Below are 108,089 nucleotides of genomic sequence, written 5' to 3' on the forward strand. Positions count from 1 at the left end.
CATGTCATTTTTTTATTCGTATATTTAAATTCATTTTTTAATAAAAACTAAAAATTTAATGACATAGACCAATTTAGGATGTCACGTGACGATTGATTTAATACTTAATGGTCAGGGACCCACAAAAATTTAAAAAATAATATAAAAAAGGGGTTAAATTGTCAGAAAAAACTTTATGAGGAGCCATTTCTTGAAATAACTCTAATTTTGTGGTTTGTCAATAACAAAGGTCGATCTTTTATTTTTCTATTTCTCCTAAATTCTTCCTTCCTTGTACTCCTCGTGTCCAGCTTCACCGCCATCAATCTCCACAAACCCCAAAGCTCTAATCTTTCACGGTGGGTTTTTGCTGTTCTTCATCTTTTTCATCATTGCATTTATTAAATTTCATATGCAGTGATTTTCGTCAGCTACAATTTTCTGAATCTATGTATGTTTGAGATATCTATGAAGAAATGGAAAATTTTGAATCTTGTTATCTTAAAAATTATGAATGTTTACATCAGATTATCAATGGTTTTGGTCTTTTTATCTCAAACCCCTAATTGTCCCTCTTTTTTTGATTGGTTTGAATTAGTAGCAATGTTGTGATCCTGTTTAGTATTTGGTCCCATTTGGGTTTATGTATGTCTAACCTTTTTATTGCTTTAATGGTTTCTCTAAAGAAGGATATGGAAAAAAAAAGGGGTGTTTTTTAATCTCATTTCTATGTTCTATCAATGGTTTGGAAGTTGAGAAAATTATGATCTTTTTTGTTTAGTATTAGAATGATGCTGTAGAAATTTTTTTAAGAGGACTCAAGAAGGTAGCTGTAAGCCTCAAATGGTTAGGTATGTGATAAGCCCCTGGTCTGATGTGTCTACCAAAAGGAGGGCCATAAAGGTCAAGCTTAAGTTTTAGAGCATTGTTATTAGGAACCAGTGGTGCCCAACACTTTCTATAGGTAGCTCTTCACGATTGGTTAGCGATATTCTCTAAAAATTATTTTCTTAAGTTAGATGAGACCTGATATTTAATTACATCAATAGCGGTATGACATCTCGGAGGGTGCTAGGCACCAGTGATGCCTTTTAGCAATTCTCAAGTTTTATTACAGCAAGTTATTCAGTTTTTAGTCTTTGTTTTGGTTAGTAGTTGTTGCTGATGTAGCAAGCTTTATTCTCTATATATATAAAGCGAATTAGAACTCGGTTTCAGTCACGTTGAAAGAGTTTAGAATTGAGAGAAATCTCTTGGGAGAGATATCTACACCTCTTGAAATGTTAGAATAGGAGTGAAAGCCTATCGAAGAGCTATTTCGTGTAATTCTTTGGTGATTAATAAAAGCATTCGGTTGGGATTTCAATATTTGTGTATGAATTCTTTCTAATCTAAGAAAAGTCTATCAGTATGTGCTCTCAAGGTCTTAGATTTGAGCTCGTCGTACCTACTTGGCGATTCACATGTAGTTTTCTGGTTCTGAAACATTCTAGTTTCTTTTAAAAGAAAATGTTTGAAGAGATGAGAATACTTTCAATTCAGCTAGTGTACTTGTTTAATTTGTTTTATTTAAATCTCTTCAGTGTACACCAGAATTTGTCAACACCTTTCATTGGTGTTTATCTCTGGTTCCTACACTTTCCTTTGGCGGCAGGCGCCATGGCTTTCCTGACTCGATCCTCAGCTCACCGGATTCCCCTCCAGCTTGCATCAGCTCAACGAGCCTTGGCCCTCCACACTACAGTCCCTTCACTCTCCTCTACCAGCAGTAGTAGTGCTCCAACCTCGTATGCTCAGGCCCCACCGCCCTCTATCACATCGCCAGGAGGGATCTCAAAGACAGCAGAGTTTGTGATCTCCAAGGTGGATGATTTGATGAATTGGGCTCGGCGTGGCTCTATTTGGCCCATGACATTTGGGTTAGCTTGTTGTGCAGTCGAGATGATGCATACTGGTGCTGCTCGTTATGACTTGGATCGATTTGGTATCATCTTGTCCTTGGAGATAGACCAGTCTCAAGAAGTTCAGAGAATAGTTCAGAAGCAGTTACCATGTCTTGTCCTTTGCTAAATCCATCAATTAGAGCACCATATGCAGCAATATCTAACTCAATGCCCTTACTAATCATCTCATTCCTACTTTTCAGAGCAAGATCAATATTGTTGCTCTTGAAATAACCATTCATCAAGCTAGTGTAAGTGACTACATTCGGAGAAACCCCGTTTTCAGACATTTCTTCATAAGCTGCAATTGCAGAATTAGCATCGCCCTCCTTGATAAACCCGTCTATAATGCTATTATATGTCATGGAAATAGGAACAAATCCCATCTCAATATATTTCTTCAACATGTCTTTTGCTTCAGATGTTCTACCAGCTTTGCACAAGCCATTAATGATAGTGTTGTATGTGAAATCTGTGGGGGTTATATTACTTGCTTTCATTTGATCGAAAAGATCAAAAGCTTGTTCGGCATCACCTTTATTAAAATACCCATCAATCAAGACGGAATAAGTGATCACATTTGGCTTTAAATTCTTTTCAAGCATCTCCTTAAACAAGTTATGTGCCACATCCATTGCCCCTCTTCTGCAATGGCCAAGTATCATGATGTTATAAGATACTACATTAGGTACCATTCCCTTACTACTCATACTATCCCATATTCCACAAGCTTCATTAACTTTGCCTTTATTACAAAGCCAACACAAAAGGTTATTCCATGTGAACATGTTAGCAACACCACACTCAACAGCCTCATCAAACAACTTCAAAGCATCTTCATACGAACCGAATTCCAATACCCCGCGTAACAAAGAATTCACTACGTAGACATTTGGTTCGATACCTATGTGTTTCATTTGGTTGTAAAGCTCATAAGCCTTCTCAATCTTTCCACTCTTGGAACACCACTCTATCATGATTGCATAAGTAACCTTGTTCGGACTCAAGCCATGCTCGTTGAGATTATCGAACAAATCCAAAGCACTATCCAAATTCCCTTGCACACAATACCCTTTGATCAAACTTGTAGCAACAACCAAATTCAAAGGCTTTCCACACCTAATCATTTCATCCTTAATCTTCAATGCTTCAACCACATTACCCTGCTTCACACAAGCTCCAATAACACAAGTAAATATACCCTCAGAGGGAATCCAACCCAATTCTCTCATTTTCTTTAACAACTCACAAGCCATCCTAGAATCGGGTTTCTTACAAACAGCTTGAATCAAAATACTATAAGCCGCAGCATCAAGTTCGATACCTCTATCATTCGCCTCACTAAAATAGTTTTCGGCTTCCTCTAACCTCTCTTCCTTCAAACAAGACCTCATCATGACATGTACAGTTACACAATCACCATAAACTCCTTTCAAAACCATCTTATTATGCAATTCTCTAGCTTCAATCAACATGTTTCTTCTAACCAATACAGTCAAAAGAATATTCATAAAAGGAATCCAAGGAACTATCTCATGCTCTAACATCTTATCAAAACAAATTATAGCATCTCTTATCCTATTAGCTCTAACATAACTATTCAACAAGTAATTGAAAACCCTAAAATCCAATTCAAAATCAAACCTTGAACCACACTCAACCAAGTGATCAACAAACACAGATGGAGATGGACTTGAATCACCTGAAACAAACTGGTTAAGCAAGCTCCTAACTTGTCCATGAGTCTCAGAAAAACCTGTCAAAATGTGAAGCAAAACACAAAAGGAATCAATCCCTTTAGCAAAGCCTCTCATTCCTTCTACCCATTTGAAGTACCTTAAAGCTGAGTAAGGGTCTTTTCTGTGGTTTAGGAGATTGTTTATCACATGGGGTTGTGTCAAATCCGGTAATTGCGAAGTGGGTTGAGTAAAGTTTTCAACTTTGGTTTCAGGGGAAGATGGGTCTTGAAGATCGAGGCTTGAAGTAAATTGGGATTGAGAAGAAAGATAGCGATAGGTTAAGAAAGAGCGGCGGAAGGAAGGTGGGATTGGGCAATGAGAGATTGCGAATCCAAACCTCATTGTTAACTGATTTTAGCAAAGAGGAGAAGGAAGAAGAAGAAGAAGAAGTTGATGAAACAAAAAATAGGGTTTTTATTTACCTTAAACCCTTTCTTGGGTTGGGTCAAAGTATGGATTTTTATGTGGATAATGAGGTACTTTTTTCTATATACTCTTTATGGAGATTGAGTGAATCACTTTAGGCATGCTCATATGATATGCAATTCGTGTTGCAAACCTCAATCAATTCTTGTGGTCTTGATGGTAGAGTACTTTAAATCTTTGCCTCAGGTCACAAGTTCGAGGATTGTAGAGGAAGAAGAGAATCAATTCTAACCAAACCATATAAGATTGTACTAAATAAATTTGGTGTCAATAGTTGTTCAATTCAGATTAATTCTTTAGTTCGATTATGATTTTTAAAATTCCTGTCTATGGTTCAAACCAAACACCTAATACTTAATATAATTTTTTTTTATTGAATATTGATATTTAACAACAATTCAGCTTTACATTGATAATTATTTTAACATTGTGTTAAAAATATTTATTTTCATTATTATTTACATAATTAAATTTCAAAGTAAAAATAATCCAGTAATAAAATATTACAACAATTACGAATTACAAACTATAATTTCAAATCAAACCATTCCATTTTTTAGTAAATTAGTTTAGTTTGGTTTAATTTGAGCATTTACTTGGTCTGGTTTGATTTTAAATTTCAAAAAACTAATATATTAGTTTAGTTTGAAAACAAAAAAAAAAAAAATTAGATCAAACCAAACTATAAACACCCCTAAATCACTTCAAGAAGGGGGAAATTGATAATTTTTTAATAATATTTTTCAAGATGATAGTTTTTACATGGTGCCTAGCACCATGATGAAGTGTCGCTCTATAACTGGTTAACGATTTTCTATAGGGAAATTTGAAATCTTATGCTTACATTAGGGGGAAATTTTTCCCTTAAACTCTAAATACCTGTATTGGTAAGATGAGACAATATTTTGTTAAGGTTAATTAGTAATTTTTCCCCCCGAACTTTGACATGTACTAAATCGTGCCCCCTGAACTTTTTTGGCCGTTAAAAATTCCCCTCGAACTATTGAAATTGTTAAATTTAAGGACCTTTGTCTAATTTTAGTAAAAAAATTCTAACATGGATGAAAGTTCAAGGGGCATTATTTAGTACATATCAAAGTTTGAGGGGCATGATTTGGTAAACATCAAATTTTGGGGAGCATGATTTAGTACATAAACAATCATTGAAACAGTAAATTAAATGAAATTAGACAAAAATCCTTAAATTTAACAATCTCAATAGTTCGAGGGGAATTTTTAACGGCCAAAAAAGTTCAGGGGGCACAATTTAGTGCATGTTAAAGTTCAGGGGAAAAAATTACTAATTAGCCTTTTGTTAATTCCCACATTACCCCCCTCATTCAAACCCCTCTCTCTTTCCCCTCTTTCTCTCTTTCTCTCTGTGTCTCGCAAACCTCCACACTTAAATTTTTAGGATTTCAAGTTCGGGTCCGATGGGCCCGATGCCCGTCCGATGCCGTCCGATTGCACACAAAAACCACTTAAATTTTTGGATTTTTAAGGTCGGGTCCGATGGGCCCATCAGACCCGACCTTAAAAACCCAAATTTTAAGTGTTTTGTGTGCCATCGGACGGGCATCGGGCCCATCGGAACCGACCTCTAAAAAACCTAGAAAGATTCGACATTCGACAAAAAACTCATACGTTTTCAACCCTATTAACTAACATATCTCTTCCTAAATCTAACCCTAACCAACAGATTTCACACAAAATTGCAACATATTAATCTATTTCATGAATTTAAGCATAAAAAATTAAAGGAAAAAATTGAAAAAAAAAATGAGGGTTGGGGCGGTTGGGTGTGGGCGGCCTGCGTGGACGGTGGGGGCGGTCGGATGTGGGCGGCCGATGTGGGCAGTCTCCGTCAAAGTCCGGTGTGCATGCGTGGATGGGTGGGGGTTTGCGAGACAGAGAGAGAAAGAGAGAAAGAGGGGAAAGAGAGAGGGGTTTGAATGAGGGGAGTAATGTGAGAATTAACAAAATGTTATTAAAGTATAAACTCGCTATTGAGTTGCATCAATAGTGATAGTATACCTCACAAGAATGTTAGGCACCATGAGTGTCCTTTAGCCGACACACTTAAATTACACACAATTTTTTAGACATAGTGTGATAAAAATTCAGTTTTTGCTATGTATGAGTTTTTAGTGACCACATCACTTTTAATTATATAGTTGAGATTAATTATGTGTAAATAGTGTGTAATTTGAATGTGTCTTCTATATTATTATTATTATAAGTATTGAAAATAAATAAAAAAAAGTTATACCTAATAAAAATTAAAATATGTGGGTATGTTTAGCTAAATTTTTACTTTTACTTATACAGTAGAACCTCTATTCAAGAATACTCTATTCAAGAATAACCTCTAATTTATTATAAAAAAATGAAGTCCCAATTTGGGCCAGTTATAAATAAGAATAACCTCTATATTGTAATTAGTTATACATTTTTTAAGTCACGTATTAATAAAATATACCTCTATATAAGAATACTTAGATCTTAAATAAATATATACATATATTTTATAAATTTACTTATGTAAAATTAATAATTTTATTTCAAATTATAGTACATGTATAAATATTATATGTACTCGAAAATAATTTTAATATAATATAGTATTAAGAATTGTTTATTGGTATTTTTGTTACATTGATATTTTTTGATATTTTGATTTTTTTTTCAAGTGTAACTCTATTTAGTTATAACCTCTCAATTAGAGTATTATTTTCTTGGTCCCAAGTGTATTCTTTAATAGAGGTTCTACTGTAGTTAGAAGTATTTATAATATAAAATTTGGCATTTTAAGTGGATTATAAAAAAAATATGCTAAACCGAGTAATGACACAAAGTTGTGCATAAAAACTAATTAGGGCCACGACGCAAGTCTTACGGGTGCTTAACCTTGCTTAACCTTAGTAACGTTAGCCCATATCGTTTTTGTGAGGTTTGTCCTTCTAGCAACTCTTTCACGAGCTTTGAGCTTTTTGTTCGTCTTGTTTTCAGCATGGCTTACCATTAGTCTGGTCATCTTTTAGTAAAATTTGTTCGACTTTATCTCCGTTTTAGGGCTTTATTTCCTTTTTAACCATAAGTAAATTTTTACCTTTCAAAAAATAAGATAAATTTGCACCGTAAATACTTAAGTTTAACTATCGGTTACAAATAAATATCTTAATTTAATTTTTAACGGTAATAATACTTAAGTTATATTTTTAGAACTTCCGTAAGTATCTATTCATTAAGTATCACGTTATTATTCACGTGCTATTTTCTTATTGATATATTTAAATTTATTTTTAATTAAAAAATAAAAATTTAATGACGTGAACTTATTTAGGATGCCACGTGGCCGGTGACTTGACACTTAACGGTTATGTACTTATAAAAGTTTTTAAAATATAACTTAAGTATTGTTACCGTAAAAAATTAAATTTAAATATTTATTTTTAAATAAAAGTAAAATTTAAGGATTTATGCTGCAATTTACTCAAAATAATATAAAAAGAGGGGTTAAATTGTCAGAAAAAACTTTACGAGGCGCCATTTTTTGAAATAACTCTAATTTTGTGGTTTGTCAAATAACAAAGGTCGGTCTTTTATTTTTCTATTTCTCCTAATTTCTTCTTTCTTCTTCCTTCCTTGTACTCCTCGTGTCCAGCTTCACCGCCATCAATCTCCACAAACCCCAAAGCTCTAATCTTTCACGGTGGGTTTTTGCTGTTCTTCATCTTTTTCATCATTGCATTTATTAAATTTCATATGCAGTAATTTTCGTTAGCTACAACTTTATGAATCTATGTATGTTTGAGATATCTAATGGAGAAATGGAAAATTTTGAATCTTGTTATCTTAAAAATTATGAATGTTTACATAAGATTATCAATGGTTTTGGTCTTTTTATCTCAAACCCCTAATTGGTCCTCTTTTTTTGATTGATTTGAATTAGTAGCAATGTTGTGATCCTGTTTAGTATTTGGTCCCATTTGGGTTTATGGGTTTGTCCTTTTTAGCTCCAATTTCTGACCTTTTTATTGCTTTAATGGTTTCTTCTAAAGAAGGATATGGAAAAAAGGGTCTTTCTTAATCTCATTTCTATGTTCTATCAATGGTTTGAAAGTTGTGAATATTATGATCTTTTTTTTAGTATTAGAATGATGCTGTAGAAATTTTATTTAAGAGGACTCAAGAAGGTAGCTTTAAGCGTCAAATGGTTAGGTATGTGATAAGCCCCTGGTCCGATGTGTCTACAAAAGGAGGGACATAAAGGTCAAGCATGTGCCCAAGGTGGCATTCCATGATTGATTAGCAATATTTTTTAAAAACTATTTTCTTAGCTATATGAGACCCGATACTTAATTACATCAATCCCGGTATGATACCGAAGAGGGTGTTAGGCACCAGTGGTGCCTTTTAGCAATTCTCTAAGTTTTATTACAGCAAATTATTCAGTTTTTAGTCTTTGTTTTGGTTAGTAGTTGTTGCTGATGTAGCAAGCTTTATTCTCTATATATATAGCGAATTAAAACTCGGTTTCAGTCATGTTGAAAGAGTTTAGAATTGAGAGAAACCTCTTGGGAGAGATATCTAGACCTCTTGAAATGTTAGGATAGGAGAGAAAGCCTCTCGAAGAGCTATTTCGTGTAATTCTTTGGCGATTCGTAGAAGCATTCGGTTGGGATTTCAATATTTCTAATCTTAGAAAAGTCTATCAGCATGTGCTCACAAGGTCTGAGATTTGAGCTCGTCCTACCTACTTGGCGATTCACATAGTTTTTTGGTTCTGAAACATTCTAGTTTCTTTTAAAAGAAATTGTTTGAAGAGATGATAATACTTTCAATTCAGCTAGTGTACTTGTTTAATTTGTTTTATTTAAATCTCTTCAGTGTACACCAGAATTTGTCAACACCTTCCATTGGTGTCTATCCTGGTTCCTACATTTTCCTTTGGCGGCAGGCGCCATGGCTTTCCGGACTCGATCCTCAGCTCACCGGATTCCCCTCCAGCTTGCATCAGCTCAACGAGCCTTGGCCCTCCACACTACCGTCCCTTCACTCTCCTCCACCAGCAGTAGTAGTGCTCCAACCTCGTATGCCCGGGCTCCACCGCCCTCTATCACATCGCCAGGAGGGATCTCAAAGACAGCAGAGTTTGTGATCTCCAAGGTGGATGATTTGATGAATTGGGCTCGGCGTGGCTCTATTTGGCCCATGACATTTGGGTTAGCTTGTTGTGCAGTCGAGATGATGCATACTGGTGCTGCTCGTTATGACTTGGATCGATTTGGTATCATCTTTAGGCCTAGCCCAAGACAATCTGACTGCATGATTGTCGCCGGTACCCTTACCAACAAGATGGCCCCTGCTCTTCGCAAGTAAGCTCCTTTAAATTGTTTCATAAGTTCAATAATCATATAGTCAAATAATTTTTGTTTTGTAAAGACATAAGCTTACTTGTATAGGACAGTGTTGACAGAGTTACAAAGGAAAACAAAATGAAATGGCTAAGTTCTTCTGCATAATTGCTACTGTTCTATCTCTATTACTCTATATTTTGGCTATTGTGTAGAAAATGAAATAGCCGAAGCAGGTAGAAGATTCCACAGGTTTCGAGAGAGATTTTTCCTTTTGATATCTTGTATAGGACAGTGTTGACAGAGTTACAATACAATTAATTTATAGAAGGGCAAGAGGGAGTAGAGTCTACTGATTTCTATGATAGGAAACCTCTGAGTTACACTTTGTGTACAATAGGACATAGGAAGAGAATCAATGACACTATGAGCATTGCTATTAAACACTAGTGGTACATAGCACCACCACCACGAGGTCGCTCATTGCAAATAGTTTAACGATATTCCATAATAGTTATAAAATTAAATCATGTTAGGACCCGATCGTTAATTGCATCAATAGCGATATGATACATTGGATGGTGCTAATCATCACTGGTGCCTTTTAGCATTTCTCTATTTGCTATCATGTTAGTAATTCTGAATGTTTAAGCAGGTTTAGACTAACAGATATCGAAAACACCCACTCTAATCTGAGTTTTCTAATCTTGCAGGGTTTACGATCAAATGCCCGAACCTAGGTGGGTTATCTCAATGGGAAGCTGCGCCAATGGTGGTGGATACTACCACTACTCGTACGCTGTTGTTCGGGGTTGTGACAGGATTGTCCCTGTTGACATCTATGTTCCAGGTTGTCCTCCCACAGCCGAAGCTCTACTGTATGGACTTCTTCAATTACAGAAGAAGATTGGCCGACGCAAGGATTTCCTTCACTGGTGGACCAAATAAGAACCTTCCTTTCATTTCTATCCATCTAAGCCAGTCATGTTAGACAATCTTTGGCTATGTTTCTTCTTTTTATGGCATAATAATAATAAAAATCAAATCTTGGGTGGTTTGCCTTTGATTAAAACTGTGTAAAGTGTGTTCTATGGAGTTTTGACACAGATTATAAACCATTTTGTTTCTCTTGTTTTGATTGTTATAATTATATTCTTCTTAGAAATTGTTCAAAGGTTTATTTAATCTTGGGATTCCATTGACAACTCATATGTATACAACAAAATAATATATGAACTCAAAATTAAGAGAATTGTTTACATTATTGAGTAATCATTTCACTATGGTTTGAAGGTTATTAAATTATGTTTGTGCATTTTACTTTGTAATGTGTCTAGTGATGGAAATAATCAAATGCTTATTGTGTGTTTAAGTTCGAATCGTAAAAATAGTTTAGATTTGAATTCTTGAATCAAAAAATTAGTTTACATTATTATTTGTTTGGACCTAGGAATGGCAAATTGGGGTTTTTCCGCGGATCGGATCGGGGCCCCGACCCGATGGGCCAGTCCCGCCCCGGTACAATCGAATCGATATTCGGGTCTTTGCCCCGCCCCGCCCCGGTTAGGTTTTTTTCGGGTCGGGGATGACCCGATCCGCTAATGCAATAACTTAAAAATTTGAGTTTTGGATTTAGTATTTTGTAAAAATATTAAAAATTGATTCTTAGACTTGATTTAGGTCAAAATATTTTTGAAATATGACTACTAATGACTAAAGAAAAACTTGAGTAGTTCCACTTGGGTCGGTCTTGAAATTTATTGGGCCTTAGGTAGCAACAAAATTATGGGGTAAATTATAAAATACCTATTTTATTTATCAATTAACTAAATTTACCACTAATTTATATTTAATTGAAAAATACCTATTTTTATATGGACTGTACCCAAAATACCCTGACATAAGGGAATCACATGGAGAATATCTTGAAGTGACAAGGGTAAAATTGGTACAATGTTTAAAAAAAGAGGTAAAAATGATAGGCTTTGAAAAGAAGGTAAAAATAAAAGAAGACAATATAAAAATGGTATAGAGTCTAATTTCCATATTTTTAAGAGGTTGCATCATAAAATTTCCCAAAATGTTAGATCGGGCCCATCGCTTGGCCCAAGACAGACCAACTAGCCGACCCATCATCTAAGTAGGGACAAATCCAAATAGCATGTTCAGATCTCATCTTATCCTCTGAATTCAAATCTTGTGGCAGTCAGTAGTCCCGTGATCCGTAAGGGGAAATACCGGGTAAATTGTGCAATCCCACACTGCCTGGGGAAGGTCAAGTGGGATGATTCTGAGATTGTGTAGGTATTGGACTACACAGTTGAAGAGGGCTTAAATGAATTGATTGATACTACCTATATCAACAAGGTGCATCTTGTTTTTCGGTAGCCCATCACGAAAGAACTCCATAGTTAAGCGTGCTTGACCAGGGGCAATTTCAGGATGGGGACCTCCTGGGAAGTTTTCCCAGGAAGCATGCGAGTGAGGACAAAGTACGCGAGAAACACTCTTGTTGGTCTATAGGGTCAGTCATCAATCCAGGAAGCAGCCAGAGTGGCGTACTCGTGTATAAGAGCCATGAGTCCGTGGGTGTAAGGGCCCAATGAAAGCTTGAAGCGGGGACGTTACAAATCTAAACCACCTATCCCAGAAGGATGGTCGTTCTCAAAGTGATTACTAAAAACAATCCTAAGGAATAGAGATTAGGTATGACAAGAACTGATATTTAATTAAGTTATCTTTATCAAATTAGTTGTTCCCTACAAATACCTAATTCATATTACATAATGATTAATTAGTAGATCAACTTAAATTCTGAGTAATTATAAATTTCTGTTTATGTTATTAGTTTCTTTAATTCACTTGTTAAAGATTCTCAGAAAAATGATTTTTACAACTTCATTTTTAGGAAGTTAATAATGTGAAATTGTGAATGACTCATGAGAATTTAATTTACAATATGAACTTTTGACTATCCTAACAAATCAAATATTGGTACTTTTACTAGTGAATTAATGGTACTAAAGTATAAAGTAATAATTAGAAGGGTAAAAAATAATTGACCAAAACTAATTATGAACCAATACAAGGAGGGATAATCATTAGTATTAATTATATCAATGAACAATGTAGTTAACCTTAGTCAATATATTTCTATAATTAACTTTAATTTCATATTTATAGCGGAGTAATTATAAAAATAATAAATATATTTATTTAGTTGATGAGATTTAATAAATAATCTAATTTATTGAAGCTTGGTATTATAGGTTCATGGTTCTTAAATCACCGCTGCATAACACTATCAATGGTGTGGATGACACAAAATAAAGATGTTCAAATAATCCATTTTGAATTGACAAAATAGTAATTATTTATTTTATAATAAATATTTTTTTAAATATATTATTTAAATAAATTGGGGAGACAGATTGTTAGGACATACATCATCTTGTAATAAATATTACAAGATGGTGTTATTATTACACGGTGGTAGACGCCTACACTCATGATGGGCTCTACTGGGTTTATTTTTGAGTTAATTAATTAATTCAAACAATAATGTTTATTTAAATTTAAATTAAAAAATGGTTATAGGTATTTGAACTAAATATTATTTAAAATTTAAATTAATAAATATTTTTTAGGACTTTTTCAGTTTTAACAAAAAAAAAAAGTAACAATATTACAAAAATACTTCCAGCTGACCAAATAAACAAATATATAACCCAAATAAAAAAATTACACAAATACCACTTACACACACCTCCAACCCAGGATCCATGCTTCTTGGGCAACTATCGTGCAACCATCGCGCAACTACGCAGCAACCCAACGCAACCAAAACAAAAATTCAACCAGAAAGAGAACCACCATTAATTCCGGCGACTTCACCTGAGAAGACGAACATAATCAATGAAAACAAGGGTTGTTTCGAATTCATAAAAAAAGTGTAGAAAAACTATTACGAAACTAAAATTTTAACTGGAAATTCAGTTTAATTTACATAAACTAATGTCCTGACTTCAATTTTTAGATTCATGAAAGGCAGATCTCAAAAAGTTGATCTGGAGTTCCCAAACAATTCAACTTAAGTATAATCCAAAAAAAATTACATCGATACTATAGTAAAATGTTTATCCTGGTGTATTTTTATTGTTTGCAAAGATCTAATTGTGACAGTCAGTAGTCTCATGATCCGTAAGGGGAAATATCAGACAAGCTGTGCAATCCCACATCGCCTGGGAAAGGTCAAGTGTGATGATTCTGAGACTGTATAGGTATGGGACTGCACAGTTGAAGAGAGCTTAAATAGATTGATTGGTACTACCTATATCAACAAGGTGCATCTTGTTTTTCGGTAGCCCATCTCGAAAGAACTCCACAGTTAAGCGTGCTTGATCTGGGTCAATTTCAGGATGGGTGACCTCTTGGGAAGTTTTCCCAAGAAGCGTGCGAGTGAGGACAAAGCACGCTAGAAACACTCGTGTTGGTCTGTAGGGTCAGTCATCAATCCAAAAATCAGCCAGAGTGATGTACTCGTGTATAAGAGCCATTATTCCGTGGGTGAAAGGACCCAATGGAGGCTTGAAGCGGGGACGTTACAAATGGTATCAGAGCCTTGACCTAGCCGGAAGTGTGGTCGCTGAGGATGTCGGACCTCGTAAGGGGGGTGATTGTGACAGTCAGTAGTCCTATGATCCGTAAGGGGAAATATCGGGTAAGCTGTGCAATCCTACATCGCCTGGGAAAGGTCAAGTGTGATGATTCTGAGACTGTGTAGGTATGGGACTGCACAGTTGAAGAGAGCTTAAACAGATTGATTGGTACTATCTATATCAACAAGGTGCATCTTGTTTTTTTGGTAGCCCATCTCGAAAGAACTCCACAATTAAGCGTGCTTGACCTGGGGCAATTTCAAGATGGGTGATCTCAGGAAGCGTGCGAGTGAGGACAAAGCACGCTGGAACCACTCGTGTTGGTCTGTTGGGTCAGTCATCAATCCAAAAAGCAACCAGAGTGACGTACTCGTGTATAAGAGCCATTATTCCGTGAGTAAAAGGATCCAATAGAGGCTTGAAGCGGGGACGTTACACTAATGGTGAATTTGTTCATAGTAAATCATAAAGAGACATGTAGACAAAGTTACGTACGTGGAAACACTGTTCTGATTTATAATGTTTCACAACAGTTGCATAAATATTTTGCTAAGAGTTATTTCGTTTGATTGAAACCTTCGTCTGATCTAACCTTCGGCCAACCACCTAGGAAACCACCCAAAAATTTTCGTCTAATTGAAATCTTCGTCTGATGCAACCTTCGACCAACCACCTAGCAACCACCCTGCAACCATTGTCTGATTGAAACTTTTTTTTTTTTTTTAAAAAAAAAAACTAGTTTTAAACAATTAATGATGATAATATGAAGATATAAATTGCTAAAAAAAATACTATTGGTGCCTAGAATTTTTCTCCGTCGTTATTAGTGTAATTAAGTATCAGGTCTCATATAATTTAAAAAATAACCTTTAAAATTTATCGCTTACCAATCATAAAACGCCACATATAAAAGGGGTAGGGCATCACTAGTATCCAATAACAACACCTGCTAATTAATGATTGTTATTCCCTTACTATTTGTTTTGATGATATATTGTACCTGTGGATCTCTCTCCTATGGCAAATATCAGTCATAATTAACATCTCTCTTTCCATAATTTCATTATGAATAATTAGTTTGATTTACATAATGATGACGATGATCATACGAAGAAATACTCAATTTACATCAATTTTAGAGGAAAAAATATAGCAATTACTTCAATAAAGATATTAGAAATTAATTATTAGATGTCAACTCATAGTGGTACTAGATACTTTGGTACCCATAGCAATGCTCAATATTAATGGAAGAGAAATAGCAGCTTATGGTGCTAAGCACCACAAAAGGTAATATACTGCTATTAGTTTAAATTAATATGAGATCCTACCCAATTTAATTTAATAAACTATATAAGAAACTATTAACCACTCATAACATGCCACATCAGTATATTATTGAGCACCATATAAAAGGGCTAATAACAATACTCTTCAAATTATATAACCTAGAACACACACAATCCTAATTTCATTTGGCGTAGCATTCTTAAAGCAAAAGATCTTATCCATGCATGTGCTCAAAGAACAATTGCTAATGGGGAAAATTTCTCCATTCTTAATGATCCTTGGCTTCCACATAATTCAAACAACTATGTTGTCTCACGGCACCCTACTCTTGTGAATAAGTCGATCAACTGCCTCTTTCAAGTCGGTACTCGCGCGTGGGATGAGGATGTTGTGAGGGACCTGTTTGTTGCCCGTGATCAGGACCTTATTTTGTCCATTCAGCTTAGTGATTCGACCGCTAATGATGGTTGGAGTTGGCGACTTGAGACTTGTGTGAATTATTCGGTTAAAAGTGCATATAAATTCTTGCAAGAATCAAAGGGTGCTTGGTGCCGAGATACCAATACTGATTTTTGGAAGCGGCTTCGGTCATTAAAAATTCCTCCTAAGATCAGTAATTTTTTATGGCGAGCTGCTTCGGGTGTGCTTCCGACGTGTTTTTAACTCCAAAAACGTCATGTTCCTGTCAATGCTGACTGCCCTTTGTGCAACTCTAGTATTGAAACATTTCACCATGCGTTGATGGAATGCTCGTTTGCAAAGGCTACTTGGCATCGCATCATAGTGGACGTTGGGACTGGGGCTGTAACATTCAGCAGCTGGTTGTTGGAAATTTTTACCAGGGGGCACGAAGTTGAAATGGAGGAAGTGGCAATGGTGAGTTGGGTTATTTGGCGTGCGCGGAATGACTTTATTTGGCAAAAGAAGAGTTGGCTTGCTTCAAATATTGTAACATCAGCTAGAATCATGCTTGATCAATACAAATTTGCTCAGGGAAGGAAGGGCCTTTCGTTGTCTTCTTTAAATGATGGGGGGCGGAACTATGAGCGTTGGATTGCACCTGTGTTACACAAGATTAAAGTTAATGTTGATGGGGCTTTATTTGAACAAGAGGGGCGGTTTGGAGTGAGCTGTGTAGCTCGAGATCATCATGGAACCATGGTAAAAGCTTTTAAGAAGGGAAAGGTTGGGTATGTCCAACCCGAAATTGCTGAGATCGTAGGCATCAAAGAAGCTTTGAGTTGGATTGCAACTCATCCCTGGGACAATGTAGTGTTAGAAACGGATAGTTGGTGTGTGTCCAAGCAGTCCAAAGTAATGTTTTTATGTCCTCACAGTTTGGTCTTATTATTCAAGATGTTAGGAATTTACTTTTGGCTTTATCTTTTGTTAAGTTATGTTTTGTTAAACGATCTGCAAACAAGTTGGCTCATTGCTTGGCAAGAGACTCTTGTTTCTCTATAGGTTGTGTGATTCAGTTGGAGAATTGTTCCTCTGAAGTGCCTTCTATTATTTTGAATGAGTTTATTAATTAATAAATTTCCTGATTTATTCAAAAAAAAAAAAAAATCCCAAATATGTAATTAATTTTATTTATAATTTCTTTAATAAATTATGGTGTTGTTTGTTTTCTAAATTTTTAATCATAAAATAAAAGTAAAATTTTTGTCTTTGAAAAACAAAAATACGTTATGTAACCACTTTTGTTTTTCAATTTTAAAAACAGAAAATAAAAGCGTGTTCTGTAAAGTTTATTTTTATTTTTATTTTATAATTTTATTTAAGTCGGGTCTAGGTCCGGGATCGGATTCGGGTTAGGGTGGATTTGGGTTCGAGCCTAGTTGGAGTCTAAAATATTAATTAAGAAAAAAGATCTGTTTAAAAAATATTGAAAGTGACTTTTTTTTTGTTTTTAAAATTTTAAACCTCAATTAAAAAATTTAAAAGTAAAAACAGTTTTATAGAACATGTTTTTAAAAAATATTTTCACATTTTCAATTTTAAAAATAAAAAATTAATTAAAAAAGTGTTACCAAACGCCACCTAGACTAATCAAATAGGGAAATTTACACTAAATAATAATTTTTTTCTAAATTTTATGTTTATACTTTGATAAGAAATTTTTTACATTTATTCTTTCCCTACTTAATTATTTTTTTTACTGTCTTTTACTTATTAAAGCTTCAAAAAATCTTGTTTGGTAGCAGTGCCATAGTTTAGTGAGTAGTGATGATTAGTGTTGTAAGTTCGTGCGTGCCGTCCTGGTCTGGTCAGTATTTATCTGTGCTTTTCAAAAAATGGGTCGTGTTGTGCCGTGTCACAAAAAAATATGAGTCGTACCGTGTTGTGCCAATATTTTTAAGGGGTAGGCTAGGCACGGCCCGTAGGACCAGTACTTTCGTGTCGTGTTCGGATTCGTGTTGTACTGTGCTCGTCCCGCCCGTATTTCTTAAACAATCCAACCTATTTTTATATCCGAGCTTAAATTCATGCTTTATATTTTTATATTTTTTTACAAGTACTAAATTATATGTATAAGCAATAGTTATATTTATATAATTTTTTAATAATATTTTATAGATAATCATATTAAAAAATTATTATTATTAGAATTTAAATATTCACTTATAAATACTCAAACTTTTATATCACACCTTATAAATAAATTGATATATAATTTTTTTTTTCTTCATATTTTAATAATTTTAATTATAGAACTATAATATCTAGTATTATATTTAAGTTTTATTATTATTTTAATTTATTTATATCGATAAATTTATATCTATTATTATTAATTTATAATGTCGTGCACTTCGGGCTTATTGTGTATCGTGCTTACGTGTCGTGTCTTTCATACTTCTCGTGCCGTATTGTGCTTAAGGACTTATTTTTCGTGTCGTGTCGTGCTCAAGCTCATATTTTTTTGTACTTCTGAATTTGTGTCAATTTCGTATTGTATCAAAAAATTGGACCTATATTTACTGTACTAGTGATGATTATCTTATATATTATAAGACAATATTTATATATAAAACTAGCAAAAATTACGTGTGAGGCACGTATACTAAATTTTATGCTAGTTTTTTTCTATGTTATTTGAAAATGATACAATTAAAAATTAAAGAAAAAATATTATTAGTTATTAGGTGAGATTATTATTATGTGTATTTAAATATTATAGTTTATAATGTTGTCAATTAAAAGTGAATACCGAATGTAATATATTTAGTGTTTAAGAAAGCTTGATGATTTAAATATGTTCTTAGGTTAATCCAAAAATAAATTAAAAGGTGATGTTCTAATACTTAAATAAACATTACTTAAATGGGTGTAAGATAGAAAGAAAATTAAAAATCAATCTCTAAATTGTTGATAATTGAAGATAGCATTTGTCTAAAAATTGTAGATAAGAAAACTAATGATAGTCATTGGTGGATTTCAATCTTCATTTGCTTCGATAGAGACAATAGTGTAATTTTTGTATTTTGCACTTTTCATTCTAGCCTGGTCCGCATATATTTGGATGGTCCATTTTTTCATTGATAAATTAAATATGGTAGTGTCGACAAAGCGGCGGTGTTCCTACAAATCGTGATGTATTTTCATTTAAAATGATTAGACATGGTGTGCATAGCTTATTTAATTAAAAAAGTCAACTTATGAAAGGCATGTAAAACTATTTTATTTTTTTAAAATTACACCTTTGCGGTATATTTCATTAGTTGGGCAGCAGTACACGAAAATATTTTTTCCACAATATCTGCGAACATGACAGCAGATAGGCTCTTTGTATTGTCATCAAGTTCAACATATCTTTATAACGGCATGTAAAATGCATAATAAGATTGTTAGTATCTTTTTTTTATTATTATTTTAACTTAATTTCAATAACATCATATGTTTTTTGTAATATACCGTGGTGTAAGAAATCCTTCCTGGCTGCATGATGGCTTGTCACATATAATTTTTTCATTGCGATTGTATAAATCTATTTTTTTATGACATGCGTCACATAACATGTAATAAAAACTCTGGACAGTATCAATTATTTTTATTGCCGCCTCAATCCAAAAATATTTTTTCTACATCCAAATTAAATGGTGTTAATAATAGTAAGATATTGAAACAAAAGTTTTATAAAGTAAATATAAAACTTTAATTGTGCTTCTAAAGTTCTACATCAACTCTGAAATTTGGATGTTAGTCACTATTTCGCTAATATATTTAATTGTGCTTCTAATTTATGAGCACGTGATAAAAAACAGTGCTGTAATGTACTCTCTGATTTGTTTTTTTTGTTTTTTGTTTTTTTTTTGCATCTAATGCCTCAAGTTTAATTATGATAAGTTTTGGTGGGTTTTAGTAAATGTTTTTCTTTTTCTAGTTTGCATTAATAGCTAGAACATGGAAAAATTAATAAGATTGACATTCCTTTTTGTCGCAGTATGTACAAAGCAGCATAATTATAATAATGCTTCAAGTTGCTATTATTTTTATTTAACAGAAGACAAAATTATAAATTTTCTGACTTTTTAGTTATACTGTATGTGCTAAAATATAACTTTTTCTTTTAATGAGTGTTTTTATAGGAAAATGGTAATTCTAGAAGAAAAGAAGAGAAGAAGAAGAGAAAAATCATAAATGTACAACAACAAAAACCCAATCGTATTTTTTTTTTAAATTTAATGGGATTTATTTTATTTATTTTATTATATATAAATAAAAAGTGACCCATGAATTTCTCATAAACTATTTTATTTTTAATAATAAATTATTTTATTTTTAATATAAATAAAAAGTGACCCATGAATTTCTCATAAACTATTTTATTTTTAATAATAAATCATTTTATTTTTAATATAAATAAAAAGTCTCCCACGAATTTCTCATAAAACAAGAATTCGGTTATATAGGTACACTTTATATAGAATAGATATAGTAGCTACAAAATTAGCAAATTAAAACTATATATATGTAGTGTAGGAATTTCGAATTAGGTTTGTAATATTATATTGTGATAATTTATGGGGATATTAATTTTGTGGATGGTGATGAAGAAAAAGCTACACCACTTCTTTAATTAATCAATCAAAGCTGTTTTTGGACCCCACCCCACTTGTACTAACTGATGACCGTGACTTATATATATACTAGTAATCGAAACGTGCACGTACCATCCTATAATAATAATAATAATAATAATAATAATAATAATAATAATAATAATAATAATAATAATAATAATAATAATAATAATAATAATAATAATTTTTTTTTGAAATAATAATGATAATATATATATTTTTTTTAAATCAGTAAATATATTTCTTTAATTTATAGTAATTAGTTTTAAGAAAATAAATTAAACTTTCTAATTTGTTAGAAAGAAGCTATATTTACATAATTATATTTGAATTATTTTTTTATATATATATATATATATAATTGTTAGCTATTAATAAATAGCTGTGAGAGTACTAAAATATATGTTTGAATTTCCTTAACAAAATACATATTTAAATTTTAAAACTTAAAATTAATATCTTCAATTAAAGAATAATAAATTAGATAAAAGTATTATATAATTATCTATTATAAGAAAAATAAATAATAATCATAGATATAAATATAATTGATAAAAATATATTAAGAATTATTACAGGAACAAAGATTATTAGATGTAATATAGATTTTGAATAAATACACACAATAATATTAAAGTGAAATAGTATAGTAGAAAAAATAAGTAAACAATTAAGAAATATATCATAATAAAATTTATTAAAATATTGGCTGTATAATACAAAATAGAAAGAAAAAAAAAGAGACAGATTATTTATTTTTCTTTAAATATTTGTATTTTTTTATGGAACAATTATATTTATTGATTGTATAATAGTCAATAAGAAAACATACCGAAAAGACTAACAAATGATATTATTTATTCTATATAAATTATAAAAATGGGTGTTTGAAATTGTGAATAAGTGAAGGTAAAAAAATAAATTAAACGAAAAAAATTATATAATTATTATATATATATTTTAGTTGACACCTCATATACCTTACGAACGCCTACCTTATGTCACATATTTGTTGGTTATGAATAATAAGTCTCTTAATTCTTCTCAATATAAAACAGCAATGTACAAAACTACTAAACCAATATTATACACTCCACCTTGTAACTACAAGACAAGAAAATATTTTATTTTTTGTTTAGTTGAAACTTTCAAAAGGAAGAGTAAGGTAAATAGACATTGATTATTCTATATATACAAGACAACAAAAGATTTTTATTTTATTTTTTATTTTTTTTAAGTTGCTGAAAATGAGGACATTGATTCTTCAATATATAAAGATATAATATATATATATATGATATTTTGTCAATTTCTGAGAAATTATCATGTGGATAATGATGAAGAAGAAGCTGCACCACTGTTTTAGTAGGTCTAGGTCAACCACTATAAGTGATTGCATTATTCACTTCACACCACAATATATATATAAATTTTAATATTTATTTATTTATTGAATATTTATGATAATAATATTTTAATTTTTAAATAGTTACACTTAGGGGTAGCAAAACGAGTTTCGACACGGCATACGAACACGAATACGATACGAATTTTACGGGTGAGGGTCGGGAAAATTATAATATACGGGTCGAAAACGGGACCCGCTTAACACGAATGTGACACGTTTGACACGACTTTTTCAAAGATAATAAAATAAAAAATTAATAATAATAATATAATTATATAAAAATATATATTTAGTGATTCAATGTTAAGTTAAAAAATTTTAAATTTAATTTTTTTTAACATGAAATTAAATATTTTTTTATTTTTTTTTTAATTTTTATTATATATATAACAAACTATATATACATATAAATGTATATAAGTTTTTTAATGAAACTTAAATTTATTAATTTTTTCTACAATTTTAGCTTTAATAATAGCAAAACGGGTCACAGTGGGTCGACACGAACACGACACGATTTTTTACGGGTCGGATTAGGGTTGAGATAATTAGACACGAGTCAAAAAACGGGTTGACACGCTTGACACGAAATATAAAGCGGGTCACATAAAATATGACACGAACACGACACGATGACACGTTTTGCCACCCCTAATTACACTTTAACACTTAAATTTTTTATTTTTTGTAATATAATGCAAAAAATTAATATTTTCTTACAATTAGGTACAAAAATCATATATTAAAAAAAAACTTTTTTTTAGGAATAATTTTTTAATTACAATATTAATTTTTTTTTTGTTAAAAGTGATTTTTAGTCACAATAAAAAATTACTTGTTAATTACTAAAATATAATACTTAGATACAAGTTGTCACTAATTAAGTTTTAGTCATAACAAATATTGTGACTAAAAGCACATTTAGCTAGTTACAAAAAATTGTAATTTTTATGACTAACATTTATCACAATCATTTTAGTCACAACATAAGAATGATGATTAATAATTAATCACAATTTTTTTAATTATAAATTTTATAATTATGACTAAAAGTAAGATTTTTTGTAGTACGATTTTTATTGCTCAAAACTATAGTGGCTATTTCTCTATATATATTAAGTAAAAAGTTGCCAAAATAAAAAACTTTAATTTAATATTGGTTTCACACAATTTAATTTAATAAATCATACGAGAGAAACTGCTAACCACTCACAACATACTATCTTGCATTAGAGATATTCTAATAGCAATACTCTTATTAGAACTAGTATTTTATATTCAAACAAACTTCCAAAAAGTTGCCAAACTGTACGCGTTTTTTTTCTTATAATATTCAACTCTCAATATATATAATAATAATAGTGCAACTTTTTTTTTTTGGAGGGAAAATACTTAGTTATTATTAACCAATCAAATAATAGGTAATAGTGCAACTTTATAGAAGGAAAAAAAAAATATTATTACAAAATATATACAAACAAACTTTATATATGAAGATCCATTTCTTCTCATTCTTCACAAATCTTGTCCACAAATGATGATGATGCAAATACGTTTTACCTCCTAAAGATCGCTATGGCTGATTATTCACAGAAAAAATATGATGTTTTCATCAGTTTTAGAGGAGAAGATACTCGCGCTAATTTTACTAGTCATCTCCACAAAAAACTTAAGGATGGAGGTATTGAAACATACATTGATGAGGACAAACTGAAGCGAGGAGAAAAGATTTCGAATGCTCTCTTGGAAGCCATCAAGGACTCTAAAATTTCGATAGTTGTTTTCTCAAAAGACTATGCATCTTCGTCGTGGTGCTTAAGTGAACTAAAGCATATTCTTCGATGCGTGAAGAGGAAGACACATATTGTTGTGCCTGTGTTTTACCAAGTTGATCCCAGTGATGTTCGCAAACAAATAGGAAGTTATGCAGAAGCGTTCAAGGAACATGAGGATCGTTACAATGATGCTACCATACGCAGATGGAAAGACGCTTTAACTAAAGCAGCTAATCATTCAGGATGGGATGTATCCAAATCCAGGTTAAATATTCTCAACTATATATGTTATTATTATTTACAAAATAAGAAAGTATTAATATATTTATTGGTGACTACTCAATGGTTACATTTTTATTGTAACCAGTTACATTTTTTGACCTGTAATAATAGGTAACTCATAGATAAAAATTTCTTTTTTAGAATTAATTTAATTATAATTACCTATGCGCTTAAAAAAATTATTTTTAATTAGACATTTTTTTAGCAATTACTATATATAAATAATTTTCTTTTTATATTCAAGTCATCATTGTAGGTTTTATAACTTTTAAAATATTTTATTATAATATTTGCATTAAAACTCTATTTTTTTTTTACAAAAATTAAACTTCTACCCCTTCTAAAATAATTTTGTTGAATAATTAATTATTTTTAACGAATATATTTAAGTAATTGGTTCACATCATTAATCTTATTTTTAGATAAATTTTTATTTAAATTTATTTATTTTTTAAATATTATATAAAAAAGTAAAGAATACTCCTAAGTGAATTAATAGAGAGGAAGATATAAAATAATGATGTGTTGAATCTTAGGCCATTCTTAGATTATAAGTTAGTTTTATAATAATTATTTTTTTTAATTAATTTATTTATGTTTTTATTATATTTCAAATGATAAGATTATATGTGAAATAATTTAAAATTATAAAGTTATATATTTAATAATTTCAAGAATTTATGTGAAAAAAATGAATTGCTAAAATAACTTTGTTTAGTAACAAATTACAAAAAAAATATATTAATAATTACAATTAATTTAATTTTGAATAAAATTAATCTTAATTAAAGTTTTATAAGGAAATAAATTTTAAGGTTATTTTCAAGTTACAAGTCATTTTTTATTTATTTTTATTTAATTTTCAAATTAATCACAACCATTTAATAGTAATCCAATGGTTAAAAAAAATGTAACCATCATGGTTACCATAAAAATATAACCATTGAAAGCTCATCCATTTGTTTATATATATGTATGAGTGAATATTCAATGGTTATAGTAAAAATAAAAATGTAACTATGATGATTATATTTTTTTTTATGACCTGCTATAATAAGTTACTAGTAGGTAAAATTTTTATTTTTAGACCTAAGGTAATTATATACTTAAAATAAATTAATTTTTTAATTAAAATATTTAATAAAACCTTTTGAAAAATTGATATTTAATTATATAATTCCTTTTTTATTTTAAGAAAGTAAATAAAATTAGGTTAGTATTATGTTACTAGTAATTTATTAATTATTTTTAGTAAATTTTTAAATTAATTACAATCGGCTAATAATGATCCAATAGCTAATAAGTAATGTAACTACCATGGTTATATATTTTATGTAACTATTGAAACCTCCTCTATTGATATATATAACGAGGAGAAGGAATTTATATTTACTTTTAAAATAAATGCATATTTATATTTACTTTTTACTTTAATAAGATATATATTTTTGTTCTAATTTTTTTAATCTTAATATGTAAGTACATTTATTTAAGGGCAAATTTCATTTATATACAAGTAAATGTATATTATTATAAAAAATGTGTAAAAAAATATTATTACATAATTTTATACAATTTTACAAATATTTACAAATAAACATATAAGTTTACGATTTTAACTTATTGATTATTTTCAATTGATTTTCTAAAAAAAAAAAATAAACGCACAAAATTATGTAAATATAAAAATTAACATTTGTATTTTGATATATTACTATAAAAGAATATGATTACTAAAATTTAATATGAAATTAAAAAAAGAATATACAAACATATTTATAAATTTTGTTTATATTTTATAAGCAGTATATATATGGGTGCACTTTTAATGGGTATTACCCATGCATGGGTAAAATTAGAAAATTTTGAGTTTTTATGCTTAATTTTTCTATCTAATTAAAAAAAATCTCTCATTTTTATATCATATGGGCTGATTGTTCCATCGATAAAAAAAAAATTAAAAAAAGTTTTTTAGCAAGAAAAATAAGAAAAGAAAAAGTTGAGTTTGAGTTAAATATTTTTGTATGAACATATTTTTGATATAGTGTAAAAAGAGATATTTTTTTATATTTTTTTAATTAAGTAGTTAAATTAAGTATATAAATTCAAATTTGCGATTTCATTATTCGTTATTAGATCAAAATTCGATAGTTTAATATTTTTAAAATTAATATTTTTAGTTAAATTTATTTATTAACCATTCATGGGTAATACACATTAAAAAGTGTTCCATATATATATGTTTATTAAATATTTGATTAGTATTATTAATATTTATAATGCTATTATTAATCTAGTATGTTTGTTTATTATGATAAATTTATTTATACAAAAGTCTTAACAATTTTAGAAATGAAACACTTAAAATGTCATAAAAAATTTTAAAATATAACACTTATGTTTATAAGTTATTGAAAAATGTGTAAAAAAATAAACAAAATTGTAATTAAATGTGACATTATGTATAAACACCATGTTTATATTATTATTGAGAATGTTTATTAATTATTAATCTAATATATTTGTTATGATGACGTTTGTGATGATATGGTTTTTTTCACTAAATTTGTAATGATATGTCGATACAATGTGTTTATTAAAATTTAAATATAAATTTATAAATAAAAATATGTATGTTTATTATTTATTATTTACATATGTTTATATGTTTATTATTTATTATTTAGTTTTACCATATATATTTTGTATGTAAAATTTAAAATATATTTGCCATAGTTAATAAAATGTATAATAAATTGTAAATAATTTTTATGTACATATATTGTAATTATGTACATAAAATACATAAATTTGTAAATTTCTCTTTATTTAAAATATGTTCAATTCTATATATATCTAGAATAATGAATGAAAAAAAAGTGAATATATTAATTGAAAAAGGTATATTTTATATAAAATAAAAATAATGAGATAGGATAACTTTATGAAATTTAGAATCAATATATATATTTATATATATATATATATTTATATAAAGGAAAGCATTCAAGAATTTATGTGGCATACTCCCCTTCTTTCTTTCTAATTTGTTTATTTTGTAGTTATTTTAGATTTTCATTTCATATTTAAACTTTTATAATTTATTAATAATATCAATCCATTATTATCATTAATATGATTACAAAATAACCGAAAAATTTAATAGCACTAATTTAATATATAATATAATTTATTGTATAACTATTATACTATGCATAAAACCTATCATCTTCTCCAATAAAATTATTATTCATGCATGTTACATCAATGTTTTAATTTACAATAACTAATATCTATTACACTATTAAAAAACTATTCATTTTCCACCACACCACCTCTCTCTCCCTCTCTATGTAAAATAACTATAAATAGATATCATATTTATATATTATAAATAGAAATTTAGAATACAAATATAGGGACCCGATTTTGTCCCGTGATAGTAAATAAGGGAATACAATCCGTGATTGTATAGTAGCCATAGGATTGTGTTGTTGCATGATCTGAAGGCTGGGGTTAAAGTAGGGGTAGTTAGGCTTTATAAATTGGTAACCGGTTGATATTGTATTTAAAAATCATTATTTTTAAAAAGTTGATATTGATTGATGTACTGACAGATACTATTTTTAAATATTAATTGTTTGTTTTTTTTTTTTAAAAAAAAAATGAAAAGTGACATGACATGACATGATTGATGTCTGATAATACATTGTACTTTTTAATAACTTTTCAAATTATATTGATTATATTGTATATTTTTTTAAAAAAATACTATAAATCTTAATTTCAACACTTATTCATTAAATTCTTCAATATATATTTTTTTTTTATAAATGTTAAAATACTAAAGTTAATAATAAAAAAAATATTAGTGCTATAATAAAAGAAAACCTTATAGCATAAAATTATTTGTTATGTAAAAAAATAAATAATAGTTCAAACTATACTTTTTTAATTATGTATTTTCATAATGATTAATTAAAGTATTGTAAATAAAGTATCCATCTCAAATATTTTTAATACCTATTGATTTTACTTAATTTTAAATTCTATATTTTAATTTTATGTTATATATAGTTATACTTTAGTTTCTATACAACTTTACTTATTACTAATTTAAAATATTAGGGTGACTTCAGAGAACGTTGGATTAATTTTAATAACAAGTACTAATATATTGATGAAAAATAAATTAATAAGTAACATAAATAAATTAACAAAGAAAAAATAATATTAAATATCCAAAAATAGATTTTTATATCATAAGAATACAACTTAAAATAAATACAGCAAAAATTTTTACATTTGCATGTCCTAAGCATTTTTGATAGGTCAATAAATTTTTTAATGTACTAAAACATCTATCTGATACACTAGAATACACTAAACTACGTTCTACATATGCCAAATTTTGTACTATGAAATTATTTCACAAAGTCCGCCAAAAACCACGTTTGAGAAGACAATTTTACCCTTTGAACTGACAAAAAAGGACCATCAACTGTTGTACTTCTGTCCTTGCTCCTGTCAACTTGAACAAAGAATTGTACCTTAAATAAATAAATTACTATTACAAAAATATAATAAAATAAATCAAAAAGAAATTTATTTATTAGTCGGTCTTATAAACTTAGAACAACCGGTTACAAAAAATATTAAAAAATAATAAAGTACGTAAGACCCACCATACAGTACAACGGAATACAATCCGTAATTTTACAAGATGGGCACAAAATCGGTTGCCTACAAATATATATGAAATAGACTATTCTAATAATGTTGTTTGTATGTTTTTTATATATTATAGTAATGAAGCTGTGGTGGTTCATGAGATTTTCAACTGGATACTAGAAAAATTAAGATCCATATCTCCATCTCCTCATTATTCAAAGCAAGGCATTTTTGGAATTGACAACTCGATTGCAGATCTCAACAATCTATTGTCAAACTCTGCAAGGATAGGCATTTGTGGGATGGGTGGCCTGGGTAAGACCACCCTAGCTCAAATTGTCTTCAATCAATCTCGTCATCAATACGATTGTCATTGTTTTTTTCGAAATGTGCGAGAAGAATTCCAAAAGCATGGAACAAATTTGAAAGAAGAATTTTTCCGTCAATTATCAAATGAAAAAGACTTGCGATATGGACATTTGGATTCCGTAAAGGAAAGGTTGCGCCACAAAAAGTTACTCATAGTTCTTGATGCTGTGGATGATTTGGAGGAATATAATTGTTTACTCGAAGATAGTGATTCCTGGCTAAACTCTGAAAGTAAACTTATTATAACAAGCAGAAATCATCAAGTGCTTCGAAATATTATTGGTAATGATGAGAGGATGATATACAACTTGAAGGGACTAAAAGAGAAGGAAGCTCTTGAACTCTTTTGTTTGCATGCCTTCAAAAGAAGATCACCCGAAGAAAGTGAGAAAGAGCTTTCATTGAAATTTGTGAAATATGCTCAAGGCCTTCCACTAGCTCTTAAAGTTTTGGGTTCTCTTTTATTTTCAAAAAACAAAGATGTATGGGAAAGTTTGCTAAACAACATAAAAGTAGATCCTGATCAAAAAGTTACAAGTAAACTAAAAATAAGTTTTGATGGGCTAGACTCTAAACAACAGAGTATATTTCTTGATATAGCATGTTTCTTTCGAGGTAGAAAAAAATATTATGTGAAAGAAATATTGGATGATTGTGGTGACTTTGACATTGCCATTGAAGTTCTTATTGACAGGTGTCTTGTAACTGTTTCTGATAAAGGCACACTTGAAATGCATGATTTGTTACGAGAGATGGGTCGGTCAATCGCTCGTGGATCAAATCATAATAAGTGCTTGGAAAATTATAGTAGATTATGGATGGGCGAAGATATTTGTCGTTTCTTGACAAGTAATAAAGTAAGTGTTATTCTATAATGTTATTACACAAACTATACTATTTTATATAAATGATATATTAGAGAGTCATATATTAATAATGTTGTGTGAAAATTACTTAATGCTATATATATATATATAAGGTATATGAACTATTATTCACCAATTTTTAATTTTGTGATTAGTCATTATGAGTTGTAGTTCTTCAAATTGAAAAGGATGTATCTGTGATTGGATTTATTAATTTGTTTTGAATATTTTTCAATTCTTAGGCTTCTTCCACAATTGAAGGAATATTTCATGCTGATCGTGATGATGGTGATGTTATAAACTTAGACCCTTCAATCTTTAAAAATTTGCCAAGTCTAAGATTACTGAAACTATCCTCAATATATTCTCGAAATCGATTTCGATTGCCTTTTCATGGTCTTCGTGACAAGTTTCCCGATGAGCTTAGATACTTGGAATGGTATGAATACCCTTTGAAATCCTTAGGGTCAAATTTCACACCACAGAATCTTGTTTATTTTAGTATGGAGAGAAGCAAACTTAAGAAACTGTGGAAAGAAAATCAGGTATGTGAAATAACTATATATATGCTTTATTCATTAAATATAATATTATAAATTTGATACATTGTTTTATATTTTTATTTACAGTATAATTAACTACATTTTGTCTATATGCAGGATGTTAGCAACTTAAAACATGTCATTCTTTCTGAATCGAAGAAGCTTACTTGTCTCCCAAATCTCTCTCAAGCGAATCTTCACACGCTTCGTCTAAATGGTTGTACACGTTTAGTTAACCTTCCCCCGTTAAGATTTCACAACATTTTTGATGATCCAGATAAAGAATCTGAAGTGATGTACCAATATAATTCCTTGATGGTTCAAGAAAGAGAGTACACACTTGACTCATGCAAGGGTATAATGAAAGAAGGGATATCCTACCTGATGAGGGAGCTATCTACTAGCTTGCTTGATCTTAATGGTTGTTCCAATTTCACAACTCTTTCAGAGATTTCTGGTAATATAAAATTTATATGTTTAAGGGAAACAGCAATCAAGAAATGCCACCCATCCATTTTATATCTAAAAAATCTTCTTGTACTTGATCTACATATGTGTAAATATTTAAGGGAACTTCCAAATGATATGTGTGAGTTAGAATCATTGGAATACTTAGATATGCATGGATGCGTATCCTTTGACAAGTTTCCCAGGCTTCCAAAAAGTATAAAAGGATTAAATTTGAACGGAACATCCATACAACAAGTTGATTCGTCATCATTCGACTCTCTTCCTTCTCTCATCATCTTTCACATGCAGGCTTGCAAGAAGCTTAAAAGACTCCCAGATACCTTTTGTAAGTTGAAGTCTCTTTGGGTACTTCAACTTGAAGGTTGCTCACAATTGAAAAGCTTTCCAGAAATCTTGGAGCCTATGGAGAAACTAAAAGGCCTTTATTTAAAAGGAACTGGGATTAAAGAGATGCCATCATCAATAGAGAATCTTGTTGGGCTTGAAACTTTAGACTTGAGGGAGTGCAAAAATCTCAAGTGTATTCCAACTACCATTTGTAAGTTGAAGTCTCTTAAGTTTCTTGATCTTAGAGATTGCTCCCAATTGAAAAGCTTTCCAGAAGTCGTGAAGCCTATGTTGAAACTAGAGGAACTTTGGTTAGATGGAACTGGGATTGAAGAGATACCATCATCAATAAATCATCTTATTGTGCTTGAAAGGCTATACTTGGGTGATTGCAAAAATCTCAAGTCTATTGACACCAACATCTTCAATATGCGCAAGATTGCTTGTATCAAGATTGATGAAGATCCAAAACTCCAAATTCTGCCATATAATGGTTTACCAGTAGAAGATTCAAGTGAAACCAGTACTAGTCAACTACTTCTAACACATGATCAACCGTATATTTGCAGTAGTTGTACTTCTACATCAATCCTAAATTTGCATTATCATGGTGTTTATTTCACCTGTTGTCAGTGCTTTCTATTCTACACCATGCATAACATTTCGGCTACCCAATATTTCATGGATAACATTTTCATTGGCAAATGTAGGGATGGAAAAGGAAAGGTATATCTCTCTTACTTATATTGAATAATAGAATAAATTCATTAGTATAGTTTTTTCACCATTAATATTTACGTACATAAATGACTTTTGCTAATTTTGATGAATTGTAGGATTTGATTGAAGCTATTAGAACAAGTTTTTGTTATCCAGGAGATACAATTGCTAAATGGTTTGACTATCAATCTATGGGATCATTACTTGTACTAAACTTTCCTTTCCTTTTAGATGATTATAACGTCTTAGGCTTTGCTTTATGCATTGTTGTTGAGTTTGAAGCGACCACTTTAAAACGTGAAGATGTCTTCAAATGTGATTACAATCTAAAAACCAAGACTGGTCAGAATTTTCAATTATCTTCAACTCTACAATGCTATAAAGCTACTCATTTTGATGATGATTCTAATTTAGACTTGTCCTCAAATCAAGTGTTCATGTGGTATGATCACGGTAAAGACTTTTTATTAGATGGGAAAGAGAGTGTCATATTTGAGTTTTACATTGGCACAGGAAGAATAAAACAATGTGGAGTCCACTTGGTACATCCCAAAAATATAAATCCATATGATTACTTTTCCTAATTCCTATTCATCAAGGTAATTTATTACTATGTAAATTTCTCAATTTTGTTTCTACCATTAACTGATATTTTTATTTTATTTAGTAATACAACTGCATTTTCATGATTTATATATATATATATGATAGATTTGTAATGCAAGGATTAAAATACCTTACTTTCAAGCTAAATCATCCTTCTTTAACAAGAACTAAAGTGTTATTATCTATCTATTATCTTTAATTAATTTCAAGTTAATTTCTGATTTTTTCAGGAAGAAAATGAATCAGACTGATAATATAATTACGTTTAAGGCTTTTGAAGATTTTATGCTCTTAAAGTGTGGCACTCTTTTTCATCTTTTGAGGTTTTACCCACTCATGAAGGGTTTTGATGAGGCTTCATATATATTATAATTAATTTAGTAATTTTGTTTGTGCACAACAAATTATGTAATCCTTTTTGAGTGTTTAGTAGTTTTGATCATATTAATTTGTTACCCAGATTATACTTTGTATTAGTTCTCATATAATAGTAATGGGATAATTTGGTGAAAACAATGGCTTTAATAAGATTGGGTGCCGACCTAGTTGGGATGCTTCTTTATTAGCTTCATTATGAGTCTCTATTCACATTTCCTCTAAAAATATTAATAATTTAAACATATATATGTTTACTATAAGTATAATCATGTACATCATCATACAACGATGAAATCATAAAAATTTCATTGAAACAATAGAATTTTTATAAGTAAACATAAATTTAATTTAGATGATCCAAGAATATTGTTCTTGCTTCTCTTTGTTTACAATTACTAGCTTCTAACAGGGACGATTTTTAGGGTGGGGCGGTCAGGACCGTTGCCCAAAGCTCCTCAACCTGAAAGGCCTCCTACTCTCTTTCTAGAAATATTTTGAAGAAACAAAATAATATATATACATGTTCCTAAGCATAATTTGCCAACTCTTAATTAATGACGAATTAACTAATTAAGCTGTTTAAATTTGTCAATAGCCCTTCTTAGCTAGCCCTTGCTATAATAAGCAAGAATATATACATTAATAATATGAATAAACTATAAAATATATAGTGGAGAGAGAGAGACCATACCAACAGCAAAATTTTAAATAATGGTGTTTTGTGATGTCAAGTTTAGGTGGAGAATCTTTCAAGGATGTGCATAGTGCATACTATACCATAAAATTGATTTGGGGCTTGAATTTTGAAATTCAAAACTTTATTCAACTCAAAAAAATAATAGAATAACTTATATATTAATGAAGAAAATATTAGTAATAAAATCAAGATCACTCGTCAATATAAAAGAACTACTATAAGAAATGTCACTTTTGCCAGCACATTTTTGTGTTGGCAAAAGTTGGTATTGCGTTAGTAAAATAGAATTTACTTCTGATGTGTTGACAAATCAACGTTGATATTAGAACTTTTGCCAGCACAAAATGAAAAGTGCTGGCAAAAATGACTTTTCTCAGCGCGTAAATGCACTGGTAAAAGTTAAATTTTAGCCACTGCAAATGTGCGCTGGTAAAACTTTGATCTTTTTGCCAACACAGTTTGCGAAATGCGTTGGTAAAAGTTACTTTTACCCGCACAGTAGCGAACTGTGCTGGTAAAAGTGACATTTCTTGTAGTTAACAATAATATTTCTACAGTTATATAATCACCCAATAAATAAATTTAATAAGTCAATAAAATACCAAAATAATATCTAGCATTTATCATTTCTCATTTCTAACTAGTATATATAACTAATATAAGTCATCTAGACTATTTTTTTTAGTAACTATCGGTAGCGGTAAAAATTAGTGTACCGAAATCATCACCAAAAATAAGGGTATTATATATCAAAATTACTATCTCGACGAGTAGATCACACTCATGCCAACTATTTGTCGAAACGATACACAATATCGTCGGAAAATCACCAGAGATGACTTAGTGTAGATTGTTCTCCTCGACGAGCTAAGTCTAGTGGTGAAGATGACTCGTCAAATGGACACCGGAGATAGTCAAAATTAGGGGTGTTCATAAAAATCAAAAAACTGAAACCGACCATCAAACTGACCAGACCGTAACCGAATTTTCGGTTCCATGTCATCACCGAATTTAGCGGTCGATTTTGGTTACCTTTTTTTGTATGGAGGTCAATTTCGATTTTCATAATAAAAAAAATAGTTAAACCAAAAAACTCCCAAAACTGCTAAAAATCGCCATAAACTACCCAAAACTGCCAAAACTCGTCTAAAATAGCCAAAACAAAAAACTACTAAAAATTGTCAAAACTGTACGGTCACTTTTATATGGTTATAATTTCTAAATATTTTGTTACGATTTTTGTAAAATAAAAGCTGATACCGATCAGTCGGTTATAAATTTATAAAAATCGACCATAAAATTTAATGATATATTTTAAAAGATAGAGTAATTAAGCTATCGAAAGTGCTCAAAGACATAATACATAAATACATAAAAGACCAACATTAGAATTGTTTTTTTTCCATAAATTTGAAGTGTATATTTCACTTTCCCAATAAAGATTAATTTGTTTATTAATGTATATAATCAAACAAAAAATAATTTAGAAAGTGAAAGGAGTTGGAGATAACAATAGCAACAAAGAACCGATTTGAGTTCGAATATGAATAACTGAATTAATTAACATGTTTTTAAACCAATATAGCTTCATTAATCCAGCTCCCAACCAAATAAAAATTTGTTCTATATATTAATTAGTATTTTAGAATGTGAAAAAAAAAAAAAAAGCTCAGCTCATCACTCCAATTTGCTGCCGAAGCCGAAAATACCGATTTACGCATTTGAAGTGAAGCGAGATCATCTTAATCTTATCTTCCTAATAAGCTGTCAGATTACTTCTAACAAAATCATGTGAAAACTCTCAAAGCTCGTCGTGGTTTTGTGGTTGTTCTCGGTTCATCAAATCTAATTTTTGTTGTAGTTCCTACGAATTCAACACCAATACAAAAAACCCAATGAGAAAGTAAATAATTAGGGACCGATTAGAAAGCGAAACACATTTTCAAAGTTTATTACCTTAAGTCTTGACTCGACACAAACAGCCGGTGTCGATAGCAATGCTACATATCTAGCCCATGACCAAAACCAAACAAAATATTAAGAAGGAAAGATTGAAAAGAGAGAAAATGAAGATTTGGGTGAGAGTTTATCAAGAGAGTTCTTACTCGCATCGACTTGGTTCATCTACGTCGGTAACCTCGTTTTTCAATCCACATCTAAGCCTAACCTGAAGGACAAACAAACCATGCATGTGTAGATATATTTATGAAATAAAAAACTACAAAATGAGATTAAAATCAATAAAAAAGTTTTGGGCATAACTAATCTGAAAAGATAAGAATAAGTACCTTCAAACTTCTATCTGGTCCATTCCAACACTTATCTCCATTTGAAAAGATCATCATTCTGTATGAGTCTTCGAATTTGTCCCATTGCCTAGTTCCACAGAAAATATGAATCAATCAGAATAAATGAAACATGGATAATATCATCAATGTAATCGATGTTGAAAAACTATAAAGTCCAAGACTAGTCATCTTCTAAAATGTTTTTACTAATATCAAAAGAGAGGATTTCAACCAAACATAAATATGGTGAAAAAACTGATTAACACTTGATTCCCCACTGACATGAATATCCAAGGAGCATTGCTATTAGGCACCATAGTTCCTAGCACCCTTATAAGGTAGCGTCCTATAAATGGTTAGCTACTTTCTATAATTATTATTAAAGTAAAATAAGTGGGAGTTGATATTAAATTGCACCATTAGCGAAATGACACTTCATAAGGGTGTTAAGACAACTAAAGTTAGTTAGGCAGCTAGGTAGGATGTTAGTTTGCTTAGCTGTCCTAATTAGTTGTTAGTTGTTATTGTAGTTAGCTTAATAGATTGAGCTTAAGCTCAGCTCAAGTTAGTTACAGAAGTAGAGTTAGAATATAAATTCTACCATTCAAGGCTTAATAAAATGAGTTGATCTTTTCTCCATTCTTTCCTATTTTTTCTCTTTCTTGTTCTTTCGAAATTTCCAAACGTGTTAACAAAGGCGAAAAAGATTAATATATAGTCTAATAAGAGAGGACAGGAAAAAGGGTACGTTAACATTAATTGTTATGTTTTTGAAAAAAGCCATGAAGAACTAAAGACACTTACCCCAAACGAGTCGTGCTGTGTCCATCTACCTGGGAAGCTTGTTTGTATGGGCACACTCTATATACATACCTGACCCAAGAATTTTCAAATTCCAAAGATTAGGTTCATCGAAATTATCGAATCCAAATTATGAAAAAGAAAGAGAATAAACAGTCAAAACATATTACTTGTTTTCCTTGCCCTCAAAACATTGACCGTAGAATGAATAGAATTCCTTTTCTACTCCTGCAATTTACAAACTGAGTTTAGCCAAGGAAAACGAAACTCCATATTTATAAATGCAGATAATTCTTACTGACCGAAATCGTGTTTTAGCTTCTGTGTCAAACTTGATATTCTCGATTGGATTTTAGACAATTTATTACTGGACTCATCGTATTCCTTACGTATACGAGCAGCATCTGAGGAAGCCAACATTATACATAAATACTTTCAATACACTTATTTCCAAAATCAAGAAACAAAAAAACTGAAAAATCAAAAGCTTTTGGGTTATACCTGACTGATTCACTGGAGTCTGGAATAAATTAACAACTTGAAGAACACTCCGCACCTTTTGTTGTATTGTCTCCAACCAAGAAGGATTACTTGAGGTTGTTACATCTAATATATAGTTTAAAAATAGATAATAGTAGACATGAAGTGACAATCAGCTTATTAATCATTGTAAAAGTAATTATTAAATGAAATACAAAATAGAAGATTTATTTAAAACAAACATTTAAAATACCTGAAAAGTCAGAATCAACATCTGAATCATACTTGTATGAAGAACTAGAATCTTCAGGATCCTCTTCTCTAATATCGTGATCCTCTTTCATATCATCCTCTAACTCATCCTCTATATTGCTTTCATCATACTTATGGTGTTCATCATCGGTTTCTGAAGCATAGCCATCATCTTCCTCGTCATGTGTGGTGTCCTTTGGCATCTCTTCAGTGTTTTCATATGCTTCATGATTATTATTATTATCTTTTTCAGCATTGGTATCCTCTGTTTGTTTTCCAGTGTTTTCTCCTGTCCAACGAGAAGCAACAAGTCGACCCAATTCTTCCCTTGACAATCCCTCGGTATTTTCAGATGCATCATGACCACCCTAACATACCAACGAAGAAAACAACAATAAATATAATCACCTTCAAAACACAAAATACAAAAAATATGACTTTGAAAATTAAAAAAAAAAAAAAAAAACAAGAAATACAAATATATTGCACAGATGAATATAAGTCTCCCAATTTGTTCACATATCAATTTCATCCATAAACAAATTTTAAGTGACTCGTAAGCTCCCAAAATTTAAATCATAAAACCATCATAGGAAACAAAATTTACTGTAAAATTGCCTGGCAATGCTTCTTTGTTCCAAATTTCCCATGCCCAGAAAATATTGGGGTATAACAAAGTTGTATAGGACCTAGCTAGCCATGGTCAACCATCCTATTATAACCCCATGATTCGTAGAACCTTAAACCCATCTTTAGTGCAGAATAGAAAAAAAGTATGGATGTTTCAAACGTCCAATAGAGATAAAAAATAATACTTCAACTTCATAGATGGCAACGATTGTAAAACAAATAATGGATTTCCTACCTTTTAGTAAGTTAAAATTGTGTAATTAAATAATCCTGTAGAACGTATTGTACATCTCCAATAAATAGAGTTGGTACGTGGATCATACCGTATCTTTGACTTCATCAGGGGACACCTTGCTTCCAACATCAGTTTTAGTTTCAGAAGTAGCTGCAGACTCTTCTATCTCTTGTGCTGTGTGCTAAATAGGTAAACATTGATGAAGAAGAGGTTGAGAAAATGCGAGGAAAGAGGAAATAAATTGATAATTCTATATTTAAGTAACATAACTGGCAATAGTTGTCCTATATACACATAGGCATAAACAATCTACCTAACTCAATTAGGAAACTGATCTCATGATTCAAACTTCAATTACCTTTAATAAAAATCTTTAAAACAAATAAAAATAGAACTACTATCAATTTTTGAATTACAATTGGTACTCGTGAGACATGTAATCTATCATACAAGCAATGAAGCAGCGGTCCTGCAGATATAGTAAAATGCAAAATCTTTAATCTATCAACTAATTACCTGTTCGACACCTTCAATGAGGGACTTTTCATTTTTGGAAGCATCAATATGCTCAGCTTCAGCAGCTAAACCATCATGGGCTTCCACAGCATCCTATCAAAAGTAGCCAACGTGAAAAGTAAAGGCAGTGAGAATATTTACAAAAGTAGTTGATACTTGATAGCACTTATAATAGACGACTAATTTAAACCCAAAAAAAAAAAAAAAATTCTAACCTGATCCGAAGGAGGATCATCTATAAGCCCAATCTTATCATCATCTCTATTTATGGTTTCGGTTTCATGGTTTGGCTTCTCTACACCTTCAACATCAACCTGCTTAGCTTCACCCTCATGTTTGATTTTCTCCTCAGCTTCTTTCTTCTCCTTCTCTTCTTTTTCTCTCTGTAAACGTTCCTTCTCCTCAGCCTTTTCTATCTGCTCTTTACGCTCTGAGGTGAAGGAGAGATAGTTATGTAGTTCCCATAAGATGGAACATGATTGAGAAATCTAAACGCAAATATGAAATGACTGTGCACAATTTACAATTAATTAACAAGACAGTCTCAAGTACTTGGACTCTACTAAACTCCCATGGATATAACAATGTGCTTATTATCATAACAACAAAAGATACTGACCCGTTTGCAATTAAAACAATTTGCACAAAACATATGGATTATGCAAATATCATAACTGATTAATATTAAAACAACCAAGTATGTTTATGAACACTGAGAGGATTATACCTCTAAGCTGCTGGACAAGTCCTTTAAGCGTTTTCTCTTCATTTTGTAGCTTCGATAGCTCTGCCTCATCCTTAGCTATAGCTGTTATTGCTTGTTCAACTTCCTGCTTTCGTATTGCAACACCCTCTTGAAAAGTTGCAATTTTTTTCATCAATTTGTCCCTTGCCACTTTCCCAGCCTCCCAACATGTATTAGGGCATTTCACCTTACCATCATACTCATCACTCCCGTCACAGCAGTCTGAGATTGAGGATTAGTTAAAGCATAGAAGACAAGTATCAAGCTCGAAACTATAATTCAGCAAAAGTCTCATAATTCATTTCCTTATCTAATTCATTGTGAACTTTTTATGCCTGATAAAAAAATTTCATAGTTTCTACTAAAATAACAAACCTCTCCCAAGAAAGTACTCATAAGATGACATAAACAAACAAGGGGAAAGAAAACATAAAAGGAAAAACAAGTTTTTGTTTCTGTACAAGATGTAAAAACAATAAATTAAAGTTACTTACCACATATGCCATCATTCACTCTAGAAGAGAATAATACTTTAGGAGCATGCCCTGCATTTCGACAATAGAATCTTCCATTTGGGCACGCAGATGTTCCTACAACCCACCAAACAAAAATGCATCGCATTTATCAAAATCATATGCACAACCCCAATACAAAAGTATCAACATTTCACCAAAAAAATACAACGAAAAGAAAGAAAAAATAACCCAAATAAATCCTACATATATATAAACTAAAGTTATCAAGTATAATAATAAATAACCAAAAAACCATCACACAGAAGAAAACAGATATATAAACTGAACCAAAATCAGCATAACACATTCTAATATGAAAAATTTCATACTTTATTACCTACTTGATACTAATTAGCTTTTCATCATTTTGTAGAGGTTTTCCGGTGGAACGCAAAACACAACTCAAGATTTTTTTTTGACATAAAAGTTTAATAGTCTAACTTTCCGAGAACATCTCTCTCCTATATTGATCGCAACATTAATGTTGTGACCCATCCATTGGTTTAGGATACACTTCGAATAGACAATGACCTTTTTCCTATGGAAAAATACTCTCAACTTTTTACCTTAGGGCATTTCTTTTATCTAACTTTATAAGATTACCCATAAAAAATAAGCAAAATCAACATAACACAAATGACTACTATACATTCATTCCCATAAGAAATCAGATACATATTTCACATAATGCAAATAAATAATCAAATTTAGTGCAAAAGCTATGAAGACAATACCAGGCTCATCGGTTCCATCGAGACAATCGCAGTAGTTATCATTGAGCTGAGCTTTGGTGAATTTCTTCGATCCATCTCTACATTTGATGGAATCAGAAGACTTGTAGTATTTCTCATCTGAGTAATTAAAACATACACAGTCAATAATCAATCATTCTTATGTAAAAAAAAACGAAGAAATAAATTTTGGGTTTTTTTGGCGAACCTTGGGGATCGATTCCGAGATATTTGGGAGGAGAAGAGGTTGATCCAACAACGGAAGCTGAAGTTAGAGAAAGACAAAGAAGGAGCGAGAAAACCTTGGGGATCCTTAGCTCCATTGTTGGATAGCGAATTGAGTTCAATATTCACTGAAATTCGGTTATATATATAAGAATATTGTGTAGATATAGTTTATATATATATGTGTGTGTATGATTTTGAGGTGGATAAGAGTATGTAATGGGTTTCTTCTTCTTCTTCTTCTTCTTGTTGAAGATTTAAGCGTTAGATGAAATTCTCCATTGTTACATCAAAAGCATGAGAGGTTTGAGTTTCAGTGTGAGAAGAAGGTGTTCGATTCGAACTCTTATGATCAAAACGACGTCGTCGTTGGTTGAAATATGAGTCAATTTTTTATTTTATTTTTGGGAAATTGTAAATATTTCTTTTTTTTTTTTTGCCTAATTAGCAATTTTTCCTCCGAACTTTGACATGTACTAAATCATGTCCTCTCAGCTTTTTTGGCCGTTAAAATTTTTTCCTGAACTATTAAGATTGTTAGATTTAAAGAATTTTGTCTAATTTTAGTAAAAAAATTCAAACATGGATGAAAATTCAAGGAACTTGATTTAGTCCATATCAAAGTTTCAAGGGTATGATTTCATAGATATCAAAGTCTGTGAGCAAGGTTTAGTACCTAAATAGTTCAGGAGAATTTTTAATGATCAAAAAAGTTTAAGGGGCATAATTTAATATATTTTAAAGTTCGAGAAGAAAAATTGCTAATTAGCCTCTTCTTTTTTTTAACCGAAAATTGTAAATAATTTGATTATGTTATTTTATTTTTATTTTCTTTTAGTCCAATTTAAAAGAGTAGACAATTATGTAAAAATTAAATAAGAAAATATAAAATAATCAAAACCAAGATTTTTTCACGATTTGGTGAGCAAAAACTAGTGAATATTAAATTTGATGACAATATCTAATATGAAGAAATACATATGGAAAACTTTTATAATTTGAAAGAAAATTTTAATTTAATATTTTTTATAATTGTATACTTTATAATTATTTAAGATATTTTTCACAATTTTGAGAAATTAAAAAAAAAAATTAACACTTTAAAAATAGGGTTCAAGCTATTGTTTGTATATTATTTTTAATATTGTAAATTATTTTAATTTTTTTTTTAAAATTTTATAAGATATTTTAAATAATTATAACATATATAATTATGAAAAAAAAAATAGACTAAAAAATTTTCTAAATACCAAAACAGATAAAATTTATATTAAAAATTGTATTGTAAAAACACCTTAAAATATATTATTAAAATTGATTATCTAACAAACAACTTATTACAATTTTTTTCCTTTTAATATTTTTATTGTAATGAATGTTTTTTTTTAATAGATTATGAGAATGAATGTTAAAAACTGATTTTCTTACAAATATTAATTTCATTAATTTTAAAATATAAATATTTCAATTTTTCCATTAAAAAAAACACACAACACACATTTGAATTTGATCACATAATTAATTTATTATGTCGTTTTAGGACTTGAAAGGTAGAAACTCTTACTTGGAGACATGTCGTTTACCACTACAAACGACATGCAGTTTATTTATTCAACCAAAACAAACGACACGCGTTTAACACAACAACCAAAAACGACATAAATATTACTTTCGTTTTCCCTGAACAAAACCCCCTCAAAATCTCAGCTTATAAAGATATTTCTTTATCTCTGAGCTTTATCCAAAAACCTTTCTTCTTCTTCTTAAGCTTCCAACAATGGAGGGAAGCTCACTTCTCACCACATCTTCATCTCTTCCAACCTTCATAACTAAAACCCATTTCTCCTTCTCCATCTCTCTCTCTCCTCCTCAAACTTTCTCACCCACTTTCTCTCACATCCCATCACCATTCCACTCTCTTTCTCTCTCTCTTTCCTGCCCCAAAAGCAACTCTTTTCGAACCTCGGCCTTTACAGTTGACCAAGCTCCTCAAATACCCACCAACCATTCGACTGAACCTTTGCCCAAGACTGATAAAAGTGGCAGATTTTGTAGCCCAAGAGCTGCTAGAGAACTCGCTCTGTAAGTTTTTCTAAAAACTGAACCTTTTTTTCTTTAATTTGAATCATTGGTGGAAGTAATTTAATCTTAATTTTTTGGCAGGTCGATTATTTATGCTTCTTGTTTAGAAGGGTCTGATCCAGTTCGGTTGTTTGAGAAGAGAATCAATGCTCGTAGAGGTAAATTTTTCTTAGTTTGCTTGTAAGTAAAAGTAAGAGTGTATTGGGTTAGCGGTTTACTATAATCATTGTTGAATAATAATTAGAATGGATAGGACCCAATATTGAATTACACGAGAATATCTGAATAGATGGAACTGTTATGTGGATATCTTTGCTTTGGAAATAAAACAATTAGAGTTAGTCGGTGAACTGGAATTTGTATTATCGCCGTCGATACAAAGATGCCTATTAGTTTTATTTAGTTATTCAGTTGAATCAATGATTCGTTATTGTAAGATATGTTCTTAGTTGCTGAAAACATATGCATCTTAGTATTTCACAAGAATGTATTCTCTAATTATTGGCAATTAATTTTGAGTTGTTAGAGAGTTGATTTAAGATTAGTATATATTAGAATATCAAATTATCATTGCCAATTAAGGTGGAACTATATGAATCTTAACATTATCAAGACATGGCCTTTTATAGAATGAGCATTCTGTTGATGATTAGTCTTTCATAATTAAGTTTTGTTGGTGTTTGTCGAGATAAGAAGAATGTTATAAGATTGAGATATGCACATTTGGTTTTTTGTTCAAGTTTTATGCTGTTTTTTGAAGTATTTTCTGTGTGTTTTCAGAACCTGGTTATGAGTTCGACAAGGCCTCGTTGTTGCAGTATAACCATATGAGCTTTGGAGGGCCTCCTGTCACGGTAGAGACTATTGAAGAAGCAGACGAGCTAACAAGAAACGATGACAAGGAATCTGCGATTGGTTAGTTTGTCTCAAAACTTACTAAAGTAGTTTGGATGTTGGAAGTGGAAAGACCTGGTGCTTTGAAGAAGCTCTTAAGTTTAAACTTTTTTTTCCTCTTTGAAATTGAGTTCATTTAGCTAGAATGCACTGGGTATGAGTGAATAATTTTTGATCTTGTGAATCGTAGAAGCTGGGGAAATATTAGTGTTTGTTTGGTACCAGAGTAAGTTAGCAAGAAAATTTATAACCAACCAATTTAGAGTAATGATAGGCTACTGATATAGGAAACAATGGAAATGACTAGGAAGAACTGATATTTGATATTGAGTGAAGACAGAAAGTGATAATAACACACTAGAGAACAATAAGGAATTTGAGAGATCTCAACTCTCCCAAGAGCCAAAGTTAAGTTACAATACAATTCTCATGATCCTCCCATTCTTACTACCTATATTCCATCTCATCTCATTCCCTACCCATCATTACTTTACACTTACTCACATACCCTTCAATTTTCAGATAAGGCTTGTTTATCCATGTTAATTTTCTCTTGCTTTTTTTTCAACTTCAGAAGCTGAGGTCCTTTCAGCTCCTCCAAAGTTGGTATACAGCAAACTGATCTTGCGGTAAGCATATGACCGAAATTGTGACTTAATATGATTATGAGTGAAAAATGTCCATTGCAATGAAGGGCTAATAGTTTTGTGTTGATCTTATGTTGACAGTTTAACAAGGAAACTTTTAGTTGCAGTCATGGATCAGTGGGATAGTCATGTACTTGTTATTGACCAAGTTGTCCCTCCAAATTGGAAGGTCTGAATCTGATATACTTGAGTTTCATTTTATAAGGTTTCCTTTCATACTTCTTTATGACATGTTATTTTGCTTCAATGCATAGAAACAGTAACTGTTAATGTTGAGTCTCAAAGCTTTGATCCAACTCACTGAGTTGGCCAGAAACCGATCACCCTCGGACATAAAACGAACTCAGAATTCTTGGACAGAAAGTGAATGAATACTTCTCTTTATTGTAATGAGTGTTTAATAGTTACAACTAGGGAATACAATGCCTATAACAGAAAAACCGGTCAGTCAATCTGACCGTTCCTTAGGCAACTAACAAACTAACTCGGTCAGCAGACTCAGAACCTAGACTAGCAATTAACTAACAGTTAAGATCATAGTTTTTCAATTCCTGCTTACGAGTGACAAATCGAACACACATCGATAGAACTATGGATAAGGTAGACCTCTGAGAAAGTTGGGTATTCATAAAATTGATCATTTTCTGCAAAGCATGACATTTCTTAAATCTTTTTCAGTTTTCTCAATCTGTTTTGGACTAAGAATAATTCACTAAGCATGATCATTTCACATCTTCTTTAGGATGAGCCCGCCGGGAAAATCTTGGAGCTATGTATTCTTCATTTAGCAATGTCTGAAATAACAGTGCTCGAAACTCGACACCAGATTGTCATTAATGAGGTACATTTTCATTCTCAACCTCTTATAGGATTTAACTGAACAATTTTATGTAAACTAATGCGTGATTGATATTCCAAAGGCTGTGGATCTTGCTAAACGATTCTGCGATGGAGCAGCTCCTCGAATAATCAACGGATGTCTTAGAACTTTTGTCAGAAACATTGAAGAAACCGGTTTACCTATGGCCTTGGAAGATAAGCAAAAGGCGGTTACGCTTAGTTCCACATCCACAGAGTAACGAAGAACTCGGGCCGTGTTAGTTTGTAGATGTTGGAGAAACCACTTGGGGGTGGGAGAAATTACTACAATTTTTTTGTTTCATTTTGGCTCCTATCAAAGTGGGGAGCCTACATTTAAAAGGGGCTTAGTTTGGGAGGAGAAATTTTAGAGGTGATTTTGTTGTATTGAGAAAAAAACTAATGTGAAATATGTATTATATAATTTACTCAACCAAAAAAAAAAAATATGTAGTATAATTTGATAAAAATGATGTTGTATAATTATATAAGGATTTTTGTATTGTGGATATTCCAATAATACTAATATTTTCTTCTATTCAAAGATATTCATTAGAGATTGGTTAATCAAAATCAATAAAGTCCATCGTAACTTAAACTACTTTGTTATAAAATATCAATCTACATTGTTCTTTTCTATGAAAATATTAAGAGAAATTTATTTCACAAACCAACTAAAAGGCATCTAATTATATCAGTTTGATTCTAATTAAATTGGATTAGATTAATTATTAAAAAATATTTTTAAAATTTAATTTAAAACCTATTCAATATAATTACATAAACTATTTATTTATATCTAATAAAACAATATTTAAATTTCATTTTTACTTAATTTTTTATGAACTGGTTACACCTAATTAAAAAAACTCCTAAAAAAACTAAAATCTAATGTCCTTAATTTTTTATGTATTTTTTTAAACAAAGTGTTAGATTTTGAAGCCTAATTCGATTAGAACCCACTCCTACTCACAGGTGTATTTCATTCTGAATACATTTTTATTATTTTTTTCATTCATTTATAGCAAGACAATATCCTCAAGTAGGAAAAGAAATACATTTATTTGTGAAGCAAAATTCTTGATGCCAAAATAATAATACAACATAATGACAATTTCCATATGTACAAGGCTTAAGACCACAAGGGAAGAAAATTGATGATCATTTATCAGAAATATTGTACAGAAATCAGCAAAACTTTCATAAAGGGTCAAATGTTAAGGGTTAAACTTCTTCTAAGATTTAACTCAGAGATTTCTCAGGGAATTATTGAAGGGCACTTTGTATGAACAACACTCTAAATACTGTTTTGGCGCGGCCGGATGAATTCCAAACAACCGAGCAAGGAATTGCTTTTCGCTCGTAGCTATCAAGCTAGCAATGGAGTAGTTTCTTGTACACAAACCGTTCTCATCGAGCCAAACATAAAACCCGTATCTGCGTTTAATTCGGTTTTCTAAATCGAAACACAAAAAAGCTGGGAATTTATCAAGGTATTGCAGTGATGATCCCATATCTTGGCATAAAAAGTCTACCTTCTGTTCTAACATTTCGGGGCTTTGACCGAGAATCTTCGGGGCAATCCTTATGTGAAAACACAGCTTTGAGTATTCAATACCTTTGCCAAGAAGGCAATCGAAACGCTTTTGTAACTCATTGCTAGTTCCATGTAAGTTTTTCAAAACCTTTATTGTCAAAGCATTTTCTCCAAACCCGATCCCTTTCAAAAACTCGAGTTTACACATGGTATGAATTGGTGTCCTTGAAGATTCCATCTTCTTCAATGCACTAACAAACTCTGTGTCTACATCTTCATCAGGAGAAGCAATGGTGTAAGATGCCAATAACCGACCATTCGAGCTCTTGATCCTATCGAAAAACCATTCATGAAGATCCAAAGCCCTCATCACCCTAGGCAAATTAGCCATTTTATTCCTTCCCAACACATGATGATACTTTTCACTAACACCCTGCAATCCCTCAGAGCTCAATCCAAAATGTTTCAACAATCCCAAAACCGAAATCGCAGGTGATTCAAAATCAAGACTCAACATTTCGGGACTCTGAAGAAGAAACAACCCAACACAATCTGTTCCAACACCCAATTTACAAAAATACTTCACTTTTTGAACCAAAACCTCTTTAGGGCAATCAAGAAAAAGCCCTTTCTTTCTACACATAAGTTCACCAACTTTTCCTTTCTCACAACCCAAATCATAAAACACCTTAACCTTACAACAAACCTCAAACCAAGCATCAACATTTCCTTCAACAGAAATTCCCATATTAAATTCAACAAAAACCCTTTTCAAATCACAAAACAAAGCCTCAATTTCACCCCCTAATTCATCACTTTCCAACCTCAACAAATAAGGAAAAGCTAAACAAATACCAACAACAGATAAATTCCCAAACCCTAACTCCTTAAACCCATTAAGTCTATCCTTAATCTCATAACAACTTCTACTAAAAATCAAAACTTCATCTCTATACAACTTCCCTAACTTATTCCAAGGAAACCCAAATCCAGAAAGAGCAAAAGCAACATTAAGAACAGACCCATCTTCAGAAAAGAAGAATTTATTCAAAGGCAAAAACCCATTAACTTCACTATGATCAATCCCAATACTTTCAAAGAAAAACTCAAATTCATTAATGGGTTGGTACCTTAACAGCTTCCTGAAGCTTCTGGAGAAAGTTGGGGCTGAAAAATCGATCTTCCTGATCAAATTAGCAAGAGAAACAATCGAGTTTCGACCAATGTGCTCGGCATAAGTAAAGGGCAATGATCTTGTGGCATGAAGATATTCAACTAAAGCTTTCTGAGCTTCTTCTACGACTTTGGGTTTGTACTTTGAGTGGATTTGAGGAAGGTTTGGGTATCTGGAGAGACCCTTGGGTATGGTGGAAGTGGATGTGGAGAAGTGGCGAAGGACGATGAAGAGTGATTGGGGAATGGTCATGTTGGTCAAAGGTCAAAGCTTTGAAGTGTTGTGAGTCTTGTGACAATGGAGGTTTAAGGGGTTTTGTTTATTCCTCGGAGGAAGAAGATTGTGGGTATAATCGGCCATTGAAATGGGCCGTAGCTCAGGGAAGATACGCCGGGAACGGCGAGAAAAATCCCATCTTTAACAAATCTCTTAAATCGTTTATTTATTTATTGCAATTTTTTTTGGCTATACATATTAGAAAATAGATTCTTCAAAAAAAATATATTAGAAAATAGAGTAATTTGTAGATTATTAATATTGAAATGAGTAATTTGTGATATAAATACTATGTTTAATTTCAGTTGTAAATAAATATTGGAAAATTCTACAATGCACCCCCTTAAAATGAATATATTGATGCACCCCTATCTATTTTAGCATCTGAAATAATTTTTTAGTTAAATTTTTTCTCATGGTCATGTACGTTATAGTTATTTAAGACATCCTGCAAAATTTTAAGAAATTTGGAAAAGTTTAACATGCCGAAAATTATGTTCAAACGGTGTGTTGCGCGCGTGACTAATTTATTTTATACGCGTGTAAAATAGACTGTTTAAACATTATTTTCTATATTGTAAATTATTCCGAATTTTTCAAAATTTTGTAGGATATCTTAAATAGCTATAACGTACATGGATATGAAAAAAAATTAGACTAAAAAATTTTTCTGGATGCCGAAACAAGTTAAGGATGCATCAGTACATCTTTTTTAAGGGGGTGTATTGTAGAATCACCCATAAATATTTAACTTTTTTTTTAAAGAAAAAGTATTTAACTTTAATTTTTGACTAAGTTATATTTATAAAATAACTTAAGTAGTTTATTGTTAAATTTTAAGTTATTATCACGTATTATTTTTTTATTGATATGTTTAATTTTTTTTTAAATTAAGGATTGTCATGTGCTAATTTACTTAACAATTAATTGTCATGTATCTACACAAGTTTTAAAATTATACTTTAAGTATTATTACCGTCAAAAATTAAACTTAGGTATTAATTTGCGACCGAGAGTTAAACTTATTTATGCCGTAATAAAATTCTACAATGATACATCTTTATTTAATTCGGTATTGGAATAATTTTTTAGTGTAATTTTGTTCATTGTTGTTGGAGTTATTTAAAATTTTATGTAAAATTTTGAAAAATTTAAGGAAAAAAATAACACTTTAAATTAAGGTTTAAAGGCATGATTTTTATATTTTATACGCTAAAGTAAATTATTTTTGTATGTTTGTGAATTATAAAATTTTATTTTATTGCAAGTTTTTCGATATAAATATTAGAAAGTAGAATAATGAGTAATTTTATAATTTATAACCAAAAATAGAATTATTCATAGATTACTAACATTACTGTCTCCAAAGGCAGGTGCTTGTATACTAATTTTCACTTTGTTTTGGGTGCCGAGTTGGTGAGGATACAAGGGCAGAAATAATTGATCTTTATAGGTGTTAAAGTGGTGGAAAATCATGGCAAGTACCTTGCTCTTCCATCCTTTGTTGGTAGGAATAAGAAGCGAATCTTTGATGTCATTAAAAACGACGTATGGAACAAGCTGAGGGGCCGAAAAAAATTTATGTTCTCTTTGGCAACTAAGTAGATACTAATCAAATCTATTGTTCAAGCAATTCTAACTTACACCATGAATTGTTATCGTCTCCCCAGAAACACCATAAACAACCTTCATAAAATGGTAGCTTAATTTTAGTGGGGTTCTTCGGAACATGCAAGCAAAATACATTGGTGCAAATGGTCTTCCCTATGCAAGTTGAAAGAGAAAGAAGGGCTAGGGTTTAGAGATTTAGAGCTATTTAATCAAGCTTTATTGGTTAAATAAATTTGGAGTTGTATCCGACATCCAACAAAGCTTTGTTGTAAGGTATTAAAGCTAGCTATTTTCCAAATAGCGATGTCTTAAAGGCTAAATGTGGATCACATGCTTCTTTTGTTTGGGGGAGCTTAAATTGAGGAAAGTAAATTATTGAAAATGGCTACTGTTGGAGGATAGAGAATGGTGAGAGTGTCCGTATATTGGAGGATCCTTGGGTGCCTAAGCCACAGACATTTAAAATCTATGACATGCCTTCTTTCCTGGGTTAGTTATATGTAAGTGACTTGAAGCTTCATGATAGGAAATGGGATGAATTCTTTATTAGAAATAATTTTTGTTTCGAAGATGTTGATATGATTCTGGTTATTCTAGCAAGAACGAAAAATATTTTGTCAAGAGTAGTATGGCTTTGGAATTAAGATAACAGTTAATTGATTACATGGTGGTGGAAGGAAGATGATGTGGAAGTTGAAGCTCTCACCAAAGGGTGAAGCTTCTTGTGTGGAAATTAGCCAACTCATGGCTACCTACTCATTCCATATTGGCTCATAGGAAAATTCCAATTGATCTAAGCTGCCGAAGATGTTGTAGGGGAGTCAATGAAAATATTTTTCATGCACTTTGAAGATGCAACTCGATAAAGGAAGTATGTCGCAAGTGTGGCTTCAAACATAAACTAAAAAGAGAGAAGGAAAAGATGATGTGATAGCTTTTCTATTCAAGGAGAGAGCCATCGAAATACGAAGAAATGGGAGTCTCCCTCGATAAATCAAGATTTCTTGTTAAAAAGTTAGTATCTTATACTGTGTTCAACCAATTAAAATTTGATACGTTAATTAGTTTTTTATTTATAAAAAATTAAATTTCTAATAAAATCAACAAAAGTAATTAATATATTTAATATAAATTAAATTAGTTGATGTGTCAAATTTTAATAAATTTAATACAGTATGAGACGCCAATTTTTAACAGGGAATCTTGATTTTCCCTGCATGGGATATTCAAAATAAATATTGGCATTGGCATTAAGACTAGCTAAATACCAATGTACAAAGTATTGCCCGTGCTTAAATATTCTCCAACAATTATTTTTTTGAACATGGTTTAAATAGCCATACTTCTAGTATACTTTTATATCAATTAAAAAAAAAAAATCTTATGTTTGATGTTTTCTTTTTTGTAAAAAATGTCATACAAACATAAACAAAATAAAAATACAATATTTCTAAAAGAAAAATAAAAAGGTATTGGGCTGGGCCTGAAATGACAGCAATCAAATCAACGACCCAATAAAAAACAAATGGGCTGGGCTCAAATCCTCCAAATTAGAATTAGGGTTTACAGAAACCCCTTTTCTATAAAAGGTGGAGTCTTTAACAGGAATCTCCAATCACTTGAATTAGTATCCGAAGAAGAAGGTGACTAGCTTATTTTTCATCTAATTTTCCAGGAAAATCTTTAAAGTTTCTTTCTTTACTATTGTAAAAAGCCTAACATTGCAATTCTTTGATCTAGTTTTAATATGCATAGGTCAAAGAATCTATCCTTAGGCTAGAGTAAAGCCAAAGTACATACATTCAATTCTGTATGTATTTTCAACCTTTAGCTCCGATTCTTCCTCAATTTTATTTTCCCAGGAATTATTCGGTGACAAGGTTGATACAATTTTGAATCTTGATTTTTGATTTTGAAATTCTAGGGTTAGGGTTAGAGTTAGTGTTTTTATTATTATCATTTGGGGTTATGATGTTTGGAGTGATGAAATAAATCATTCGGATTCCCAATGATTAATTTTCTATTATGATATTAACAACCATCTACTTCTGACTATTCATCATAACCAATTTTAATTTTTTATCTAATTTTTTAATTTATGTTTTGATAAAGATTTGATTTTTTATTATTTTTGAAGAAGGAAAAGGCTGGTGATGTTTCTTTATATTTGCTACTCTTGATGGGTTTTTTTACCCATTTGATGATATTTTTCCACCAAGATCTCTGAGGCCTTTTATTAGATAAAAAATATTTTTTATTTTTGGGAAAATATTTCTCTCTTGCTTAGAGGAAATCAATTTGAAAATATAGAGCTTATTTTGTTAAAGTTTGAGCCTTTTGAGCCTATAGAAATAGAACATTTGCTTATTTTAATAGTATTATATAATATTGTGAGTGAAATGTAATTTACAATTTTTGAAATTAAAAAAGGGATTAAAGGTTATCATGGATTTGGGTGATGAAAGAAATCGTTCGGATTCCAATTGATCAATTTTATTATGATATTCCAACCAGCTACTTCTGACTTTCCATCATAACAATTATTCCCTTTTTTTAATTTAGTTTATTTTAAATAAGTAAATTATGTTTTGGGTAAATTAACAATTGGAATGTAGAATTAATGGAAATTTGGTACATGGAGCTTTGAGACAATGTATAATTCTAAACCAATTGTCAAAAAGCATAAAATGATTTGGTGATGCTTCTCTATAATTAAATTGGTAAGCATGAGCTATTTGAAAGGACAAAAAAAGATATTAACATAGCTAACCTCGACTAGTGTTTGTGCATCGATGTCCTAGTGCATTGAAGAGAATAGATTTAAGAATCCTTAAGAGAAAATAGTGTCTACTTAAAAGAGAAAACATAGTTTTAAGCATGATAAGAAACCAAAATGGACAAAGACCGCAATTGAAAATGAAAAGGGCTCTTGAAAGCATTTCGAGATTAAAACCTGTTGCATCTTGGCTTCTCTTTGCGGTTTATGTTGCTTAAAATGCAATAATTGATACAAACTCTCAAAACTAAAGGAAGTTGGTGCTTAAGCTAGTAAATTTTGCATTTGTGTGCGCTATCTCAACCCCCTTCAGGTAGGGGTGGCAATTTGTGTTCACTGATTGTGTTCGTGTCGTGTTGAGACTCATGTATAACAGATTATGCTCGACTCGAACATGACTCGTTTAATCATTGTATCAAAAAATAAAACTCAAACACAACCTGCTTATAAACGGGTTGACACGACACGATTCGTGTAACCCGTTTATAAGCATATTTTGTTTAAACATATCAACCAATAACACGTTTATAGCCTATTTATGACATGTTAAAGTACTAAAATAATTTTAAATAGGTCATTAATGAGTCAATTTCGTGTTAGTTGTGTTTACCTGAACACGACCCGAACTCATTTAAGGTAAACCCAAACCCGCTAACTCTCGTGCGAGTTTCAAGTCGTGTTATCGCGTCTGACCCATTTTGCCGGCCCTAACTCCAGGCATCGACCTACGGGTTCCCCATTAGGCCCGTCTTGAAGTACGAGTCAAGAAATCTGACTGTGCTAGTCAACAGACACAGAAATTGAATAATAGGATCCCCATGTAGATTGCAGCTCCGATCAGTGAGAGTTTAAAAATGTCCAAATCCAATCAAATAGAAATAATTACATCTAGTACATTATTAAAAAAAAAGGCATTTTTATTTTTGTAAAACAATTATTAAGATAATAAAGTCATATTTGAAAAAATCTCTAGAATTAGAGAGAATAATAAATAATAATGGCTAAAGTTTGGTAAAAATGAAAAAATGCTTTACAACATGATATATCTGAGGTTCGCAACTAAAATCTCAACCATTACATGGTTTCAACCAAAATTAAAAAATTATATCTTGTTCAACACCACAACTCAGTTCTCATACTCAACATCTAACAAAATCATCCTGATACTAACTTGACAAATACAAACATGGAGTTAAGCAAAATGAGAGGAAATCTTAAGTACTGAGTTGCATAAATGAGACCTATAAACTGTCCCTTCAATGACTTTGTCTTCCCTACTGAAAACTCCGAGAAGCTCAGTCCCTTCGGTGCAAGAAAACGGTCTTCGTTTAATATAGCCAATGCATTTGCAATTAGCAGAAACCCCTCAAGTATTGTCCACAAACCCATTTACCTGAAATGTACAGAACATTTATACAAAAGTTAAAGATTAACCAAATTCGAAAGCTTCCTCTCGGATTGATCTGGCTATGGCCCAGCTAAGATCCTCAAAACAATAGTAGAGACATTATGAGTGGAAATAATAAGCATGTAAATTAGGCAGATTTTGGGAAATGTTATTAAATGATCAAAAAGAAACTAGAACAATAAGGTATTCAAAAGAGCTCAACTCTCCCTAGTTCAAAGCTCTTAAAGAAACACTTAATATCCACCCTTAATTTTCTCTTAGTCTCTTAAATATAATTGATTAGGATTATAGACGCTGAGTTGTTAAATTCTTAGTTGTTGAGAAGATGAAATGTTTCTAAGTGAGCTTTCTTGATAGTCCTAAAGGATTGATTAGGAATTGATTTGTACAGTTAAGAGTGAAATTTACTCAGGGAGATATCTGGGAAAGCTTGGAAAAACTGTAATTCTTTCTTTGATATGAACAAGATTCCTATTTTCTAATTCTTTCAATATTGGAATGGAACAATAGTGTATCAATATATATTGCTCTCTGCAACTCATCCATTAGCTTATAAATTCTCCCACACTTAACCCCTCTCCATAGGTGCCTATCACCGCCGCTTCTTCTACCAAAATCGGTAGAATCCAACCGCAAGTAGTGATGGTGGCGACATGATGATGGGAAGGAGAGGGCCTATTATGGCTCTCCTATAGGAATTGATTCTTACTAACCATTGTGAGACTTGAAAAATTGCATGTATCCCTATTAAGTTAGAACATGTTCATTAAGATAGGTGAGATCTCTCTTCAAAACACTCTGTAGTATTAACAGATTCTTGAAATGACACTGAATTGTTGCAGTGGAAGATCTATTGATATTATTGTCATATTATGATTTGGGGACAAAAATACATACACTAAATCTAACAGTATGAGGCTAATGAGAAGTCAACTTATATAAACAATCAAACTAACAACAAATCAACTTAACAATGTCCAATCTTTCATTAAAAAGACAGCATTTTTAATTATACAAGTATAGGAAAGTAAAAAAATACAAAATATTTTGCTAATTTGCCATGCCAATAATCATAATTATTCATTCAAACACTATAGAGCTAAGAATTAGATTCAGAGTTTTCTTCCATCCTCATGAAACAAATCAAAATATTTCCAATCACTCCAAACCCATAATGAGAAATTAGAGCTTGAATCTAAAATCCCAGATACCAAATCCAGCATATAAACCAGAAGAGAACCCTAATCAAACTTTACAAGAACCATAATAATAAAAAAAAGCTTCCTTTTCAAAAATGGAAAATCAATAATTACAAAGATATATGTTTCTATATAAAAATTCAAATAAAGAAAGTTAAGGTCTTTAAGAACAGGAGAAGGAGTACCTGATAGCGATGACCCTTGCGGGAGATGAAGATTTGATTTGATTTCAGAATTTTGAAGAATGAGATTTGAGAAGAAAGAAGAGAATAACAGTACGAATCGATATAAGCTTTTTGCCAATATTATGTAACTTTCTTTTTTTAACCAAAACTATAGAGAAATTATATTTTAGCTCATATCTTTAAATATTCTTATTTTGGCACCAAATTTGTAGAATTATTCAAATTCATCCCTACAAAATAGAATAAGGATTTCATTTTAGAGTTTATATTATTTTGGTTAGTGGACTGTGTGTTGTGTTGTGTTTTGTGAAAAAGGTTAAAAATAGGCATTTGGACCAAATTTTCGTTCGACTGGCCGAGTCAGGCCTCTGGAGGGATGTCCGGCCTGGAGGCAGAGTTAAGAGCTATTGGCCTGGCGGCGGAAATGGCAACTAAAAAGAAGTGGGAGGAAGCTGTAATTGTGTCGGATTGTAAAGTGGTCCGCTCTGCTCTTGTTAAGAAGAGGAGTCCGGATTGGAAGCTGACGGATACGTTTCTGCGTACTGCGGAATTGCTGTCTAAGATCAAAGAGTGTAAGCTTATCTTTGTTAATAGAGAGAATTTAGTTTTTGTAAACAACTTGGTTGTCCAAGCCAGAGCTGAGCGTACTTCTAATACTTTTGGTGTTGGGGAACCCCTGTCAATCCTAACTTTCTTCTTTAATCAATGAACTGAGGTTCTCTCTCAAAAAAAAAAAGTTGGACTAAATTTTCTTTTGAAACTGACCCACTAATTTTGGTCGAAATTAGACTATATACTCTTTTTATGTTGTGTTCTTTTATTTTTACATTCTTTTTTAAAGTCTATCATTTTTACTTTTTTTTTTTAAATACTGTACTAATTTTATTCCTGTCACTTCAAGATACTCTCCATGTGATTCCCTTATTCGATATTTTGGGTATAGTGAGGTATTTTTCAATTAAATATAAATTAGAGGTAAGTTTAGTTAATTGATAAATAAAAGAGATATTTTTCAATTTACCCCCTTAAAAATGGTGTACCCATACACCCTTATTTGTTTTGACATTTGAGATTTTTTAGTTTAATTTTTTTTGGTCGTATATGTTGTAGTTATTTAAAATATCTTGCAAAATTTGGAGAAATTAAAAAAAATTTAACATTCGAAAAACAAGTTTCGAATACTTTGTTGCACGTGTGAAATAAATTATTTGAACACTGTTTTCTACACTAATTATTTTAAATTTCTCAAAAATTTGTAAGATGCATTAAATAATTACAACATACACAACTATAAAAAAATTGGACTAAAAAATTCTCTTAGATGTCGAAAAGATAGGGGTGTATCGGTTTACCCTTATTAAGTGGTGTATTATAGAAGCACCCGGTATTTTTTTTTCTCTTAAGAAATTACAAGTAAATATTAGTTGTATTAAATTAAGTCTTTAACACCTTAAATGACCACTTATATTTTATTTTATTATAGTTACTTGATTTTAATTATTTTAAAATTGTTATAAAATAATATAACATAATATAAAATAGATGAGAAGAAAGAAGAAGAAGAAGAAGAAGATGAAGAGAGAAAGAGAAAGTGAATGAGAATTTATGAGTTGTTTATTCCAATGGGGTGAACCCCTATTTATACAAATACAAGAGTGAAATATTAAGAAACTAAGAAAAAGAGAAACTAAGAAAAGAGGAATGTTGATTACAATTAATGGTAATAAATAAAAGATTTGGACATCCACATAATTATTAATATTTATAACACTCCCCCTTGGATGTCCATAATAACTGTCTTATTAAATCTTGCTGAAAACTTGATCAAAGGAAAAAGAGTATAGTGTAAACTAACTCCCCCTCATCTAGGCATTTGTGGAGATCTTCTAATCGACGAATTTCGATTTTATTTGTCGTCTTCTCAAATGTTGATGTTGGTAATAACTTTGTGAATAAGTTTGCAAGATTGACACTTGATTGAATATGTTGAACACCAATATGCATTTTCTTGAAGCGTATAAAGAAGAATTTCGTGAAATGTGTTCTAACTCTATCTCCTTCAATGTACCTCCTTTTAGTTGAGCGATGCAAGCAGTATTATCCATAGAGAATTGCTTGGGTTGATACTTCTTTATTGAGTGCAATCCATATTTCCCGAATATACTATGTCAATGATCTCACTCACACACATTCTCTACTTGATAAGATCAAATCTATATGCGATTCTTTGGCCATTGCTGGTCACCCTGTTAATGACTTTGATCTTATCTTACATCTTCTCAATGGCCTCGGTCCCGAGTTCGACTCTGTTGTTTCGAGCATTACTTCTCGAAGTGATACTCTTTCTCTTGAAGAAGTCTAAGCCCTCTTGATGTCTCATGAGTCTCGATTGGAAAAACACTCGTCTGTGATGGATCTTTCTGCAAAAATGGCAGCCAATTTAACAGTGGGTTCAAGAACTGGTCAGCATAGATCTTTTAATGGTGCTGCAAAGGGACAGGGCCCTGATAACAACTCAAGATACTTTAATCGGCAAAATGGATCCAGACCAATCAATAACAATAGACCTTTATGCCAAGTCTGTATGAAGTTTGGGCATACGGCTGTGACCTGTCACTATCGCTTTGATCGAAATTGGGTTACACCAAAAGCTTCTACTGCTCAGCCTCAGGTTCATCTTACTGAACAAACTCTTGAGTATGACCCTCAGGCATTTATTGCTCAATCTGTACCTGACTTTGGGGATGATGTTGGATGGTATGTGGATTCTGGTGCAACCAATCATATTGCTCAATCTCTTGATAATCTCGAGTCTGCAACTCCTTTTACTGGCCATGAAACTGTTGCTATTGCTAATGGTAAGAAATTGCTTATTTCTAACATTGGTACAGCTTCTCTTTCTTCAAATTCTCAGTCTTTAAATCTTAATTCTGTCTTGCAAATTCCCTCTATCACTAAGAATCTAGTTAGTGTATCTAAACTCACTAATGACAATGATGTTTTCTTGGAATTTCATAAAACTTGTGTTTTTGTTAAGGACAAGGAAACGGGGGCAGTCTTGCTTAAAGGGAAAATCAAAGATGGGCTTTATCACCTTGGAGATGATAGCTCTAGTCTTTCAAACACTGCACTGCAAGTGCATCTTGCCACTTCAGACATCTCATCTCAGTCTTTGTCTCGACAGTCTAAGTGTTGTAATCATAGTTGTACCAATGCTGATTCTTCATTTTGTACTAAACAAAGTAATAAAGATTCTTGTTTTGCCTATTCTTGTGTTCCAAATCCCACTGTGTTACTATCTCAAACTAATAATGACATCAATAATTGGCACAAGAAACTTGGACATCCATCATTTCATACACTTAGCAAAATTCTGCACAAAATTAATATTCCCTGCCCTCTCAAAAATCTAGAATTTTGTAAAGCATGTCAATTAGGCAAGAATCATAGACTCCCATATCCTTTATCCACATCTAGAGCAAATCAACCTCTTGCCTTGGTTCACACAGACCTATGGGGACCTTCACATGTTCCATCCAAAGAAAACTATAAATACTACATAGTTTTTGTTGATGATTATAGTCGGTTTTCTTGGATATTTCCTCTCACTATGAAATCTCAAGCCTTTGAGACCTTTATTAGGTTTAAAAGTCTTGTAGAAAAACAGTTTAATTTACCAATTAAAGCTGTTCAAGCCGATGGGGGAGGGGAGTATAAGCCTTTTGAAAAGTTTCTAAGTGACCAAGGAATAGTCTTTAAACAACCTTGTCCTCATAGTCATGCTCAAAATGGTAGGGTAGAAAGAAAGCATAGACACATAACTGAAACTGGCTTAACTCTCTTAGCTCAAGCTAGTCTTGATCTTTCTTATTGGTGGTATGCTTTTCAGTGTGCTACTCACTCTATTAATCGAATGCCTACTCCTGTTCTTAAAAATCTTAGTCCTTATGAATGTCTATTCAATGAGCAACCTGATTATACAGTTTTTAAACCATTTGGTTGTGCTTGTTATCCACATTTGAGACCATATAATCATCACAAACTTGAGTACAGGTCTGAAGAGTGTATTTTTCTGGGCTATTCTCCAAAACACAAAGGTTTTTTGTGTGAAAATGCTGCTGGAAGAGTCTTTATTGCTCGAAATGTGATATTTGATGAATTGTCCTTTCCTGCATCCAAGATATCCATGTCTGCAACACCAGAAACATTTGAAGCTCCCAAGTATTCCACAATGACATTTGATACTGGCTCTTCCAATAATGTTCACAGTATTGTTGTTGCATCTGGTGTGTCTACTTCTAATGCATCTGGTTCTGATGCATCAGGTTCAGGTTCTGATGTTCCTTCAAATAATACAGATGCTGCAAATAATACAGATGCTCCTGGTTCTGGTTTGCCTTTTGCTGATGTTCCAGTTGCAAATAACACAGCTGCTGCTGCAACAATCCTGCCTAATGCTAATGATAGTCCTTCTCACTCTATCTCATCTGTTGCCAATGCAGCTGCTATTGCTGCTTCATGTCCTCAGCCTTCTGCACCCGTTTCAACTGCTAATGTAGCTGCATCAGATTCTCCAAATACTGCTGGTACTCTTCCTCGAACTCACTATATGATCACTCGATCAATGAGAGGCATTTACAAGCCAAAAGCTTATCTTGCAACCAAGCATAGGCTGCCAGAATACTTACTGCCTCGAGAGCCCAAATCTCTAAAATCTGCCCTTCGAGATCCTGTTTGGAATGGTTCTATGTCAACTGAAATCAAAGCTCTCAAAGCTCAAGGTACTTGGACTCTTGTGCCCTATGAATCTCATATGATTTTAATTGATAACAAATGGGTGTATCGAGTGAAATTAAATGCAGATGGGACCTTAGACAAATGTAAATCTAGGCTTGTTGCTCGTGGATATTTACAACAACCAGGCATTGACTTTGCTGACACGTTTAGCCCAGTAGTAAAACCGGTTACTGTTAGATTAATTCTTACTATAGCAGTAACATATAAATGGGAAGTAAGGCAACTTGATGTCTCAAATGCTTTCCTTTATGGGGACCTGAGTGAGACAGTTTATATGACCCAACCTAAAGGTTTTGAGGACCCTCTCTATCCTAATCATGTGTGTAAGTTGAATAAGGCAATATATGGCTTGAAGCAGGCCCCGAGGGCATGGAATGACAAACTCGAAAACACCTTATTTGCTTGGGGATTTAAGGCTTCAAAGGCTGACACTTCATTGTTTATACATGGCTCGGGTTCAACTCAAATTATTTTACTTGTATATGTTGATGATATTCTCATCACAGGGCCTAATCCTACTCTCATTCAACAGCTTATCACTCATCTAAATGCTATTTTTTCACTTAAGGACATGGGGGCAGTCCACTACTTTCTAGGTGTTGAAATTCATAGAGACTCGGATACTATGTACTTGTCTCAAAGCAAGTACATCACTGACCTTCTTGTAAAGGTTCATTTAGATGGTGCAAAAGTCTGCTCAAATCCCACAAGTAGTGCTCATAAACTTGCTTTAACAGAGGGACAACCATTTGAGGACAAAACTCTATACCGTAGCACACTTGGGGCATTACAGTATTTGACCTTAACAAGGCCCGATGTAGCATTTATTATCAACAAGTTATCACAATTTATTCATGCTCCTACTGTGGTTCATTGGGAAGCATGTAAACGATTGTTGAGATACTTAAAAGGGACAATTTCACATGGTCTGCAGCTCACACCAGCAACCCGATTGTCTATTGAAGCATACTCTGATGCTGATTGGGCGAGCTGCCCTGATGATCGACGTTCTACAGGTGGCTACGCTGTCTTTCTTGGTCCAAATCTCATCTCTTGGTCTGCTAAGAAACAGCCTGTAGTTGCTCGGTCATCAACTGAATCCGAGTTTCGTGCCTTGGCCAACACAGCAGCTGAACTTAAATGGTTTCAGTCTCTTTCTACTGAATTACAGGTCACTCTAGCTGATGTTCCCATTATTTGGGTTGACAATCAAGGGGCTGCAGCTCTTGCTGCCAACCCTGTTTTCCATGCCCGTTGCAAACACATTGAAATTGACCAACATTTTGTGCGTGATCAGATTCTCAATAATGAAGTCTCGATTCGATATGTTCCTTCCGTGGATCAAGTTGCTGACATATTGACCAAATCTCTGCCTAAAGATAGATTTCATTACTTGAAAACCAAACTCAAAGTTGTGTCATCTCCTTTTCGTTTGAGGGGGGATGTTAACTAACTAACTGTTTTGACAGTTGGTTAGTTGTGTTAGTTATTTTCTGTTACTTAGTTTGTTGGTTTTATCTTGTTAGTTTTGTTTAGTTCTGTTGTAATTCAGAGTGTATATAAACTCTCAGTTGGTCATTAATAAAGATTGAACTTTTCCTGAATTTCTCTCTGTTTTGAACATACTCTGTTCTGGTTTCTTCTTTCTTTGATCTACTTCTTCACCCTTCATACATTCCATGTGAAGATAAAACATTGTAAAGCCCTTGTGTATCCTCTCCATAATTTATAAATTTAACCATAAAAGAATTATATTTCTGCATCACTTCAAATTCTTTATCTTCATCAAAAATGTTGTGAAATCTCAACGGGGGAAGGTTAACTAAACTTGTACAAAGCTACAAAATGAAGAGAAAACACTTAAAGGACTTGTCCAGCAGCTTAGGGGTATAATCCTCTCAGTGTTTCTATTCATTCTTGTTTTTTTTTAATAAGTATATATATAGATTATTCAGTCATTATAAATGTCATCATCCATATGCTTTGTGCTAATTGTTCTAATTGCAAATAAACGGGTCAGTATCTTTTGTTGTTATAATAATAAGCACATTGGTATATCCAGGAGAGGTGAGCACATCATTGTGCACAGTCATTTGATATTTGTGTTTAGATTTCTGAATCATGTTCCATCTTATGGGAACTACATAACTATCTCTCCTTCACCTCAGAGCGTAAAGAACAGATTGAAAAGGCAGAGGAGAAGGAACGTTTACAGAGAGAAAAAGAAGAGAAAGAGAAGAAAGAGGCCGAGGAGAAAACCAAACATGAGGGTGAAGCTAAGCAGGAAGATGTTGAAGGTGTAGAGAAGCCAAACCATGAAACTGAAACCATAAATACAGATGATGATAAGATTGGGCTTATAGATGATCCTCCTTCGGATCAGGTTAGATTTTTTTTTTTTGGCCTTAAATTAGTCGTCCATTATAAGTACTATCAAGTATCAACTACTTTTGTAAATATTCTCACTGCCTTTACTTTTCATGTTTGGCTACTTTCGATAGGATGCTGTGGAAACCCATGATGGTTTAGCTGCTGAAGCTGAGCATATTGATGCTTCCAAAAATGAAAAGTCCTTCATTGAAGGTGTTGAACAGGTAATTAGTTAATATATTAAAGATTTTGCATTTTACTATACCTGCAGAACCTCTGCTTCATTGCTAGTATGATAGATTACATGTCTCACGAGTACCAATTGTAATTCAAAAATTGATAGTAGTTCTATTTTTATACGTTTCAAAGATTTTTATTAAAGCTAATTGAAGTTTGAATCAAAAGGTCAGTTTCCTAATTGAGTAGGTAGATAGTGTATAGCTATCTGTGTATAAGACAACTATTGCCAGTTATGTTACTTAAATATAGAATTATCAATTATTTCCTCTTTCCTCGCATTTTCTCAACCTCTTCTTCATCAATGTTTCTCTATTTAGCACACAACACAAGAGATAGAAGAGTCTGCAGCTACGCCTGAAACTGGAACTGATGTTGGAAGCAAGGTGTCCCCTGATGAAGTCAAAGATACGGTATGATCCACGTACCAACTCTATTTGATTGACATGTACAATATGTTCTACAGGATTATTCATTTACAAAATTTGAACTCACTAGAAAGTAGTACATCTATTATTTGTTTTACTATTGTTGCCAATTGCCATCTATGCAGTTGAAGTATTATTTTTATCTCTATTGCATGTTTGAAATATTCGTACTTTTTCCTATTCTGCGCTAAAGATGGGTTTAAGGTTCTACGTATCATGGGGTTATAATAGAATGGTTGACCATGGCTAGCTTGGTCCTATATAACTTTTGTTTTACCACAATATTTTTTAGGCATGGGAAATTCGGAACAAAGAAGCATTGTCAGGCAATTGATGATTTTATAGTAAATTTTGTTTCTATGATGGTTTTAGGATTTAAATTTTGGGAGCTTAGGAGTCACTTAAATTTTGTTATGGATGGCATTGATATGTGAACAAATTAGGAGACTTGTATTCATCTGTGCATTATACTTATATTTCTTGTTTGTTTTTTTTTATTTTTAATTTTCAAAGTCATATATTTTTGTACTTTGTGTTTTGAAGGTGATTATATTTATTGTTGTTTTTTCGTCGGTATGTTAGGGTGGTAATGATGCATCTGAGAATACCGAGGGATTATCAAGGGAAGAATTGGGTCGACTTGTTGCTTCTCGTTGGACAGGAGAAAACACTGGAAAACAAACAGAGGATACCAATGCTGAAAAAGATAATAATAATAATCATGAAGCATATGAAGACACTGAAGAGATGCCAAAGGACACCACACATGACGAGGAAGATGATGGCTATGCTTCAGAAACCGATGATGAACACCATAAGTATGATGAAAGCAATATAGAGGATGAGTTAGAGGATGATATGAAAGAGGATCATGATATTAGAGAAGAGGATCCTGAAGATTCTAGTTCTTCATACAAGTATGACTCAGATGTTGATTCTGACTTTTCAGGTATTTTAAATGTTTGTTTTAAATAAATCTTCTATTTTGTATTTCATTTAACAATTTCTTTGACCATGATTAATAAGCTGATTGTCACTTCATGTCTACTATTATCTATTTTTAAACTATATTTTAGATGTAACAACCTCAAGTAATCCTTCTTGGTTGGAGACAATACAACAAAAGGTGCGAAGTGTTCTTCAAGTTGTTAATTTATTCCAGACTCCGGTGAATCAGTCAGGTATAACCCAAAAGCTTTTGATTTTTAGTTTTTTTGTTTCTTGACTTTGGAAATAAGTGTACCGAAAGTATTTATGTATAATGTTGGCTTCCTCAGATGCTGCTCGTATACGTAAGGAATACGATGAGTCCAGTAATAAATTGTCTAAAATCCAATCACGAATATCGAGTTTGACACAGAAGCTAAAACACGATTTCGGTCTGTAAGAATTATCTGCGTTTATAATTATGGAGTTTCTTTTTCCTTGGCTAAACTCAGTTTGTAAATTGCAGGAGTGGAAAAGGAATTCTATTCATTCTATGGTCAATGTTTTGAGGGCAAGGAAAACAAGTAATATATGTTTTGACTGTTTATTCTCATTCTTTTTCATAATTTGGATTCGATAATTTCGATGATACTAATCTTTGGAATTCGAAAATTCTTGGGTCAGGTATGTTTATAGAGTGTGCCCATACAAACAAGCTTCCCAGGTAGATGGACACAGCACCACTCGTTTGGGGTAAGTGTCTTTAGTTCTTCATGTTTTTTCTCAAAAAAATAACAGTTAATGTTAATGTACCCTTTTTCCTGTCCTCTCTTATTAGACTATATATTAATCTTTTTCGCCTTTGTTATCACATTTGGAAATTTTGAAAGAACAAGAAAGAGAAAGAATAGGAAAGAATGGAGAAAAGATCAACTCATTTTATTAAGCCTTGAATGGTAGAATTTATATACTAACTCTAGCTCTGTAACTAACTTGAACTGAGCTTAAGCTCAATCGATTAAGCTAACTACAATAACAACTAACAACTAATTAGGACAGCTAAGCAAACTATCATCCTACCTAACTGCCTAAGCCTAACTAACTTTAGCTGTCTTAACACAAAGTATCATATCGCTACTGGTGCAATTCAATATCAGCTCCCATTTATTTTACTTTAATAATAATTATAGAAAGTCGCTAACTATTTATAGGACGCCACGGTGCTAAGAACCACGGTACCTAATAGCAATGCTCCTTGGATATTCATGTTCGTATATATGTTTGGCTGAAATCCTCTCTTTTGATTTAGTAAAAACATTTTAGAAGATGACTAGTCTTGACTTTATAGTTTTTCAATATCGATTACATTGATGATATTATCCATGCTTCATTTATTGTGATTGATTCATATTTTCTGTGGAACTAGGCAATGGGACAAATTCGAAGACTCGTACAGAATGATGATCTTTTCAAATGGAGATAAGTGTTGGAATGGACCAGATAGAAGTTTGAAGGTACTTATTCTCATCTTTTCAGATTAGTTATGCCCAAAACTTTTGTATTGATTTTAATCTCATATGCATGGTTTGTTTGTCCTTCAGGTTAGACTTAGATGTGGATTGAAAAACGAGGTTACGGACGTAGATGAACCAAGTCGATGCGAGTAAGAACTCTCTTGATAAACTTTTACCCAAATCTTCATTTTCTCCCTTTTCAATCTTCCTGTCTTAATATTTTATTTGGTTTTGGTCATGGCAGATATGTAGCATTGCTATCGACACCGGCTGTTTGTGTCGAGTCAAGACTTAAGGTAACAAACTTTGAAAATGTGTTTCGCTTTCTAATCGGTCCCTAATTATTTACGTTCTCATTGGGATTTTTGTATTGGTGTTGAATTCGTAGGAACTACAACAAAAACTAGATTTGATGAACCGAGAACAACCACAAAACCACGACGAGCTTTGAGAGTTTTCACATGATTTTGTTAGAAGTAATCTGACAGGTTATTAGGAAGATAAGATTAAGATGATCTCACTTCACTTCGAATGCGTAAATCGGTATTTTTCGGTTTTGGCAGCAAATTGAAGTGATGAGCTGAGTTTTTTTTTTCACATTCTAAAATACTAATTAATATATAGAACAAATTTTTATTTGGTTGGGAGCTGGATTAATGAAGCTATATTGGGTTAAAAACAACATGTTAGTTAATTCAGTTATTCATTTTTGAACTCAAATCAGTTCTTTCTTGCTATTGTTATCTCCAAATCTTTTCACTTTCTAAATTATTTTTGTTTGATTATATACATTAATAAACAAATTAGGATAAATAGTGGCATAAATATCCAAAATTGTATGTTTATAAGCGGTATAAACTCAATGTTTATTTTTAGCGGCATAAGTACCTAATGTTTGCAAAACTGTAATTTTTCTCTAATTTTGTCAGTACAGACTCTGATATTGTTTTAAACAGGATACATATAAGGCTTAAATTTTTGATCATCGGATCTAGATAGAAATATATAGTATCAGTTACTTTCAAATGTTCTTTTAATAAATTTAAAGTAGTGGGATTATAGTAGTAGGAGTGTGTGCTATTTAAGAGAAATATATGGATGTTAATTAGAATATTGTTATAAGGTATTTTAAGGTGCCTAATATTATATTGTAAACATTTAGTAGTTTATAATATTATTTATTAAATAAAAAATAAAAAGTTCAATAGTAAATTGCACAAATAGTAATTTAATACCTTTTATAGTACTTGATGGTCTTAAAGTGCCTTTTAACATTTTTTTTAATCAATATTCATCACATGCAATGAGGGGCGAAGTCAGGACGAAATATTTAGGGGGGCCAATTATTAAAACAAAATATTTTTATAGAATTGTACGTTACAAAAATTATTAATAAGGAGTGTTTAGATATAATTGTATAATTACTATGGTATTAATTTCCTAATTATACATTCTAATAATTATATTATATTTTAAAGTAAATTATGTATTTCGATGTAAAAGTGATAATTTCATATTAATTTTTATTGTCCTGTTTAACAAAATAATTAGTAATTACATAAAAAATTCATATTATATAATAATTAATATTTAATATTGAATTTTTTTAATAATTATAATAAATTTTTTAAATATTTTTCAATATACATTAGTAATAATTAGTCAAAATTTCCAAAAATATTCATGGGAAGTGTTAAAGTTATTATATTTTACTTTTTTTTTTCTAGATCAAAAAGATTTTGTTTATTTTTTGTAAGGAAATCAAGAATATCATTTTATGTAGCAGTAGATAATAAAAATTACAAAATAATATTTCCATAAAGGAAAAATGCTATTGAATTTGGAATACAAAACTATATGTAATATTTTAAGTGAATAATTTTTTATTTAATAAATTATAAATTTTAATTATATATCTCAAAAAATTCAAAATAACAGTATTTTAAAAGTTTTTCTTAATAGATATTAATTATATCATCAAAGTAATTAAATATTTGTTGAGATTGAGGGAGGGCCATGGCCACTTCAACCCAAGCAATACCTCCGCCCCTGCATGCAACTATTTTTTCGCGTGTGTATACCTACCAATCGAAACAAAACAAATTATGAAACGAAACCAATCGAAAACCATTTTCTTTCTTTCTAATTATTTCCTATTCATTTTTTTATTGGTATTAGGCGGCTTAAAGTGTTCAACGCGATATGAGTGATTAGGGATTTTTTATATATTGTTTATTAAATTAAATTGTGTGAGACTTAATATTAAATAACACCAATAACAATATGTTACCTCTTCTAGTATTTATTTAATATATAAGTTAGCTTAACATATCTTAATTTATTATTAAGAGTTCAAAAATAAGAATATTCATAAATTAATACTAGTCGATATGAAACACTTTTTAATGGGTATATCTATGTATAGTTTAGTTACTTAATTAAAAAAAAATGTCAAATATAGGGACTTTTTTATTTTTACATTTCAAAACAGCTTTTTTTTTTTTTTTCTTCAGAATTCTACATAGAAATTTTTATTGCAGCTAGCGAATCAACCTAAAATATTAATATTGTTACAAATTTGTTGTATATAAAATATAAATGGACCACAAAATTCGTCTTATGTATACCTGACAATTACTTTATAAACAAACACATTTTACAATAAACTTTTAAAAAATAAATAAATATGTGTAAATTGAATTGGATCAGTTACTTTTATATGTCAAATTACATCTAATCTGCATTGTTTTATTGTTCCTTTGCTAATGTGAAACTCAAATATGCCATTCTCTACCCCATCTAAAAAATCAATCATCGTCATCAACATTGTTAAGTGAAATATTAAGAGTCCCGAAATCCGCTTCAAGCATAGATTGTCAAATTTCCCATTATAAATCATTATTCTAATATGGTGACTAAAAGGTCTGTAAGTATAGATATTAGTCACAAAAATTACATTCTATTGTGACTCAATGTATTTTTAGTCACAATACTTGTTGTGACTAAAACTAAATTAGTGACAACTTGTATCTTATTAATATATACTATATATTTTAGTCACAAGTAACTTTTTATTGTAACTAAAAGTTATATTTAGTCACAAAAAAATTATACTGTAACTAAAAATTTGTCACTAAAAAAAGTTATTTTTTAGTGCTACATAAAAAGCATCTTCATAAGTTCTCATAGGAAAATATATATATTACTAATTTTTGAAAAATTACAAATAATACTTTTAAAAGAAATGTGAATAGAGATGCATAATCAGGCTAATAAAGAAGCATCCCAACTAGGTCGGCACCCAACTCTAAAGCCATCGTCTACACCTAACTATTCAATTATCATATAAGAACTAATACAGAGTATAGTTTGGGTTACAAATTAATATGATCGAAACTACTAAACACCCAAAAAGATTACATAATTGAGTGTGCAAAAACAAAATTACTAAATAAATTATGATATATATCGAAGCCTCGTCAAAACCTCTAAAGAGTAAAACCACATGAGTGGGTAAAACCTCAAAAGAGGAAAAAGAGTGCCACGCTTTAAGAAAAGTACAACATGAGATCCAACACATAAAATCTTCAAAAGCTTAGACGCAACCTAATTCATTTCCTTCTCTGGAAATATGAGAAATTAACCTGAAATTAATTAAAAACGATAATGACACTTTAGTTCTTGTTAAAGAATGATGATATTTAGTTGGAAAATAAGGTATTTAATCCTTGCAATACAAATCTATTATATATGTATACATCCCCATATATAAATCATAAAAATACACTTGTATTACTAAATAAATTAAATAATAACATGTATTATATGTAATTGTGAGTAGAAAGTAATATTAATTAGACGTGTTATGTATTAAAGTCAAATCAAACTTAAATTATGATGCTGATTTATTAAATTTAAATTATTTTTAATGAATGTTCATTATTTTTTTTAAAAAAATTAGACATGTTGATGATAATAAAAATAACAATTAATAAAGGTAGAAAGAAACAAAATAGAGAAGTTTTATATAGTAATAAATTACCTTGATGAATAGGAATTAGAGTTAATTGTCTTGAAGCTGAATATTTTGGCGATATAGCAAGTGGACTCCACATTGTTTTATTGTTCCTTTGCTAATATGAAACTCAAATATGCCACTCTCTTCCTCACCTAATAAAAAATCATAATATTCCTCATAAAAAGCATACCTTTTCATAGAAATGTCTTTGCGGTATAGATACCCTACGAACACTTGATGATTTGAGGACGAGTCTAAATTAGAATCATCATCATCATCATCAAAATGAGTAGCTTTTTGGCATTGCATAATTGAATAGAATTGAAAGTTCTGACCAGTCTTGGTTTTCAGATTGTATTTACATGTCAACACATCATCACGTTTTAATGTTGTCGCTTCAAACTCAACAACAATGCATAAAGCAAAGCCTAAGAAGTACTTGCGAAGATCTTTTGGAGAGGAAAAAGGTAAGTTTAGTTGAAGTGATGATCCCATAGATTGATGGGCAAACCATTGAGTAATTGTATCTCCTGAATAACAAAAACTTGTCCTAAAATCCTGCAATACATGAAAAACAAAAGTCATTTATGTAAACATTAATTGTGAAAAACTATACTATTGAATTTATTCTATATATCAAGGAATTTAAGTAAGAGAGATATTTATACCTTTTCTTTTTCATCCCTATATTTGTCATAATAATCTTCTAAAAAGGTAACAGGCAAGTTTAGATAAGGTAATATGATTGATTCAATAGATTCATCAAATGAATCTCTTGAATGAAGAGAATAACTTAGTGTAATAGCTTCAATCAAATCCTACAATAAATGAAAAACAAAAGAGATTTATGTAAATATTAATGGCGAAGAAAAACTATATACTATAATACTATTGAGTTTATTCTATCAAGGAATATAAGTAAGAGAGATATTTATACCTTTTCTTTTTCATCCCTACATTTGTCATAATCTTCTAAAAAGGTAGCAGGCAAGTTTAGATCTGGAAATATTGATTCAATAGATTGATCAATTGAATCTCCTGAATGAAGAGAACTTAGTGTAATAGCTTCAATCCAATCCTACAATAAATGAAAAACAAAAGTCATTTATGTAAATATTAATGGTGAAAAAACTATACTATTGAATTTATTCTATTAAGGAATATAAATAAGAGAGATATAGTACATTTACTCTTCCATCCCTACATTTGCCAATGAAAATTTCATCCATGAAATATTGGGCAGCCAAAATGTTACGTATGGTGTAGAATAGAAAGCACTGACAACAGGTGAAATCAACACCATGATAATGCAAATTTAGGATTGCTGTAGAATAAGTACAACTACTGCAAATATACGGTTGATCATGTGTTAGAAGTAGTTGACTAGTACTGGTTTCACTTGAATCTTCGACTGGTAAACCATTATATGGCAGAATTTGGAGTTGTGGATATTCATCAAGCTCAATAGAGTCAATGTTGCGCATATTGATCATGCTGGTTGGAATAGACTTGAGATTTTTACACTCACTCAAGTTTAGATTATTAAGCATAACAAGATTCTCTATTGATGATGGAAGCACTTCAATCCCAGTTCCATATAAATAAAGTTTCTCTAATTTCTCCATAGGCTCCGAGATTTCTGGAAAGCTTTTCAATTGTGAGCAACCTCCAAGATAAAGTTCTCTAAGAAACTTCAACTTACAAATGGTAATTGGAATAGACTTGAGATTTTCGCACCCACTCAAGGAGAGCGTTTCAAGCATAACAAGATTCTCTATTGATGATGGAAGCACTTCAATCCCACTTCTATTTAAATAAAGGTACTTTAGTTTCTCCATAGGCTCCAAGATTTCTGGAAAGCTTTTCAATTGTGAGCAATCTTCAAGATTAAGTACTTGAAGAGACTTCAACTTACAAATGGTAGCTGGGAGGCTTTCAAGCTTCTTGCAAGCCTGCATGTATAAGACATTGACAGAAGGTAGACAGTCGAATAATGAATATTCAACTTTTTGTATTAATGTTCCACTCAAATCTAATCCTTTTATACTTTTTGGAAGCCTGGGAAACTTGTCAAAGGATACACATCCACCCAAATTTAAGTATTCCAATGATTCTAACTCACAAATAGAATTTGGAAGTTCCCTCAGGTGTTTACACCCCTGTAGATCGAGTGCAAGAAGATTTTTGAGAGAGAAAATGGATGGGTGCAATTCCTTGATTGCTGTTTCACTTAAACGAATAAATTTTACATTACCGGAAATCTCTGAAAGAGTTGTGAGATTGGAGCACCCATTAAGATCAAGCAACTTAGTAGATAACTTCCTCACCACCCAGTAGGATATCGTTGGATCGAGCAGTTCGCAAAGCAGAAATTCAGTCACTGAATCGTTTATATATTTAAGGGAAAATTTTAGTATTATACCTATAATATAATCAATTAACAGAAATAACCTTAATTAAAAAAATGAACCCTAATAACGTGACACGTAGGCTTCTCCTACCTGAATTGAAAAAAAAAAAATAACGCAAACAAAAAAAATACGATCGACCATACGCGCCAAAAAATTAACAAAAAATGGAATATGAATCTTACAACCAGTGCGTGAAATACAAACGCACATACAAGAACATATAAATTCACGATTTGTTAGTTTTCAAATCAATTTGAATCATTTTTACAAAAAAAAAAAAAACCATTAACGACCAAAAAAAGCTTGGAATACAACCTGAAATTCAATAATCAACAAATCGAAATCAAAAAAACGATTTCGAATCTGTCTACGACTTCGATTCTGTGTTACTGTGAGTAAAAAACATAGAAAATTCTTATTAGATCCTGAAAACAGAAAACACCATTGACGAAGAAAAAAGCTTCGGCAACAATCTCCAGTATTTCAATCGAAAAGCAACAATCGAAGTTGTTTCTCAACAACATAAAACGATCCTCAACACAACACAGATTGCAGAGATGTTGCTGGCCAAAAAATAAAACAATGGAGAAAAATCGTTACCTGCAGAAAAACTTGTTGACTGTGCTCTGCTCTTCGCGCAACCAAAAATAATCATCGAACAGAAAAAGGTAATCTATATCTTTGTTGTAATATTACATTGTTAAGAAATATCATTACAAATAACATGATCATAAATTTTCCTATTCACAGTGCAATTTCTTCATGTTTATGCTAAATGCAATTCATCGATTTTTTTTTTCCAAACAAAAACATAATTACTGTGCAAAAAAATATCAACATTAATTTTCACAAATACTTAAAATTTCATTAAAAAAAAATAATAAATAAACTAATATGTATATGATAACACACAGGAACCAATGGACCCCATGACAATCATCCTTTTCTACAATGGAACATGGGTAGACAAAACAACATACAATGATTATGAAGTGGCAGGTATACTAATCCCAATAAAATGTTCCTATAATGTTCTTGCACAGGAGATCTATGAAACCTTATCAATAGACAGAAACAAGTATGGAATTACAGTGAAATTTCAAATTAAAGAAGGGATACCACCTATAACCATCAAAGATGACAATGGCTGCAAGTTCTACCATCAAATAAGGAAGAAAAATGATGATGAAACAAGATACCCTTTGATGGTAAACACATTTGAATCATCAGCATCACCTGAATGTCTTGCCAGCAACAATTATTTAGAAATTGGAGAAACAAGTATGCAGTGTACTGAACAGTTACCAACAAGAACAGAATATGCACAATTGGTAGCAGATTATGCTTATGATCATGCACAACAAGCACTGCAAACAAGTTCAGAGATAAACCAAGTAATTACAAATCCTCAAATTGACAGAATACATGTTGGCCAAGTCTTTTCAAACAAGCAAACACTGAAGAATGCAATCAGCCTATACTCAATTAGACAAAACCAGCCATTCAAGGTGAAGAGATCATCAACTCTTGACTATAAAATCGTTTGTGTTGATGAAAATTGCAAGTGGAGTTTCCTAGCTTCAAAACATGGAAAAACAGAAATGTTCAAAGTTAGGAAGATAAAATATGACCATACATGTTCGTTAGATATCACCTCCGGAAACCATCCTCAAGCCACAAGCAACCTAGTTGGGCATGTGATAAAAAACAAATTTGTCAACCCAAAAAGAAACTACACTCCAAATGAAATTGTAGACGACATTGCAGATGACTATAGTGTCTCAATATCCTACCAAAAAGCCTGGAGAGCAAGAGAAAAGCTATGGTGGATGCTAGACGCTGCCCACAAGAATCGTATGGCGAAATACCATCCATATTATACATGATGCAAATATCCAATCCAGGTATTCTTTTTATACTCTTGCATATTGTAAATCAAAAAACTTAATAGTATACTAATATAGAAAAAAAAATTAATAATTTAACATAAAACATCAAAATATATTCAAAACAAAGATACAAAAATATTCAATAATAAAATAAACTAAAAAGTTACTTATGTAACGGGGACAATCACGGATCTTGTTGCGATGAAGATGGTAAATTCAAGTATCTATACTTCGCTATAGGAGCTTCAATCAAAGGTTGGCAACATTGCACCCCAATAATAGTCACAGATGGTACATTCTTGACAAACCAATATGGAGGTACTCTATTGACTGCAAATGCACAAAATGCAAATCGGCATATATTTCCACTTGCATTCGCAATAGTGGATTCTGAAAATGACAACTCCTGGAATTGGTTCATGCAAAAATAAAAGAAACATATGGAGAAAGAGAAGGACAATGCATAATCTCGGATAGGCATGAGAGTATATACAAAGCAACAAAGTCAAACTTCCCACTCCTAATGCATGGGGTATGTTGCTATCACTTGCTCAAAAATCTAAAAATGAAATTCAAAAAAGGAGGAGATGAGCTCAAACATGCATTTGATGGAGCTTCGAAAGCTTACACTATAGAAGAATTTGAGAAATGCATGCAAGATTTGGACAACATTGACTTAAGAATAAGAGATTTCTTGGCCAATGAAGTTGGATATGATAAATGGACAAGGCTATACAGCATGAATAAAAGATACAAAACAATGACATCAAACATAGCAGAGTCAGTGAATGCAGCTCTCAAATCAGTAAGAGAATTACCAGTTGCAACCTTACTAGAATGTCTACACTCTTTGGTACAAAGATGGTATTGGGAAAACAAAAATAGAGCCTTGAAAACGGACACTACTTTGGCAAATATTCCAGAAAAGGCTCTCAAGAAACAAAGAGAAATGGGCTTAAAATACAAGGTACACTTAACATTAATTTAAATTAAATTTTATAATTTGTTTGAAAAATATAAAAAAAAACATTAACAGTAAACCAAATAATTTCTGAAAAAAATATAATAACAAAAACCTGTATAAATTCTTCATGCAGGTTGAGACAGCTAACCTTCTTGTATACAAAGTGCACGATTATACAAGCTCCTACATAGTAAATCTGGAAAACAAAACATGCACGTGTCAGAAGTTTGACTATGACGAAATGCCTTGCTCGCATGCAATGGCTGTACTAGCCAAAAGAAACTTCTCTTGCTACAAATACTGCTCCTACTACTACACTAAAGAAGCTTTCATGTCAACATATGAGGATAGCATACTTCCATTAGGTGAAGCAACATCATGGAATATACCAGAGGATGTGAAGAATATCACAGTACATCCACCAAAATATAAAAGACCAGCTGGGAGGCCAAAGAAAGATAGATATAAAGGAGCAATGGACACAAAAACAAAAGTCAAGTGTGGGAAATGCAACCAAAAAGGACATAATCGACGGTCTTGCAAAAATGAAGCAATTCTAAATCCACTGAAGAGAAGAAAGTTACTTTAGAAACAAACTATACAACAAAAAAATGTCTTTCAGATTTCTTATTTTTACAAATATAAGACAAAATAAAGGAACACTAAGAACTTCTGATTTTTCATTTTAAATACCTTCATATAAATAAATAAAGATGAACACAAATGTGCTTACTGTTTTACGAAAATTAACAAAATAAACATAACAAATATATTTTGTAAATAAAATGATTTCAAAAATATAAAAGAAAAAACCAATAATTTGAATCTTGATTTATAATTTACAAAACTATTTTAAAAATATCTTCTTAATTAACATTTTCATAAACAATTTAGTTGTTAATTTGATAGTAAAAAAAAATGTAATCAATATTATTTAACTTAATTTCTTAAACATAATAAATTGAAAAAATAAACAAAAATACCTCTATGATTTGAAAGTGTGTACCTCTTTTCCAAAAAATATAAATAAAAAACAGAAGATATATGCAACGGTTTACAAAACCTGAAAAAAGAAAAATACCAACTTAATCAGACCAAACTCAAAAAAAAGAATACAACAAACAAAAAAAATACATACTACCATTAACAAAAAACCAAACTGATAAAATTCCATAATAATCTTACATTATATTACACATCTAGTAAAAAAAAAAAAACTTCAAACTTAACTCCAAAAGCAACCTGCATTAATATCATATTAAAGGTACTGAAAATAGTTCCAATATCCATACATACGTTTGACAAAATGACCAAGCAAAAAGAAGGTTAATATGTTTAACGTTCATAACTACCCAAACTATCAATAATAACCCGTACAAAAGTATCAAAACAACAAGAAACAAAAGTGTTTCCAACTACATTAAACAACTACTTCTTTTTCTTTCCATCCTTTTCCATCCTGCCAGGATACTCTGAAGGTGATTCATAACCACTCACTTCCTTCTTCTTAGCATGAACAAAGAGCTCAACACACAGCTTCTTTCGAACAAAAGGAATGTCCAACTCCTTCGGAATCTTGTCAATCAATCCATGAATAAAATACTCAGCGTACTTTATAACAAAAACACCACAGTCACTGTGACAAATCAAAAACAAACAGTTAGATACAAAAAAGAAACAGAAACGAATATAATCAAATAAGAACATAAAAACAAAAAAATAACAAAAAAAAAAAAAAAGATTACCACTGCTCTTGTTGAGGCAAATCTTGAACGATAACAATTTCCAAAGGGTCTGTCTCACTCTTTCCTTGAAAAAATCCTGTGCTCTTATCAATATCTTTCCTTTGATCATAAAAATTTACATGTGACAACAAAATAGGCAACATGACAGCAAAAGCACGAACCAATTTTTCTGAGTTCTTGTACCTCCCAAATCTCATAGAATTGCACACTTTAAGACATCTCAAACGTATGTCAAAAATGCACATAATCCAGTGAGCCAAATCAATCAGATTAATAGGCATTAAGACATTATCTAATTCAATCCATTTTCTACTGCAATACATACCAAAACCAGCTACGTATGCAGAAGCTTTGCTGTCCTTCTTAACAGATTCAATGTCACAATCATTCTTAACAAACTCATTATACATCTCAAAAATCTGGGCAGCAAAGAAACAATCAGTGGTATTAACAAAAGAGTTTACACTCTCATTGTACTTTATCTCCTTTCTCAAGTAGTAAAAACAAACATCCAAATGCTGCATCAGAAAAAAAAAAAGCCAAAATAAATTCATAAAAAATCAAATATAATGTAAAAACCCATTTAAAATCAAACATAAAAATAAAAAAAATAAATGGACTAACCGAGCATGACAAATTTCTTCCAGGAGTCAGCAAATCATAAAACCACATCTTATCATCAATCTTCATAATTGCAAAATCCAACGAGACTTTCAATTTCCTATCCCGTTCTTTAAACTTTTTAATCTTGTTCCTATCATTGAAACCGACCTTAAACCACTGCTCAAAAAGTTTAGACTGAAGATCATCAATACGGTCAAGTGCAACTGAAGAAAAAGCAAGCAACTTAGATTGTTCTCCCTTTGGTTTACTACTACTCCCAATAGAACCAAAATCAGATGTAAATGGACTCCTCAATGCAGATCCAATATTGGGAACCCTCTTTGCAAACTCATAAGAATTAGCTTCTAAATTCTTTTCCTAGAAACAAAATCAAACAGATTAATACATAAACAATAATAAACAAACCAATATACAAACAAAAAAAGAAACACTTTGACAAACTGTTAATTCCATTAACATTATACGTACCTTTTTCAGGCTTCCTTCAATGGTTTCAATTTTTTCATTAATGATCTCCATGGCTGACAAAGTAATACTATCTTCTGTACCTTGACTATCAAACAAGTTAGGAGACCCAATGACACCAGCCACAACAACATCAATTGCAGATGAATCAACCATATTTTTTCTTGCTTCACCACCAACATCATCCTTGGTAACTGATCCACCTTTTTTAGATTTGTCATCACCCTCATTAATTCCCTTTATAACTTCCTTGACAATAGAAGAAACAGCATCACCACCCATACCCTAAAAAATGAAATTAACATATAATGAGAAAAAAAAAATAAAAAATATAAAGATGAAAAAAAATAAATTAAGGAAATAAAAAATAAAATATACAAAGTGGTTACCTGGTCATCACCATCATCTTCATCATCTTTTGATTTCTTATTTAAATCTTTAAACTTAGCATGATCATCTTCATCTTGTTTTTTCCTCTTCTCTTTATCAGCATTAGCATCGGGCTGAGATGAAAGAAAACCCATTATATCAAAACTTGGAACATCATCATTATCACCCTACAAAACATATATAAAACTTATTGTGAAGCATAAACTTAAATAAAAATATAAAAATATTTACATAAAATAACAACAAAATTGTAAACAAAGTCAAAACTTATAGAAAACACACAAAAAATACGTAAACAGTAAAACACATTACCCGTAAATGTAATACTGTAAACAGTTACATGTAAACAAATTTTTATATAAAAACACAAAATCAAATAGAAAATAAAAACATTACCAGTAAAGCAGTGTGTCCTTCTTTAACCAAACCACCATCTCCAACATTTTGTAAACCTTCACCCTAATTAAACATATTGAAAATAATAATGATATAAATAAAAATAATTAAACATAACAAATAATAAATCATATTAATTAGTCTTTTAATAAATCATATCCATATACAAAATAATTTCTTTTAACAATAAAATACAAAACTGTAAACAACAAAATATTTATAAAGGAAACATGAACAAAACCTCTACAACAGTGTCTCCCTCATTAACCAACACACCACCACTTTCAGCAAGATTTAAAACAGGATCCTGTTACAAACAAATAATTAAAAAGAATATGAGAAAAACTAAGTAATCATAAAAAAGATAAAACTACTTAATATTGCAAAAAAAAAAAATAAAGCTCATTAAAATAAAAAACTATTTACAAACATACAATAGAATAATCTTTAACATTTTCAGTAACCAAATCTACATCATCAACCTCTTTCATAACTAGATCCTGAAAAAACAAACAAACACATCAATTATAAAAATAAGAACTTTAAAACTATAAAATAAAAATAAACAAGTAAAAAAAAATAAATAATCATATTTACATCCTTCACTGCCAAATCAACATTAACACCATCTTTCAAACCAGATTCCTGCATTAAAACAAATATTAATAAACATACAAACGAATAATAGTAAGACAACTAAACAATTAACAAATGGATAAACACTCACATCATCACTATCACCACCACTATCATCACGGATATCCACGACACTCTGAGAAGCTTTTAAATCATCAAACTTTTCTTTCAAGTCATTAAATTTCAAATCCAAGTAAAATTGCAAACTTTCATCAATCTTAGAATCTATGTGGGAAATCATATTGAGTTCCAACTCCTTGAATCTACACTTAATATCTGATGTAAAACCCTCAAAAGACCCATCAAAATGTAATTGCTTTTGAATTAATTTTTTAACGTCTCTCCTTAACTCACTTAAAATAGAAGATTGTAAATCAATCACACCAACTCGATCAACATCAGCATCTGAATCTTCCTTCTCAATAAAGTCAAAACCAGATAGATTAAGCATTGATCTCTCTTCATCTGTAGGAAATATATATTCACCTTTCAGCTATCAAAAAACAACAAAAAAATGTAAACACAATTAGTAACCAGTAAACTTTAAAAAATAAACAAAAATGTAAACAACAGAATATAAAATAATAAAAAAAAATGTACCTTAGGAGATGAAAAACTTTCCTCTCAACAACACTATTATTGGGAAGACCCACATTAAACTATCTACAAATCTTATATCCTGGGTCACTATCATATTCACAAAAACTAGCCTTCTGACAAAGAGGAATAGTTTCGTAAATCCAAACAAGAAATGCATAAGGAAAACAAGGCAACTTGTAAGTCCTCGAAGATTCTTTATCAGCAGCCTTTGCTTTCCCTTTACGCTTATCAATATGCTTGGAACCAATATCTTTCCCTGTTTTTTTCTTTGGTACACCCCTCAAACCAATCCTCAAGTTGTGTAAAGTTTTCTTAAAAACTAATTTTCCCCAAGGAAAACTCTCATAATCACCAATCCCAACAATATTGAGTATTTCATTAGGAACCTTCTTGGAATTAGGGCTTGTGAACAAGCAATTAGAAACGAAATACAACACCGCCATCTTAACAGCGTATTCGTCCAACTTAAAATCACTATACCTAAACCTCTCCTCCACAGCACTGACTGTTACTTGTTGATCACTAAAATACTTATCCACAAATGCATTCTCCTTCTTTGCATAACCACTCATATCAGAATCACCAACACATAATAAACCAGTCTACAACGAAACTCAGCCAAACTAAACCTGAAATTTTGAGAACCAAATTTGAACCACATTTCATAAGGATTTTTCTGGTGTACCTCCCTGTGCAAAGCACTGTGAATCAACTGAGTTTGCATTGCAATTGGATTCATGTCCAAAAAATGTCCAAAACATGTCTCACGAAACAGCTTTGCTTGAGAAGGAGTCAATTTACTATTGATAATGGCAATAACATTGTTTTCATGGTTAGGAAAAAAAATTATTCTTCCACCAACCCTATCCTCATGCTTGAAATATAACTCCCACTCCTAAAAAATTAAAATAGTAATCACATAAAAAAATTAAAATAAAAAATTACAAATAAACAAAACTATGTAAACAAAACAGTCAACATGCCAACAATAATGAAAAAACATAACATTATTGTTTACTCCTGAAAATAGCAAAGTATACAAAAATACATAAATATTAAAAAATTAAACTAAATCATATACAAAAATATTAACCACCTAAGAATAACGGCAATCATTTGTAATTGAAAAATAAACAAAAACAAACACAATGGACCCAATGTCCCCAACAACTAAATAACAAAGAAAACTATGTAAACAAAACAGTTGACATACCAACAATAATAAAAAAAAAAAAACAGAACATTACTGTTTACTCGTGAAAATAGTAAAGTATATAAAAAAAGTTAGTTAGTTTAACAATAACAATAACAATAATAAAAAGAGGTGTTCTAAAATCTAAATGGTTAGTTAGTTTAACAATAACAACAAATCTCTCTCTCTTAATTATATCATCAAATAAAAGTGTAATTGAAAAAAATAAACAAAAATACAAACGACTGAACCAATTTCCCCAACAACTATGCCAATCATTTCTGTATTGTGCTTAATTTGTAAGTGTGTGAATTAAGAAACTGTAGGAATAGTAAAGTATACAATAACATAATAACAAACAAAATAAACTAAATCATATACAAAAAAAAATATAAACATAATAAACACCTAAATAAACTTGAATAACAAAAAAAAAAAACTAAAAAAACAAAAAAATTAAAAAAAAAAAAAACAAACTAAAACTTAAATATACAAACCAAAACAACACTATTAACACCAACAGATAAAAACGAAAAAGAAAAGAAAATCCACTCATACATATGCAACATCAAATTAACAAATGAATATGCCCAAAAATTGAAGATGAAATAGCATCAACAAAGAATATGAAAAGGAAATAAAAGAATCTCAAACAACAAACCTAAAATGAAAACAAAATATAAATATATATATATGTGTCACCCTACTCAGAAAACAAGAAACAACTACCAAAATGAAAAATAAAAATCAATAAAAAAATTAAAAAATAACAACAAAACCTAAATCGATAATAGAAAAAGTTATAAAGAATACCTAATCCAAAAAATCTCATAAAAAGTAAATAAAAAACTGAAAAATAAACAAAAATAAGAACACATACCTTCATCGATTCATTGTTCTCAACTTCTAGATCATCACTGTCGTAGAAGTCCTCATCATATTCAACAACTTGTTTCAATTTTTTCAAAGGCCGATCGTCAGTAACCTTCTTGTTTCCACGGTTATATTGCTTCTTCTTCACTTCCTTAACAGAAACATCACCAGAGCCCTCAGAACCACCAGAAAGATCTTCATTGTCATCTTCAGAAATCGTTTTCTTCATTTTTAACTTGTCAAGAAGAAGCTTCGATGAACCAGATGGAGAAAGGGAAGAACGAGTATTAACCATTTACAATCAGATTTTTTTGAGAAAGTTTTAAATGAATAACCCTCTATGAAACTGCCACACTAAATAGAGAGAAATTTTGAATTTCAAAACTCTCTCTGAAAAATACCCACACTAGAAATTTCTGAAGTTGAAAAAAAAGAAACCCACTAAAAAACCCTATAAACCGCTCCCTCCCTCTAACTAGACAGTATACTTACAAGTCTACAAAATAGGGAGCAATTATCATGAATATCAAAAAACGTGATACCCCTGACGCGCGTGAGATGCAAGACGTGGGATGATGGATAAGAAGTGACAACACATGGTCTGACGTCACTTGGGAAACGCGTGGCTCAATAAATGCTAATTAAATATAAAACGGTAATAAAAAACGGTAAACTTACCCAATATAATAGATCACGGCAAAAAAGGAAATTAGATCAAAATAAAGGCTCCAAATGTAAATTTTCCTATATTTAACCGTCAAAGAATTATATATATGCATCACTTCAAATTCTTTATCTGGATCATCTAAAATGTCATGAAATCTTAACGGGGGAAGGGTGACTAAACTTGTACAACCATCTAGACGAAGCATGTGAAGATTCCCTTGAGAGAGATTTGGGAGACAAGTAAGCTTCTTTGATTCAGAAAGAATGACATATTTCAAATTGCTAACATCCTGCATATATATATAAATATATATATATATATATATATATATATATGTATAGCACAAAATATAGTTAATTATACCGTAAATTGAGATATGAAACAATGTATCAAATAGATATAATTATGTATTTGATAATAAAAGAATATATAATATCAATTAATTACAATGTATGAAATTTATAATATTTAATCATGAATAAGGCATATAGTTATTTCACTTACTTGATTTTCTTTCCACAGTTCCTTAAGTTCGCTTTCCTCCATTTTAAGATAAACAAGATTCTGTGGTGTGAAATTTGACCCTAACGATTCCAAAGGGTAACCATTCCATTCCAAGAATCTAAGCTCACCAGGAAAAGGGTCACGAAGAGCATAAGGCGATCGAAATCCAATAAAGCTTGATATATTCAGTAATCTTAGACTTGGCAATTTTTTAAAGAATGAAGGGTCTAAGTTTATCACATCACCATCATGATGATCATAAGATATAGCTTCAATTGTGGAAGAAGCCTAAGAATTGAAAATTCAAAACAAATTAATACACAAATTAATGACTAATCACAAAATTAAAAATAGGTGAATATAGCACTTATACCTCATATATATATGTGGCGTTAAGTTTTCACAGTACAATATTATTAATATAGAACATTATAGAATAACACTTACTTTGTTACTACTGAAGAAACGACAAACATCTTTTCCCATGCATAATCTAGTACTACAATTTTCCAAGAACTTATTATTTGATCCACGAGCGATTGACCGACCCATCTCTGCCAACAAATCATGCATTTCAAGTGTGCCTTCATCAGAAACAGTTACCAGACACCTGTCGATAAGAACTTCAATGGCAATGTTAAAATCACCACAATCATCCAATATGTCTCTCACCAAATATTTTTCTTTACCTCGAAAGAAACACGCTATATCAAGAAATATACTCTGTTGTTTAGAAGATAGCCCATCGAAACTTATTTTTAATGTACTTGTAACTTTTTCATCAGCATCTACTTTTGTTATCTTGTTTAGCAAACTTTGCCATACATCTTTGCTTTTTGAAAATAAATGAGAACCCAAAACTTTAAGGGCTAGTGGAAGGCCTTGAGCATAATTCACAAATTTCAATGAAAGCTCTTTCTCACTTTCTTCTGGAGATTTTCTTTTGAAGGCATGCAAACAAAAGAGTTCAAGAGCTATCTTCTTTTTTAGTCCCTTCAAGTTGTATATCATCCCTTTATCATTGCCAATAATATTCCGAAGCACTTGTTGATTTCTGCTTGTTATAATAAGTCTACTTTTAGAGTTTAGCCAGGAATGACTATCTTCAAGTAAACAATTATATTGGTCCAAATCATCGACATCATCAAGAACTATGAGCGACTTTTTGTGGCCCAGACTTTTCTTCAAGGAATCCAAACCTCCATATTGCAAGTCTTTTTCGTTTGATAATTCACGAAAAAATTGAACTTTCAAATTATGTGATCCATGACTTTGGTATTGTTCTCGAACATTTGGGAAAAAAAATGACTATGGTATTGATGACGAGATTGATTGAAGACAGTTTGAGCTAGGGTGGTCTTACCCAGGCCACCCATGCCACAAATGCCTATCCTTGCAGAGTGAAATTCCGTATTTTAATATTCCCAGTTTGATTATTTAATTAAATGATTAATTAAATGCGGAATAATAAAACTGGTACTGAAAACAGTTTTCTGTAGTTACAGAATGCAACTCTGTAACTCCAGAGAAACTCAGAAAAACAAACGAAGGCATAAAAGTAAAAACACACAAGATTTTTGTACGTGGTTTCAACAATCCTTTCAGATTGTTACTAGTCCACGGGGCCACGCCCAGAGATAAGATTCATTAGATCGGTATCAAAAATACAAAGTAATTGACTTATGCATAAATAGACTCCCTCTTATTGTATGCCGCAAGCTTGATGTATTCCACCTACTAACCGAATCTTGATAAAACTCCAAGAGCTCGAACTCCCTTCGATCACCTTGAAGAGTGCTTGAATCCTCCCGATTCAAGGCTTAAAGGCTATCTCCCGAAAGCCTATACAACCATCTCCCGAAGGTTGTGTGCTTGTATCCTCCCGATGCAAGACTTCAAAAGCAATCTCCCGAAAGCTTGTAAATACCCTTCTCCCGAAGGTGCACTGATGTTCTTCTTCGTTGTAGACTTGAATACAGACTCAAGACAATACAAACAACAAATAAACAGAGTAAGAGTAGAACAACTCTTCTCTACAAAACAAAGACTCTCTTTTCTAAAGATATGAATGGAATTCAAAGATACAAGAGAGGTACCAAGAGAGGTACTAAACAAAGACACTCTTTCCTTAAGATATGAAAGCAATTCTAAGTGTGTGAAAGAGATACAAAACCTAGCAGCTATAGGATGTATTTATAATGAATATACATCTCATAGACAGCTTACATTCGGTCTGAACAAGACCTCAACCCACTAGAAACTTCCCTAAAATAATTCTTCAATCAGTCCAGGAATTTCCGTTTCTGTACATACAGAATCGTGGGCAGTAACTACAACTTTCCTTTTATAGAAAAGGAAAGTCTAGCTCCGGTTTTCTCTTCAAGAAACCCGATCTAAGAAAATGGGAAACTCAACACAAGATCAGATTACACAGCTGGTTAGATAAAAACGAAATGGGTAACCAAACTTACCATTTTTACCTTTTTTCCAAAAATAGGAAAGCTAGTCAACTTTCCTTTCAAGTTTGATTTACACAAATATGGAAACCATATCAATATATGCCAGCCGAAATATACATTAAATAATAAAATATTTTTGTCAATTAAATATGCCAAAAATGGAATTAACAATCTCCCCCTTTGGCACTTTGATTGACAAAACATTTTATTATGAGAAAACCTGCATCAAGTGTTAGAAACCAAAGCAAATAGCTTTTTAAAGATACAAGAGTATAGAAAATACTCCCCCTGCATGAAAGCTCTCTAACACATAAAACAGAGAACTTTTTTTGGACGGAAAAGCTTGCAAACCGAAGAACACAACTTTTTAAATGGAAAAGTGTTAAACCACAAACAACTTTTTAAACGGAAAAGTGTTAAACCACAAACAAGCAACTCCCCCTAAAACCAAGGGTCCAGAGTTGTAACAAAGAGTTCAATGAATCCAAAAAAAATATGACTACTCCCCCTTTTTGTCTATCAAGGAGCCAAAGATAACAAAAACAATCAAGAACACAGTCATAAATTCAAATAAACATTAATAAAAAGCAAAAGATAAGAGATTGAACCACTTATTCATCATCATTGGGTCGGAAGTATTTCATGATGCTGTCCATCTTCCTAAGAAGCAAGGCCTGACTTGTCTCCATTCTTCCCAAACGCAAGTTGAATTCTGCCATTTCTGTAGGAGCAGAAGTGGAAGCAGATCCAACAGCAGGATCATTTGTAAGACCAGGGGAAGCAGACCGAGCCTTTCTTTGAGCAGCTTTTCCTTGAGGAGGCTTCTCAGGAATTTTGAAAGTGGTTCCAACAGCAGGCATCTCAATTGATTCATTCTCAAGAATCAATTCCTCTTGATCAGATAAAATTTTATAGATTAAGTGAGGAAAAATGAGATTGGGCCTAGGTTTCTTACCCTTTCGAAGAGAGACAATTTGCTCCCAAATCATGTCAGTCAAATCAATTTTAGCACCAATTGAAACTTTATATAAAAAGAAAGCAAGTTCATTTGAGACATTTACCGGATTGGAGCAAGGAAACCAATTGGATAGGGCAAACCTCATGAGAGCAGCATGTTGATAGGTGAGTTGAGACATATGCATGGTGTCGGAGAGTTCAATTTCATTGTCACCAGAGAGATAACCGAACACCTTTTGACGATCAAACTCCACATCAGTTGGCTCAATTCCCATAGGCAAATTGAGAGCCTCAGCAACATCCTTCACAGTGAAGGAATACCAGTGTCCTCTGACAAAAACTTTGCCAAACATGAAAGAGTCCTCATCGAGAAACTCATCAGTGATGTTAGCATAAAATTCCTTCACAATTCTATCCACATACCCATCAAAACCGATCAAGGTATCTACCCATTGTCTTTCTTTCAACATGTTATACACTCCAAAAGGCTTATGAGCAATAACATTAAAATTTTTCTCCACAGTAAAATTCCTATTCTCATAGAATTTCATATCTCTAGCATGATCATTATAACAAAAATAATGAGAATGGGGCTTGAAGTTATCAAGAGAAATACCAGAGGGCCTCTTTCTTTTCTGTGGAAGAACAGGATTAGAGACAATGGGCCTTTTTCCTTTGTCCTTCTTTGGAACAGCAGGAGGCACTGGAGCAGATTCTGTAGTGACAGGCTCAGTTCGGTTCTTCACTCTCGGATCCGTAATCATCAACAACAGGAAGATCTTTGGGCACAAATTCTTCACTTGAATCGGACAAGCCCTCTGAATCATGATCCTCCTCACTTTCTTCTGGTTCAGAATCCGAGGAAGAGACCGAAGGGGGATTCTCCTTGAGATTTTTGGCCTTTGAAGATGAAGAAACCACCTTTTTCCCTTTGGATGCAATTTTAGGTTTAACCACTTGAGGCTTTGAAGGAGTGGAAACCTTGGACCTTGTTCGAGAACTCACCGTGGGCAAAGTCACCAAAGCTTGATCGACATTAGGAGCACCATTCGAAGAAGAGGACTTCGACAATGTGTGATCGGATGAATGGGATTCATCATGATCACCCAACCCAGGTGTTGGAGAAGCAATAGGCGAGGCACCAACAAGAGGAGATGAAAATTTTGCCACTGATTTTCGAGCTTGGGTCTTCGATTTCTTGGCAGACTTTGTCGGAGCAGAGGACGAACCAGAAGCTCCGGTTGCTGGAGCAGGCGGCGCAGGCGGAGACACCGGTGAAGCAGAAGCAGAGCCACGAATGGGCTTCTTGGATGGTTGGGCATTCTTAGTTTTGGCCATTTTTTCTTTGGAACCCTAGAACACAAACCCTCTTACTTTGAACAATGTTAGACTTTTGAGAGAAAACAATAAAGAGAGAAGAGAGAGATGTGATCGTGGGATAATGGGAAGTTGAGAATATATAACCTTTAATTTTAAATGCCCAAATTCAAAAAAAAAAAACTGAAAAGGAAGGTAACTTCCTTACCTTTGACCCACGTGTGGAGAGAAAAAAAAGAAACCAAAAAGGTTTTTCAAATATAGTCAATGTTTCCTTAAATGAAAAAAGGAAACCATATATTCCCACAAAATCTAGGAAATAATAACCCCACCAAATCCGAAAATGCCACCAACAAGGAAACCAAAGATAAAATTAATTATTTAAGAACAAGTTTCCTATATACACCAAAAAGACCAAATCTCCACAAATAAAGGAAACATTCTAAAATAAATACTATTAAAACATGTTTCCATAAAGTAAAAAAAATAAAAGAAAAAAAATATATACAAGGATTCGAATTCGAAAAAGAAAATATGCCCCCCTTTTTCTTTTATTTTTTCAGAAAATGCCCCCCAAAGAAAAAAAATTGCAAATAAGGAACAAGAGAACACACCAAGACACAAAAGCACTAATCACCACTTAAGAGCAAAAATTGTGTCTAAGAATATAATGAAACATAACAAAAAATTTTTAACAAAGCTCACTTGACAACTCGATCACGAACCTTTTTTTTTTATTATTATTTTTTTTTTTTTGATTAAGAGACAGAAAAATAAAATAACCTTGATATTTTTGCAACTAGAATTCACAATGTCCATTTGTCTTTGTCCCTGATGAAAAAATCAAACTCATAAGAATAATCAGAAATTATTTTATCAAACTAATGAAGTAATAGAATGAGGTCATACCGGTTCACAGGAAAAATTGACTCCATCACCAAGAATATTAAAGCACATCAAACAGTATGTAATAGCTTTATAACACCATTTTCGAGAATAAACAAATTTTACCACAAACTGTGTCAAGCATTAGTGTGTGAAAGTGTAAGCAGGGAACATTGCCCAATTTGTCAAAAAGACTTTTTCTGATAAATTGTACCCATAGGAGACGCTGTCACACTACCTCAATGGTAGCCCTTTTCAATGGTAGCGTATCTTCTACATAACTCCTAATTACATAGTTCCAACTTACTCAGAGATGGCTTTCACACATTGAGATAGGTAGCTCTATTCATCCAATGGAGCTTGAACACACAGTTTTTTTGAACAACATCATTCGAAAATGGTAGCTTACATAACACTGTTTGATGAACCTGAATATTCCTGTGAGGAGTGGACAATTTTCCTGACAAACCTGTATGACATCATAATATTACAACATTAGCAATAAAATAATGACTGAAATTCTTATAAGGTTGAAATTTTCTTCTAGGACAAAGACAAGACATTATGAACTCTAAGACAACTCAAATATCAAGGACTATGGAAAAATAAAAGCATTAAACAGTACAAACCCCTAAGGATTTCCTTAGAGAAATAAATCGGACCGAGTCAAGAGCTTTAGTAAAAATATCTGCAATTTGTTTGCTAGTTTCAACATATTCTAAGACAAGAATTTTATTTTCCACAAGCTCTCTAATAAAGTGATGACGAATGTCTATGTGCTTAGTGCGAGAGTGTTGAACAGGATTCTTAGAAATGTTTATAGCACTAGTGTTATCACAAAAAATGGTTAAAGTTTTCAAATCAAACCCATAATCTGCCATCATTTGTTTCATCCATAACAATTGGGTACAACAACTACCCGCAGCAATGTACTCAGCCTCTGCTGTGGACAGAGAGATTGAGTTTTGCTTCTTGCTATGCCATGAAACCAAATTGTTTCCAAGATAGAAACATCCACCACTAGTACTTTTTCTATCATCAGCATTACCTGCCCAATCAGCATCACTAAAGCAAACAAGGTTAGAATTAGTGTCTTTTGAAAACCAAATCCCAAAATCAATAGTGCTATTTACATAGCGAATGATTCTTTTCACAGCAGAAAGATGGGATTCCATGGGATTAGCCTGATAACGTGCACAAACACCAACACTATAGCAAATATCAGGACGACTAGCAGTAAGATAAAGCAAACTTCCTATCATACTTCGATACAGAGTTTGATCTACCTTTACTCCTTGTTCATCTTTGCTTAATTTCAAAGTTGTGCTCATGGGAGTGTTGGTATGTTTGGCTTTTTCAAGGCCAAATTTTTTCACCAAATTCTTCGCATACTTACTTTGAGTGACAAAAGTTCCCTCATCTGATTGCTTCACTTGAAGACCGAGAAAATAAGTGAGTTCACCTACCATACTCATTTCGAACTCCTTTTGCATTTGGGAAACAAAAACCTGCACTTCAGAGTTAGAAGTAGAGCCAAACACAATATCATCAACATATATTTGAGCAACAATCACATCAGAATTAATGTTTTTGATGAAAAGTGTTTTATCAACATTTCCTCTCTTGTAATCATGAGAAAGCAAGAATTCAGTTAGACGCTCATACCAAGCACGTGGTGCTTGTTTTAGACCATACAATGCCTTGTCTAACTTATAAACATGATCAGGAAAATGTGGATCCTCAAACCCTTTAGGTTGTTCCACATACACTTCTTCTTTTAACGACCCATTCAAAAAGCGGATTTGACATCCATTTGATACAATTTAATACCAAGAATGCAAGCTATGGAAAGAAGTAACCTGATCGATTCCAGTCTAGCTACTGGAGCAAATGTTTCATCAAAGTCAACACCCTCAACTTGAGTGTATCCTTGGGCAACCAACCTTGCCTTGTTTCGAATGATAGTGCCAAACTCATCACTCTTATTTTTGAAGATCCACTTGGTTCCAATGATGTTCACAAACGGTGGTCTTGGAATCATTTTCCAGACTTTGTTTCGAACAAACTGATGAAGCTCATCCTGCATAGCTAAAAACCAATCTTCATCCATTAAAGCTTCTTTTACAGATTTAGGTTCTAAAGAAGAAATAAAACATAAAAATTGAATTATATTGGCATATTTTCTTCTTGTAACCATGCTCTCATCCAAGTTTCCAAGGATGAGATCTGAAGGATGATTCTTTTTAACCCTGGAGGATGGTTCCCTCTGTATTGGATCAGTGATTGAATTTAAAGGATACTCGGATTCTTTTGTTGTTGGATTTTCTGTAGCAACAGATTCCTGCACAGTAACCTCGACGACTGCTTCTGAAGCTTCGTCAGTTTCCTTTTCCTCAGCAGCAGGCTTTTCAAGCAAATCTTCAATCTGTTCTTCTGTGGAAAACTCAGAAAAATCTTTTAGATCATCAACAACAACATTAGCAGATTCCATAACAGTTTGGGTTCTCATGTTATACACACGATATGCCCTACTATTTGTGGAATATCCTAAGAAAACACCTTCATCACTTTTAGAATCAAATTTACCAATGTAATCACGATCTCGTAAAATATAACACTTACATCCGAACACATGAAAGTGACTTACATTTGGTTTCTTACCTTTCCAGATTTCATATGGTGTTTTGTGAGTACCTGGGCGCAAGAATACTCTGTTGATGGTATAGCAAGCAGTGTTAATGGCTTCGGCCCAAAGGCGCTTTGTGAGCTTCTTGCTATTCAACATTACTCTAGCCATTTCTGCTAGAGTACGATTCTTTCTTTCAACCACTCCATTTTGAGGAGGAGTTTTAGGAGCAGAAAATTCATGAGAAATACCGTTAGCTTTACAAAATTCATCATATACGGTATTTTCAAATTCCTTACCATGATCACTCCTAATCCTAACAATTTTGCCAATGTTACAATCTTTTTCAACATCAGAAACAATATTTTCAGAAGCATTAAAGGCAATACCTTTGCTTTTCTCATTCGAGAGATTTTGCTTACTCTTTTTCTTGATTTGTTGATTCAACTCAAAGGTTCTTAAAGATCCCATGAGTTCCTCAACCTTCATTTTGCCAAAATCTTTCGCCTCTTCCATTGCAAGCAATTTTGTATCAAACCTGTCAGGAAGAACTCGAACAATTTTTCGAACCAAGACAGATTCATCTAGTTTTTCTCCCAAAGCAAAAAACTCATTAGAGATGTCAGATAATCTTTCATAGAAATCATTTAAAGTTTCAGTATCTGACATTCTCAATTCATCAAATCTAGTTTGAAGCATGGTAAATCGTGATCTTTTTACATCAGCAGTACCTTCAAATTGAATTTGAAGGATTTCCCATGCTTCTTTTGCAGATTCACAAGATGATATTAATTTAATAAAACCTTCACCAACACCATTAAAAATAGCATGTAAAGCCTTATTATTATAACCAGACAGTTTTTCATCTTCAGTGGTCCAACTGAGTTCAGATTTTACCTGAGTATTACCTTTTTCATCATTTTCAGTAGGTTGAGACCATCCTGTAAGAATAGCTCTCCATGCTTTCTCATCTTGCGATTTGATGAAAGCTCTCATCCTGACCTTCCAATAAGGATAATTCGACTCATTCAATAGAGGAGGTCTAGAGATGGAACTTCCTTCTGCAAACAAAGACATCTCACACAAAACAAGTTAAACGGAATAACCTCAAGATCTCACTAAGAATTTAGTGACTTGCTCTGATACCAATTGAAATTCCGTATTTTAATATTCCCAGTTTGATTATTAAATTAAATGATTAATTAAATGCGGAATAATAAAGCGTATCGAAAACGAGTTTTCTGTAGTTACAGAATGCAACTCTGTAACTCCAGAGAAACCCAGAAAAACAAACAGTGCATAAAAGTAAAAACACACAAGATTTTTGTACGTGGTTTCAACAATCCTTTCAGATTGTTACTAGTCCACGGGGCCACGCCCAGAGATAAGATTCATTAGATCGGTATCAAAAATACAAAGTAATTGACTTATGCATAAATAGACTCCCTCTTATTGTATGCCGCAAGCTTGATGTATTCCACCTACTAACCGAATCTTGATAAAACTCCAAGAGCTCGAACTCCCTTCGATCACCTTGAAGAGTGCTTGAATCCTCCCGATTCAAGGCTTAAAGGCTATCTCCCGAAAGCCTATACAACCATCTCCCGAAGGTTGTGTGCTTGTATCCTCCCGATGCAAGACTTCAAAAGCAATCTCCCGAAAGCTTGTAAATACCCTTCTCCCGAAGGTGCACTGATGTTCTTCTTCGTTGTAGACTTGAATACAGACTCAAGACAATACAAACAACAAATAAACAGAGTAAGAGTAGAACAACTCTTCTCTACAAAACAAAGACTCTCTTTTCTAAAGATATGAATGGAATTCAAAGATACAAGAGAGGTACCAAGAGAGGTACTAAACAAAGACACTCTTTCCTTAAGATATGAAAGCAATTCAAAGTGTGTGAAAGAGATACAAAACCTAGCAGCTATAGGATGTATTTATAATGAATATACATCTCATAGACAGCTTACATTCGGTCTGAACAAGACCTCAACCCACTAGAAACTTCCCTAAAATAATTCTTCAATCGATCAGAATTTCCGTTTACGTACATACGGTAATCGTGGGCAGTAACTACAACTTTCCTTTTATAGAAAAGGAAAGTCTAGCTCCGGTTTTCTCTTCAAGAAACCTGATCTAAGAAAATGGGAAACTCAACACAAGATCAGATTACACAGCTGGTTAGATAAAAACGAAATGGGTAACCAAACTTACCATTTTTACCTTTTTTCCAAAAATAGGAAAGCTAGACAACTTTCCTTTCAAGTTTGATTTACACAAATATGGAAACCATATCAATATATGCCAGCCGAAATATACATTAAATAATAAAATATTTTTGTCAATTAAATATGCCAAAAATGGAATTAACACAGAGTTTGACAATAGTTTCTTGACATCTGCAATCGACTCCTCAATTCCAACAAAGCCAAGCTTTGAATAATGATGAGATGGAGATATGGATCTTAATTCTTTTCGTACAAAGTCGAAAATATCATGAACCACCTGAGCTTCATTACTATAATATATATAAAAACATAAAAACCACATTATAATATCTATTTCATGTATATTGTACTCGGAATTTCATAACGTTATCCTATTTTATTATTTTTTAGGGCAATTTTCATTTATATACAAGTAGATTAAACCCATAAAGCTAAATATATAAATATAAAAGTTAATATTTATATTTTGATATATCACTAAAATATTTTATGTTTACTAAAATTTAATTAATATGAAATTAAAAAATAAAGAATATGCAATCAAACACATTTATAAATTTTACTAATTATATTTTATAAACAATGCATATACATATGTTTATTAAACATTTGATTAATATTATTAATGCTTATAATGTTATTATTAATTGAGTATGTTTATTATGATACTAAATAAAATTTATTTATTAAAATATCATAATAATTTTAAAAATAGAACATGTTAATTCCATTTTTGGCATATTTTATTGACAAAAATATTTTATTATTTCCTATTAATTTCAGCTGGTATGTGTTTAACATGGTTTCCTATTTTTTGTATTCAAACTTGGAAGAAAAGTTATCTAGCTTTTCTATTTATGGAAATTATGGTAAAAAAAGGTAAGTTTGATTGCACAATTAATGTCTTATCTAACCAACTGTTGAATCTGTTCTTATATTGAGTTTCCCATTTTCTTAGATCAGGTTTCTTGAAGAGAAAACCGGAGCTAAATTTTCCTTTTCTATAAAAGGAAAGTTGTAGTTACTGCCCACGATTCTGTAGGTACAGAAACAGAAATTCCTGGACTGATTGAAGAATTATTTTAGGGAAGTTTCTAGTGGGCTGAGGTCTTGTTCAGACCGAATGTAAGCTGTCAATAAGATGTATATTCATTATAAATACATCTTATAGCAGCTAGGTTTTGTAATCTCTTTCATTCACTTTCATATCTTAAGGAAATAGTGTCTTTGTTATGTAGAGAAGAGTTGTTCGACTCTTACTCTGTTTATTTGTTGTTTGTATTGTCTTGAGTCTGTATTCAAGTCTACAACGAAGAAGAACATCAGTGCACCTTCGGGAGAAGGTATTTACAAGCTTTCGAGAGATTGCTTTGAAGTCTTGCATCGGGAGGATACAAGCACACCTTCGGGCGAAGGGTTTTACAAGCTTTCAGGAGATTGCTTTTGAAGTCTTGCATCGGGATGATACAAGCATACAACCTTCGGGAGATGTTGTATAGGCTTTCGGGAGATAGCCTTTAAGCCTTGAATCGGGAGGATTCAAGCACTCTTCAAGGTGATCGAAGGGAGTTCGAGCACTTGGAGTTTTATCAAGATTCGGTTAGTAGGTGGAATGCATCAAGCTTGCGACATAAAATAAGAGGGAGTCTATTTATGCATGAGTCAATAACTTTTTATTTTTGATACCGATCTAATGAATCTTATCTCTGGGCGTGGTCCCGTGGACTAATAACAATGTGAAAGAGTTGTTGAAACCACGTACAAAAATCTTGTGTGTTTTTTATGTTAACTATAACATCCCAATTAGTTATCAGAATATTTTTTATTAATTTTATAATATTATTATATATATTTGAAAACAAAAATTATGTAGATATTTTATATAAAATTTAATTTTATTATATATAATAAATCATAAAAGTTACATCTATCTATATAATCACATCTATATATAAAAGAATCTATATATTTAAATTTTAATTTCATGACAAATTTTTTATTTTAAAAATAATTAATGATATTCATGTTAAAAAAATTTGATTAATGATATATATGTTTATAATAATTTATATACTTTATTAAAACTACACTCTCCTAACTACAAATTATAATAAAATATGTATAACAATAAAATTTATTCTTGTACATATATAAAAGAAATTTTTACATGAAAAATCCATTTTGCACAATTTATTACCTAAATACCTCTACACGCTTATGTCTACATTTTTACTTACAAAGTTGGTTTTATTACACAAATACCACTTAGTCATCATTCCATCCATCATCAATCAAATCCTACTCTCTTCCCTCTCTTTTTTTCATTTTCTATCAATCAATCCATCATTTCACTCTCTTTTTTTCTTCTTTTCTTTTTATTTTTAATTTTATTTCAGTTTTTAATTTTTTATTTTCAGTTTTTAATTTTTAATTTTTTTTCCATAACAATTCTTCTTTTCTTCTTATTTTTAATTTTTAATTGTAAAGCTAGTTTCTTATATATTGTTGCTTAGGTCTAGGATTGACTTTTATCAATCAATCCATCATTTCACTCTTTTTTTTTCTTCTTTTCTTTTTATTTTTAATTTTATTTCAGTTTTTAATTTTTTATTTATAATTGGTTATATAAATTTATATATCTATATATTGGTCTGACAATTATTTGCAATGCTCGTCGGTATATTGTTCTTTACAATTACCCCCAAATTTTATTGGCCTCTGCTATTTATGAACTTCTGTCACAAAGAATTACATTATCGCTTAAAAAAATCTTCAAAACTATATATAGTGGTGTTAGAGAGTATTTCACCAAAGTTAGCCATTCAGCAGTCATTCCTTAAAATGAGGCAATTGGGTGAAATGAGCCAATACTGATTGAAAACAATTACATTATTACTTAAGAAAAAATTGTTCCCATATAGAGATTTCATTGTCAACGTTTTTGGGAAAAAAGCTAATGTTGGTGCTGATGTTCGAACCGAGGTTTGTTTTTGATTTCTTTTTGGTTTTCTCCCATATTTGAAATTTTACACCTTCTTTATGTATTTTTTTAATATGCTTTTTATCTAGTTGTTTCCTGTCCATTTTTATATCATCAATGGGTAACAATGAGATTATCATGGATGTTGATGTTCAAAGAGTTTTTCCTGTATTTTAGTTTGTATACAGTTGTTTTGTAGTTTTATTATAGTTTTGCTACTTGCATATGTTATTTCACTATAAAATTAATATGCAACTATTTGCACAATACTTACTATGTATAACTACTATTTCTTAGTCCCCATCAAATTAAATTCTTGCATAATATATAAACTATCATAAAACGATAATGCAACTATAAGGCAACTATTTGCACTTGCATACAGTTGTTTTGTAGTTTTATTATAGTTTTGCTACTTGCATATGTTATTTCACTATAAAATTAATATGCAACTATTTGCACAAAACTTACTATGTATAACTACTATTTCTTAGTCCCCATCAAATTAAATTCTTGCATAATATATAAACTATCATAAAACGATAATGCAACTATAAGGCAACCAAAACAAAAAATAAATCAAAATGTAACTGTATATAACGTAGATGTATTATTCATGAGGTTTTTTTAAAAATTTTCACATCATACATTGTTTTGAATTTGGTGGGAGGTCCGGATCATTTTGTTTCTGAATCTACATTTCATGAATCTGGATTTCGATATTAGGGGGAGTTGTTTTGATCGAATAAAACAGAAAACAAATGTGTAATTTCAGTTTCTTCACAGTTTTTCTGATTTTTTTTTCGTCATTTTCAGTTTAGATCATTGCAGGAATTTTTTTCCAGTTGATTTTGCCAGAATTAATAGTTATATTTTTCTCGTTTTGGTTTCATTTTGGTTGTTTTGCGGTTTTGAAACGAGCGCGTATTTTCATCTTCATGGTTCGCTCTGTACAGCTGAAGGCTTAGTGCATGTGGTATTTTTGTAAATATTTGTATGTGGACTGTATAAATGTTTAATGGGCCGACCCAAAGTATTTTTGTAATTTTTTTTCCTTTTTTGTATTTTTTTGTTTTTTTCCCTATATAAAATACGTATATATATAATCACATCTAAAGTCCACACCAATATAGTCGCAATAGCTAAATAAAATTTTAAAGATTAAAATCTCAAATCCTATTTTAAAAATTAAAAAATAAAAATACATTATCTAATTAAAAAAAAAAATTGAATATATATATATTGTACTTAACATTACTTAATTAAATCCAATTAAAAAAAAACTAATGCATTGGACGTAACATTAATTAAAAATATTTTAAGTAAATTAATTTATTTACATATTAAGACTAAAAAAGTTAAAACAAAAATATATATCTTATTAAAGTAAAAAGTAATAATAAATATGCATTTATTTTAAAAGTAAATTTAAAATCCCTTCTCCCCCATTATATATAATTATATTAATACTTTTTTATTTTATAAATAATAATAGCATATATAGTTGAGAATATTTAACCTGGAATTGGATACATGCCATCCTTTATGATTAGCTGCTTTAGTTAAAGCGTCTCTCCATTTTCGTATGGTAGCATCATCGTGACAACTATCATGTTTCTCGAAGGCTTCTGCATAACTTCCTTTTTGTTTGCGAACATCACTGGGCTCAACATGGTAAAACACAGGCACAACAATTTGTGTGTTCCTCTCCACACATTGGATAATATGCGCCAGTTCAGCCAAGCACCACGACGAAGATGCATAGTCTTTTGAGAAAACAACTATTGAAATTTTAGAGTCTTCGATGGCTTCCAAGAGAGCTTTCGAAATCACTTGCCCTCGCTCCAGTTTGTACTCATCAATGTATGTTTGAATACCTCCATCCTTAAGTGCTTTATGGAGATGACTTGTAAAATTAGTGCGAGTATCTTCTCCTCTAAAACTGATGAAAACATCATATTTTTTCTGTGAATAAGAGATGGTGGGGGGTTGATTATTATCAGCCATAGCCATCTTTAGGATGTGAAACGTATTTGCATCATCATCACTTGTGGATAAAATTTGTGAACAATGAGAAGAAATTGATCTTCACAACTGATAGAGTTTATTGTATATATTTTGTAATAATATTTTTTCTTTTTTGAAATAAAGTTGCACTATTCTTATTATTTTTTTTTTTTTTTGAAAAGTGCACTATTCTTATTATTAGATACATTGAAAGTTGAATATTAATATTATAAAGAAAACGCGTACAGTTTTGGCAACTTTTTAGAAGTTTCTTTGAATATACATTACTAGAGCATTGCTATTAAATTTAATTGTATGAGACAAATATTAAATTAAACTCTTTTATTTTAGCAACTTTTTACTTAATTAAATAAAGAGAAATAGCTACTATAGTTTTCAGCAATAAAAATTATTACAAAAATTTTTACTTTTAGTCATAAATTTACAATTAAAAGTAAAAAAATTATAATTCATTATTAATTATCATTTCTATGTTGTGACTAAATTAAAAGGTCCGTGATAAAGGTTAGTCACAAAATCACAAGTTTTTGTGACTAAATATACTTTTAGTCATAATATTTGTTAATGACTAAAACTAAATTAGTGATATTTTGCATCTAAATATTATATTTTAGTAATAAATAATTTTTTGTTGGGACTAAAAATTATATTTAGTTACAAAAAATTGATATTATAATTAAAAAATTATTACCAAAAGTAATTTTTTTAATAAATAATATTTAACCTAATTGTAAGAAAATAATAATTTTTGCATTATTACACGAAAATAAAAAAATTTAAGTGTTAAAGTGCAACAATTAAAAGATTAAATTTAAAAAATTATTATCATAAATATTCAATAAATAAATAAATAAATTTTTATATATATATTGTGGTGTGAATTGAATAATGCAATCACTTATAGTGGTTGACCTTGACTTACTAAAACAGTGGTGCAGCTTCTTCTTCATCCACATAATAATTTCCCAGAAATTGACATAATATTAAATATATATTAAAGAAGTGGTGTAGCTTTTTTCTTCATCGCCATCCACAAAATTATTATCCCCATAAATTATCACAATATATTTAATATTACGAAATTTCGTAATAATTACACTACATATATATAGTTTTAATTTGCTCATTTTGTAGCTAACATATATTATATATAAATATTGTCTTATAATATATGATGATCATACTATCCTACGTTCACTTTAAATATGGGTCAGACTTTTTGATACAATATGAAATTAGTACGAGTTTTGAAGGCACAAGCATGATTAGGCACGAAAAAAATATAGGCTTAGACACGACACGACATGATACTATAAATTAGTACGACACGACACAAAAAATATATCCTTAAACACAGACAGGAGAAGTACGAAAAGCATGACACGTAAACACAAATAAACTATCCCAAAAAGCACGACACGCGATAAACTCGAAAGGCCCAACATGACATATATTAAAACAACATTATAATTTATTATTATTATTATTAATAATAATAATAATAATAATAATAATAATAATAATAAGATATAAATTTATCGATTATAAGTAAGTTAAAATAATAATAAAATTTAAATATAATACTAAATATTATAATTCTATTATTAAGATTATTAGAACATACAAAAAATAAGATTATATATTAATTTATTTATAGGGTGTGATATAACAATTTGAGTATTTATAAGTAAATCAAATTTTAATAATAATAATTTTTTAATATAATTATCTATAAAATATTGTTAAAAAATTATATAAATGTAACTTCAGCTTTGAAATATAGATATAATTTAGTAGTACTTGAAAAAAAATATAAAAATGTAAAGTATGAATTTAAGTTTTGATATAAAAATAGGCTGGACTGTTTAAGAAATACGGTCCGGGACGAGCACAGCACGACAAAATCTGAACACGACACGAAAATATCGGGCCTACGGGCCGTGCCGGGCCTACCCTTTAAAAATATTAACACGACTAGATGGTCATTCCTGGCTAAACTCTGAAAGTAAACTTATTATAACAAGTAGAAACCAACAAGTGCTTCAGAATATTATTGACAATGATGAAGGGATGATATACAACTTGAAGGGACTAAATACAAAGGATGCTCTTGAACTCTTTTGTTTGCATGCCTTCAAAAGAAAATCACCCAAAGACTGTTACGAACAACTTTCGTCGATGTTTGTGAATTATGCTCAAGGCCTCCCACTAGCTCTCAAAGTTTTGGGTTCTCATTTATTTTCAAAACGCAAACAAGTATGGCAAAGTTTGCTAAACAAGATAAAAGTAGATGCTGATCAAAAAGTTACAAGTATATTAAAAATAAGTTTCGATGGGCTAGACTCTAAACAAAAGAGTATATTTCTTGATATAGCGTGTTTCTTTCTCAAGGTTATCGAAAATATTTAGTGAAAGACATATTGGATGATTGTGGAGATTTTGACATTGCCATTGAAGATCTTATTGATAGGTGTCTGGTAACTGTTTCTGATAATGGCACACTTGAAATGCATGATTTGTTGCAAGAGATGGGTTGGAAAATTATAGTAGATTATGGATGGGCAAAGATATTTGTCGTTTCTTCACAATTAATAAAGTAAGTGTTATTCTATAATGTTATTACACAAACCATATTTTTTCATAAAGGATATATAAGAGAAACTTATATTAATAAAATTGTGTGAAAACTTATTAATGCCATACATATATATTACGTGCCAAGTTATGTATGTTAATTTTATTTTAGTTTTTAGTTTTTTTTAAGGGAAAAAAACAAAAAAATACAAAAAAGGAAAAAAAATTACAAAAATACTTTGGGCCGGCCCATTAAACATTTATACAGTCCACATACAAATATTTACAAAAATACCACATGCACTAAGCCTTCAGCTGTACAGAGCGAACCATGAAGATGAAAATACGCGCTCGTTTCAAAACCGCAAAACAACCAAAATGAAACCAAAACGAGAAAAATACAACTATTAATTCTGGCAAAATCAACTGGAAAAGAATACCTGCAATGATCTAAACTGAAAATGACGAAAAAAAAATCAGAAAAACTGTGAAGAAACTGAAATTACACATTTGTTTTCTATTTTATTCGATCAAAATAACTCCCACTAATATCGAAATCTATATTCATGAAATATAGATCTGTAACAAACAGATCTGGAGCTCCCACTAAATCCAAAACAATGTATGATGTGAAAAATTTAAAAAAAAACCTCATGAATAATACATCTACGTTATATACAGTTGCATTTTGATTTATTTTTTGTTTTGGTTGCCTTATAGTTGCATTATCGTTTTATGATAGTTTATATATTATGCAAGAATTTAATTTGATGGGGACTAAGAAATAGTAGTTATACATAGTAAGTTTTGTGCAAATAGTTGCATATTAATTTTATAGTGAAATAATATATGCAAGTAGCAAAACTATAACAAAACTACAAAACAACTGTATGCAAGTGCAAATAGTTGCCTTATAGTTGCATTATCGTTTTATGATAGTTTATATATTATGCAAGAATTTAATTTGATGGGGACTAAGAAATAGTAGTTATACATAGTAAGTTTTGTGCAAATAGTTGCACATTAATTTTATAGTGAAATAACATATGCAAGTAACAAAACTATAATAAAACTACAAAACAACTGTATGCAAGTGCAAATAGTTGCCTTATAGTTGCATTATCGTTTTATGATAGTTTATATATTATGCAAGAATTTAATTTGATGGGGACTAAGAAATAGTAGTTATACATAGTAAGTTTTGTGCAAATAATTGCATATTAATTTTATAGTGAAATAACATATGCAAGTAGCAAAACTATAATAAAACTACAAAACAACTGTATACAAACTAAAATAAATTCTTGCAACACAGCAGCATCTCAGAGCCTGAGCTGACCTGACCTGACCTGCTGCACCACCCACCACCACACCCCCCTTCCTTCCTTGCAATAACTCTCATTTATTTTCCCTCTCTTTCTTTTCTCCCAAACAACAAACCAAACCCAAACCAACATATCACGTGACATTCACGTGACTTTCATCTCCTATTTCTCTTCTCCTCCGCTATCGGCTATTCTATTCTAATATATATATAAATATCTCTCTCTCTCTCTCTCTCTCTCTCTCTCTCACTGACTCTCTTTTTTTTTTCCTTTTATTCTCTGAACCATAAATATGGCTTTTCAATTTTCTCCACCATCACCGCCATTGACGACCTTCTTCCCCTCCACAGCCGTGCCTCCTCCTCCTTCCCCGATTCCTCACCATCACTCTCCTTCTCTCAGTCCGAGCATTCTCATCATTATTCTAATTCTAGTCGTCACTTTGGTTGCCTCGGTCTCCCTATGCTATCTACTCCGTCACCTCAACCGTCGATGCCTCCGCCATCTCCAACCTTCTTCTTCGACGTCCTCCTCTGCTGCTCCAGTTACAAACTTAGACTCTCTTCGCTCCAGCCGCCGTGTCTCGCCGGAGAATCCTACCACTGCGCTTATTGAGTCGCTGCCTCTGTTCTCATTTTCTTCTCTCACTCGACGGAAAAATAAATTGAGTGTAAAACTTGTCAAATAACATCATGCATGCTAATGGAGTGTGTGAGTGGTATTTGTGTAAATAAAATACTATAAAAAGTAAAAAAGTAGTAGGGGCCGTGTGAAGGTATTGATGTAATATTGTTGAGTTTTTATATTTTTGATGTAAATTTTCCTTTTTTTAAAGAAGAATTTTAAAATTAATAATATTCAATGTAGTGATAATTATTGAAATTTAAAACCATAATAGTGATTTAAATAAAAACAAAAATTACTATTATACTTTGTAATAGTAATTAAAAAAAAATTATTATTCGTTCTAAATTTATCTTCGAAATTAATAAAAATGTTTATCTGTAAACCAAAAATTCTGTTATATAACCACATTTTATATAGAATAGATAAGGTATATGAATTATTCGCCTATTTTTAATTTTGTGATTAGTCATTAGGAGTTGTATATAGTTCTTCAAATTGAAAAGGATGTATGGATTTATTAATTTGTTTTGAATTTTCAATTGTTAGGCTTCTTCCACAATTGAACCAATATTTCATGCTGATTGTCATCGTGATGTCATAAACTTAGACCCTTCAATCTTTCAAAAATTGCCAAGTCTAAGATTACTGAATCTATCGTCAAGATTTTCTAATATTCAATTTCTATTGCCTGACTTTTCCTGGTGAGCTTAGATACTTGGAATGGTATGAATACCCTTTGCAATCCTTAGGCTCAAATTCTATACCACACAGTCTTGTTTATCTTTAAAGGAACTGTGGAAAGAAAATCAAGTAAGTGAAATAACTATATGCTTTATTCATTAAATATTATAAATTTGATACATTGTTAATTTTAATTGATATATTATTCTTTTATTTATATCAAATACATATATAATTATATATATTTGATGTATTGTTTCATGTCTTAATTAATATAATTAATTAACTACATTTTGTCTATATAAGGAGGATGTTAGCAACTTAAAATAGCTTACTTGTCTCCCAAATCTTTCTCAAGCGAATCTTCACATGCTTCGTCTAGATGGTTGTACAAGTTTAGTTAATCTTCCCCCGTTAAGATTTCACAACATTTTTGATGATCCAGATAAAGAATCTCAAGTGATGTACCAATATAATTCTTTGATGGATCATTTTATAAAATTTATATGTTTAAGTGAAACAGCAATCAAGAAATGGCACCCATCTATTATCTCTCTAAAAAAATCTTCTTCTACTTGATCTTCATATGTGTGAACATCTAAGGGAACTTCCCAATGATATGTGTGAGTTAGAATCATTGGAATACTTATACATGAATAATTGCAAGAAACTTGAAAGCCTCCCAACTACTATTTGTAAGTTGAAGTCTCTTCGAGTACTTCAACTTGAAGGTTGCTCGCGATTGAATCTAAAGAGACTTTATTTAACATGCACGGGGATTGAAGAGATGCCATCATCAATAGAGAATCTAGTTGTGCTTGAAAGGCTATACTTGAGTGGGTGTAAGAATCTCAAGTCTATTCCAACCACCATCTTCAACATGTGCAACATTTCCAGTATGGTGATTGATGAATACCCAAAATTCCAAATTCTGCTATATAATGGTTTGCCCTGTTTGCTAGTAAAAGACTCAAGTGAAACCACTTATAATCGACTACTACTAACAAATGATCAACCGTATATGTGCAGAAGTAGTTGTACTTGTAAGTTACAACAAGTTCATTGTCAAATGTGGGGATGGGGATAGAAAAGTAAAGGTATATCTCTCTTACTTATAGAATAAATTCAATAGTATAGTTTTTTCACCATTAATATTTATATAAATGACTTTTATTTTTCATGTATTGTAGGATTTGAGTAGACCAAGTTTTTGTTATCCAGGAGATACAATTACTCAATGGTTTGCTCATCAATCTATGGGATCATCACTTGAACTAAACTTACCTTTTTCCTCTTCAAAAGATCTTCGCAACTTTTTAGGGTTTGCTTTATGCCTTGTTGTTGAGTTTGAAGCCACCATTTTGAAACGTGATGTGTTAAAATGTAAATACAATCTGAAAACCAAGAATGGTCAGAACTTTCAATTCTATTCAATTATGCAATGTCAAAAAGCTACTCATTTTGATGATGATGATGATGATGATGATGATGATGATGATGATGATGATTTAGACTCGTTCTCAAATCAAGTGTTCTTTTTTTTTTTTTTTTTTTTTTTGCTAAGTATTTTTATTGAAACAAAACTAGAACAAAGTCATTGCCACAGGGGGCAATGTCCCTTAACACACCTTGAGAACCAGACTTAGAGCCTCTTGCCCAACCGGCTAAGGCATCAGCCACTATATTCTCAGAACGAGGACAAAAGCAAAACACAACCTGATCAAAACACTTACACAAACATAGACAGGATTCAAACACAGGGTAAGTGCCCCAGGCGAGAGGCAAACAACCAAGATTGAGAGCCATCACTGCAACCTTAGAGTCCGAAAGGACTTTGATCTTTCGAGTGTTACGTTGACGGGCCACTAAATCAAGTGTTCTTATGGTATGATAATGGTAAACACTTTCAGAAAAAGAGACCACATTCAGAAGTTTCTCTCAATAGGAGAGGGAAAGTCATACGTTGTGATCTTTTATTAGATAGGGAAGAGAGTGTCATATTTGAGTTTCAGAATAGCAAAGGAACAATAAAACAATGTGGAGTCCACTTGCTACATTGCCAAAATATTCAAATTAATCATATATTCCTGTGATTGCTATAATTCATTACTGTATTATCATAATATTACTTTCTACTTACAGTTATATATAATACATGTTATTAATTATCATTTTGATGATGATGATTCTAACTTAGACTCGTCCTCAAATCATCAAGTGTTCGTATCTGGTTTTTTGTATGAGATTGGCATATTTGAGTTTTGCATTGACACAGGAGAATAAAACAATTATGTGGAGTTGGCTTTTTACATCGCCAAATTTCAAAAACAGTTTGATTAAGGTAATATATTACTATTATTAGCAGATCTTTTTATCAATCAACACGTATGTCTAATATTACTTTCTACTCACAATTATATATACTACATATTTTATTAATTGAACTACATTTTCATAATTTATGGGGATATATATATATACTTGTATTATTAATTCAAACTAAATCATACTAACTCATCCTTCTTCAGCCAACAAACTATTATAGTATTATTATAATTTTTTTGTGTGACAAAAAATCAAGTAAAAAGGATGAAAGACACAACGTCTTTTTTTTAGGTGTTTAAAGGTAAGATTTGCTTCAATGAATTTAGTTATATTCTCTATAATTTTGGCAATCATTATGTGACTGTATATTATTTAATAGGAGAAGGAAATCAATGAGCTGAGGAATGTACTGTTTGATAGGTGGACATCAAGAGTTGTTACTTAGGTTCTTTTGTTTGAATAAGCATTGCACTCTTTTTTCTCTTTGGAGTTTTTTCCCATTGGGTTTTACTCCTTAGAGGTTTTAATGAGGCTTTGCTATATACATTAATAGGTGCTTTTTAGTATGTTAATTTGTGTTTGATTTCAATTATTATTGTAATTAATACATTAGAAAATGGCTATAGAGTTGGGTGCCAACCTAGTTGGGATGCTTCTTTATTAGCTAATTAAGGTTGCTCTTCCATTTGTCTTTTTCAAAATGAAAAATTGACAGAATTCATTCATTTATGCTTCTTTATTAGAAAATTTTTGTGGAAAGGTATGCACGACGTTGTTGAAGTTCCTACTACAAAAAAAATTACTTTTAGTAACAATTTTTTAGTTACAATATAAATTTTGTTGTAACAAAAATTAAATTAGTGACAACTTATATCTAAAAACTTATTTTAGTAATGATTGAGTGAATAACTAAACTATTTGAAAACATCTCCAACAACCATGTAAATCTTTCAAACACTTGAGGAAGGATCTCAATCATATTAAATATCTATAACCGCTTTTCAATTTAAATTTAAATAAATATTTATTGTTTGAATTAATTAATTAACTCAAAAATAAACCCAATAGAGCCCAGGCGTCTACCACTGTATAATGATAGCGCCATCTTGTAATAAATGTATGTCCTAACAATCTCCCTCCCCAATTTATTTAAATAATACATTTAAAAATAAACTATTTATTATAAAATAAATAGTTACTATTTTGTCAATTCAAAACAGATTTTCTGAACATCTTTATTTTGTGTCATCCACACTATTGATAGTGTTATCTGGTGGCGATTTGAGGACCATGAACCTATAATATCAAGCTCCAATAAATTAGATTATTTATTGAATCTCATTAACTAAATAAATATATTTATTATTTTTACAATTACTCTACTATAAATATGAATTAAAGTTAATTATAGAAATATATTGACTAAGGTTAAGTACAATGTTCATTGATATAATTAATATTAGTGATAATTCCTCCTTGTATTGGTTCATAATTAGTTTTGGTCAATTATTTGTTACCCTTTTAATTATTACTTATACTCTAGTACCATTATTTCACTAGTAAAAGTACTAATATTTAATCCATTAGGATACTCAAGATTTCATATTGTAAATTAAATTCTCATGAGTCATCCACATTATTAACTTCCAAAAAATAAAGTTGTAAGAATCATCTTTTTTGAGAATCTTTAACGAGTGAATTAAAGAAACTAATATCATAAACAGAAGTTTATAATTACTCAGAATTTAAATCGATCTACTAATTAGTCATT

The 108,089-nt window shown here is 31.2% G+C and overlaps 12 protein-coding genes, 2 long non-coding RNA genes and 3 other non-coding genes across 20 annotated transcripts; 9 read left to right on the top strand and 8 right to left on the bottom strand.

The window, feature by feature from the left end:
* Nucleotides 1-1,841: 1,841 nt before the first annotated feature.
* Nucleotides 1,842-4,206, bottom strand: LOC133039021 (pentatricopeptide repeat-containing protein At3g54980, mitochondrial-like). The gene has a single exon (XM_061117827.1). The coding sequence runs from the start codon at nucleotides 4,001-4,003 to the stop codon at nucleotides 1,967-1,969; it is 2,037 nt and encodes a 678-aa protein (XP_060973810.1). The 5' UTR covers nucleotides 4,004-4,206; the 3' UTR covers nucleotides 1,842-1,966.
* A 3,244-nt stretch (nucleotides 4,207-7,450) lies between these two features.
* On the top strand, nucleotides 7,451-10,647 carry LOC115725601 (NADH dehydrogenase [ubiquinone] iron-sulfur protein 7, mitochondrial). The gene is made up of 3 exons (XM_030655184.2): nucleotides 7,451-7,799; nucleotides 8,978-9,465; nucleotides 10,158-10,647. The coding sequence occupies exons 2-3, from the start codon at nucleotides 9,053-9,055 to the stop codon at nucleotides 10,390-10,392; spliced, it is 648 nt and encodes a 215-aa protein (XP_030511044.2). The 5' UTR covers nucleotides 7,451-7,799; nucleotides 8,978-9,052; the 3' UTR covers nucleotides 10,393-10,647.
* Nucleotides 10,648-15,336: 4,689 nt separating this feature from the next.
* On the top strand, nucleotides 15,337-16,890 carry LOC133039443 (uncharacterized). The gene is made up of 4 exons (XM_061118353.1): nucleotides 15,337-15,392; nucleotides 15,587-15,979; nucleotides 16,109-16,684; nucleotides 16,857-16,890. Exons 1-4 carry the CDS (start codon nucleotides 15,337-15,339, stop codon nucleotides 16,888-16,890), a joined length of 1,059 nt encoding a protein of 352 aa, XP_060974336.1.
* A 6,149-nt stretch (nucleotides 16,891-23,039) lies between these two features.
* Nucleotides 23,040-33,087, top strand: LOC115695587 (disease resistance protein RPV1-like). The gene is made up of 6 exons (XM_061117828.1): nucleotides 23,040-23,926; nucleotides 28,752-29,841; nucleotides 30,093-30,395; nucleotides 30,510-31,916; nucleotides 32,027-32,509; nucleotides 32,747-33,087. The coding sequence occupies exons 1-5, from the start codon at nucleotides 23,463-23,465 to the stop codon at nucleotides 32,492-32,494; spliced, it is 3,732 nt and encodes a 1,243-aa protein (XP_060973811.1). The 5' UTR covers nucleotides 23,040-23,462; the 3' UTR covers nucleotides 32,495-32,509; nucleotides 32,747-33,087.
* Nucleotides 33,088-35,121: 2,034 nt separating this feature from the next.
* LOC115725065 (glucosidase 2 subunit beta) lies at nucleotides 35,122-41,379 on the bottom strand. Its single transcript, XM_030654480.2, has 16 exons — nucleotides 40,993-41,379; nucleotides 40,788-40,904; nucleotides 40,033-40,128; nucleotides 39,521-39,760; nucleotides 39,009-39,223; nucleotides 38,794-38,886; nucleotides 38,366-38,458; nucleotides 37,414-37,780; nucleotides 37,182-37,286; nucleotides 36,983-37,084; nucleotides 36,851-36,908; nucleotides 36,684-36,752; nucleotides 35,880-35,967; nucleotides 35,697-35,758; nucleotides 35,548-35,599; nucleotides 35,122-35,455 (listed from the first exon to the last, which is right to left on the bottom strand). Exons 1-16 carry the CDS (start codon nucleotides 41,105-41,107, stop codon nucleotides 35,393-35,395), a joined length of 1,935 nt encoding a protein of 644 aa, XP_030510340.2. The 5' UTR covers nucleotides 41,108-41,379; the 3' UTR covers nucleotides 35,122-35,392.
* Nucleotides 41,380-42,726: 1,347 nt separating this feature from the next.
* On the top strand, nucleotides 42,727-46,034 carry LOC115695805 (uncharacterized). Its single transcript, XM_030622889.2, has 7 exons — nucleotides 42,727-43,091; nucleotides 43,173-43,249; nucleotides 43,872-44,006; nucleotides 44,560-44,614; nucleotides 44,714-44,801; nucleotides 45,375-45,473; nucleotides 45,553-46,034. The coding sequence occupies exons 1-7, from the start codon at nucleotides 42,787-42,789 to the stop codon at nucleotides 45,709-45,711; spliced, it is 918 nt and encodes a 305-aa protein (XP_030478749.2). The 5' UTR covers nucleotides 42,727-42,786; the 3' UTR covers nucleotides 45,712-46,034.
* Nucleotides 46,035-46,533: 499 nt separating this feature from the next.
* Nucleotides 46,534-48,977, bottom strand: LOC115695917 (transcription termination factor MTEF18, mitochondrial). Its single transcript, XM_030623013.2, has one exon. It carries the CDS (start codon nucleotides 48,451-48,453, stop codon nucleotides 46,738-46,740), a length of 1,716 nt encoding a protein of 571 aa, XP_030478873.2. The 5' UTR covers nucleotides 48,454-48,977; the 3' UTR covers nucleotides 46,534-46,737.
* Nucleotides 48,978-52,062: 3,085 nt separating this feature from the next.
* Nucleotides 52,063-52,145, top strand: LOC115696127 (small nucleolar RNA R12). The gene has a single exon (XR_004007722.2). It is a non-coding gene; the product is annotated as a small nucleolar RNA R12 (small nucleolar RNA).
* Nucleotides 52,146-52,233: 88 nt separating this feature from the next.
* Nucleotides 52,234-52,319, top strand: LOC115696140 (small nucleolar RNA SNORD24). Its single transcript, XR_004007731.2, has one exon. It is a non-coding gene; the product is annotated as a small nucleolar RNA SNORD24 (small nucleolar RNA).
* A 218-nt stretch (nucleotides 52,320-52,537) lies between these two features.
* On the top strand, nucleotides 52,538-52,617 carry LOC115696128 (small nucleolar RNA R12). The gene has a single exon (XR_004007723.1). It is a non-coding gene; the product is annotated as a small nucleolar RNA R12 (small nucleolar RNA).
* Nucleotides 52,618-53,820: 1,203 nt separating this feature from the next.
* On the bottom strand, nucleotides 53,821-55,886 carry LOC115725602 (uncharacterized). The gene is made up of 2 exons (XR_004013429.2): nucleotides 55,657-55,886; nucleotides 53,821-54,257 (listed from the first exon to the last, which is right to left on the bottom strand). It is a non-coding gene; the product is annotated as an uncharacterized LOC115725602 (long non-coding RNA).
* Nucleotides 55,887-69,105: 13,219 nt separating this feature from the next.
* On the bottom strand, nucleotides 69,106-72,981 carry LOC115725739 (disease resistance-like protein DSC1). Of its 3 annotated transcripts, XM_061117832.1 has the most exons (6): nucleotides 72,202-72,981; nucleotides 71,132-72,106; nucleotides 70,885-71,025; nucleotides 70,746-70,765; nucleotides 69,972-70,464; nucleotides 69,106-69,573 (listed from the first exon to the last, which is right to left on the bottom strand). In XM_061117832.1, the coding sequence occupies exons 1-5, from the start codon at nucleotides 72,238-72,240 to the stop codon at nucleotides 69,993-69,995; spliced, it is 1,647 nt and encodes a 548-aa protein (XP_060973815.1). In that variant the 5' UTR covers nucleotides 72,241-72,981; the 3' UTR covers nucleotides 69,106-69,573; nucleotides 69,972-69,992. The 3 variants fall into 3 exon arrangements, with proteins under 3 accessions (XP_060973815.1, XP_060973816.1, XP_060973814.1); XM_061117833.1 differs by lacking the exon at nucleotides 70,885-71,025; XM_061117831.1 differs by lacking the exon at nucleotides 70,746-70,765 and having other exon boundaries at nucleotides 69,972-70,505.
* Nucleotides 72,982-74,812: 1,831 nt separating this feature from the next.
* LOC133039444 (uncharacterized) lies at nucleotides 74,813-75,800 on the top strand. The gene is made up of 2 exons (XM_061118354.1): nucleotides 74,813-75,214; nucleotides 75,345-75,800. The coding sequence occupies exons 1-2, from the start codon at nucleotides 74,813-74,815 to the stop codon at nucleotides 75,798-75,800; spliced, it is 858 nt and encodes a 285-aa protein (XP_060974337.1).
* Nucleotides 75,801-76,436: 636 nt separating this feature from the next.
* Nucleotides 76,437-79,925, bottom strand: LOC133039022 (uncharacterized). Of its 2 annotated transcripts, none has more exons than XM_061117830.1 (10): nucleotides 79,559-79,925; nucleotides 79,429-79,476; nucleotides 79,266-79,331; nucleotides 79,073-79,138; nucleotides 78,832-78,894; nucleotides 78,435-78,548; nucleotides 78,049-78,330; nucleotides 77,581-77,937; nucleotides 76,957-77,474; nucleotides 76,437-76,847 (listed from the first exon to the last, which is right to left on the bottom strand). In XM_061117830.1, exons 1-10 carry the CDS (start codon nucleotides 79,916-79,918, stop codon nucleotides 76,640-76,642), a joined length of 2,082 nt encoding a protein of 693 aa, XP_060973813.1. In that variant the 5' UTR covers nucleotides 79,919-79,925; the 3' UTR covers nucleotides 76,437-76,639. The 2 variants fall into 2 exon arrangements, with proteins under 2 accessions (XP_060973813.1, XP_060973812.1); XM_061117829.1 differs by having other exon boundaries at nucleotides 78,435-78,602.
* Nucleotides 79,926-82,230: 2,305 nt separating this feature from the next.
* LOC133039023 (disease resistance protein RUN1-like) lies at nucleotides 82,231-84,730 on the bottom strand. Its single transcript, XM_061117834.1, has 3 exons — nucleotides 83,751-84,730; nucleotides 83,304-83,591; nucleotides 82,231-83,088 (listed from the first exon to the last, which is right to left on the bottom strand). Exons 1-3 carry the CDS (start codon nucleotides 84,312-84,314, stop codon nucleotides 82,807-82,809), a joined length of 1,134 nt encoding a protein of 377 aa, XP_060973817.1. The 5' UTR covers nucleotides 84,315-84,730; the 3' UTR covers nucleotides 82,231-82,806.
* An 8,884-nt stretch (nucleotides 84,731-93,614) lies between these two features.
* Nucleotides 93,615-98,951, bottom strand: LOC115725742 (toll/interleukin-1 receptor-like protein). Its single transcript, XM_061117837.1, has 2 exons — nucleotides 98,278-98,951; nucleotides 93,615-94,068 (listed from the first exon to the last, which is right to left on the bottom strand). The coding sequence occupies exons 1-2, from the start codon at nucleotides 98,769-98,771 to the stop codon at nucleotides 93,732-93,734; spliced, it is 831 nt and encodes a 276-aa protein (XP_060973820.1). The 5' UTR covers nucleotides 98,772-98,951; the 3' UTR covers nucleotides 93,615-93,731.
* Nucleotides 98,952-103,907: 4,956 nt separating this feature from the next.
* On the top strand, nucleotides 103,908-105,327 carry LOC133039024 (uncharacterized). Its single transcript, XR_009688568.1, has 2 exons — nucleotides 103,908-105,090; nucleotides 105,184-105,327. It is a non-coding gene; the product is annotated as an uncharacterized LOC133039024 (long non-coding RNA).
* Nucleotides 105,328-108,089: the final 2,762 nt, after the last annotated feature.

Source organism: Cannabis sativa, chromosome 6, assembly GCF_029168945.1.
Source record: "Cannabis sativa cultivar Pink pepper isolate KNU-18-1 chromosome 6, ASM2916894v1, whole genome shotgun sequence".
Classification (NCBI taxonomy): Eukaryota; Viridiplantae; Streptophyta; class Magnoliopsida; order Rosales; family Cannabaceae; genus Cannabis; species Cannabis sativa.

What these genes read in the sequence shown, in the direction of transcription:
- LOC133039021 (XM_061117827.1), bottom strand. Translation starts at nt 4,003, where the DNA reads ATGAGGTTTGGATTCGCAATCTCTCATTGCCCAATCCCACCTTCCTTC.
- LOC115725601 (XM_030655184.2), top strand. Translation starts at nt 9,053, where the DNA reads ATGGCTTTCCGGACTCGATCCTCAGCTCACCGGATTCCCCTCCAGCTT. An exon ending in ATGGCCCCTGCTCTTCGCAA is followed by an intron (nt 9,466 to 10,157) that starts GTAAGCTCCTTT and finishes CTAATCTTGCAG; the next exon opens with GGTTTACGATCAAATGCCCG.
- LOC133039443 (XM_061118353.1), top strand. Translation starts at nt 15,337, where the DNA reads ATGCTCAATATTAATGGAAGAGAAATAGCAGCTTATGGTGCTAAGCAC. An exon ending in GGTGCTAAGCACCACAAAAG is followed by an intron (nt 15,393 to 15,586) that starts GTAATATACTGC and finishes CATTTGGCGTAG; the next exon opens with CATTCTTAAAGCAAAAGATC. An exon ending in GTGTTAGAAACGGATAGTTG is followed by an intron (nt 16,685 to 16,856) that starts GTGTGTGTCCAA and finishes GTTTCTCTATAG; the next exon opens with GTTGTGTGATTCAGTTGGAG.
- LOC115695587 (XM_061117828.1), top strand. Translation starts at nt 23,463, where the DNA reads ATGGCTGATTATTCACAGAAAAAATATGATGTTTTCATCAGTTTTAGA. An exon ending in TGGGATGTATCCAAATCCAG is followed by an intron (nt 23,927 to 28,751) that starts GTTAAATATTCT and finishes TATATATTATAG; the next exon opens with TAATGAAGCTGTGGTGGTTC. An exon ending in GTAGGGATGGAAAAGGAAAG is followed by an intron (nt 31,917 to 32,026) that starts GTATATCTCTCT and finishes GATGAATTGTAG; the next exon opens with GATTTGATTGAAGCTATTAG.
- LOC115725065 (XM_030654480.2), bottom strand. Translation starts at nt 41,107, where the DNA reads ATGGAGCTAAGGATCCCCAAGGTTTTCTCGCTCCTTCTTTGTCTTTCT. An exon ending in CGATGGAACCGATGAGCCTG is followed by an intron (nt 40,129 to 40,787) that starts GTATTGTCTTCA and finishes GGTGGGTTGTAG; the next exon opens with GAACATCTGCGTGCCCAAAT. An exon ending in GATGAACCAAGTCGATGCGA is followed by an intron (nt 35,600 to 35,696) that starts GTAAGAACTCTC and finishes GTCATGGGCTAG; the next exon opens with ATATGTAGCATTGCTATCGA.
- LOC115695805 (XM_030622889.2), top strand. Translation starts at nt 42,787, where the DNA reads ATGGAGGGAAGCTCACTTCTCACCACATCTTCATCTCTTCCAACCTTC. An exon ending in TGACAAGGAATCTGCGATTG is followed by an intron (nt 44,007 to 44,559) that starts GTTAGTTTGTCT and finishes TTTCAACTTCAG; the next exon opens with AAGCTGAGGTCCTTTCAGCT. An exon ending in ACCAGATTGTCATTAATGAG is followed by an intron (nt 45,474 to 45,552) that starts GTACATTTTCAT and finishes GATATTCCAAAG; the next exon opens with GCTGTGGATCTTGCTAAACG.
- LOC115695917 (XM_030623013.2), bottom strand. Translation starts at nt 48,453, where the DNA reads ATGACCATTCCCCAATCACTCTTCATCGTCCTTCGCCACTTCTCCACA.
- LOC115725739 (XM_061117831.1), bottom strand. Translation starts at nt 72,240, where the DNA reads ATGGGTGCTCCAATCTCACAACTCTTTCAGAGATTTCCG. An exon ending in AACTCTTTCAGAGATTTCCG is followed by an intron (nt 72,107 to 72,201) that starts GTAATGTAAAAT and finishes CTCGATCTACAG; the next exon opens with GGGTGTAAACACCTGAGGGA. An exon ending in GTAGGGATGAAAAAGAAAAG is followed by an intron (nt 70,506 to 70,884) that starts GTATAAATATCT and finishes CATGTATTGCAG; the next exon opens with GATTTTAGGACAAGTTTTTG.
- LOC133039444 (XM_061118354.1), top strand. Translation starts at nt 74,813, where the DNA reads ATGAAATTCAAAAAAGGAGGAGATGAGCTCAAACATGCATTTGATGGA. An exon ending in AAATGGGCTTAAAATACAAG is followed by an intron (nt 75,215 to 75,344) that starts GTACACTTAACA and finishes TTCTTCATGCAG; the next exon opens with GTTGAGACAGCTAACCTTCT.
- LOC133039022 (XM_061117829.1), bottom strand. Translation starts at nt 79,918, where the DNA reads ATGCTTAATCTATCTGGTTTTGACTTTATTGAGAAGGAAGATTCAGAT. An exon ending in GAAGAAATTTGTCATGCTCG is followed by an intron (nt 77,475 to 77,580) that starts GTTAGTCCATTT and finishes TTTCTGATGCAG; the next exon opens with CATTTGGATGTTTGTTTTTA. An exon ending in TTGCCTCAACAAGAGCAGTG is followed by an intron (nt 76,848 to 76,956) that starts GTAATCTTTTTT and finishes GATTTGTCACAG; the next exon opens with TGACTGTGGTGTTTTTGTTA.
- LOC133039023 (XM_061117834.1), bottom strand. Translation starts at nt 84,314, where the DNA reads ATGATATACAACTTGAAGGGACTAAAAAAGAAGATAGCTCTTGAACTC. An exon ending in GTTTCTTCAGTAGTAACAAA is followed by an intron (nt 83,592 to 83,750) that starts GTAAGTGTTATT and finishes TTCAATTCTTAG; the next exon opens with GCTTCTTCCACAATTGAAGC. An exon ending in AACTGTGGAAAGAAAATCAA is followed by an intron (nt 83,089 to 83,303) that starts GTAAGTGAAATA and finishes ATATATATGCAG; the next exon opens with GATGTTAGCAATTTGAAATA.
- LOC115725742 (XM_061117837.1), bottom strand. Translation starts at nt 98,771, where the DNA reads ATGGCTATGGCTGATAATAATCAACCCCCCACCATCTCTTATTCACAG. An exon ending in TGGCATGTATCCAATTCCAG is followed by an intron (nt 94,069 to 98,277) that starts GTTAAATATTCT and finishes TATATATTATAG; the next exon opens with TAATGAAGCTCAGGTGGTTC.